This window comes from Lynx rufus, unplaced genomic scaffold (assembly GCF_022079265.1).
Source record: "Lynx rufus isolate CCGP_SWC_20201006 ecotype Redwood Valley unplaced genomic scaffold, mLynRuf1.p SCAF_13, whole genome shotgun sequence".
Lineage (NCBI taxonomy): Eukaryota > Metazoa > Chordata > Mammalia > Carnivora > Felidae > Lynx > Lynx rufus.
In genome coordinates, this window is record NW_025814827.1 from 3,380,327 (window position 1) to 3,520,131 (window position 139,805).

The window sequence follows — 139,805 nt, forward strand, 5'->3', positions numbered from 1 at the left end:
AGTAGTGGGTGGCCTGGGACTGCTGAAGTCGCCCCACTCCCCACTAGAAGTCCCCAGTAGTGAAGGTTGGGTCTGGTAAAGGGGCGGAGTAAGTGAAGGTTGCGGGTGGGGGGTGGGGAGGCTTACGTCCTGCCAGCCCTAGGCTTCAGCTCCCAGGTACCCAAGGTGGGGGATGGGAATGGGCGGGCCAGTCAGGCTGGGGGTTCAGCCTGCCGTCTGCCTGTAGTTGCCATTAATCTCCTGGGCGATGTTGACCGCCTCGGCGCCCAGGGGCAGCCGATCACTGTATTCAGAGCCCGCCTCGAACTCCTCTTGGTTGGCCTTGGACTGGGACTCCACCAGCGAGCAGGCCGCCAGGCTCTCCTCCCTCTGCAGGTCCCCACCTGGGTCCCCCTGCTCCGCATCTTCATCAAGGCCCTCCCCGGGAGTCTCCTCGGGCTCCACGACGTCTGCCTCACCGCCTGCCGGGTAGCTTTTCTCGGACTCAAGGTAGGACGCACGGGGGTCAAAGTCTGCGGCTATGCGTTTCTCCATGGGGTCAGGGGCCTGGGGCCGCAGTATAAGACGATAGGGCTTACCCGGGTGTTTGGCCAGCAGATGGCAGCAGGCGGCGCCCAGCAGGGGCACGGTGGCCAGCACCAGGAGGAACACGCTCACCGCCACGATAACCAGCAGCGAGGGCAACTCCTTCTTGGTGGCAAACACCACTTGCACGTGGCAGGCCTCGCCTGCCAGCGCCAGGCACACTGAGTAGTTGGTGCCAGGCCGAAGGCCGCGGAACCAATAGGCGTTGACGCCCTCCTCCACTCGCGACCACTGTACAGCTGCGCCGCCCCCCGCTGGGCACAAGTAGAGCAGGCGCAGCGGCCGCCGCCCCGGCTGCCCGGCTCCCCCAGCCCCGCTGGGCCCAGACCCCCAGCGCGCCGCCAGCGGCGTCAGCTGCACCCGAGCCTCACGCTCCGCCACGTCCAGCGCGATGACGCCCAGCTCAAAGACGTGCTGCTTGAGCTCTGCGCTCTGATTGAATGCGTGGTTGGACACGTACCGCGAGGGGTCCCCGTGGCCACAGCGTTGCTCCTCCACCGGATCTGCAGAGACCTGGTCTTCTGCCTCCTCTCCCTCACCTGCCTCCTCCTCCTCCTCCGGCCCCGCCTCCGTCTCGCCCAGGATGCTAACCCGGACCAGGCCTGGGCCTTTGATTTTGCCCTCGGGTTTGGAGGGTAGGACGCTGTTGCCCCGGCCTTTGGCTGAGGACTTGCGCTCAGAAGTAGGGGCCTGCCCATCAGAGTCTCCCCCAGAGCCTGGAGCGTGTTTTGGGGGCCCAGAAGCCGCCACTGTCACGCGTAGTGACGTGGAGTTGGCACCCAGCTCATTGTAGGCACGGCAGGTGTAGACACCTGCTTCCTTGGCACTCAGGAGCGGAACCAATAGGGAACCGTTTGTGAGGGCCAGGAAGCGTGGGTTAGCTGGGGGTGCGGGCCAAGCGGGTGCTGGAGTCGGGATTGGGGCCTCCGTCTGCGTTGGCCCGTCCCCATCTCCTTCCTCCTCCCCGTCTTCCGCCCCATCCGCATAGTCCTCCCCGCTCTGGACCGGAGGCTCTAAGACCACGGTGCCACCCGGGATCTGAAGTTGCCATTGCAGGCGGGGCGTGGGATGTCCTTCCGCGAAGCAGTGTAGCAGGAGCGCTAGGCCCGCGGGCCAGGGGCTGTCCGGTGCCTCAGGCGGTGGTTCAGCACTTAGACGCACGCTGGGTGGTGCACAGGACAGGGCGGGCAGGCGGTGCACCGGCACCCCCTGCAGCGCGGGAGGCGAGGCGCACGCGATGGAGTCGGGCTCGGGTAACGAAACCCTGGTGCTTGCGGCCCAGGCCTGCAGCCACACAAGGCTGCAACCGCAGTGGAAGGGGTTGTGATAGAGTTGCAGATGTGACAGCGCGCTTAGCGCGTCGAAGGTGCCAGGGGCCAGTGTACGAAGGCGGTTGTTGTTGATGCGCAGGGAGCGCAGGTCGGGCAGCGCACCCAGTGCGTCCCGGGGCAGCGAGCCCAAGCGGTTGTGGTTCATTTTGAGCAGCTGCAGCGCGCTCAGGTTACGGAGGTCGCTCCACGGGAAGCTGGATATGAGGTTGTGGCTTAGGTCGAGGTTCTTGAGCTGGCTCAGCACCGCCAGCGCGCCCGGCTCCACCGTGCGCACCTCATTGTGCGCCAGCCACAGCGACGTGACCTGCGTGACGTCGGCGAAGGCCCCACGCCGCAGCACGGTGATCTTGTTGGCCGACAGACTAAGCGTGGTCACGTTGGCCGGCAGTCCTTCTGGCACCTCGCGCAGCTCCTTGTAGGCGCAGTCGGCGAACTGGTGTGCATACTTGTCCACGCAGGCGCACGGCTCTGGGCAAGCTGCGGCCCCTCCTAGCAGAGCCCAGGCCAGCCACAGAGCCCGCAGGCGCACCATCGCGGATCCTGCAGATGGAAGCCGGGGGGAAGAGGGGAGAAGGTGACTTAAGAGCCCCAGCTTTCCTCCCCTTTTAAGCGCTGCCTCCGCAAACCCATCTAGGGCAGGCCCTGGGGTTCCGGTAATCTCCTCTGTGCTCAGGAGTCTCTCTCCCACACGAATGGGGCTCAATGGAAATCTCAGGATTCAATGCATGCTCTCTCAGGGCCCTGATTTCCGTTTCCAGCAGATTTATGCCTCGCTTTCCACCCCCCTACTTGCTCGTTCAGTCTAGCAGTGGTCCTTCCAGAGGCTCTGCAGCTCACCTGTCTGTCTGCTCTGGGCTCTACCCTGGTCCCGTGTGTTTCTGAGCCTTCGTTTAACCCCGTGAGGAGGATACACAGAGAAGGTATTTTTGTCCATGACCTGTCGTCCTTCCTCCAACTCTTTGTCCCACGCACAGAACTCTCGCGCACACACCCAGACAGCACACAGCAATACAAACACACGCTGGGGCACCGCCATCCAACTGCAAACTTTTACAGGGTTCACAACACATTTCCTAGCACAAAAACACAAAGACATGGACACACTATACTCTGGAGACCTCATTGTTCTTTCAGCTGAACTTTAACATCAGGACAGCGTTTTCCCTTGCGTGCTTTCCTGTTCATTGTGGGAGCTGACAGACACAAGGACACATGTCCTCACACGAACTGACCCACACTCAGGGACACAGGCGCGCACTTGCGCACAAAAGCCCTCCACTGAGACTGAAATCCTAGCGGATGGGCAATGCCCACAACTTGCGGTGGGTGGCAGGAGATGGGACCCCTGGCAGCAGACTCACAGGCCCCCCCCCCTCCGTCAGACACCAAAGCAGCCTGCCCTGGGCTGCAACTCCCTGGAGGGGCCAGCTGAGGTTGCTATGTCAACTTCCGACTGAGGAAGGAGATCCTCCCCCAGGCAGGGACCTTGAGCATTGAGGGGGATGTCACTAAAGATTCCCTTTCCCATCCCGGAAGAACGCAGGCGAGGCGGCTCCCAGAGGGCATTGGGGTCCCCAACCGACAGGTCATGGGAGCTGCCACTAGCTAAGGAAGTAGGAGAGGGTGTAGGATTTCGCCCCTTTTCTGCAGCTCCACGATGCCTGAGCAACCCCTCCCCGCCCAACAAAAACCTTCTTATCCCCAGCCACACAAACCCACTTAACGCAGACCACCCCGCCCCCCGCCGCCCCCCCCCCCCCAGCTCCCCTCTAGGGCTCCTGGCAGGTTGGGCAGAGCCCCTCCCACCCTCCCGTCCTTAGGAACCCAGGTTCCCCACGCCGCCTTTGGTCCGGGGAGAGGGCCCCTCCCCACCCCTCCGTGGACTCCCCCTGACAGCGCCAGCGGGGTATGGCACCCTAGGCGGGATCTGCCCACACCGGGGTCGAGCTTGTGGGGCGGTCCCCGCGGCTTACCCGCTGCTGACTCTCTGCGCGCTGCCCTCGGGCTGCAACCCCTTCTCCAGACTGATGTCTCGGCGCCCAGACGATTGCCCAAGGGCGCTTTCCACATCTGTTGCTGGCTGTGGAAGACAGGGGAGGGGCAGAGAAAGGGACAGGTAATTGTGGGGACTGCCCGGGCCCTGAGGTCCTGCTTCAGTTTCCCTTTCGCGTCTGTTTCCCCCACCCCCCACCCCCCACCAGGTCTGTCTGGCCGCAGACTGAACAGAGTCCTCGCGCGCTCCCGGGCGCAGCAGGGACGCGCACAGCCTCTCCCGCCTCCCGCATCGCCCACATTTGTTAAAACCTTAGAGGCTCTCCCCGAGGCTGAGACGCGTTGGTCTCAAGGGGCGCCCCCACACCCACCGCCCTCGTCTGGGCTCTTCCCAGTTCACCGCACACGCATAACCCGCGTCCCTCCGCACTTACACATCTTGCAGGCATTGTCCCTGTGCCTAATCACACCGCCCCCCCCCAGGTTCAAACACATTCGTACAGACACACGCAAACCTTCACACCCTCCGCCCAGTCGACCTTCACATGTTAGAATTGTCCCTCATCCTGTAATAATAACCGAGTCAATGTGTTGAGCCGTCCTTGCGTTCACACTCATTTTCAAAGGCACGCCTTCACGCGGGACACTCACCCTCTCCCCCTCCCGCGCGCACACACATTCACGTTCACTCACCCTCACTCGCGGGTCCCGCCAGGGCCGGTGAGCTTCGCTGCTAATTGAACGCGAGCCGCTTTTACGCCCCGCAACACGTGAGACAAACCATCTTTGAGGAATTTGGGGGAAGGCAAGAAGCACGACTGAGGGGGGGGGGCGTGTCTTTGCCTTTAAACTCTTTTTGCAAATGCGGGCTGTGGCACAGACAGACCAGGAGTGAGTAGGGACCCGCTGAGCTGCGCGCAGCCGGGCTCGCGCGGACCCTTCCTTCCCGCACTCCCCTCCCCACTAGCAGCCTCCTCCCCGAAGCCACGTTCAACACGATGCATAATTGATAGTGTTAGCAGAGCGCCTCACCCTCCCTGCTATTTTTGCCAGGATCTGGGTGGATGCAAGCCCTGGTCTCCCCCGCCCCCCACCAGTCCAACCCGAAGACTGGAACGCACGACCCCGCGGGGCGCACGGGGAAGCGAAGCCTCCTCCCCAGCCCACCGCCACCCTGCCCAGCCTCTTAAGCCCTACTCTTTAAGTCTCATCTTTTGTAGCAAAACCAGCGCTTGAAGCCCACAGCCCCACACGCCTGCCTGTGCGCCCCGCGGGGTGCGGCGGGTGTGCGGTATCAGCCTCTGCCTCCGCAGAAGGCTGGCCTGGGCGCACCCACGCGCCTCGCCCTCAGGTCTTGCCAGCCACAGGCGAATGGGGCACCGGGTGCGGCAGACCGAGGCACCACCGAAAGGGATGGTTACAAAACGTCCGCTCCTCCCGAGCAGTGTGGGCTGGGTACTTAAGGCCCGAGGCTCTCTCTCCCCGTCCCTCCCTCGCCAACATCTTCACAGCCTCACCACCAAACGCGCCGTCAACCCCACACACTATCCCCCGATGCCTCCGCGGCCCGCCACCGCCAGCATGTCTCACACCCTCACACAACAGCCGGCCTCGGCAGATTCGAATACTCGCTGTTCCCGACTCTCGCTCCCTGTCTCTGGCGAAACCCCGACATTTCTTTTAGCGACGAGGAGGCGGAGGCGCAGGAATGTCGAGGCATTTGGCTGAAACTCGATGTGTGTCTCCCGCACTGCCCATAGCAGCCCTGGAGACAGAGTTGCTGGCCAGAATCGAGTAAAGGGGAAGGGAAACAGGCTCCCGGAGACACGCAAACGCCCCCCACCCCACCCCCGCCTCTTTCCCCGGTCCTTTCTGTAGACATTGAGCTCTCAGGGCACAGCGGCCCCCAAGCCCGCACCTCGGGCCGTAGGGTTCTCTGGCGGTGGGTCGATGGCGCGGGTTTGGGGCCTCTGAGGAGATCAATCTTCTGATTTGAGTGTTGAGCATTTTAATGAGCTAGGGAAGTGGGGAAGAGAGACGCACGAGGAGCGCTGCAGCTAAAGAGACCACCCGACCGGGCGTTCCGAGGATCCTTTGTAAATTAAATATGAACGGACTGGCGCACGCCTACTCCGCATCCCTCCCTCTCTCTTACTCTTGCGGCCGCTGCTGGCGGCGTAGCGGGCTGGGACCAGCACAGCTCGTACAGATCAGAATTTAGAACCCAGAACTTCACTCCACTTGCTTGGGTCTGTGGTCCCCACGGACGACCTAGGGGGAGGACACAGGGGAGCTCTGAGAAGGGAGGTGTCTTCAAGGAGGGTGGGAGGGTGAGGGCACCTTGACCCTGCGGTGGACACTGCGACGGCCCCCTAGTCTGGGGATGAGTCCCTGCGGTTGGGCCAGGGAGTGGCGCGGCTGGCTGGCCAGGCACAACCTCTTTGTCTGCAGAGCAAGGGGTGGGTGGGGGGCGGATTGGGAACGCTGAGGGGGGCGGTTCTGGGAGCCTCGGTCCTAGAAGAGGGGTCTGGGAGGCGAGGGACCAGTAGCGAGGAGGGAGAGGCAGGCCCGGGATGGCGGGTCCTGGAGACTTCCTCGGGCGGGGGCGGGGGCGGGGGGGGGAGGGGCGCCTGCCCTAGAGGCGGGGACCGAGGCTGCGACTCGGAGGCGCAGAGCTTGTGGACCCCCGGCCCAGTTTTCACCTCTTTTTCTGGTTCTTTATGCCTTCGTCGAGGAGGCGGACAGGTAGGCAGGTGGGCAAGGGACAATTTGGAAGCGCTGATGGACTGGAAGACAAGAGACTGGAGAGTAGAGGGGAGAATGGGCTCGCTTATTCTCTGCGGAGAGCTTCCCAGGACCGCAGGGACCCGCCCCTCCAGCGTCCCAGGAACCTACGGGGCCCACGGGCCAAATAAGACCCCTTTTCCTTGGCTCACTTGCCAGGGATGCAGAAGCCCGGAGAATTTGGCAGAGAGACAGGGCTCCAGGGGCCAGGAGGGCGCCTAAGGATGTGGTGGCCACCCAGGCGAGGGCGCAGACTCCCGCGGGCCCCTGCGACTCCCGCCCACTCTCCAGCAAGCGCTTTTGTTCCCCGAGCCTACCCGGGGGGAAATACAACCCTTACCCCCGCCTTCGACCCCGGAGCGCCCAGAGCCTGCCCTGGCAAAGTCCGCCGAGGCCTGGGGTTGGAGCCACGACTCCAGGATCAGCCTCCGGGCTCAGCTAGGAGAGGACAGCGCGTTTCGCCCGGCGCCGCCCGGGCGCGCAGGAGCAGGTCTGATGTCTATACTGTTAATAATGGTACAGTTACTGAGGGGCTGGGGAACCGGGAGCGAACACACCACCCCCGCCGCCGCCGCCCACGTCTTTGATCGTTAAAGAAACAGGCACCTAATCAGGTGCGTGGAAGTAGGTGTGGGTGAAGGAGGGATTTCAAGGTTCTAAGCCGCCAGAGGGGAGGGCCCAGAACCGGAATCTGTAGAATCCAGGCTCAAGGTTTTTGACCAGGTTGGGGTCCAGACCCTAGACAGACGCAGGGGCCAAGAGCTGTGGCTCCGGGCAAATTTTTGCGAACCGACTTCTAACTTTGACTTTGCGGACCCGGACGGTCCGGAGGGTGGGGTGGGTTGAAACCCAGTGGATCCCCGCAGTCGCTCTCCAGGCTCTGTCCCCTCTTGGTTTCTGTCCCAGGCCTGGTTCGTGAGCGCCCCCTGCCGCACACCGCTGGCCGGTGCAGAGGCTGGGGCAAGGGCGGCCGGAGGCCTGCTCCGGGAGCGCGGAGGCTGGAGCCCTGCGCTAAGACGTGCTCTGTCCCGGGTTCGGTGGTCCCGAGGCGCAGTGTGCCGGAGTGGGGCAACGCTTACCGAAGGCACCGAAGCTTTCCTTCTCATGCCCACCCAGTCTACGTCCCCGGAATCTGCAACCTCCTCTCCCCTGCCCAACACGGACACAGCCCCCGCTTCGCACCCCATTGTGTTTCCGGCACCCAGGGCACAATAGGCACCCTTTGAATACTCGTGTAAGGAGTAGGTCCTGGCACGAACCGATGCTCTTAGTTCTGGGAGGAAACCGTCCTGTACGCCTCCCTCGCGGACAGCGCCCCCACCCCCACCCCCAGCACACACACCCTGGGCAGGGTGAGCGCTTTCTCTCTGAGAAAGCCCCTCGTAGGAGGGCTCTAGAGCACAGTCCTTAAGTCTTATGACTTTATCTGGGCCTAAAATGTCCGAGATCTGAAAAAGAAAATCTATTGGCTCTAAGAGGAGAAAGAAAACTACGAAGTAGGAAGTAATAGATGTTTAATGAAATGTTCAGGACAGGTAACATTGTGCAAACGCTTCCATTCCAACTGCATTGAGAGTTGTACGTGCCCCTGTATTTAGGGAGGCATGTGGGTGATTTAAGGGATGTGGGAAGGTCTCAGAAAGTCAGAAAACCAGGGCCCAGAAGGGCATCACCTACCCGCAGCATAGCGGCCTCAGGGGATCCCTCCCACAGCTGCACTCCAGCCAGAATCTCCAGAACACTCCCCACTCCCATCTTTCAGCTACTAGTCTGTCCCCTTGCCTGCCAATATGTTCTTACCTCTCTTCCCAAGAAGCTGCTTTCTCTTTCTAATTGCCAGCAGAGAGCTCACCTTTCTGGGAAGCCAGTCCCTGTTTATAATGCCCCCTCCCACCTTCTCTCTCTCCTTCCCTTCTTGCACACTCTGTGTGGTGGTTAGGAGGAAAGGTATTAGCATCAGACTCCACCACGTACTAGCTGTGTGACCTTGGCCAAGTTACTTAACCTCTCTGTGCCTCAGGAGGAAAAGGGGCTATAAATAAGAATATCTACATTATTGGGTTGCCCTGAGGATTAAAGGAGTCAAGGCATGCAGCTCACTGAGTACCTGGCACTTAGATAACACTCAGAAATGAGCTATTATTTTTTACAACATTAGCCATCATTATTGCCTTCCAGAGTTGGGTACAAGTATGAAGAGATGTCTGCTCCACACGCCCCTACATGCTTGTGTCCTTCCTGCCTCCCCCACAGGGAGAAGCAGCCCCCAAATGTCTCTCTACTCCCTGCCCCCCCTACATACCATGGCATAGGTAGCGATCAGAATTACTACTGCCATTTGTAAAGATGTCTAGTCTAATCTCAGATACTTAAAACTCGGATTCTGATGCCTGTAGCTGTCACCAGTGTGCCTGTTTGGAAAGAGAGACCAGCAGCTGCAGCCCTGGTGGAAGGTTTTTAATTAAAACCACAATCTGTTTAAGTATTTATTGGGCTCTGTGACTTTAATTATTTTCTAGGGAAAAACAACAAAAAAAAATCTACATTTGCATATGGGAAGACTGTTGATTTCAGAGGAAAGTAGCAACCTGTGGCAGTTTGCTGGAGGCAACTGGGAGGAATTCCCTGAATGGTTCAGATGCGGCTCGACATTATTAATAATCTGGGATCCGGTCCACGACCTTCCTCCTAGTGCTTTCATGAAATTAGCCTAACGTGCTGGCGAGGCCCTTCCAGTGGCATCTCCTGTAATTAGCTGGGCCTGTGCTTGTCTCTGTAAAGATGGGGATCTCCTGCCTGGAGGAGGCAGCATGCTTAGCTATTCTACCAGCCCAGGCAGGACTGGTTCTCCCCAGCGTGGGGGGTCTTGGGCCTCCGCAATAGGGTAAAGCAGGGAAAGGGAGGACTTCCATCTGCGGATAATAAACGTCTCATCTCAAAGTGTTTTAAAAACTGTATGTGTATCATCTCACAAGGAGGGAGGGCTGGCTTTAGGGCTGGTTGATTCGGTGGCCCAGACTCAGTCCCTCTCCTCTGCCAGCCTTAACAGGGCTTCTGCTTGAGACTTGTGTTCCTTGGTGCCCTTGGAGGGCTTCCGCAGCAGCTGGGGTAACATGCTTAGTGGTAACAGACTAGTGGAATAGAGAAACTGGGTTCTCCTTCTAGAAGCCACAGCCTCTCCTTAGGCCTTATGGACAGCTGTTGGCTCAGGCCTTCCCAACTGATAAAATGATCACTGGTAAAGGGAATTGAATGGATTGGCTCAGAGTAATCATCTAGCCCGGAAATAGATGTTGAGGAGTCAACCCCAAGATTATCCACAGGCGAGCAATCCCCTTTAAGTAAAAGTGCTGGGGAGTTGCATGATCAAAGTAATCTACTATTGTGTCAAAAGGAATTGAGCTGAAATGGACCATACTTGTAATAAACCATATTAGACATTAAACCATATTCGACACCTTATCTGGAGGTTAGACCAGTCTATGTCTACCATCCGTGACCACGATCAGGGCCCAGTGTGTGACCAGGATGAGGGAGCTCTCTTGGGTGGGTATACATACAAACTAGAGAATTCTGTGCTTTCACAGAATTCTTGAAAGGATAAAAATTTGTTCTTGGAAATGCCTGTGCTGGGATCCAAAGCTATTTTGGGAGCAGTAGAAGCTTGAGTCTTCAGTTGGATATTTATGAGCAGGAGATGTTTATGAACTCAAAGATGTTCCTACATGACTTCACATGACTGAACATGTCACCCGGTCCCATGGCGGAGAAGAGTGGCACTTTACTGTCGCGGTGGAAAACAGGAGGACGAATTGTACCCTGGCCTTAGGAAGAATGTGGAAGCGGTGCAAAGCTTCCAGCTTCACAAACTCGATTGTGTGACCTTCCTTAAGCAACTCCTGTCCTCTCTTCTTCAGGTCTCTGTGCTTGCGAAGGTAGGAGAGTGGGCTGGACGTACTCGGGGGGCCCTTCAACTGCTGCTGCCCTCTGAGGTGCTGGCTCTTGGATTCTGTGGCTTTAGAAGAAGCCAGTTTGCAGGTTGAGTTGGAGCATCTAGGGGGCCTCTGCCGGGGCTTCCTTTGGAAAGTCTGGGGACCAATGCTTGCCCTCTTCCTCATGACCCTGGGTGGCTTCTTTTCCCTCCCACCACACTGCAGCTGACTCATCAACATGGTCATCAGCACACTTGGGCCCAGGAGCAAACCCTTTCCCCCAAACTGTTGTGCATTGCTCTGAGGGCAGGGGGAGTCCTCTCATTACGAAACGTATCTTGAAGGCCCTGCACATAGTCAGATTCAGGGGATGTGTGTGCGCGCGCGTGTGTGTGCAACATCATTAGAGATGAAATCTGATCACTGAATATTTCGGGAGCCTGGTGCATAGGCCCAGGAAGAAATGGCCAAGGCTGCCAGGGGCTCCCTGACTGGTGGGGTCATGTGGAAGGAAGACACAACCCTTCTTGCGGTTCTGGCTACTTCTCTCTGCTCTGCAGCCCCGAGTTCTCCATTGCCTGGTGCCATCAGTGGAGAGAGGTCACGGTGAGCACGTATTCTGAGACCCACCTGAGCTGCGCGTTGGAGACCCCAAGGGGCAGGGCTGGGGTGGGGGTTGGGGCTCCTCCTCCTTTATCCTCCAGGCTGAAAACTCCTGGGGGGGTCGCCCAGAGCCTTCTCATCTACCGTCCCCATCAAAGCCGGAACAGCGCACGATAGTGCACGTGGCAGCATAGAATAAACGGAATTTCCTGCTATCTTCAGTCTCACTGTCAACAGGCTCTTCGTTTGTTTTTGGAGATGGCTTCCGAAAGCAGAGCTGAGACCAAGATTCACGCACAGGCCGTGGATTGTGGAAATTTCTTCACAGAAACTGGCAGGGGAGAAGGGAAGCAGGAGAGGAAGGGGAGGAAGCCAAGCCAGGGTGTGATTTCAGGAAGTCGCAGCCTCAGCCTGATCCCAAGGAGCTCTAGGCAGAAGTCACACATCAGAGTTTGTACGTGTACTGATTTAGGCAGGGAAGCTCGGTCTTCCGTCTCTGGTCTCCATAGATGCACAGCAGTCAGACATTGACTAGGGGCTGCCCCTAGGGGGGGCTGTCCCCAGGCACTTAGGGTTCTCTCTCTCTCTCTCTCTCTCTCTCTCTCTCTCTCTCTCTCTCTCGCCTGTGGGAAGTCAGCTCCAGTAGCCCAAGGGCAGGCCTAATGTGAGCTCTCAGAAGACACAGAAGCCAAGGGATGGGCACACAGAAATGGATCTGCTATAGCATTCATTCTACAAATAGGAATGAAGTCTCCTCGATGTTGCCAGGTGCTGTGCTTGGCATCGGTGCAGCTGTGAACCAGGCAGACGCCGTCTCCGCCCTCCACCACCCAGCATGTTCAGGACTCCTTAGGTGTGTGAACTTTAGGGCTTCTGGCATCCCAGGACAGGCTCCGTCTGCTCCAGCAGGTCACCTGGGGCCAAGGCTAGAAGGTCTGTGATCCCGCACCTGTCTTAGAGGAAGGATAGACAGGGAGCTGTCCAGAGTCACGGATCATCAGAGCTTGGGGCCTGTAGGTCCCCTACCCCAGCCCCTTCATTTTATTGGAGGGAACACAGGCCAAGAAGGAGGTCACAGGAAGTGGGACTGGGAAATGCTCCCAGCATGCGACTTCTCTGAGATGTCCTCCCAGGGCAGTCTGGTCAAGGGCAGGCTGAGCTTGGTGGCCAGTGCTGACCTTGCTGGTTCGCAGGAGGCCCTTGGGACTCTCAGGCAGATGTGGCCTATCTGATGGCTGTTTCTGGGTGGGAAACGTGCCCGCACTCAGGTCTCCTGTATTGGCCCCCTGTACCCCCCTCCAGTGCTCATGGGCCCCAGTAGCAGAACCCTACCCATGTCTGGAAGAGACGGAGGCTGTGCCCTGCCAGGCAGCTGGCTGGGGCAGAGATTTGGAAGAAGGAGAGCCCATCCTCCGGTGGGTCTTGGCGTGTCCATTTCTGCACCCAGGTAAGGCCAGTTCTAACGGCCATGTCTTGGGAACAGCCAGGCACAATTCAGTGTAAGGGGGTGCAGAGCGGGAGACCAGGGAGTAGGGGGCTGACCCTGCTTTTCCACTGACTTTCTGGGGGACTTTGGGAAAGTCTCCCTCCCTTCTCCATTTCAGTTTCTCTCTCCATCTGCCTGTCTCAGCTGAGACAGGAGCTTAGATCTGTCACATTCTTGCTCTCAGCCTGTCCCTGCCAAATCTAAAAGGGAGAAGCATGCTCAGTGGCCTCCCAGAAGAGACAGCCCCCTCCTGTAGTGCTCCACAGTGTCCTCTTTGAAGTGCCCCCAAATAGGTTTTCCCTGCGAAGCCAGGGACCGCCTCAGCCTCATCTCCCTGAGCCCTTATCTCCAACCCCAGCTGGAAACTTGATGTATTTATTTGCTTCTCCCAGGACCTCTTCTGTCCAACCCACATCTCTGCTGGTGCTGCAATGTGACCTTCTTGCAGATGGCTGTGTCTGGTAGCCAGGTGCAGGCCGAGGAAGGAAGGGACAGCAGTAAATCCCTCCATCTTTCCATCTGCAGGGTGACCCCACCGTTGGGGTAGAGGAGACAGTTGTGGAGGCTTGGAGAGGTGGAGACAGAATTCTCGGGAGAAGTAGTGGGGACAGGGTCTCTCAGATCTTAAATGGACTAGAAATCATCCGGAGAAGGAGAGGGAGAGGGAGAAAAGGGAGGGAAAGAAGGAGAGGAGGGGGAGGTGCCTGAAAGGGGAAGGGAGGAGGGGAGGGGGAAGGCCGAGAGGGGAGAAGAGGAGGAGGGGAGGAGGAGGGGAAGGCAGTGAAGGGAAGAAGCCCACAGGGCTTTGTGGGGTCAGCAACAGTGCCTTCTCTAGGGCGTTGGAGATACAGAGTTATTTTTTGTTGAGCATTGCCCATTCACAGTTTAGTCTTTATGTACATCATCTCATTTAATCCTTATCATTTTCGAAGTCTGTATTATCACCCCCAATTTGCATATGAGGCCACAGAGGCTAAGTAGCTTGCCCAAGGTCACACAGCAGAGCTAGGATTATGAATCAGGTTCCTCCAAAGACTGTGTCCTAACCAACACCCTGCACCCTTCCCCACTCCCAAGCAGACTCACTGACTGCCCCATCATGGGCCTAGCCTCACCCATCCTCTGCCTCCTCCTTGGTTGGTCTAATTGGCTGTGGAATCGGTCCATCCTGGTGTCAGCCAGGGCTTGGTGGCTCTAGAACTCCAAAAGAGGGTCTGCGAGGGTAAATTCTATCCCCAGGCCCTCTGCGCTCAGTCTGGTCAACAGTTTCAGGCGATCAGACAGGTGGACTGGGTTTCACAATATCTCCTCTCCCACTTGTTTGGCTGGCTAGCTTTGTGGAAAATTTCTGTGGTTAGCTAGCTAGCTTTTGTAATCTGCTTGGCTATCAAGTTTGGGATATTTATATTTATAAACTGACTTTAGCATCGTCCAGGCAGCTGGCCTTTAAAGAATTCCTCAGGGCTGAGTTTAAGGAAGTTCCTTGAGCCAAGAATGAAGGAATTTTCCCTTCACTTGTCAGCAAATGCATTTTGTAAGGGTGGGCAGAGAGCTTTTAAACTTTCTGTTTTGTTTTTTTGAGAAGGGGAGTCAGTTGAAATTCTAGACCCTTCTCTCAATAGATCACCATAGGCATCTGCTTAATTCAAATCCAAAGGGTCTAGAGCAGACACCTGGATTTGAACACAAAAATAAATGATGGTGCTGCCCCCATTTTCCCCCTAGCCCCAGACTCAGCCACTAGGCCCAGTCGGGACCGAGGTTAACCCAAGGAAGCGTGTCCAGACAGACCTTTGCTCAAGTTTGTTTCCATCTCCCTGCAGCCCTTTCCCACCTCATTCCCACCTGTGAACTGAGCCACAAGGAGGGGTTAATACCACCCTCCTCCCCAAGCCTTCTTACCTGCATTGTAACCGGGGCTGGCGCCTTACCCTGAATCATGCATTCTCAACAGGAGAAATATCAACCCGCAGAGGATGAAAATTGGCTCAAGAGGGGCACATTAACCACTTTAGATATTTCAGTGGTTTCTGACCTCCAAAGGACCACAGTACATAAACAGATATACCATACCTGTGCGTAAGGAAGAAGTAACATTGTTGCTATTTGCAGATGATGTGATTTCTTAATGTAGAGAATCCTGAGGAAACTACAGGGTATCTATGGTATTAAAATTTCATTGGGGGGGGAGTCATGACTGGGAAAAAATATGTTTAAAGAAGCTCTGTATGGGAGAAATAAAAAAAAAGAGAGAGAGAGAAAGGTTTGAGAAGCACTGGCCTTAAAGAAAAAATTAGGATAAATTCAAGCACTGGGAGCAGAAGGTTGGGATATTAGCCTTCTGAAGCTTGAATTTTTCATCTTGTGAGACCAACAGACCAGGAGGGTACAGGAAGGAGAGGGCGGAGAGCTGCTCACCACCCCCAGTGTTAGGGCAGTGCACCCGGCAGGCAGCCTCATGGGCACGGGTCACAGATGGTGCCAGTCTAGACACAGGTGCCCTGCTGGGCAAACCCCAACTCTGCCACATACAAATTTAATGACTTTGAGCCTGGTGCATGACCTTCCTGCCCCCCCCCCCCCCCGCCCTGTGTTCATCTGTAGAAAGACGGTGATGATGTCACGGCAGAGGGCTACTGGGAAGGCTCCATGAGGTTACCTGTGCTAAGTGAGAAGATAGTGTTTAGCACGTAGTTACCTTCCGGTTGTGTCAACTGGGGGCAGTATTCACCTGCTTGTGCTGGAGGCTCTCAGTCCTGGATGGGACCATCACTGTGCCTCCCCTATCCCTGGGGTTCGGTGAGCTCAGGTGGAACCCCTGTGGGGTGCTTCTAGAAGAGGATGCTGGGGAGGGAAGCAGACCACACTTAGGGTGCTGTATGAAGGGGTTCTCAGAAGCTCCTGCCCATCTGTCCACGGTCTCATGGACTCTTTAGCTGCTAAAGTGACAAATCCCTGTAGCCTCAAGAGTGACTCTAATTCCTTTGCTATTGATTCTTAACTCCACTGCTAACCTTCATCACCAAATGTGCCCCTAAATTTGATATTAGCCCCAAATCCTAACCTTAGGCTTCACCCAACTTCTAACTCCACCCCATCCCTACCCCAATTCAAACCTGGGCCCTAACCTTAGCTCTAACCCTCATCCATAACCTTCACCCTGGTTCCACCAGTATTTCCCGAAATTAAGTTCCTCCCTTCCACACAAGTTTTGCTAAATCTGTGTTCCTTCTGAGATTGTAGTTACCTAATATATGTTCTTAAATTAGACCTTTAAATAATCCCAGTTTAGCGTTATTCTGAGCATCTATATTCCAGAAATCACGGTTTTGATATGCTGGTCATATTTTTTTCTAATAGCTGTTAACAGAAGCACAACATGGTTAACGTTTTTGAAATGTTTTTCCACGCACCATCCACCTAAAGCTACCTCCCATACCACCGGAAGTGCAGGGGGCGGGGGCGCTCAAGGAAAGACTGAGCTGCTCGGAGCCCAAGCCCCACGCACCTTCACTCCCCACCCACGTGGAGCCCAGCCTGACTGCGAGGCCCGGCGGGGCTGCAGCGCCCCCTGCCGGCCGAATCTGGGAGCAGCTCTAGCTCGGCTCCCTTCCCTCTGGGCGGGGTTCACGACGTGCTACTTTCTCTGACTTGCCTTTTGGTGTCATTAACTGTCGAGTTCCCCTGCGAGGAGTGAAGAAAGGTGAGAGAAGACCCCTCTACTCTAGACTCAGGGGCTGGGGACACCTAGGGTGTGGGGTGCAGACAAGCCTGAAGTCAGAGGATGCAGGAACCTTGCAGGGGCTGGGCCTGCGGGGAGGTGTAGGGTGAAGGGTAAACTCTGAGATAGGGAGAATTGTCAGGGTTGGGACTAGGGGTCAGAGTGAGTGTGGGGGAGGAATAAGGATGAAGTGTGGCAGCCGGGACTGGAGGAGGAGGGAAGGGGGAGGGCGACAGCAGGGCCAGGCACCAGCCGGGTGTTGTGCAGGTAGAAGGAAGAGCAGGCTTGGAGTTAAAGCGGATTTCTGAGGGGCTCCTGGGTGGCTCAGTCGGTTGAGCAACTTACTCTTGGTTTCGGCTCAGGTCATGATCTCACGGTTTGTGAGTGCGAGCCCCTTGTGGGGCTTTGTGCTGATAGTGTGGAGCCTGCCTGGGATTCTCTGTCTCCCTTTCTTTCTGTCTCTTCCTCGTGTGTGTGTGCGATCTCTCTCTCAAAAATAAATAAACTTAAATATATATATAATATATAATATATTATATATTATTATTAAATATATATTATTGAATATATACATAATATATTATATTATATAATTAAATATATACATAATATATAATATATTATATATACATTATACATATATATTATATAATTACATATATAATACATATATATTATATAATATATAATATATAACACATGTATATTATATAATATATAATATATAATACATGTATATTATATAATATATAATATATAATACATGTATATTATATATATATATAATACATATATAATATATGTATATGTGTATATATACACATATATATGTATATATGTATATATACATATATATGTATATATGTGTATATATATACATATATATGTATATATATACATATATATGTATATGTGTGTGTGTGTGTGTGTATATATATATATATATATATATATATATATATACACAAGTAGATTTCTGAGTGATGATGTTCCTGGGAGTGTGAGCCCTTGGATCTCAGAAGGAGGCCCTGGAGCAGGCAGGACTGGCCATGGCTGAGCTAGTTTCTCTGCTTCAGGTGTGTGTGGTTGAAATCCCCCATTTGGCTGTGTTGGGGACACAGAGCCACCCACTTGTCAGCCACTGCAAGGTGGACTCCCCTGACTACCTTGGACCCTAGGACCCCCCACAATTGTCTGCTCTGTCCCAGATCTTGTTCTGTATTGCCTGAAGCCAAGCCCATGTATATTTTTTTTTGCTAAGATCTAATATCTGTTCATTTTTATAACTCACGAAGCAGTAAAGCTGTCATCTTGGTTGTCTGTAAAATAAGATCTTATATTTGTGTGGTTCTTCACATATTACATTGTTTTTGAGGTTTATTTCTTCTTGAGGTTGGGAGGGGCAGACAGGGAGATGCAGAATCCGAAGCAGGCTCCAGGCTCCGAGCTGTCAGCACAGAGCCCGACGCGGGGCGTGAGCCCATGAACTGTGAGATCATGACCTGAGCCGAAGTTGGACGCTCAACCGACTGAGCCACCCAGGTGTCCCTGTGTGGTTCTTCACATATTAAAAAGCTATTTGCACATTCTCTCATTGGTTCATGCAAACGCCTGTGAGGTAAAAATGATCTGTATTGTCCCATTGGATAGAGTTGGAGCCCAAGCCTCAGTGAGTTTGACATACCAGACCAGTCAGAGGTTATGGAGTGAGAATTAAAAACTCAGTGCCCTGACTTCCAGCCCAGCAAGTTCATGGTTAGTTGACATGGATGAATCTGAGATAGCATTCAAAGATGAAGCACAGGGGACACATGTGGACTTGCTCTTAGAAGCTAAAACTCCAGGGCTGGAATCTGGTCATCTGGGCCGGGTAGGTGGGGTTACGGGTGATGGCCTGTGCCGTGGGAACCCCTGCAGGTACTAACGTGCATTCCATTTGGGACACCCCAGACAAGACAGCCCGGACAGCGACACATTAATTACACATTGCTAACACCCTGGGCTCCCCTCCCTCTTGTTAAGGGTTTTACCACCTGTGACTCTGGGGACACAAACAGGGGTGTGAGATTACCCGGCAGGGGGCAGAGGTGACGTTCTTACAGATGCTGGTCTCTGGCTCCTGACTCCCTCTAGAGGGTAATTCTTGAAACTGGCGCCTCTTTTCCTCCATGTGCCTCTCCTTTTGGGAGAGGATCCCTGACGGGCCCACCCTGGGTCTTCTCTTTTGGAATGGGGGCGGGGAGGGGCTCACAGATGTGAGCAACAAGGAGCTCTGGGCTCGGCTAAGCCCTGACAGGACTTCACAAAGTGCAACTCCCCCATGTTCGGGAACCTCCCCCCCCCAACCCCCGCTCCCTGCCCTGCTTTAACACAGACAAGAAGCTGCTCAGTGGCTCCCGGGTGGGCTGAGCAGAGTTTGGTGCCTCAGACTTTGAGCATTCACATCTTTATTAAAGGCTGCATAAATGGAGAGAGGGCAGAAGAGCCCTTTGTTATAAAACCTGTGGTCAACTACATCTGCAGATGGCAAGCACGGGAGGGGTGTAAACCAGCGGGCACTGCCTCGTTCGGGGGGAGGCTGAGGGAAGAAAATACGAGTGGTGGCCCAAGGGCTGCCTTGCATTTGCCAGGATGGTCAGCACAGCCAGGCTGGGGCCCAGCCTCCTCGTCCCCTCACCCATCAGCCTGTTCCCACAGCTTTTGAGCCGGCACTCACTTTACACTCGAATGCTATTTTAAACACGTCAAAGCTCATGGTTAGAGTTGACACTCCCACTGTGGTAGCTGGTTCCCATGTAATCCCTTCGTGGATCTATCTCCAGGGCACCCAGCGGACGGGGGCTGAGGTGTGGGCACACAGACTTCACTCCTGTGAAAGCTCAGGCAATAGGGGCAGGAGGCCCTGGGCTGTGGCCCAGCGGCAGGAGCCAAGGGAGGGGGAAGGGAGAGGAGATGGGGAGGGACAGTGGTTCTGCTAGTCAGAGGGAAGGCCCTGACCTTGCTGTGTTCTGCTGCTGCCCTCTGGTGTGACCACAGATTGAGGACCTTAGCTTAGGTTAGGGCTGAGAGCTAGGGTTTAGGTTGAAAACCATCTTGTCCACTGGCTCGGTGGCTGCCGTCCATGCCTAAAGTCCCAGAATGGAGGAACTGGAATGGGAGCTCTGAGCCCATCTGGGCCAATTGGCCCATTTTACAGTGGAGACACCAGGGGTCATTTCCTAGGTCACAGTGAACGTGCCCAGTCGGGGCCAGGACTGCTCTTTCGGGAAGCAGTCTATCAGAGCACTGGTTCTTAGCGGGCATCAGAACCAGTTGGAGAACGTGCTAAAACAGCTTGCTGGGCCCGCCTAAGAGATGCTGATCCCAGAGGTCTGGCGTAGCGACTCTCAGGGGATGCCAACGCTGAGGGCTCCTGGTGTGTGTGGCGGGCAGCCCTGGGCTAGAGGACATTCCTAATGGGGCTGAGGGGGGCGGTACAGAGAGAGCAAAAGCCACACTGAGAGGGGCTGATGGCCTGAGGACCAAAGAGAAAAGCCCGACTAAAGGAGAGGCGTCTGGGTGGCCAGAAGGCAAGAAGCAAGCTTGGAAGGGTCAGACTCTGGAAGGTGGGACAGACATGGGGCAGCAGATTCTGTCTCTGCAGACACAAGGCCCCGTGGGGATGAAAATGCATTTTTATCCCCAAAGGAGAAGTGACCAGGGAGCCGGCCTTCAGACAGGCAGGTGGTGGGAAAACCCAAACTCATGATGGCGGTTTGGTTGAGAGGCACTTTGGGTGCCTGTGGGGTGGCAGGCAGTGTCCACGGGGGCTGTTGGCAGGTCGCCCAGGGCAGTGGCCGGGGTCAGGGAGGAACTGCAGGGACACTCGTGGAGGTGGCAAGTTGGGTGGCTGGGGGCCTTCTTTGCGTAAAACCTCCCTGGTTTTGGCTCCTGGAGGAGAGGGGCCAGGTGTCTGGTGAACCAACCCACTGGTGCTCCCAAAGCCGGAATGGGGATTTGGTGGCCCCTGGGGGATTAGGACTTGGACTTAGAACCTTCTCTGTGGGGCTTTTCGAGAAGGGGAATTTGGTCCGGGAGAACTGATTCTGGACCAAATGACAACTGCGTACTGGGGTCCAGGGCCTGGAAATGCGGTCATGGGTGGGGCCTGCTCAGGGGCCTCATCCCTCTCTGCCCCCCTGAGATTCCAAGCCGGTCATCGCCTCCTCTCAGCTCTGTTGGGGCGTCTTTTCTGCCAAGCTGTGGCCAGCGATGCCTTCTGCCCGTGCCACGGCGGCCTCCTCCGACAGGCCTTTGAAGTAGCTGCTCAGAGCCTGCAGGTTGACAGCGCGCTGCATGGGGGGTGACGAGGTGGTCTGCAGGCTCAGGTAGCGGCTGTACTTCTTCAAGCCCCGCTCTGGGTCACGGCGGTGTGCGGTCAGCAGCTCGGTGAAGCTCACGTTGTGGAGGGCCAAGAGGCGGGCCTCGGCCCGGAGCAGGGCGGCCGCCTGCACCAGGGGCTGCAGGGACGCAAAGCACTGCAGGCTGCTGAAGGAGTAGACGTGCTGGGCCAGCTGGGGGCCCGGGGAGACCTCGAGGAGGCGGCACAGGTCTCGCATGGCCAGCACGGCGGCCAGGGCGCTGCGTTCGCTCATGTTTCTCGCCAGGTAGGTCTTGGCCAGACTCTTGAGTTTGAAGCTGCTGGCCCTGGGCACGCGCTCCCGGATGAGGGGCAGAGCGGCCAGGAAGCCCGAGATGACCTCCTGAAACTCCCACAGCCTGTTCATGTCCTTCAGGGCCCGGAAGAAGTTGGGGAGGCCGGGCCCCCACAGCTTGTAGCAGGCCAAGATGGGGCGGCGCATGGAGCCCAGGAAGCCAAGGAAGTGCTGCAGCCCTACCTCCAGGGAGACGGCCTTGGAGTAGATGCTGAAGAAGGCCTCGGGCTGGATGAGCACGCGGAACTCACTCTCCCGGTTCACGGCTGCCAGCTGGCTAATCTTCTGGGCTGGGCAGGAGAGAAGGGCAAGGTGAGGCCCCAGGGGCGGGGTGGGGGGCCCAGGGCGGGAGCAGTGGAAGCTCTAGGACCCCACCTCGGGGCCTGCTGGCAGGACCCAAGCGTCAGCCTCCAAATGCAGCTCTATGCTGGCTCCAAAGGGGACAGGGGTCAGAAGGGGAGGGTGGGCTGCTTTCCAAACACCCCCTACTCACCTGGTGGGAGTCCAGCTCCCCCCTGCCCCCCTGCCCCCCTGCCCCTGTCCCCAGCCCCAGAGTTTGCCAAACAGTTTAGATCCAGGTCCCTCCTGTCCGGCTTCTGTTAGCCTTACCCGCCTACACTCGGGACCCTTTGTTGTTTCCACCGCATCCTCTCCCCCCTGCCCCAGCCTCCAATCCCATCGTCACTGAGCCGACATTCCCAGCCCAGGCAGACAGCACACCTGCCCAAACTACTCCACTCAGAACATGGCTCACAGCTGCCCTGTGAGGCCTGGGAAGGACTCCCCTGTCCTAGGAAAACCCACTACTTCTGTCTGGCTGGGCTGGCCCCATGCTGGGTCTGTGCCACAGGGCAGGCCGGAGCCTTCTGGTTCGGGGAAGGGCATTGCGAGGCCAGGGTCAGCACCGTGGAGAGTTGAGGGGCTTCTGGGAGAAGGGGTCATCTTTCTCCGTGACCTGGGCTTTGTCGGCCTCCCTGTGGAATGAGCTCTGTACTCAGAATTCTGCAGCCACAGCTTAAGGCCTTGCTTGGATCGCTGGCCTCCTAGCAGTGACTTCCCACATCGTGTTCTGTTTACAAGTGTGTTGCCAAAGGTCTCTAGAGAAGCGCTGGTCAGGGGTGAGCTCACGGATGCACCTGCCTCATGCTTTCAGGCCCTGGAAGTCCTTATTCAGACAACCAAGTGTACACCTGGAGTCCCAGGGGAGGCTGGGACTCAGGGACTGCCTGCTCTCTGGCTGCAGTCATTGGCCAGAGCTCTGGGCTCTCCCGGGCCCAGAACATAGCTCTGCCTGCACCTACTTCGGGGGCTCAGAGACTAAGCTAGAAAGGGGTGGGGGTGGCCACTGGAGAACCCACTTTCACTGTCAATCTTGAGGTCAAAGAAAACCAGGGGCCTGTCTTCTGCTTGGGGGTCGGCGAGGCTCTCATCCAGGACCCTCAGAGAGCTGGGACCCTCCAGTTGGAGGTCACTGGACTCGCTGCTGCTGTCGTCCAGCTCCCGGGAGGACTGCAACACAGAGAAACCAACAGGTCAGGGGCCCGGAGGGCGAGAGGGGGGCGTGTTGGCAAGGTGAGCATGTGCCCACGGGCCGGTGTGCGTGTGTGATGTGAACGTGGGAACAGGAGCAAGCTGGTATGGTGGGGGGGGGGGGGGCCATCCGCACGCACATGTGGGAGAGAGGGGAAGGGGAAGGTGTATATCCGTCTAAGCAAGTGCGTGTGCACGAGGATGTGTGCGTATGAATGGATGTCAGTGTGCATGTGCACGTGTGAGGGCCGTGTGGGAACCACACGTTTGTGAGTAGGGGTGAAAGGCTGAGATCACGCAGACGAGTGTGTGCAAAAGCACGAGCATGGGAATGAATGCAAATGCCAAATGTGTGTGTGCACATCGGGTGTGAATTTATGAACCTATGTTGACAGGTGTGTGGGAATGTGAGCATGTGTGAGTGTGCACATGGGCGCATAGCGCCGGGTCTGGAAGCTCAGGGAAGGGGCCAGTGCTCTGGTGGGCAGGGCCGGAGGGGTCTGCTGCTCCCTTCTCTCTGAACAGACTCAGAAGAAACACTTCTTGGGACGGGAGGAAGGAGCCTCATCTCAAACCTGAGGTTTCTCTGGAAGGGGCCAGGAGCTTGGCTCTTCTTGTCCCCATAGCCAGACAAGGCTCCAGTGTCTTAGGGGGACCGCTCGCCTCAGGAATGCCACATCTGGGTGGACACACGAAGCCTGGAGGCCCTCTGTCATTTAGCATCCAGGAGCCGGCTGCTTAGGGAAGCCTCAGGCCCGGGGCTCCTCTAGCCTGGGCACCCAAGGCCCTGTTCTCACCAGCACCAAGGCAAAAAATCTGAAAGGCCTCAGGGTGGGGGAAGGGCTCTGTCTCCGTGAGCCCCAAGGGGCTGCGGCTACAGAGGGCGGTAGAGGCTCATCATCTGCAAAGCTGCCAAAGCCAGCCGATGTCTCGGGAGGCCTGCTCAGAACTTCCTGTGAATGCCACCTGTGGACGTGAGCCAGCGACCAGGGGGAAAGGACGTGGCCAACATCGCACGGCCAGCTGGGGGTACTGCTGAGACAGAGTCCAGAGCAGCCCTCGGGTCTTTCCTACTTACAGACTGCCTCACCTGGGGTTATCTGAAGCCTCCAAGGATGAACGCTGGCCTCTGGCTAATGTCCTTGGCTCGGCAGGTAATAAGCATGGGCCTTGGCCCTTTTATTCACCAGGTGAAACATTTTAACAAAACTTCAGCCAAGAGCAAAGTCCTTACTAGCCACAGGTAAAATGTGCTGGTTTTCCCCAGGAGTGGCCGATTTTCACTTCATTGGCTTCTCATAGCCCTACCCCAGGCTCACCAGCTTCCTCCCGGTCACTGATAGAGAAAGACATTCGCTATGAATCCGTCTAGAGCTGGTCTTGCTTAGAGAAGCCTGGAGTTCGGGGATTCTATACATAAGGTCCCAATAAAAGTCTTCGTCAAACGCCTCGCATATCTAGATCCTCGATCGGCCACGGGTCAAAGGTTTATTTTGCAAGGGTTGCTCTGCATCTTCTGTCTCACTGTGGCGGCTCCCTTTCCTCCCTGTGAGGAGCCTTCTCCAGGAATCTTCCTTGAAGTTGCTAGACCAGATACTCCACCTTCTTTCCTTGAGGGAAAACCCAGCTGGTTTTTATCTTCAACCTTCCAGACATTGCCCTGGCACCTGGGGTGGTGGAAAGAGCTGGGCTCTCCTTGCTGTGTCCTCCCCCAGACTGAAGAGCTGTCCCTTTGGCTGAGGCCTCTCTGTCCCCACCGACACGGCACCTGGAGCTGTCTCATCTTCCTTCCTCTTTTGGCTCCCAGCATGACTGCAAGAGCCCGTGCAGTGGCCCTGAGTTCTTCCGCCTGCCTCCTTCCTTCTGGAATGTCTTCTCAGGCCTTAGAGCCTTGGTCACCTCTTTGGATATTTTCTTTCAAGACTTGAGCTCCCGGGACAGCAACACAGCTGCATCTTTGGGCTAGCTCCATTTCCATACCAGGTTGTTTATTTTTTTACAGTTTATTTACTTCTTTTGAGAGAGACAGAGAGTGTGAGCGGGGAAGGGGCAGAGAGAGGGAGAGAGAGAATCCCAAGAAGGCTCGACACTCAGTTCAACATGGAGCCCTATGTGGGGCTCGATCCTGCAACTGTGAGATCACGACCTGAGCCAAAATCAAGAGTCAGTTGTTCAACCAACTGAGCCACCCAGGAGCCCCAACCAGGGTCATTTATGATGGCCATCCGAATCTCATTTTTACGCCCTCCCATTGCCCTGGGGTCATTTTCTCTTATAGTGGCAGAATGTCTTTTGTCCTGAACTTATTGAAGAACTTGGTGGCTCCCTTAATAAAAGGACACGCCCTTTCTGCTGAGCTTGTCAATGGAGAGAAGGCTGGAACTTCCAGCTCTGACTCCTCTTCCTTTCTGATCCTTCCTCACCCTTGGGGCTACTGCACGGAGATGATTTTGCCAGCACGCCTTCCACTCAACTCCAGCCAGCTGTAAACCCCACTCCCTCTCCCTGCCTTACGTCCCAGCAACGTGGCCAGGAAGTGCCCGCATGCTTAAAAAGGACTTTTCTGAAGACCCAGGTTTAGCAAAAGGGCAATCAGCATGAGAGGCTCTGGGGCAGGAAGGCTTTCTGCCCCCTGCTCACTACCCGAAGCCCTATGTTCCAATGCCCATAGCACTGCCCGCTGGGCGAGTGTGTGGGCGGAGAGTGTAGACGGAGAGGCACAGAGACCCGGGCCCAAGCCAGGCAAGGGCCTTTTACTGGAAAAGGCTTGAGATATCCTGGGAAGGGAAAAGGAATGGTGGCAGAAGGCAATGGAGTGGGGAAGACTGGAGCCCGTGTGCTCGGCCTGGAAAGTGAAAAGTGGGGAAAGCTCCAAGGAAGTAGGGAGCGGACACAATGGGAGGTGAAAAAAAGAGGAAGAGGAATTGAAGATGTTCTGCTAAGAGCTGGAGGAGAACTCACTTTAATATTCTTTAAAAGATGCAAGTAAATAATAGGATTCATTTCTCTCTTTTTTTTAAATGTTTATTTTTGAGAGAGAGAGAGAGAGAGACAGAGCATGAGCGGGGTTGGGGCAGAGAGGGAGACACGGAATCTGAAGCAGGCTCCAGGCTCTGAGCTGTCAACACAGAGCCCGAGGAGGGGCTTGAACTCACAAACTGTGAGATTGTGACCTGAGCCAAAGTCGTCCGCTTAACCAACCGACTGAGCCCCAGGATTCATTTCTTTATTATACTTGGTTAATGGACTTCTTTGACTGCAAAAGTGTGCTCAGACCGAGCCACAGGGGACCTGGGAGTTTCTCAGGACCCACATGTAACTAGGATACACGTGCAATCTGGCTTGTGAGCTTTAGTTCACTTGGATTCAACACAGATCAACTTAGCAGGGCAAGGGCATTCCACCTCCACACTCCACGCGGCAGGCTGCATGGCCGTACCAAGCACACCCATACGGCTGGCTTGACATTTTAATCACCTTCCCCAAGTCTAGGTCTCTCTGGGAAGATCCAGCACCCCCTCGCCCCCGCCGGATCATATCCCAGTATGTACAGGGCACCCCCATTCAAGGCTGATACACACAGATGACAGATATACAACTGAGTCCCCCCATCCGGTGGTTCTCTCTTTTTTGGCTGGGCATTAGCAGCCTCAAAAAATCCAGATGCCCAGGTTGCACCCCAGACCAGTTCAATTACAATCTCTGGGGCAGGGGGAGTGACACCCAGGAATCTGTCGTTGGTAACCACCTCCCCCCCACCACCCCGCAAGATTCCAGTGCGCAGCCAGGGTAGAGAACTACCGTCCTACTGATTAACTCCATGTTTGGGCATCGGCCACTCAGGAGCTGAACTCTGATATTTGGCATCCAGTCGCCTGAAGCTGTCTCTGCAGTGCCCGACATCAATTCTTATCAAGAGTCCCCAAGTTCCCGAGGGACTTCCTAAGCACCCACTCTTAAACAACAGCTGGGGTCAGTTTGGCAACGCACACAGATTGCCCTTTTTTGCAGACACAAAATCCCAGCTCTTGCAACGTCCGGAAGCCCCGCGGTACCTCATGCGTGTCCGTGAGCCGGACCATCCTGTTAGCTAGCCTATGGCCCCTGCTGCCCCCTGCGCCAGGCCCTCGGGGGACAGGGCTCCCATCTTCTGTTACACACACTCACCAGCATCCCAGCCCCTCCCCTGGATCGGTCGTTTCCCACGGGCCCCTCCTCCTACTGCTGGTCACCACTGCCACTGCAGTCAGGGACTGTCCCCTCCTGCTTCCTCTTGGTCTTGCTACTGCCGGATAGTGGGGTGAGTCCTCTGTCACAAGAGTAGCTGAGAGCACCTATCTTTTCCTGCCTTGGACCCTAACCCAGGGCCCAGGGCAGAGGCACTGCTGACCCACCCTCATTTCCTAGGATAGTCCTCACCCCAGGCCTCCACCGTCAGGCCTGGGTCTTGCCCCGCCACCCAAGAGTGGCGCCCCCACCGCTTCCAGCAGCGGCAGGGGCTCTTACAGACCACTCTTCCCGCACCAGCCGTCTCTCCCGGAGCCTTGCCCACCTTGCCAGGTCTGCACCAGAGCCTCCAGGCGTGTCTAGCTGCAGTCTGGGACACTTGGAAAATGTGCTCTTTTCGTAGGCCAACTTCCACACACGGGAGGTGGGATGAAGGCCACGGACAGGAGAGGACATGGGTATGTGGGAGCCCGGAGCACCTTGCGGATGTCGCCCTGCTCCCCACCCAAGCCGCTGCGGGTACTCTGGGAGTGCCAGGGGTCTGGAAGGGAGCACAGAAGGTGGGTGAGAAACGCATGGAGGGGACCTAATTTGTTTTGTTTTTGCATAGATGTTTTTTAAAGCTTGGGACACATGATGGTTAATTTAAAAAATGTGTGTCTGGAGGCACTCGGGTGGCTCAGTTGGTTAAGCACCTGACTCTTGATCTCGGCTCAGGCCGTGATCTCATGGTTTGTGAGTTCCAGCCCCACGTCGGGCTGTGCACTGATGGCCTGGAACCTGCTTGGGATTCCGTCTGCCCTTCTCTGCCCCTCACCTGCTTGTGTTCTCTTTCTCTCTCCAAATAAGTACATAAACTTAAAAAAAAGAAAGTGTGTCTGAAGAACTGAAGAATACCAACACAAAAGCAGTGGTCCTCTGGCCCTCCCCACTCCGGACCTGGTCTCCACAGGTGAGCAGCTGTGCTTCTAATTGTTTTAACTCTTCGCCACCTGAAACACACTCCCTCCTTCCTGGAATAATTCAGACACAACCTGGCGACCCCCTACTGACAGCTGAGGATCAGACTGACACCCCACCCCCCAGCCCCAGCAGTGCTGGTTTCAGTTTCTGCGCCCAACTGTCGTGAAGTCTGGTGAGACTACTGGCATTCCGATCCTTTCTCGAGCTTTCCATCCCAGACTGCTACCTCTACCCAGGGTCAGTTTTGTTTGATGAGGTTTAGGGGATGGAAAGAAGTGCCCAGATTTCAGAGGAATTTAGAACATGGCTTAAAGGGAAGACTGAAATATTGACTGGTGGTGAAGAATAATCGAAAGAGGGGCATCCAGGGCGGCTCTGGGGGGCCTTGGTTTCTGTAGCCGGGCAGACGGTGTGACTTAATGGAGAGGAGAGGAAGAGAGACGAGTGATCTACGGGACACCCGAGTGCAGACGTCGGAGGGCCACTGGCTATCCTGGTCTGGCAGCAGGAGTGAGCGCCGGGCACCAGCAGCCTGTGGGCGCTAACTGAGGCCATGGGCAAGGCTGAGACCATAAAGATGGGCTGCAGCCGGAAGAACAAGGTGGAAAGGAACAGAGACCTGAGAGGAGGGTGAGGAGGGGTGGCTGGAGCTACTACAGGAGCTGGAACAGGGAGGGCAGGGGTCCTCGAAGTACCGGTGAGCTCAAGGGGCAGGAAGCTGTGGCCAGAGTCCCTGCGGGCCAGCTTTCAGTATGGTGAGGTCCAGGGGGTGGCCGTGGGGCTGGTGGCTGCAGTGGGGTGGGGCAAAGACCCCAGAGAGGCCAGGGTGCTGGATGTTGAAGTCCCCCAGAAAGAAGGCTGGACCTGGCTAAAGAGAGGCCACCTGGGAGGCGGGTGCTGGAGCCTCCCCTGTGTGGGGGGAGGCAAGAGGAGGTGTGAAATGATCTGGGGAAAGTGGGGTTCACCTCAAGAAAGGCGCAGAGAACCTGACTAGATGGTGGGACCGACACAGTCCAGGAGGCACAGAAGGCCTTGACCCGCCTCCCCACTCTGATGCTCACAGGGCGTTGGAAAGAGGGGACATGGTAACTCCACCAGAGAACCAAGTTTCAGTGCAGGGAGGACACAAAACCGCCTGCAGAGAAGAGCTAAGTCCAGCAGGGAATGTGATGGTCATGGAAGAAGGGGTTGCCAGGGCAATCTTTCAACAAATATTTATTGAGCAGCCGTATCTGCCAGGTCCTGGGATCGACACATTCCCTGCCCTCATGGGCTTAGGTCCTGGCAGAGGCCCAGCGGAAAGCCTCGGGGTGGTGGGATGGGGCAGTTGGAGGGGCAAAGGGAGACAAAAGCTTCCTATTTTGGGGCAAAGAGGCCTGGGGATGTGAGGAGCGGGCAGCCTGTATCTCAATCATGCCCTTTCAGGTGAAGAGGGCTTACGTCTCCCTGACGGGTCTGTGCAGCCGCTCCTTCCTTGGTCCGCTCCTTGACCACGATGCACAGAATGCCTACTGTGTGCAGGGCCTTCAGCGAATGGGCCAGGCTGGGTGGTGGGGTGCAGGAGGGCCGGGGAGCAGGAGCCAAGTGAGCGAGTGGCCACGCGGTTCCAGGAGGACGGTGGCCAGCAGCTACAGAAGAGGGGTTCTCAGAGGCCTGTCTGAGGGGGGCCAGGCTGGTGGGGGGTAGGGGGAAGAACTCGAGGGCAGGGGGCTGGGAATGCAATTGGAGGCACCTCCAGAGGTCCTGGACGGGGTTCTCCACGGGGGCGGTGTCAGAATTCCCAGGGGGAGATCCTGCCCTAAGAGTCTGGGGTGCTCTGCCTCCCCCCACCCTTCCTGAGAGAGGTGTCAAGCTGGGAAGCCACAGAGAGAGGAACGGCAAAGAAGCTGTTGAGCCACTGGGCTATGTGGGGGGAGCCCCGGAAGGAGCGGCCGAGGGAGCGCACTGCTCCCCGTGCCCGGCCGCGTTGACTGATGGCCCTCTGGAGGTGGCAGGGACTCTCCTGGGGATCGGCAGGATGGCTGGGAGGCCCTGTGGCAGCAGGGGTGGTGGCCTGGACTGCGGGGGGAGGACACGTCCACATGGGGTTATAATACACTTTGAGGGGCAAGTGGAAGGCGCGGTGAAGACGGGGGGTACTCTGTGCTCTACGCGACAGGAAGCTAGTCCCGCGGCGGCTGCGGACGGCAGTGTCCTCCTGGTGTCTGGCGGGCTGGCTGTGAGGATCGGCTTCAGGGACTGCAGGTTGTTCGGCGGGATGTTGGGGAGACCAAGCCGGGGGGCAGCATGCGCCATGGGGCAGGCAGGGGGGCCGGCAGGGGTGGTATGCTCCTGGTGCTCTTGGCAGGGGGTGGGCTGGCGAGGAGTGTTGTGCAGCGGTCTCCATGCGCTCCATGCACTTTCCAATACAGAACCTCAGACTGAGGGCCGGAAGGGACCTCAGAGGCACCCAGTCCAACCTTTCCCTCTGTTCAACCCCCCTTTCCCCACCTCCATTAACCAACCTCCAGGGACAGAAGGGTGCAATCCACAAAGGTACTCGTTCCATTGTGGGATGCCTTTAAAGTTCTTTCTTATCGAGTGAACGCTTGCCTGTTTGGGCCCTGTACGGTGCTGCCCGTGCCCTCACACCCCTGCACTGACCCTCACTGGCTGTGATTAACTGGGGAATGGGTTCTTGCCCCCGCTCCTCATTGAGGACTTAGAGGTCAGAGAAAACATAAGGAAGCTCCAGACAAAGGCATTGGCTAGTTCAGAAGAGAGACAGGGCTCTGGAAGGAAGCACTCTCTCAGCATTTCAGAAGAGTATATATGGTTACTGACGGCTCCTGCCCTGGTATAGAGGGAGGGCTGGGCTGGTTCAGGCCCGCAGCTGGCATTTGGAGACTGTCGTCAGGACAGCACAGAACTCACTGCCTCGCTGGAAAACTCCCCAGGCGCAGGGCAAGTCTAAGAGTCACCTGTTGCGGCTGGGTCTCCTGGGACCCGGAATGGGGGGAGGCAGGAGTCCAGGGCTGAACTTCTGGACCACTCACCGAGTTTTCGGCATCTGAGTCTTCCGAGCTGCTGATCACCACGACGCGTTCCTCTGAAACAGGGCAGAGGAGACAGAATTAGGCCCTGCCAAGATGCCCACTCAGTGGGGCCCAGGTGTTCTGTGAGAATCCCTGTGGGCCAGTGGATGGGGTGGGCGATGTGTGCCCTATAGAGGGGGATGTGAACATTCACCAAATGTGCTAGTATGGATCTGTTTATTCAAAGAGGCTTTCCGTCACTGCCCACTGTGCCCTGTACGTGAATACTTAATTCAGTTATTGGTCCTGAATTCAGAATCTGTTCCCTACACAGGCAGCTTGGCAAAAAAGCACCTGGTTTGTTTTGCAATCCTAAAGAAGCACATTGGTTTTTTCCAATTCTGTCTCATGAGCTGAGATGTTTGAATTAAAAGCTACTTTATATTTGGTTAATCAAAACCTTTTGATTACCAATAGCATTGTGAGCAAGGAATGTCGGTCAGGGCTCAGTGTGCAAGCAGGATCAGGGCTCAGTCTGAGACCTAGAATGAAAACAAAGGGGGCCTCTGGGTGAAGCAGATCTGGGAAGAACTGTCTTGACCATTCCAGAATTCTATCAGTTGGCCTCAACTCATGCCCAAGAACTCCCAGTTTGGTGGTGTCCATAAAAGGTATCTAGGACAAATGACGTACTTTAGCCAGGTGGCCTTTGCAGACAAATTTGGGAAGTGATGGGTGTGAACTTGACCCAAGGTCTCTCTGGGAGCATGCCAGGCACTCACCGACAGACACTGCCTGGGGAGACCCACCTTGTGCAGAGGCACAGTGCTGGGCGCTGTATGGGTGCGTTCGGGTAAGGGGCTACAGACTGTGGGTTTTAGCCTCTTACGGTCCCCACACTGGAATCCCAGCAAATCACACGGTAAACTGTATCCAATCTTATCCCCCAGGAAAACCATGGGCTTTCCCTGCCCCATCTGGTGGCAGCTGAGAGCAGGACACACAGGGGATGCTGTTGGCTTTGGGCTCCCTGGGTGGGGTGAGGATTTGGGGGAAGGGTCCCACCCTACCCAGCCCCTGGAAGACAGCACGTAGGCCTCAGCCTCCACTGCCCACCCACTTCCTTACCTGCCTCCCCAGACTCGTCGGTCACGTGGTTGCTGTTGGGCGGGAAGACCTCGTTTCCGATGATGGGGCTTTCAGGGCTGCAGGGCCCATCCAGGTGGGGTGGCGAGACTGCCTTGGAGGTGCTGGGCCTGGGTTGCTCGGGGGAGCTCCGGGCCAGCCGTGTCTCCTTCTCCTCCTCAGACTCCATCTTGATAGCCTTCCTGGGGCACTCGGTCTGGCAGGACTTCCTCTTCTGGGGAGTGACTGGGCTGCAGACCTCCTATGCGGTGGGGAGTCACAAGGCCGGGTTAGCAGCCTTCAGGGGTGCTGGGGTGGTGGGCAGAGATGTGAACCTGGGTGGCAGGGACCTGTGGCCCGCCCCCTTTGCTCCTGCTGTCGCCTCTGCTCTCTGCCATGCAGATCGTGTCTCTCTCCACATAGGAAGACCCCTGGGCTGCCACGCACACTGGCCATCTGCTGACCACTGACTCTGCTGGCCTCTGCCTGCCCTGGAGGGGCTCACGCTTACAGGGGAGCTTCCTGGCAGGGCAGCCAGGAGCAAGGGAGAGAACAGCGTAGGTGCTGACTAAGGCCTGGCTTCTCAGGTGGGAACCTGACTGCCTGGTGGGATCTGGGCCTCCAGGTGCAGAGGCAGGGGGCAGGGAGAACCTTACCTCTCTGCAGGAGGCGTCTTTGATGGAGTAGGCATGTATCGGCACCGGGTGTACCCCGGGCACCGACTGTACCAAAGCCATGACTGGGGTCTCAGCTGGCCCTGGGGCCTGTGCCCGGGCCCTCTGCATCTCCTCTGGCTGCGAAGTCCGGAAATAAGAGAGACAGAAATGAGCGGGTGGCAGGCCCAGGGCTGAGACCCCAGGCCTGGGGTCAGCCCAATCCCCAGGGCCTCAGCCAGCCACAGGTGCAGGCTGTCCAGAGCCCCCCGGGGACCAGGAGTCCTCCTCACACCCTCCTTCTGACCCTGAGGTGCTGGCATCCAGGGGCACTTCAATTCCTGTGCATCCTAACAGAGCCAGAAGGTGACTGCTGAGATTACACGGGACCAACAGCGCCTAAAGGTTTGCTCGACAGCTAGCTCCGGGTTAACAAAGCGCTTGCTCCTGGTGGCAGCAATTCCTCTACAGCTGCAGAGCTGTAACAGTGAGGACACCCTTCCACTGAGCTGAAACCCTTCCAGGGAACCTCCCTGTGACCTTCACTCTGCCCCTGGGCCTTAACTCCCCCTGGGTCAGAACAATTACACACCTTGGCCAAATCCCTTAAAACCCCTCAGCCCTCAGTCCCCCTCTGTGAAATGGGAATAATATTAACATCTTCTCACAGGATACCGTGGATGAAATGTGTTACCACAAGTAAAGTGCCTAGAAGAGCACCCAGCACTTAGTAAGTGCCACTGATGATAATGATGCTAAATACAGTTTTTATTGCCACTCTGAGCCAGGCATAGTGCTAACTATACATAAACCCACCCCAAAACGGACTTGGGCTGGTTCTTCAAAAAGTTAAACACAGAATTCCCATATGATCCAACAAGTCTTCTCCTAGGCATGTACCCAAAGGACTGAAAACAGATGTTCAAACAGAAACCTGCACACAAATGTTCACACCAGCCCTATTCACGACAGCCAAAAGGTACACACAACCCAAAGGTCTACCAGCCTCTGAGACATCAGCCAAATGTCTAAACAGCCCAAATGTCAGACAGTCATACAGTAGAATTTTATCCAGCCATAAAAAGGCATGAAGTCGGGGCACCTGGGTGGCTCTGTCGGCTAAGTGTCAGACTTTGTTCAGCTCAGGTCATGATCTCGCAGTTGTGAGTTCGAGCCCCGCGTCGGGCTCTGTGCTGACAGCTCGGAGCCTGGAGCCTGCTTTGGATTCTGTGTCTCCCCCTTTATCTGCCCCTCCCCGGCTCATGCTTTCTCACTCTCTCAAAAATAAATAAACGTTAAAAACAAATTTTTTTAAAGGCATGAAGTTCCGTACGTCAACATGGATGAACTTTGAACACATCACACTAAGTGAAAAGGAGCCAGCCACAAAAGAATGCATGTTGTGCAGCTCCATTTATGTGAAATAGCCACAAGAGCTGAGCGCACAGAGACAGAAAGCAGACTGGAAGCTGGAGTGGGGGTGGGGGCGGGGCAGATGTGGAGTGGCCGCGTCATGGGGACAAGGTTTCCTTTCGGGGTAATGGGAATATTTGGGAACTAGATGGGTGGGGTGGCTGTACAAGATTCGGAGGGTGCAATGTCACTGAACTGTATACTCGAAAATACTTAAAACAGAATTTTCCTAGATGAATTTTACCACAATAAAAACAATTATAGTTAAAATAACGAAATAGGGACCATCCTGTGATTATTGCCAATCTACAGAGAAGGGTAGGAGGCACAGAGGTGAAGTGACTGATTTCCCAAGGTCATATACCTAATGAGGGTCTGGACCAGGGTTTGAGTGTAGTGTCTTTGAACTGGTGGTTCTCTTTCCTGGTCACTGTCTCTCTTACATCCCCCCACACCGCTTTTCTCTATACTGTGTGAAACGGAAGCATCCGTAGGGCAGTTCACTGAAAATAAGTGACGAGTGACCTGGGAAGTGTCCCTCCAAAAGGGGAGGCCCAGACTCTGCCACTCCTGCCTGCAATCCTGACCCCTTGCTGCCTCCAAGTCTGTGTGTGCCCAGGAGATGACCGTGAGCAGGCGCCTGCAGTGGTCCGTGTGGTGAGGGAGAGGAAACAACACCCAGCTGGAGGGGGCGCTTCCTCGAGCACAGCCACGCTGGACAAGTCAGAAGCTGGACTTTAAGATCAGGAAGCCAGGGATAGGCTTTCCTCACAGGGGAACCCCAGGAATTAGCTGGCCAAACCTGGGCTGGGGCAGGTGGGGGAAAGCCCCACGTGGCCCCATCGTGCTGGGACCGGAGCTCGACGTGGGGCGCTTCTTGGTATCGAGCACTTTGATGTGGGCTCCCAAATCAATTGCTATAACGGACTGACTTCCTTTTCCCCTCCCTCTCTGGGTTTCTTTCTCTTAACATCTTTACATAAAGGGAGGAGAATTGTCTCTCTGGATCAGAGTGTATCTGGGGGAAGTGGAGAGAATGGAGAATCTCCTTAAACTTTTTTAAGTTTATTTATTTATTTGAGAGAGAGAGAGAGAGAGAGAGAGAAAAGCACAAGTGGAGGAGAGGCAGAGAGAGAGAGGGAGACTCCCAAGCAAGCTCCACAATGTCAACTCAGAGCCTGATGTGGGGCTTGAACCCAGGTACTGTGAGATCATGACCTGAGAGGAAGTCAGACACTTATCTGACTGAGCCACCCAGGCGCCCCTACACCAGTGTTTTTCAGACTATAGTCTGTGACCCATTGGTGAATCATGAAAGCAATCCAGTGGGTCACGACCAGCATTTTTTAAATTATGCAGAATAGTATAGAACAGAAAACCCATGTAACAAGGGTAATTTATTTTGCAAAACTTCCATTTTAGCTACAGTTATGCATGTGTACATATATATACCGTAGATATAAAATATATTTCTTTATAATGTGTAGTGGTCAGAAATTTAAACCACATCACACCCATTAGGATGGCTATTATTGAAAAAAGTATGGATGAGAAGGTAAAGAAATTGGAAACCCATGAGGTGCCTGGGTGGCTCAGTCCGTTAAGCGACTGACTTCGGCTTAGGTCATGATCTCATGGTTCGTGGGTTCGAGCCCTGCATTGGGCTCTACGCTGAACACTTGCTCAGAGCCTGGAGACTGCTTCGGATTCTGGGTCTCCTTCTCTCTCTGCCCCTCCCCAGCTTGTGCTCTCTCTCTTTCTCTCAAATAAATGTAAAAAAAAAATTTTTTTTAAAGACACTGGAAACGCTGTGCACTGTTGGTGGGAACAAAGAAGGGCATGGCCAACTATGGAAATTGCATAGTGACTCCTGAAAAAATTAAAAATAGAATTACCAGATGATCCAGCAATTCCACCTCTATGTAAATTTTATGTTATGTATATTTTATCACCATTAAAAAATTTGTTTAAAAAGTTAAAAAGGTCCTTTCATGTCTGGATGTACAAATCACTGGTATGTGAAAGACCCTCTTTCCAGAAGGGCAACAAACTCCCTGAAAGTGGGCCTGGGATTCTCTCTCTGCCTCTGTCCCACCCACGATGCCATCCCTCCCGTGTTAATGAAGCAGGGGACAGACAAGAAGGCTCCCTAAAAAAAAAAAAAAAAAAATCATGATGCCCAATTTGTTGTTTGGTAGCTTTAAAATGTTTTATTTTTTTCCATTCAAGTATTATAACGTCATGATGCAAAGAGTCTAGAGGAAATGGAAGAAAGATGGCCCCCAAGCTGGGGAGTTCTAGTTAAGGCTGTTGCTGTGTTTTCTTGTCACCTCTGTGCAGATACATGACTGAAATGAAAGTAAACCAACAGTTTCAAGAGGGATCCAGTGTTGGGGCGGAAAGCCCAGCTCCTGCCTCCTAAGGCAGGGACGTGGGCCCGAGAGTCGCCTTTCTCCTGGCATAGCTGAGCGACCGTACTTTCTCCAGGGACTGCCCGGCCACGCCTGCCTCCCTGGAGCTGCTACACCAGTCCTTTGCACTCACAGAGTGAGACGACATCCTTCCCCCGGCTCCCCTGGCCTGCCTGCCCCCTCCTCCAGCCTACTACCAAAGTGAAAGCAAGAGGCTTTGCAGACAGAGCATTCTTCTGATGTTCCAAGTTCAAACTACTTAGTAGCGAATGGTGAGAGGTCACATAAAGACAAAGACCCGGAAGAATGCCTAGACCTCATACAAGATAGTACAGGGTCTCTTGCTGTTCATGAACCAGCAACTGGCACGTGGAAGACAGCCGAGCTCTGTGGACCTGGGGCACCTTCCCCAACTATTCGTAGGATTTCTTTGGGGGACATTATTCATCCTAGCATTGTGATACCAAAACAACCTAAATATGCATTGACAGGGAGCTGGCTAAATAAAACATGCTACATCCATTCACTAGACTGCTATGCAGACACAAAAAGACGTCAGGAAGCTACCTACCTACTGAAAATGTAAGAATTCCAGAATACTTTGTGGGGTGAAAAAGCCTGGGGCGTAATACTATGAACATAGGGTAGTATGCTACCTTTGTGCAAAAACAGAATGGAAAATGGAATTACCTGTAATCATATTTGCTTGTAATTACATAAAGAAATTCGGGAAGGATATGTAAGAAATAGAGACAGGTATATGGGCATAAGAAGTGGAAAGATAGGGACCAGAAGGGAGGGAGACATGATATGTTACTTTCTTTCTTTTTTAAGATCCAGATACTGTATGTGCAGGATTTGGGCAGTAAGGTGCCATATGTAGGGTGTTACATGAAAATATTGGATATGCACAAACACAGTCTTAGTTTGCACAAGAAATCTCTGTGATGCTGAGTAATGGAGAGCTCAAATGAGAAACGGGGTGCAGAGAGATGTTGGGGTGTCCCCCCACCTCAAAGCATTGGTTCTCAACTTAGCTACAAATTACCATCACCTGGGGATCTGAAAAAAAAATTTAGGTACAATTTATATACAGTAAAATGTACAAATGGTAAGTGTACAAATCAATGGATTTTAAGAATCGAAGTGTAGTTGACATATTTATCATTCTACGTTTTTACTTCTGACCGTGTGATTGTATTACTTCAAAAATATAATAAAAATGTCCTTTTTTACTTTTCAAGCTACATATGTGGGGATGCAGGACCCAAAGCAATTAGGAGTCTGCTTCTAATCCTATCCCTAGCTTGCTGTGTCATGTGGCCTGGGGTTGTCACCCTCTCTCTGGGCCTCAACCTATGCAAAATAGAGGGTTAGACTCCATGCGCTCTCCTAGCTCTAAAACTCTCAGTTCCTAAATCCTGCATTCTCCAGGAAGTCTCTCCAGATTGCCTCTGCCTACAACAATCTCTCTCCCCCAATGGCCATGCATGACAAAGCTAGGCTCGCCACCTGACCGCTACCACCAGAAGACCTGATTTCTGTGGAAGTCTGATCAGTCCTGGGCCCACACCTTTGACAGGCAGACACAGGCAGACCCAGATGACCAGGACGTGGAGGAGACCAGACGCCTAGTCCAAGGAAGGATCTCAGGAAGCTTATCCCAGAGGAGCCATGCGTGCAAGCACTTAAGAGGGCAAGCCAAAGGGGTACCACTGCATTTTCTCCCAGGGAAGCAATCTAAGGGCAGTCCAGAGATGGGGGTGGCTGTCTCAAGCATGAGTGAGCTTCCTGTCCTTGGGAGGTGTGTGTGTGTATAGACAGCCATAGGTCAAGGGTGCTGTAGAGGGAATGCCGACGTTAGAGGGGTATGGACACCTCCCAACCCTGAGAAACTATGATTCTTGCATATATGCTGGTCCTGAAATCACACCAATGAAACCCAACCTGCTGGGACTGAGGTCTGCCTCCTGGCCCCATTCTCCTCTCCAAGAACCATGTTGGGGGCGGGGGAGAAGTGGGGAAGGCCTCCGTGTTGATTCCAGGAAAATGCTCACATATCTAGGATGGGGGACAGGGTAAGGGAGATGTCATCTACCACCATCTGTCAGGGCCACCCACCAGTGACCGCTTTCTTCACCTCCTGTCCATCCCTGGTTCTCACCCCTCTCAAATCTATCAAGTGCTACTTTGGCATTTAAGATCTCAGAGCCAGCCAGTTCACCTGCCCTTCCTTTACTCCTTCCCACCAAAAGCTCCAGTCCAGCCACTTGCTGTCCCTCTCGGGCACTCTCCCCTCTCTAATGCCTGCAGACACAGGGGACAACAAGACTCAGGTTCCTTCCTGACACAGGGGAACTCTGAACCCGTCTGACCTGTGGGACCATACCACCTCCCCTTGAGACCTCAACCCATCTTACTAGGTCAATGTCAGAAGAGTCCCTGGGAGTGCTGGAAGCCTCTGGGCTGGCCCTCCTGTGTAGAGCTGCATCTGGAGAACACAGAAAAGGTCACAGGCAAGTCAGGGACATCCCCGGTGGGAGGCATCTTCGCCTGGGACAGTGACAGAGGAAATGTCTCTGCTGCTTTTCCTAGAGACTCATTCTTCAGGGCCTCTCACAACACTGGGGCAGCTCCATGGAGGGGCTGTCATTTGGAAGGAGAGCTCCCTGATTGCAGTGAGCATGAACCCAGCCAGAAGGGAGAGGGTGGCATTAGAGAGTGCAAACCCCAGGTGCATCTCTGTCCATCTCTCGGCTGCCACCGAGGCACAGTGTGGTGGTATGAGCCCACAGCCATCAGCTCCAAGGGCAGGCGTGAGTGACGGAGCCCCCATCACTGGCACTTGCCCGGATGCCTTCAGATTGTTGCCACCCACCTCTTTCCCAGTAAGGGCATCCTCACACCAGCTATTCAGAGCTCAGATGTGAGCCTAGAGATTTCCTCAAAGAGCTGTTAAAAGTTCCTCACCTTGGAGGCCCTTTGGGGCACCCCCCTCCCCTTGGCGTCCCTTGAAAGCCCCAATGACGTCACCAGCTCATACAGAGCTGCTCCAACTCCTGGATCTGGACTGCAGAGCCAAGCACTGCCTCATTCTCCAGCTACGTGATGTGCTCCCATCTTGCCCCAGTTGGACTGGACAACTGCTGAGGTCACAAATTGGTCTGCTCTCCACTTCCCAAGGGCCCACAAAGGTAGGCAGCTGGTCCAGACAGCAGGCCATGCTGGAGGCGAAGCATCTCCTCCACTGAGGTGCAGTATGGTTTCTGGTAAACACCCAACCACTCCAGGGGGTTTTCTCAGTCCCCTTCTGCTCTAACCTCACGTTCCAGTTGACTTCTCTATTGCTAGACAGGAGGCTTAAGAGAATTTCCTGAAGTGGTTATCCCTTTGGGGCTAAAATGATACCGTGTCTGGTTCTCAGCTTAGTAGTTTCTTAATTCTCCAAGGGTCACAAGATCACAGCTAATCCACAGGGCCCTGTAAATTAGTGAAACGTGACCCCTCTGGAGGGCTGCAGACGCACGTCAGGGCCTCCTCTCCTCCTCATCCTGTGCTCTGGAATGTACGATGTGAGCAAATCTGACTTTAAACAAAAACAAAACTAAAAACAAACCCACGGCTTCCTTTTCTGCCCTGTCTCCCCCAGGGAGCGACAGCAAGGCACAGGCCCTTAAATGGTAAACAGGTCGGCCACAAGGGTGGCTCGGGTGCTTACCCGTCGCCTGAGTGATGCAGGAGACGAGTCCCTGCAAGCGCACTTTGAATTCGTCGAAGCCATCGGTGCGCACGGCGGCCTGCAGGTTCTGGGGCTCCTCCTGGCGCAGGCGGCTGAGCGCCTCTCGCAGGAAGCCGTGCATGTCCAGCACCTCCTGGTCAGAGGCGTAGCGCTTCATCCTCTGCACCAGCGCGCCTCCCACGCGGATGCGCTGCAGCACCGCTTCCAGGTGGCCCAGCTGGCCCGCGATCTCGTCATAGCTTCGCTGGTACCGCGCGCTCACTCCCTCCAGCAGCTCTTGCTCCTGGGCCAGCACGTGCGCTACCACCTGGCGCACGCGCGCGTGGATCAGCTCCTCGGTGTCTGCGCGCATGCGGCCCAACTGGCTGACAGCCGCGTGCATCTGCGCGTGCGCCGCGCCAAAGGCGCGGTCCTGCTCCTGCAGCGCCTGTGCCATGGCGTCCAGCTCGTCCTGCCGCTGCTGGATCTCCGCACTGATGTCGCACTTGAGCTCGCTGTGGCCGGTATCCAGGAGCGCGCACGAGCAGCACAGCGGCTTGGAGCAGCCTCGGCAGTAGATGCTGCAGACACACAAGGCCGGCCTCAGTTAGGGCTCTCCTGCTTCTAACCCCTTTATGTTTTTGTTATTAAACACCTTTTCAAAAATTACAAAACTTTGAATCATGGTAGGTCCCTAGGTTCGTGCTTTTCTCCATTCAGTTTGTGGTCTCCAAACTACCCAGAGAGCATTAGAACGTAAAAAAGTTACTTAAGTAACAACAGCTAGCCTCCAGTCGTGAAACAAGGCACAGGTACACAGATTGTCTCTCCACACCGTTTCTGAATTTCCTTTCCCCGCCTCCGAGGCAACCAGGTGAGCACTGGGGTGCATCCTTCCACAATTGTCTGCTCAAACCACTTTACACAAATATCCAGACTGCTTGCAGGATTTTAAGGACTTGATACGTTTCATCCCCTTTCTTTTTAAAGTTTACCGGGTATGTGGTGCATGGTGCGTGGATGGCTCAGTAGGTTACGCCTTGGACTTTTGACTTCGGCTCCGGTCATGATCTTGGGGTTGGTGAGTTCAAGCCAGCAATCCGGCTTTGCCCTGACAGCGCGGAGCCTGCTTGAGGATTCTCTGTCCCCTCTCTCTCTACCCCTCCCCCACTCGTGCACATACGCTTGCTCTCTCAAAAATATATAAACTTTAAAAAAAGGTATTAAAGTTTATTTATTTTGAGATAGACAGTTGGGGGTGGGGGCAGAGAGGGAGGAAGAGAGAATCCCAAGTAGGCTCCACACTATCAGTGCAGGGCCCAAGGAGGGGCCTGAACTCATGAACTGAGATCATGACTTGAGTCGAAATCCAGAGTCAGAGGCTTTAACCTACAGAGCCACCCAGGTGCTTTTACATTTCATCCCATATAATCCTCACTAGAGTTTCTGAGGGGAGAATTATTGCTGTTCTCATTTCACAGATGAAGAAAGGGAGACAATCAGTGGTTAAATAATTGGCTCAAGTATCTACAACAATTTTGGTGGGTTGATGTTCTTAAAAAGAAAAAAAAGATCATGCTATAAAAGATCATGAGTAATGTCTTTGTAGCTTCCTCCTCTAATTTAACTTTTGTTCAGGACATTCCTCTAGGTCTAATAAGTATAGATCTAATGTATTCTCTTTATAGCCCCCTTAAATTCCACATTGTACCACAACTGATCCAGTCATTCTCCTGTTAATGGACATTCTAGTGATTTCCTATTTGTACTTTGTCAATATGGATAAAGCTTTATGTGGCCTAACACATGGATGCTTTTGTTTCTATGAAATAGGTTACAAAAAATAGGAATGCTAAATCAAAGGGTGTGCATTATTTTCATTTACTTAATATATTTTAGCTAGCACTTGCACAGCATTTATTATGTATCAGACAATATTATGAGTATTTGAGAAATATCACTCTTTTAATCCTCCTAACAATCCTACAGAGTAGGAATTATTATATCCCCATTTTAAGGATGAGGAAACTGAACAAGAGGTACAATAACTCGTCCAGGATCACAGTTGGTAAGTGATAGAGTCCAGAGGGCAAACTGTAGGAGGCAGAATAATGTACTAATTCCCAGAACTGGAGTATGTTAACTTCTATGGCAAAAAGGACTTTGTATATGTGATTAAGTTAAGGATCTTGGGATGGGAAGATTATCCAGGTGGACCTAGTGTAATTACGAGGGTCCTTATAAGGAAAAGGGGGAGGCAGGCAGGTGTGAGAAGGAAGACGTGATAATGGAAGCAGAGGTCTCGTGCTATCCTGCTGGCTTTAAAGATGGAAGGGGGTCATGAACCGAGGAATACAGGCAGCTTCTAGGAACTGGAAAAGGCAAGAAAATAGATTCTCGCCAAGAGCCTCCAGAAGGAACATGGCCCCGCCGACATCTTAATTTTCTCTCAGGGAGACCCATTTCAGACTTCTGACCCCCAGAGGTACATAGTAACAAATGTGTAATGTTTTAAGCTCCTAAATTTGTGGTAATTTGTTACAGCAGCAATAGGAAACTAATATAAAAACCCAGCCAGCCAGGCGCAAGTCCATGCTCTGAAACGCTATAATGCTGCCTCTTCAAATACTACCAGGAAAATATTGTTAGTTACTTCCCCAGAAATATTGCTATCATCTGTTATCAACAGCAATGATAATAAGTCAGCCCATCTGAGGCCAGGAGAGAGGCTCTTAGCTGGAGCCACTTTGGCCTCAGTTAAAGATTAACTTGTCCTGGAACTGCCAGCAGAGACTGTGCTGGCCAACCTGACTCCAAAATTGTGGCACGAGGCACTGGTCCTCGGCTTTGTCGGCTCTCAACCTCCCCAGACCACCGAAGAGGGCAAGGCTTCAGAGCTCGAACCTCTTGATCAAATACAGGAGATTTATGCTAGGCTAGCTGAGGTTTCCTGGAGAGCCCAGAGCGTGAGGGAAGCATGGGAGTTGCCACTGGGTCAAGAGCACTCAGCAACTCCAACATGGGGAAATCTGATCTAAGTAACAGAGACCCATCACCAAGAGGCAGGGCCAGTGACTGAGGTAAGGGTCAACTGAAGCAGAGGGCAACTGTGGATCTGACCTCAGCTCTGTGCCCTTAGCAAGTCACTTAACCTCTTTTTGCCTCTATCTTCTATCTGTAAAACAGGGATAACCCCCACCTCATATGGGAATTCTATAGAGGATCAAATGAGAGAAGTCCTACATATATGTTCTCAACAAAGACTGCGATCATTATAACTGACTGAGATATTAGTGCTCACCAATGATACCATTAACAAGAAATGCTGAGCAATTATGAAAAGAACTAATAACTCTGCAGAGGGCAGTTTGGCAATATCCATCAAAATCACAAATGTATTTATCCTCTGACCCAACAATCCCCCTTCTGCGTATCTATTCTGTAGCTCTACCTCAACATGTACAAAATAACATCTGCACAATGCAACACAGTCCATAATGGCAAAGAATTGAAACACACTAGGCAAACAGTTGCATAAATTAGGATACAACCATACAGTGGAATGCTATCCCAGCAATTCAAATGAAAAGAATTATGGAAAAAATTCCCAAGCTCTCATTCACAAACAACAATTTTCAAATGCTCAAAAAAAAAAAAAAAAAGTAGACATACTTCTAACAAAAAATATATACATGGGAAAAAAAGAATTCCACTGAGAAAGAATCTAAAAACCAGAAGAGTGTCTCAAGGCCCCAACTGGAAACACTAAATAAATATCACGATATCAATTCTCTTCAAGTTCAGATAAAGGTTTAAAGCACTTTTAATCAAATTACAGATGAGAGTTTGAAACTTCACCAATGGATTGTCAATTTCACAGGACAGAATAAACAGATCAAATAGTTAAGAAATTTTGGGGAAAGGGCACCTGGGTGGCTCAGTTAAAAGCTACCAACTCTTGGTTTCTGCTCAGGTCATGATCTCAAGGTTCATGAGTTCGAGCCCCATGTTGGGTTCTGTGCTGGCAGTGTGGAGCCTGCTTGGAATTCTCTCTCTCCCTCTCTCTCTGTCCCTTCCCTCCCCCTGACCCCGCTCGCGCGCGCTCTCTCTCTCTACTAAATAAACTTAAAGGGAAAAAAAGGAATTTTGGGGAAATCAGTGTCAGAAAGGGGGATCTTCTCTGCCAGATAACATAGGATAGAACTACCATTATTTTAAGAAGTGTGTGTGGCACTAGTCCAAGAGTAAAAAGGAAGGAAAATCAGCAGAACAGACCAGATATTACTTATCTAGGTCCTGGCATCCGTATAAGAATGTGATATTTTATAGAATAAAGAAAGCATCCCACACTAATGGACATTAAACAATTCCACTCAACAATCAGAATCGAGAAAACCGGCTACTGCGGTGGGGAGAAGCAAATTAGGGCTTGTTTCACACGTGATGCCGCAATCCATTTCCGGTGGGTCACAGACTTAACTACGAACCATAACACCATAGAGGTGTGACAGTTGACTACTGATGATGGTAGTCATCTTATAACCTTATAACCACTGAAGAAATGGAAGAAATCATACACTCAACAGATGCGACTACCTAAAAATTCAAAACTGTATTTTTCGGAGAGACATTCACAACTTCCTATCGTGAGAAAAGCAAGTTACAGAACTATCTGCTTCTGTTCAGTTTGGTTTATGTGATTATAGGGACGGCAGGAAGGAGAGTAAACAGTCTATATTGATGGGAGTTACTTCTTTCTCCCTCCCTCCCCCTTTTCATCTATTTAGATTTTCCCAAAATTTCCATAATCACTTCTAAGTGAAGGAGTCTGGACTTTAAAGAGGAGGCAATGGAGAATCCTCAGAAAACATTCCATCTAGGAATAATAAAGCTTTTCTCTTCTTCCCTGACATGTATTGTTTTGCTTGTCCCTTTATGACTGTTCAGTGAATTGACTATGTTGTTAATATTTTAGTTAGAAGCCTCAACATGTTTCCTGGGTTCTCAGTCTCCCTATCTGAAAGCTGCCTATGTCTTAAATTGCCATGCCAGAGGCCATGTGACAGCAGGAAGGATACGGGTCCTGGAGGTGGACAGCCTGGGGCCTGAATCTGAGCCCTTCTGATTCCTAGCTACAAGGCCTGGAGTAAAATACTTTCTCTCGAGTCTTAACTTCCCTGTCTATAAAATGGGGATAAATAAGAATGCCTCTCATAGACTGTTGCAAGGACAAAGATGGGCTGGTGTATGGGAAGTCACCTGCACAGTGCCAGTGACACATTGGACATTCTGGAGCCATGCAAGAAGGGGAGGCATTAACTACACGTTTGCACGGCAGGGATATTAGCCCTACTGTTGGTAAGTCAACCTCTCAACCTCAGACAGTACGGAAACATCATATTGAGTGTGGTCTCTGGGCTGTCCCCTTCCCACTAGGGTCAGGCCAGCCCAGTGTAGCCACACCTCCTGCTGAGACCAGAGCAGTATGCCACTTCTGCTGTTCTAAGAAACAGGGCTGGGAAATCCAGGAAGCAAAAATCCTATGAAAATGGGACCCGTGGAGGAGAGCTGGCCCCAGAGTAGGACTCCAGGGCAGGACCCGGCTGGTCTGAATGGGAACTGAAAAACTCTCTACTCTACCATGCTCACTTCCAAGAGAGTGACAGGGAGCTTTCACTTTGAGGGAATAGCAAAAGGAACAGCCTCCTTTGGAAACTCAAATTATTGGCTAGAGGGCAATTAAAGGGATACATGTGTCATTTACATACAAATATGAATGCTTTCAATCAGACTGGTTTCCTGCTCTGCTGGGAAACAGAGCTGAGGAAAGATTTCTGAAGCCAGGAGAAGAGATGGGCAATTGCAGAGCCTGGGATACTTAGAGCGAAAGCATTATTCCTATTGACTTCCCCTCCTCCAACTCTTCATTGGTTGAGAAGGTGGTGACAGAGATTGGAGAACCTAAGGGCTCAGAGAGGAAGACACCAGAAAGGCAGCAGCGAGAAAAGGTAAGAGGAGGAAGCTTTGTCTGTTTCTCACACCCATCTTATGCCAACCCCACAGCCAAGAATGAGGAAGAGAAAGTTTGTGCTTTTCCTTCCCCACTCTTTTCTTTTTTCTTCAGACTGTCATGTAAGTTCTAGTTAGTTAACATACCATGCAATATTGGTTTCAGGAGTAGAATTCAGTCGTTCAACACTCACATACAACACCCAGTGCCCATCAAGACAACTGCCCTCGTTTAATGCCCATCACGCATCTACCTTCCCCACTCTTTTCTAGGCAGGTCCCTGCTCCCAAGACAGAGGGCTGGCATGTCCATTATGGCCCACTGAAAGGCCACTCAAGCCAGAGACCAAGGGGGAACGCCAGATACGCGCCCCCCTCCAACCACTTCAACAAATCACTAACTCTTGCTGATTCTACCTTCATTTACCCTCCCCCCACAAATAGTAAATACCAACTATGCACGAGCTTGGCACTAGGATGTAAAGACGACTGAGGTAGAATCCTGGTTCCTAAATCTGTCACATGAGTTCCCATTGCTACACACCTTTGTTCTTGCCTCGATCACAACTTATCTCCTTTGGCATATCCCCTAACAGGCTTCCCTGCCTCTGGTCTTTCCAATCAACCCTTCCCAGTGCCACCAACACGGTATTTCTAAAATGTGATGATCGTCATACGCTGGGACCATTGCAATGAGCCCCCTCAGAAGTATAGTCAAAACAGTATCAAGTGCAAGACATTTTTAAAGCATCACATAAGCTATATGTTAATAAAGGAGATTTGATTTTTGGAACAGAGTTTTAGAGAACTTGGAATTCACTGCATTTTATCATAATGGACTACAATTATACAATATTGAATGTTAGTGAACAGTGATGAAGTAGGGATTTACACGCCAGGAAATGTTGCAAGGCAGCAAGACAAGGTTTATCACATAGATGAGTACAGTGACTACAAACTATTTAAATCTGATCTAATTTCAGTAAATCAGATGGCAAAAGAGATGGAAGTAGCTAAAACAATCGGTTAATTAAAGCCATGAATAAGAAAAACATGATTTGATTAAGTTAACAATAAACACTGTTTATCAGTCAAGTGACACATGGCATAAAAAGGCAGCTCTTCTACTTGGCTATACCAATCTTGAAATGCTTTTCTAAGTCTAACAGCTTTGGCAGAATAAATCCAAATTGTAAGAGACGCCAAAGCAGAATTTGTTACAAAATTCAAAGACTAAAGTTAATCATTAAATGTTAATGACTCTGGTAAAATAGAAAACAGGCAGTAAATCCTTACGTGCAACAATTTTGATAGTCTCAAGTACTTTTACTACAATGTGTATAAAATGATTTATCATCATCTTCATTACTCATTCAAGAGTCATTAAACAAATCAGCTCCCCCCCCAAATCATAGTAATACTATTAAGATTATGAATCAGAAAAACCCAAGAAATAATACTAATACATTATAATACTAATGGCAATAGAGCAAAAAAGAGTACAATGAGGAGGAAAAAAGAGAAGGAGTAAGAAAATTTCCCTGTAATAAGGAGAATTTCTAGATTGAAGAAGTCTGCCAGGTTTCAGAATTGGATACAAAATGCTCAACACCAAGACAGTTTGGTTAAATTAATAAACTTCAAGAATGAAAATATCTTTGGGTATCAAGACAGAAAAAGCAAATAAATTTGGCCTCAGACCTCTCCTCATGAACATTTGATGCTGGAAGACTATGCAGCAAAGTCTACAAAATTCTAAAGGCAACAGTGTAACCCATGTATATTATACCCAGCCAAGATATCATTCAAACAGAAGAGCAACTGATAGACATTTTCAATACTAAGAGATCCTAGGAATTTAGACTGCTTACTGACAACATCCATCCAATTAAGAGCTGAATTGAAACAAAGAATTTATAGGAACGAATGCTAAAGTACAAAGGCCAGGGCCATGCATGAGAGCCATTTTAACATAGAAGCAAGAGAGATAGATGGGAGTGGGCCATTCTGATCTTTTTCAGCAGAGACTCTAGCTACTATTGTCTAAAATGGAAATGTTTCATTAAAACCAAACTATAATAACTACAACCTCTTAATGTCTTAGTATTTTTTTTTTTTTTGCTTAGTCTTAGATATTTTAGGAAACATTTTACAATGAAGAAACATTTCTTTGAAGTTTAGTAAAGTCTAATTTTACTTCAGTAAAATTTTTCTTCAGTATCTTTTTCTTCTGCTAAAGTTAAGGAAAATTAAATCTATCATTTCTTAAATAGCACGCTTTCTTTTAATAATCCACTTCTGAGGGGAAAAAAACACTCTTGAGTTCTAAACAAGCAACTTGCAGAATCTTTTTTTGCAACTCAGCCCAGTTGTTAGTTGAGGACTGCCTGCCTGTAGTGGCCAGCAGTGCCAGGAAACACACACGGTGTGCAGTCAGGAAACCCTCTACCCCATTTGGGTCTTGGCTCAGACAAGTTCTCCCAGTTGGGTTAGCTCCCATTAATGCATTGGCCTCTTGCCTCATGTATACAATGGGAACAGTTCTCTCTTCCTCAATAATCTTTCAAGAAGGCATGAGAATTAAGATAACAGCCCAGGAAAAACATCTCAAAAGACAGATAAGTATTAATAAAGGGGATACTCCAACCAGAAGAGCCCATTCTCTGCCCAGGTTGGAAAAGGGAAAACGCCTCCTGCTGGAAAGGGACTGCCCAGGTTCCAAGGAGTTGGGAAGCTTCATCTGAGGCTGGCTTCAAACCTGTCGCCTGCACGGATGGGTGTCTGATCCAATCAGAAACATACTCAGACTAGGCTTAGAATCCGGGAAGGGATTCTTGCTCTCTCCCACTGGATTTGAGAATGAGGGTGTGTACAAGGGCCTCTGGAGCTGCAATCATCTGGCAAGCGACAGGAAGAAACCCTTCTGTGAATGGGGCTGACTTGGAGCAAAGAAGGGTCACAAGAAATACAGAGAAAGCAGGTCCTGTTGACATAATATGAATATCTAATCAAGTAGGGTCAGAGGCTGGCCACAACCCTGTTCACTTCTTACATAAGCCATTCATTCATTTTTGCTTAAGAGACTGACTAAAAATTGTTACTAATTTACACCTTTGTTTTTGTTGTATCTCATACAGACAAACCTCTTCAAGGTACACTTCACATGGCCCTCTTATCTACGCATTCAACCAAATCTACCTTGGGGCTCCATGCCCCCCACCCCCAAGAAAGGAAAAGCAGTTGCTCTTGGCTTGGCTCAGAAAACAAGTCCCCTGGGTGAGTTCATAGAAAAACTTGGAAATGGATTCTTTGTGCCCTAACTCCTGGCAGCATCCTTCTGCTTGCTCATGTGGTGCTTCTGGGTCAGCTTTCAACCCCGGTAAGATCATCAATCCCCAAGAAGACGCAATTTACTGATAACTTCACAGAGGGTACCAGGAAGGCCCCAGACAGGGCTGGGCCAAGGAGGCCAGCCGGACACCGAGCGTGCAAACGAATTTCAGGAGGCACTTGCTTGGTTCATGAGGGCAAGGGGGCTCCTCATAGTTTGCACCTGTGGCATCTGGCCTTCTTCCCCCACCCAGCCCTGAGGGGGAGTCCATGAGGTCCATGAGGATGTCTTTTCCATTTCCTTCTCAGCTAGCAGCCCTTCCCTTCCTTGTCCCCAGCTTTGCCACTGCGACCTGTCTGTCTCTGCCCTGAACCTTCCCCTGGGCTGTCCCGCCTGCTTCTCCCTGTCCTCTTGTGAGATCATTCCAACTTCTGGCCTTGGGAACTCTTTTCCCAGGTTATGGTCTCATCACACCTTTCAAACTGGATTAACAGATCTTTTGTTTTTTCCACTCAACTAATCCAAATGCTTTCTGGCTATAAGCTTTGATGCCTCTGGATTAATTCCCCCACCCCATCCGGCCAAGCTTTGGGATCTGACACCCAGCTATGGGAGTCAGTTCCAACTGCTGTCCTCGACTCAATATTACTATTGGGCAAAAGGCACTCCCCAGCAATCCCAAAAATGGAAAGGTTGGCGGTCACCTTTAACTCCAGGTGAGGCAGGCCCTGGTAGTGTGAGATTTGGGCCCCTTCCCCATTCTTCCATCTCCGCATTCTTGCAGACCTCACCCCCATCTGTACCACAGCCTCAGTCTCCTAATGGGGCTCCCTTTCCCCTGGTCCAGCTCCTTTGCTTCAGTTTCTGCTAGGTACGTATGCCCAACAGCACAGTGGTCAATCTCCTCAAATGCTTTATGGAATGGGGTGAAATAGAAATAAGTATGCAGCCAAAGAAACAAATACTGGGTCTCCTGGCTCCCAAACTTACCCACTTCACAGAACCACAGTGCAGGGAGAGAATCTGACCCTCCCACCCTCTGCCTTAACACCCATCAGTGGGCTTCCAGCAGAGCCCCCCCATAGGGTCCCTCTCAAAGTGTGTTCTATAGACTGTTCACTGGTAAAACAAGAGTGAAATGCACGAAAAAGGAACAAGCTGAGAATAATCTATGTCCTAAAATTTTAGGATAAAGTTCTAAATCCTCTAAGCCTCCCATGTCTGACCCCAGTTCCCTCTTCCAGCCCCTGCCTTCAGGCATACCCTTTACTTGCAATTCCTGAAATGCAGCCGACTGACTAGTGCCTCTGCCTTTGTACAGGCTTCCTGGTCCACCCTGTCCTGCCCCCAATGCCGTTTCTCCTTTCTCAAGTGTCAGGCTAAATGTGACACCTTCTTGGAAGCTGCATACGCCAGTCAATGCCTTTTCGAAGATGACTCACTTTTGGGCCCGCGCTCCTCCTGCTTTCTGTCCTTAACAAATGACTGAGCACACATCCCGATGTCAGCCCAGTGCGCATGGGGATACTGGCAAGGGAACATGTAAGATAGCAAGGTAGAAGACAGTGTGAAAAGGGCAATTATCCAAGCTCAGGGTGAGCAGATTTCCTCCTGGCACTTTCTAGCCTTGATGGTTAGTTGCAGATCTGGTTCTTCCACCAGACAGCGACCTCGCAGAGGGCCAGGGCTGTATCTGTTCACATTTATACCCTAGCACCTAGCAGACTGCGTGCCACTTAGAAGGAAGTAGGAAATGTACTCCACGCAGGGCGCCTGGGTGGCTCAGTCGGTTGGGCGTCCCGACTTCAGCTCGAGTCATGATCTCACACTTTGTGGGTTTGAGCCCTGCGTCGGGCTCTGTGCCGACAGCTGGGAGCCTGGAGCCTGCTTCCGATTCTGTGTCTCCCTCTCTCTGCCCCTCCCCTGCTTGGGCTCTATCTCTCTCTGTCTCTCAAAAATAAATAAACGTTAAAAAAAAAAAAAAAAAGGACTCCACGCCAGTGGTGGAAGTGGTGATCAGGATCAATGCCAGTGGCCCAGGACAGACATTCCCAGGCTGAGTTCTGAGTTTAAAGCCACCTGTGGTGCTGCTCCCCAACCAGAGTCCTAAATCAGCTCGGTGTCAAAGGACGGAGTGGTTTGTGACCGCACTGTGACCTGAAGAAAGCTGTGGGTTATTTATGGCACTGAAGTTTTGTGCAGAAAAAACAAGTTGAGTGTTCCCAGTAACTGCTAGCAAATCGTGAAACCAGTGTGAATCGTGAGTGTCTGTGTATGATTTTTAAGCAATATGATCAGGTTTTTGAAACCATCCACCTTGCTCAAGGGATGGGAATCCTATGCTCTTGGCTGGACCAGCCCTGCCCATTGTACCTGGACAGAAACCCACCCCAACCCCTACATCAGAGGTGGGACCACTTGTAAGCCACTAACATCTTATTTAGAAATAAGAAAGGGGGGCATAGTTACAGGTATAAAAGAAATTTTTTAATTATGAAAGAACTTAGGATGAACTGGCAGATTTTCAGAAAATCTGACTCAAGATCCAAAACAGACCAATACCAAGGAAAAAACCTGACTCTTCAAAAAAAGCACCAGTCTCAGTTTCTCAAGAAACTTCTACAAACCCCAAATTGCATATGTTCTTGAATTGTTCTAAAGCAGAACAGAGAAATTATAGGAACTGGATTTTAACGTTGACTGTGTGCTTAATATGTGCCAGGCACTGTGCTAAGCAATTTACGTGTGTGTGTATGTGTGTGTATACCATGTTCAAACAAGCTTACAAATTCACTGAAGGAGATTAGTAGAAAATGGATCAAAAAACGTAAAAGAAATCACACATATTCATAAAAATTGATCACACTTATAAATATAGATAATAGCCTAAATAAGACAGTATTAAATGGAATCTAGCTATGAATTAAAATAATAGTATCAGGACCCAATAGGGTTTTTTCTCCTGGGAATTGAAAAAACGGCTCAACATAAAGAAACATACTTCTGTATAATTCATCACACTGAAAGGTAAAAGGACACCTTCACAGAATCAAAGAACACCCATTCCCGAGTTAAAAATAAAACAAAAATAGCAGCCACAAAAAACTTCGTAGTAAGAGAGAAGCGGGAGGCAACTTTCTGAATGTGATTTTGTCAAGTTACCCAAGGAAGCCAATAATAAACAGTGTACTAGAATGCATAAACTTTCTCATGAAAGCTAGGAATAAGATAAAGTTGCCTTTCCTGACCACTTCTTCACAGTATTCAATATTGTTCTGGCAGTTCTAGCTAATGAAACAAAGCTACAATGAGGAAATATGCATAAATACTGGAGAGAAAAAGGTTTTTATTATTTGCAGATGATATGATTGTTTACCTAGAAAATCCAAAAGAATCAATTAGAAAACCTTACAAAAAGGAAAGAGCTCAATCAGATGGCTAGTCTAATACCAATATACATGAATCAGGAGGCCTAGAGCATGTTAATGATGACCAGCTAGAAATTATAATGGAAAATATTTCATTCACAGGGTTATTAAATATTATAAATTAAACTATAATTTAAAAGTTCAAGAAGTATGTCAATAGCACTATAAAACTCAAAAGATATAAACAGAGATGAAGCCAACTCCCCCCAGATTTAATAAAATCCCAACGAATATGTAGGTTCTGAAATTACATAAACTGTAAGAACAAAAGAAAAGCAAAAATGAGGAAGAATGGGGATTTAATTTGCCTTATCAAACATGAAGCTAGCTACAGCATTCCCTACAGCAGTAAGGATTAGCGAAGGAATAGTCAGATCATTGGCCCAGAACAGATATTTACAAACATACTCATGATTACTTGGTTATTTAGTAGAGCATTAGAGGGCATTTCAGATCAAGGCAAGAGTGGATTATTCAATAAAAGTTGTTGAGAGAACCAGCTTTCCATTTGGAGAGAAAAGCAAAGTGAGAATCCTACTTTATACCATGCAGAAAAATAAATTCCATACAAATTAGAGATTTAATTATAAACACAAAACCATGAGATTATTAAAATAGAATATAAGAAAGTATTTTTAACATTGGAAGGGGGAAAAAGTCTTTCCTCGTATGATTAAAGCCAGACACGGTAAAGGAAGAGACTGATGAACTGGATTCTATAAAACTAAAAACTTAAACACAATACCTCCTAGGAAAAGAAATGACAAAAGTCAACCTGAGAAAAACGCTTGCACAGCTACTGGTTCTTGCAATTTAAGAGACTTATTTCTGGAAGGAAAAACACCAAATAGGTAAAGGACCTAAATAGGCAATTCACAATTGAAGAAAAAACAATGGCCAATAAACATATAAAAAAGTCACTAAACCTGAATCTTAATAACAAAGAAATCCAAATTCAAGTTGATATTATCTGTCTGCTGAGGAACCTGCAGGAAATGCATTCTGGTAGTGCAGGTGGTAAAAGTCCAAGCAGGAAGCAAGCCACCGTGAGGAGGGATGCAGTTCTGAGTGTGTCCCCTATGGGCAAAGAATACCTTCACTTTGCGGATCCCAAGGGATCTACAGAATCTTACAGAAGCAATCTATTGGGAGTGGGGAGAGTTCACGTTCATATGCCACCTTGTTGGCTAAAAGAGGGAAAATAAGAATGTATAAGACTATATACCCCTATCTATCTGTGCATATACTCCCAAAGAAACCCTGGAAACATTCAAAACTGGTAACAATGGTTAACTGTGGATGGGGGAGGGAGGGAGAGAGAAATGGTAGGAATTAAGCAGACAGGGACAGAGTGGAAAGGAGACTTGCCCCCTCTCTTTATAAATTTTGTGACTTTTTGACATACAAATGTATTATCAAAAATACTGAATTAAAATCCTGTGCTGTTTAATAAAAATAATTTTAACTGGATTCGATAGGGTTTTTTCGAAATAGACATCCTGAGATAGTACGGTGTTATAGTTTTGCCTTTTTGGACAGAAACGAACTACCTGCATCTCATCTAGAATCCAACTGTATACCCTGACTCCATGGCTGTGATATGGAAAATTCCACTGTAAGACTTTCTAAAGGCAGTTTGGTAACAGGTATCAAAGTATAAAATTTTCACACCCCTTCACCCAGCAATGGCATTTCCAAAATTTATCCTGAAGAAATTATTGGATGAATTTGTAAAGCCGACTCTGCAGCTTTATTGATTACGGGGGGAACTGGAAACGATGACTACCCATTTGTAGGAGATAACAGAAATTGCGGCCATGGCCACAGCACAAATGCTGCCGGTCTGAGGACCACACTTTGAGTTGCAGGACCCTAGAAGCTCCTCATCTCACGTTCCCAGCTATGTGCCTCTCTGGATCTCTGCTCCCTGCACCTTCTACCGGTATCTTGGATGTGCCACCCCACCCTGGGCCGGCCGGCTCACCTAGTCAGCATAGGGGTGCGGTGGTTGGGGTTGGAGCAGAAGATGTTGTTGGACTTCCGCGTGCCATCTAGGAACTCACGCACCGACTGGCTGCGGAGCTCTGCCAGGGGCCGGGCCTCGTGCTTGAGGAACCACTGGTGCGCCTCGAAGCACTTGGCACAGAGGAGCTGCTCACACTCGAAACACCAGAAGTCGGCAGTTTCTTTGCAACGGGTGCAGAGTGCCTGCTCGTCCACGATCTGCCGGTACACCGACAGGCGCCGCTGCAGACTCTCGAAGAAGACGTTATCCAGGGCCAGCGAGTCAGAGCCTGCGGGCCCGGGCGCCTGGCAGATGGGGCACTGCGTGCCCGGCGCCCCCAGGCATCCCGAGCACAGCGTGTGCAGACAAGGCAGCAGTTTGGGGCACTTGGCTTCTACCTGGCAGCCCTGGCAGCGCAGGAACTCGAACTCCTCCTCCACGGCTTTCTGGGGGACCAGAGAGGTGGGGGTGAGGCCTGGAATCCAGGAGTCCCCACCCACCGCACCCACTCCTGTGGCTGCACAGAGTCCCATTCCAGGCAGGATGATACAAAACCGAGGCTTACCAGTACCCCCCTCCCCCACTCACTCACACCTTCCAGCTCTCCCTCCACAGTTTACTGAGCATCCCCTAGGCCCTGAGATACCCGGATGGATGGGATAAATCCCTGCCTTCAAGGAACTCAGTTTAGAAAGGAGATACATTAAAGCGTATCTCATATGACATCGTATAAAGTGCTTAATATGGTTTGGCGGCTCCTCAAAAAGGTAAACGTAGAACTACCATACAAACTCAGAAATATCATTCCTAGATGTATTTCCCCAAAGAACTGAAAACAAGTACCTGAACAGATACTTACGTGCACACCCATGTTCCCAGCATCATTAGGCACATTATGCACAATAGCCAAAAGGCAGAAATACCCCAAGTGTCCATTGATAGATGAATGGATAAACAAAAGTGTCTACATGTGCAATGGAATATTATTCAGCTTTAAAAAGGAAGGAAGGGGGTGCCTGGCTGGCTCAGTTGGTAGAGCATGTGACTCTTGATCCTAGGGTTGTGAGTTTGAGCCCCATGCTCGGTGTAGAAGTTGCTTAAATATAAAATCTTAAAAATTAAATAAAATAAAAAGGAAGAAAATTCTCATACATGCGATGAGAACCTTGAAGACATTACGCTAAGCAAAGTAAGCCAAACACAAAGGGACAAATATTGCATGGTTCCACTTTCTAAATTAGGCAAAGTCATAGCAACAGAAAGTAGATTGGTGGTTACCAGGAACTGGGAAAAGGGGGCAATAAGAAGCTATTGCTTAAAGAGTACAGTTTCTGTTGGGGGTGATGAAAGAATTCTGGAAATAGAGGGTGGTGATAGTAACACAACATTGTGAATATACTTAATACCACTGAAAGGTACACTTAAAAATGGTTAAATTTTTGGAGCAGCTGGCTGGCTCGGTTGCTGGAGCATGTAACTCTTGATCTCAGGGTTGTAAATTCAACCCCCACGTCAGGTGTAGAGATTTCTCACAAAAATAAAATCCTTAAGGGGCGCCTGGGTGGCTCAGTCGTTAAGCATCCGACTTCGGCTCAGGTCATGATCTCGCAGTTTGTGAGTTTAAGCCCTGCATCGGGCTCTGTGCTGACAGCTCAGAGCCTGGAGCCTGCTTTGGATTCCGTGTCTCCCTCTCTCTCTCTGCCCTTCCCCTGCTCTCTCTCTCTCAAAAATAAACATTTAAAAAATTAAAAAAAAATAAATCCTTAAAAACATGGTAAGTTTTATGTTATGGATATTTTACAGCAAAAAAAAAAAAAAAAAGTGCTTAAAACAGTACCTGGCACGTGAGGAGTGTTCATAATTAAGTAGTATTACTCCTAGTTTTAATAATGCAAATAATAAAAGTTACCGCAAGAAGGTGCTTTCATGAAAGGGAGCCAAAGGGCCTGGAAGAACATAGAGCAAGTGATGTAAGTAGCTCCTTTGGGGGAGGAGGGGAGCTGGGGCATTTGTCCGGGAGAAGACTGAGGCAAGCTTCCAGGAGGAGGACCTTGTGGACGGGGGCTGTGCTCGAGGGGTGTTCCAAGAAAAGGATCCTGGAGGTATCCTAGCGGAGAAACCACCACAGGAGCTGTGAGGCCTTAGCCAAGACACTTCTCTCATCCGGGCCAGTTTCCCACTTTCTGATCTGGGAACTTGGGTTTTGGTTTTCCCACACCTGGGACATGTTCCTGGCTCCAGAGGCCTGCGCAGTAGGGCTGCTCCTGCCATTCTCCCTAACCTGTGGACCTTCATCTGAGGCAGGAGCTTAGGAGGCAAAGCGCCAGCGTGGTCATTTTGCCCCCTGCTCCTGGAGAATCACAGCCTGGAGAGGTTCCCCTAACTCATCCTGGTCTCACTTACCCCTACCCCAGCCAAGAGGGTCAGGACCCAGTGCCTGCTTTTCTCTCTGTGTCACTCTTTGAGGTGCTTGGCCAAGTTGCCCTCTCCCTTCCCACCTCTCCCCGCAACTGACCAAATCAACAAAGCCTAAACCCCATCTCCCCAAACCCAGTAGTACCTCCGTGGGGCTGTGGCTGGGGCTGGGCTGGTGGTCTTCGGAGACGGACTCCGGGGGAGGCATGGTGGGTGTGGGGGGCAGTGCGGGGTCTTGCTGGGGACCCGGAGATTGGGCGAGTTCAGGCTCCCGCTGCATGGATCACAGCACAGTTTCGATTCTGGGTTTTGAGCTTGAGGGGCGGGAAGAGAAGCGGAACGAGAAGCACGCGCCAGAGGGCCAAGTCTCCCGAACCCGTCCGAGTCTATCCGTAAGGGGCGGCGCCCGCTGAGAACCCGCCTCCCGAGAGGAAGTGAGACACAGCGGAGGGGCGGTTCTAGGGGCGGAGGGGCGGCTCTAGGGGCGGAGAGGCCGACTTGGGGGATTTGAAGACACGCCCAGAGCCGGAGGACGGATGGAGGAGGAGAGGAGAAGACGGTTGGCTGACCTGGGGGTAAGGGAATGTAGCAGATCTGAGCTGGAAAGGAGGCAGCGCCCTCCCTCGGCTTTGAGGGAGGGCCAAGGGGTGGAGACAGAGATGAGCCACAGGTGGCCCTGCTTCGGGAGAACCCCAGGTCTAGTGGAAGAGCAGTTACCCAAACAGAGGTTTTCATACACTAGTGGGACTGGCTGGAAAGGAGATACTCGGCGGGCACTTGAAGGAACGGGGAAGGAGGGTGGGTGGTCGCCAGGACTTAGGGGCTGGGGGAACACTTGAACAGCACGTGCAAAGGCATGGAGGTTTGACACAGGAGAGCCTGTTTGAGTCATGTTAAGATTTAAGAGGGGACCCCTCTTAAATGGGCAGCATGGGCAGCATCAGAGCCAAGGAGATGGACCAGTTCTGTGAGCAACAAGAGAGTGAGTTTAGAACCCAGGAACATGACCCAACATGGATGCTGGGACGGGCACTCTGACAACCGGGACAGGTGGCCTGATCTAGGACAATGGCTGTGGGATGCAAAGGAGGGATCTGAGTTAGAGACACTGGGAGGACACTGAGTGGAGATGAGGGGGGACAGGATGATGCCTTGGGTGGCAGTTGGAAAGGCTGGTGAGTCTGAGGCAGTGGTGGCAGGCTGGCAAGGGGGAGAGCTGGTGAGCAGATATGAAGACAGCGAGGAGAGAGCAAATCAGCTCTTGGCCAAAGGAGAAGCGTGCCAGCTCCCAGCTGGTGAGGGGAGAAAGCACAACTCCTCACTGGGTCAAGGGCCCTGGCTTTCAAACATCAAACCATCCCAACCACTGTGCCACCTGCTGTGTACAATTCTGTGCTCAGTTCCAGCTTGGAGCAGACTAGGGATGGTGATAGGATCTTGCTCTTGTAAAGCTTATCATCTGGGGTGCGTGGGGGAAAGGGAATGGCGGGGAGACCCAACTTCCTAGGGACTATGTGAGAGGCCTCAGGGGCCTACCCTAACCTTCAGCCTGATCAGTACCCACCAGGGCTTTAGAACCAGGCCATCAAACTAGGACAAGCCAAAGATGGTGAAGCAGCATCTGCAGAAGGGACATGGCTATGGCTGGGGTGTGAAGGGCCTGAGGAGGCAGGACTGGCATGTGGCTGAGACAAAGAAAGTTGTATTAATTTTTTTGCTTACTCTTTTTTTTAATGTTTATTTATTTTTGAGAGAGAGAGAGAGAGAGAGACAGAGTGTGAGTGGGGGAGGGGCCCAGGGAGACACATGCACAGAATCTGAAGCAGTCTCTGGGCTCTGAGCTGTCAGCGCAGAGCCCAGTGTGGGGCCGGAACCCATGAACCTCAAGATCATGACCTGAGCTGAAGCCGGATGCTTACTCAACTGAGCCCCCTCTTTGCTCACTTTGAAAGACACCCCGCCCCAACACCAAGTTGAAAATCAGTGCTTCTCAGAGTAAATTCACCATTTGCATTTGGATTTTCTTGAGCCATGGAGTGGCAAGTTACCTCTGGATCAAGGGGTGTGCCATTTCTGGACCTCTGTGATGCTCTCTCTGGAGGGCCTGCCCCAGGATGGTTTATGCTCTCCCCTTCTTCCTCACTCTGCTGTACTCCCTGAGGTCTGCACATGAAATTTCTCTTTTTGTGCCAAAGTTCAGGCCCTCCTGCCACACCTGGACCACAACAAGCTGGTTACGGCTTCATTCAACAAGTCTGAGATCCATTCTGTGCCGAGCACTGCTTGCTGGGCTGTGGGGACACAAGGAGGAATAATTTGCTCACCAGACCCTTAAGAAACCCTAATTCTAGATAAGACACCCCCACACCCACACGCACCGCCACCTCAGTATGTGAGTTTGCAGCGGGAGTGCTGAGAAGGCTGGTAGCATTTCCTTGATTCTGGAGTTTTAAACTTCGGCTTCTGAAAACCCACTCACAGAGTTCACCTTGTCTTCCTGCTCCTTTTCCAAGGCCGGGCGAGAGCGGAGAGGCAGGGCTCCAGCGGGTTCGGTCCTCCCGGCGCAGGGGGCGCTGTGCGACGGCGGGAACGCGGCCGAGCTAGCCACCTCCTCCTGCGTCGCGGCCCGTGAAACCGGAAGCGGCGGCCTGCCGGGGGCGGGCTTGGGGAGCGGCCGGCTGCGCTTGCCGGGCACCGCGCGGGGGCGCGGGGCGTGCCCCAGTCAGGAGCCATGCTCGGCAGGTCCGGGTATCGGGCGCTGCCTTTGGGGGACTTTGACCGTTTCCAGCAGTCGAGCTTCGGCTTCCTGGGCTCGCAGAAGGGCTGCTTGTCCCCGGAGCGGGGCGGCGTGGGGCCGGGGGCCGGTGAGTGGCCGCCCAGCACAGCGGACCCGGGGCGGGGACCGGCCGGCACCCTCTGGAGTCAGCCGGTCTGGTGCCCTCGCACCCTAAGAGGAGGCACAGAGTGGCCACGATGTGGAGAAGGGCCTGGACCGGGCGTTGGGATGCTAGCGCTCCTCCGCCCCCCACGTAGGGCTGCTGGGCTGTTGCCCCGGAGCCGTCTTATTTTCTAACAGGCCTCACCCCCTGATTTCTCCTCTCGGCTCTTATCAGCCCTTTAAGCCTGGGAAGGGATTTCAAATCCCCATTTTGACCAGAAAGAACCCGGGGTCTAGGCATAGGAGGTCACTAGCTCACTAAGGGCACTTGGTGGCAGAGAAATGGCAGAATCTTCATCCCAGTGACTACTTCTGGATGCCCTGAGCTTAAGCATCTACCTGTTTCCTGATGGATAGCGACAGGAGAAAAAGGCAGGCCTTCAGCTGCCTGTTGTGTCAGCTTTGGTCCTCTTTTGCTCCAGAGCCTTGAGTGTTTCCCTTAGCCCGCCCAGGGTCAGATCCCACATGCCTCAGTCTGAAAACCGAACCCTCCTGTAATGATAGCTTGACCCTATCCCAGGGTTTCTTTCCTGCAGTAGCCACAGGGGTCGGAGCCAGGCAGTATCCTGGGGCCTGGAGAGCCCAGAGGACATGGTGTTCCTGGGAGGTCTGAGCAGAGGCTCCTGTCTGCCTCTTGTCCAGCCTTGGCATGGGAAGGAGAGCAGAGGATAATCATCCTAGATTCTGGGGCTTTCTCAGCTCCACTTTTCATTCTGGGCTCTTGGTTCTCCAGGGGCCAGGGCCTCTGTCTCAGATGAGCCTATCTTCCTAGTTCCCACACCCCATCCGAAGCTGCTTCAAGTGAAGCATTCAGTAGTCCTCAGGGCATTAAAGGGGGTGCATGGTGAGCCTGAGAAGAGAGAAGAATATCTTCCCTGTCATCCGTGGCTCCTGTTGAGCCATTAATGCTTTATCCCTTTAGGCTAAGGTATTATCTGCAAAAGGAGGCCCTGAAAGCATGCTTCTGGGGCTGATGGTAGAGGAGCAATGTTTTATACCACCAGCATTCAGTTCAACCCAGCACAGTGTGTACAGATGCCCAGGTGCCCCTGGCTCTGTGCTACACATGGATGGCAGGCTATATCAGACAAGGGAATTGGTCCAGATACCCAGAGAGGAGAGCGTCACATGGATGGCTTCTCACATCTAATGGCTGTTGCCTAGCAGAGACTAGGCCTTGTGGGAGCGGGACTCAGACAGATTAGTTTTGATGTGTGGGAGGAGGGAACATCCTTAACTAGCATCTGGTTAAAGATACGGGAGTATTAGGCAACGGAGAGCCCTGAAAAGGAAAGAGCTGGTGAAGGGGGGGTGGTTGGAGGTGGGCAAAAGGTGCCCTTGACCAAGTTCATTCAGCCTGCCGCTATCCTGCCAGAACCAGTTGGCGTTCCTTGACGGCCTCTGCTCTCTTGTCCCCAGATGCGCCCCAGAGCTGGCCTTCCTACCTCTGCCATGGCCTCATCAGTTTCCTGGGGTTCTTGCTGCTGCTGATTACCTTCCCTGTTTCCGGCTGGTTTGCCTTGAAGGTAAGGCTGGCCGGGTTACCCTCAGGGTGGTTGGGCTGCACTGAAACCTTTGGCGTTGTTAGATGAATTCCCCATCCTCTGTCCACTTCCTCTAAATAGTACATTATCACACCTCGATGAAATGGGCTAGTCAAGGATGGTTCATTTGCATCTTTCAGATGAGGAAAGTGAGGCTCAGACTTGCCCAAAGTCATACTGGGCGCCAGTAAATGGTCAACAAGCCTTCCCAGTTTCCCAAGTCCTGGGGTCTGGACACTGGCTTTATGGTACACACAGATATCTTTGCCATACGTTCCTTTCTTTGGGTCAGGCTAAAATCTGAAATGAAAAACACTCAACTTGGCCCAGCAGGTAATGAGTAGTAGGAATTCAGGCCTGGTTCTCAACAGGGCTGGTGTAGAGGGAAAAAAGATGAACTATAGTTAAGGATCACATCTGAGAGCTGCAGTGAAGGTGGAAGCCCAGGAAGGCCTTGCTCTTTGTGTGACCCTAGGCAATAATAGTCAACTTTTCTGGAAAGCCTTTGGGTTTGGTGTGGTCTGGAAGGAAGCCTTAGAAGGTCCTAAATCCTGGTCCTAAAACTGCCACTGAAACAACTACTGTGTGACCTTGGGCATGTCACTTTGCCTCTCTGGGCCTTCATTTCTCAGTTTGGACATATTTACTTCTGAAATTGGGAAAGCCCTTTACTTGGGGTTGGAGTCATTCAGAACTACATCCAAATCCTGCCTGTTTCACTCGGGGGCTCTGAGATTTTTGAGTAAGGCATTTAACCTCTCAGAGCCTTGGTTTTCTCTTCTAAAAAGATCTAAGGATAACTGACACCAGCCAAAGCAAGGGAAGAGAGAGGCGAGGGAGGGACCCTGCCGGACGTTGTTGCCTGCCTACACTCAGCATTTTCACCCCTTTCCCTCGTTCTCGTGAACAGATTGTGCCCACCTATGAGCGGATGATAGTGTTTCGACTGGGCAGGATCCGCACCCCTCAAGGGCCTGGCATGGTTCTGCTCCTGCCCTTCATTGACTCCTTTCAGCGGGTGGACTTGAGGACACGAGCTTTCAATGTCCCTCCCTGCAAGGTGAGGGGCTTCTCAGCTCCCCTGGACAGAGGGAGTGGGGGCTTGTGCAGAATGTATTGTGGGAGCGGCACCTTGGTGTATGAGTAGCCATCAGGGGTGGGGTCGGGGGAGTGACCAGAAAGTCGAGGATGGAGGTTGGAAGGATATCCTTGCTTCGTGTACCTAACACCATGCACTTGGGGACATGATTTTCCCCTTCAGGAGCTAGGTCCCACGCGGGTGGGTCAAGCTGGGTGGTCTCAGTGGGCCTGACCTGCCTGCAGCCCCAGCCCTTTGAGTGTCCCCTGTCTCACGTCCTCCCCCAATAGTTGGCCTCTAAGGATGGGGCTGTGCTGTCTGTGGGGGCCGACGTCCAGTTCCGCATCTGGGACCCGGTACTATCTGTGATGACTGTGAAGGACCTGAACGCAGCCACGCGCATGACAGCCCAGAATGCCATGACCAAGGCCCTGCTCAAGAGGCCTCTGCGGGAGATCCAGATGGAGAAGCTCAAGATCAGCGACCAGCTCCTGGTAGGCAGCTCTCACAGGGTAGAGGTCAGTGGTGGGCACATGGGCCTGGCTCTGCCTGCCAGGGCACTTTGAGCAAAGCACCGGATCGCTCTGGGCCTCAGTTTACCATATGTCCTAACTTTTGAAGAGCCGGTGGTCTGGGTGGGACTGTGAGTTGAGGAACAGAAGATGGGTGCAGACCAGAGTGGTCTTGGGCGAGCCCATCTTAAAGAGGCAAAGGGGCCCTGGAGGGGAGTGGCCTGCCAGAGATTCCTGGGTCCTGCCTCACTGCTGGGGTTTTACCGTGCCGTGCCCTGCAGGCACTGCCATGACCTGCAGGCACTGCCATGACCACACTGCGCCTCACAGGCAGGCGGGAAGGTGAAAGGAGCAGGCCTCCTGCCAGTCACCTTCTGGGGACTTCTGTGCTCGTGTGCAGCATGTGCATTTTGGGGGCCTTGTGTTCCTTGTTCAGGACAGAACAAAGGGACGTCGGGACCTGGGGACCTTTTTCCTGCCTCTTCTCCATGTGTGAGTAATTATCTATACCAGAATTCCCCTCATGTCCCTTCTATGGCAAGATGGGGTGGAAGTGAATACACATGTGGCAGCACGTCCCCTGCTCCCCATGCTTACCTTGTGCTTTGTCCCGTGTCCCGGTGGACCGTGGATGAGGTTTCCCCTTGTTCCCCTTGGCTCTGTTTTACCCCGGGGACTTGGGGTGAGAGGACAGGAGGGGTGGGGTAATGCCAGTCCCTTCAGGAAGTGAATCAACCACGTGAGTGAAACTCCTCAGGAAATCCTACTGTGATGGTGACCGCAGCTGTCACATGCAGGGCATTTTCTAGTTTACAAGCCCCTTTGCCTGCCCAAGCATAGCTCTGCTTTACATTTTGCTGCGAGAGGGCCTATTATTACTGTTTCATTTTGGAGGGAGGAAACTAAAGGCTCAGAAACTTTTTTTTTTTTTTTTTGATGTTAATTTTTGAGAGAGAGAGCATGAGCATGGGAGGGACAGAGAGAGGGAAGACACAGAAACCGAAGCAGGCTGCAGGCTCTGAGCTGTCAGCACAGAGCCCAATGTGCGGCTTGAACTCACAGACCCCGAGATCATGACCTGAGCCAAAGTCAGACGCTTAAGTGACTGGGCCACCCAGGCGCCCAGGGCTCAGAAACTATTTGAGATGCCTTCTAAGAGTCACAGTCAAGGGCAGAGCTGGCCTAGAGCCAGATCACCTGCCCTCTCACCCCCCACACCTCCATCTTCTACAATTGATAACAATTTTTATTTATGAAACCACATGCCATTTTAACGTGCTTTTCAGAGGAGAAAACTGATCTCAGTCATTGCTGTCAGGAGCAGGGTAGGGGAAGAAGCCAGAAAGCCAGGCATGTTGTGCAACAAAGCCAAAGAGAGGCAGTTTGGGGGAGTCAGTCCCACACCAGGATGTTAGTCATTTAGGGCCTGTTGCCCGGACTGAGTTGGCGCCTGGTAGAGTAGGGTCAGGGCCTGTGGTTAAAACGAAATCCCGAGAAACCCAGCATGCCTCCCCAAAGCCCTGGGTCAGGCATAAATGTCTCATTCCCACTCGCCTTTTTGCCTACTTCTCCCCTGGAGGGGTGCACGCTCCCCACTGTCCCTTGCCAGGCCCTCCCTTAGCTGCTTGCTCACTCTTCCTGCAGGCCGATTGCTTCCCCTTCACCGCCCACCCACCCCTTGTCCCTCTGCCACAGCCTCGCCTCTTGCTCCTGGGGCCGGGGGCGGGGAGGGGCAGATGCTCCAGGACAAGAGCCCTTTCAGCACCTCCAGCGTCACCCCTTCTACCTCCTCTTCATAGGTGCTATTTTCCCTGCTTCACTGCCAGCTTCCTCAGAGACTCCGCCCTGCCAGGGCAGTGCTCTGGGCCCAGGGCTCAGCTCCTGCCTCCGCTAGTCCTCCCTCCTCCCCTTTCTGTGTGGGCAAAGGCTCATCCACCACCCCAGCCCTTACTGGCTCCCACCTGCCTCTCCCCTGCCCTTCAGCAGCCGGTCCTCAGTTTAGGCTTCCTCCAGGCCCCTAAAAGAGACAGCCCCTTCTGCTAGCTCTGGGGAGTTACTCAGTCCTATGCTCGCTTCACCTGGCAGTAGCCTTTCACTCTGTGGACCCTCCTCCTCTCACTCTCAGACCCTCTGCTTCCCTTGGCTTCCGCTATTCCACAGTCTGCTTGTCCTCCTTGCTTCCAGCTCACTGCGTTACTCCTTGTTCTCCTGCCCTTCAGTTTCCAAGTTTCTGGCGTTGGCCTCCTCTTGTCTGGGACGGCCTGGGAGAGCTCGTCCACCCGGGCTTTGTGCCACCTCTGGACACTATTTACAATCCTCTGCTCTAGCCCTACTCCTGTGCCCGGGACCCTATTTATCCCCAGTTTATCCCCTGTTGGACACTTGGCTCTTCCATAGTTATCATCCCTCCCCTAGCCACCTCCAAATCTGTGTCTCCCTCTGTGCTTGCTGTCTAGGTGAACACCTACACTCACGATCCACACGGGAGCCCACACCAGAAATCTGACTCCTCACTGCCTTCCCTCATTGCACATCCAGGCAGCCACCAAGCTTACTGGTTGTTTCTCTAGTGTCTTGCTGTAGCTTTATATAGTTTCCAGAGTTGTGCTCTGTCCTCTGTGTACCTTGGCTGCACAGCCACATCTCTGCCTGACAGCAGATCCGAATCGCTTCTGCCTGCAATTTGAAACAATGTCTTACCTGGACTCCCTGCCTCCACCTTCAGCCCCCTTCAATCCAGTGTCCACACAGCAGCCAGGAGGATCTTCCCAACAAGCAAGTCTATGGCCTCCCTGCTAAACTCCTCTCTGGGGCTCCTTGCGTGTCAGAATAAATCCAAGTGAACCGGAGCAATCCACCCTGAGCCCTCAGCTATCTCCAGTCTCCCAGCCCACACCTGATGGTCCAGCCTAATGCACCTACGGTTACTCACACTTCCTCACACATTCCAGGTTCTCCAGTCTGGGCTTTTGTACATCCTGTTCCCATTGCCTGGAAGAGTCCTTTTGGGGTTCCCGGACCCATTTCCAATGTGGGGGAACCCACACAACACCAAGCAATTTTTTTTTTTTAATTTTTTTTTCAACGTTTATTTATTTTTGGGACAGAGAGAGACAGAGCATGAACGGGGGAGGGGCAGAGAGAGAGGGAGACACAGAATCGGAAACAGGCTCCAGGCTCTGAGCCGTCAGCCCAGAGCTCGACGCGGGGCTCGAACTCACAGACCGCGAGATCGTGACCTGGCTGAAGTCGGACGCTTAACCGACTGCGCCACCCAGGCGCCCCGTCACCAAGCAATTTTTAGGCACCAGTAGAATGTCCAAGAATTCAGCTCAATTCTGACACTATCTACTGGGAGACAGCATCATCAGACCCCATGGGTTGAGGGCTCAGTCCCACAAGACTGCCCCCCCACTCCCCACTAAAGATGCCAGTCATAAGCCCCAGGCCATTACAGTGCTTATGACCAACCAGATACAGACTGGAGGTTCCAGTGACCTTCCTGGGTTCTTCTGCTAGAGCGGCTCCCAGAACTCTGGGAAACACTTAATGTTTGCCAGTTTATTAAAAGATACGATAAGATATATGAATCAACAGCCAAAGAGATACACGGAGTGAGGTCTGGGGAAGGGGCATGGAGCTTCCACGGCCTCCCCAGACACACCATTCTTACCACCCTCCTGGTGTTCACCAGCCTGGGAGCTCTGGAACCCAGTCCTCTTGGGGATTTTATGGAGGCTTCTGAGGACTGAAAGTTCCAATTTCTCCAGTCACATAGTTGGTCCTCCTGGCAGCCAGCCCCCACCTTTGGGTGGGGTCCAAAATCACCTTTGCTATCAGAACCAAAGACACCTTTATCACTTTTCTCACAGGCGATTCCCAGGGTTGTAGGAGCTGTGAGCCAGGAACAGGCCAAATGTATAGAAATATTTTGATGATTTAAATGATCAAATGTATATTTCTTACAAATCATAACATTGCAGCCCTCCTTTCCCTTAGGCCCTTTCACCGGTTTGACTCCCCTCCAACCAGCACCCATGCTCCCTCCCTGGACCTCCAGGGCTTCAGGCCCTCTCCAGGTTGCTTACCACCAGCTGCACACTGCTGGGTTGTAACGGCTCTCAGCCTGTGTCCCCTGGAGGAGCTTGGCCCATAGGGAGTTGTCCCCGGAGGCTGTGGGGCCTCCGGGCCAAAAAAAAAGGTGCTCCCAGAAAGGCTTGTTGATTTAATTCCATTTCTCCCCACACTTTTTTCCAGCTGGAAATCAACGATGTGACCAGGGCCTGGGGGCTGGAGGTGGACCGAGTGGAACTGGCAGTGGAGGCTGTGCTCCAGCCACCCCAGGACAGCCCAGCGGGGTCCAGCCTAGACAGCACCCTCCAGCAGCTGGCCCTCCACTTCCTGGGAGGAGGCCTGTCCTCGGGGGCAGGAGGTGCCCCACCCCCAGGGCCAGGTGAGGAGCCCCGGGGGAGGAACTGGGCGGCGCTCAGCCAGGCTCTCAGCTTGGTGTCCTGCCCAGGCGCGGCTTGGCTGCTTGTTCCCTTACGGAGTTCGGCACCTGTGTGCAGTGCACCCCTGCCCAGCTGCTCAGCCAGCCCCGCTGCTGAAGCGGACCGAGCTAAGCAGCAAGAAGAGCCCAGGGACCTGAGTGTGTAGAGGCCTTCGGGAGCCTCTGTGGCAGGAAGTGACCGCACCTGGGAAAGAATTTGACTTTCAGGGCTGGAGTAGCTGAGAAACAGGCTCTGGGGATTAAGGCTGAAAACGTAAGGGCTACTTCTTAGAGGAGGAAGCTGAACTCAGGCCTGAAGGGCATATAAGAGGAAACTGCCACGAGAGGTACAGAGGTGACACTGGTCCCGACCTTGGCAGCACACTGACTTTCTTCTCTCTGCCTCCTTCCCCAACCCTGTTGGCCACGCCCAGCGGACACCTTGGAGATGGTGAGCGAAGTCGAGCTGCCTGCCCCTCACGGCGGCGCCGGGCCCAGCCCGAAGCAGCCTGTGGCCGAGGGGCTGCTGACGGCCCTGCAGCCCTTCCTGTCGGAGGCCCTGGTCAGCCAGGTCGGGGCCTGCTACCAGTTCAACGTCCTCCTGCCCAGCGGGACCCAGAGCATCTACTTCCTCGACCTCACTACAGGTGCCACCGCCTTCCCCGCCCTCTCCTTCACACCCACCTCCCACCCCGGTGGTCCTTTTTTAAATTGCCCCCTGCTCCTGCCAACAGTTTAGTCGGGGGCTCAGACACCATGCGCAGACAGCGATCGTCCGGGCCTTTGTCTCCCTGCCCTGGCCAGCGGGACAACCTAGACAGCCGAGCTTCCTACACCAAGAGCCCCACACACAGTGCAGGCCCACTGCACACGAGGCTCTCTGCTGAGCATTGCGGTGTGTGAGCTCAGCTACTTCTCACCACAAGCCTCTGACTTCGGGATGATCAGCATCCCTGTTTCACCAGTTTAGAAGCTAAAGCCCTGAGTGGTCACACACACTTAGAACCCGCACACTTCACTACTTTCCACTCCCCCCAGTGGGACGTGCTAACCCCGTCTTCCCCCTGCTGCATAGTTGTCCCTCTACTAATACTCAGTTTTCTTTCCCTGCACAGGGCACGGGAGGGTAGGACACGGGGTGCCTGACGGCATCCCTGATGTGGTGGTGGAGATGGCTGAAGCAGACCTGCGGGCCCTTCTGTGCAGGGAGCTGCGGCCCCTGGGGGCCTACATGAGTGGGCGGCTAAAGGTGAAGGGCGACCTGGCCGTGGCCATGAAGCTGGAGGCTGTCCTCAGAGCCCTGAAGTAGCAGCCTTGGCTGACTGTCCATAGCCCAGCCCCAAGTCTGGCATCAAGCCAGGGGGGGCATCTGGGAGGAGGAGGCACCGGTGCTGTACCTTGGATTGTTGAAGCCTTGAGAAGTTTCAGCCCCAGCCAGGAGCCAATGAATGGAGGCTGGCAGACACCAGACTCTGGGAGAGACTAAGTCAGGCTGCCCTGCCTTGCTCACCTACAGTGGTTTTCTGAACAAGCCTTTGCCCGTCCTGGTCCCCTGCTGAGTGCCCAGCCCCGAGCTGAGTACACAGTGTGATGACAAGAGAGCCAGGCCTGCTTCGCTCTGCTGGCTACCTGAGTGGAGAGGCAGGGCCCATAGAAACAGTTTGACCATAACTGGTTTGGTCCCAGTGTGAAGGAGCAAAGCATGTGGCTCAGGTCCAGCTCCAGAGGGGATCAGAGACGTGGAGTCGGGGAGAAGGAAGGCAGCCATCAAGAGGTCACTGCATGGCGGGGATTTGGGGGTTGGGCTGGGCCTGCCTTCCTGGTTGCAGCCTAGGCCCAGGCTGCTGGGTGGTGGGGATGGAAAAGCTTGGGGCCTGTTCCGCCGCCGGCCCTGCTCCTGAAGACGTCTTGACTAATCCACCAGCTCTGTCTTGCATGCTTGACGGGCTGGGGCCCAGGGCAGCATGTTGGAGAGCCCTGCTGTTCTGTGCTTTTTACCAGAGGTTTGCAAACCACCAATAAATGTGCTGTTTACAATGTATTGGAGAGAAGTGGGGGCACGGGGGTGGGCTAGGGGGCTCCCAGAGGCCATTTCCCTGCTGCCCCCCCCCCCCGGGCAAGGACGAGGGTTTGGAGGCTGACACACCCTCAAGGTACACTTGAACCACCCACAGTTCCTCTTCCTGCCAAGGGTTTCAAAGACCCTGGGGCAGGTGCTGGGCACTCTGTTCCTCTTTAGGGTAGAAGTTTGCCAGGAAAGAGAGTGAATGGGTGTGTCAGAGCTGGTGCCGCAAACAACCTCCTGAGGGGCAGGGTGGGGGTTCTGATCACATTCAGGAGCCCCTGTCAGCTCCCCTTCTTGTTACACCGCGTCACTGTTCTCCACCAGCACAAAGGAAGGAAACAGAAGGAACTGGGCCTGGAGGCCTGGCCTGGGCTTTCGCCCCGGGAGCCCAGCCCGGCTTTCTGCTCCAGTGGTCCAGCCCAAACCCCAGGGACCCCAGAGAAGGGGCCTTTTACTTCTTCAGCCCTAAGAAATGAATCTCACTTCCTGGAAAGGCTTATGAAAAAAAAAAAAAAAAAAACCCACAGAAATCCGGACCTCCCCTTTTGAGAGCAGCCTCAGGCTTGTCCTCTGGCACCAGGCCTTTCCCCTCGGGGCCCTACCCAGCTCCCCTGGCACCAGGCTCCTTCCAGTTTTCCCCTCGGTTCCTGCCAGTGCCTGCCTTTCCCTCCTGTAAGTCCTCCCAGCATAGACTGCGTGGCCTTCGGGTTCAGGTTTTAGCTACAGGGCCCCAACCTGGAGAGCCAGAGCCCCCGCTGGTTGCCCCCGCTCTGCCGCTGCCCCTCACCTGGAGGCCACCCCGCTAGCCAGGCTCTCTGTTAGAAGCCTTCCCTCGAATCCTTCCTCTCCCGGTCAGCCACCCTTCTGGCACCCCTGAGGCCTGGTGGGGCACGGGCCTCTGCTCTCGACTGGGCCCCCTCTCCACTTCGGGGCCGTCATTGTGGCCCTTCCCCACTGTGTCACTGTCCCTTGCATAAGTGCCTGCTCTCCTTGCCGGACCTTGAGCTTCATGAGTGAGCTATTTACCTATTCCTTCCACCACTGCTGCACACAGTGCACCAAGAGTTTATGGGAAAGCCCAGGCATCTTCCTCAGGAAAGCTTAGAGGAGAAACTGAAACTCAGGTGTTCTTTGTGGGTGTGTGAGGATCAACAAAACATTTACAGGAAATAGAAACTTTTGGACGTCTATATAGGTGGGGGGTAAGGCCTGCCATTAATCCCCCCTATTGAGGGGAACTCATTCCTGGGCCAGGGTAGCACTCCAGGAAAGCGAGCCCATGGATTCAAAGACCCTGGGCTTCAGAGGGCTGACATGACCTTGCAGTCCCCAGTCCCCAGGGGAAAACAAGGGGCACTTATGGGAGGGAGGAGGATGTGAGGAGGGAGGGAGAAGGTGTCGTCAGAGGAAGCTTCCCTGAGGAGGTGATGCCCTTGCAGCCACAGGGCAGGGGTGAGAGAAGAAAAGAGACGGGGGCAAAGCGTTCCACAGAGGAGAAAGCCCCCTCGAGGACGCAGATGGTGGAGGCAGCTGAGCGCCTCTGATTCGGGGAACTGGAACCTAAAGTATGGGGGTGGGTGGGTGCAGAGATTTGGGGGCAGGGGGAATAAAAATAGTAACACTGTACCAAATATGTCCCCGCACTGAACTAGACACTTGCCATATATCATTTTTCCCCTCAAGATAACCTTGTGAATAATAATTAAAATAACTTATGTTGACGTATTATTTTGATGTCATTTAAAAAATAAGTTAATTTTTTTTTTAATTTTTTTTTTCCAACGTTTATTTATTTTTGGGACAGAGAGACACAGAGCATGAACGGGGGAGGGGCAGAGAGAGAGGGAGACACAGAATCGGAAACAGGCTCCAGGCTCTGAGCCATCAGCCCAGAGCCTGACGCGGGGCTCGAACTCCCGGACCGCGAGATCGTGACCTGGCTGAAGTCGGACGCTTAACCGACTGCGCCACCCAGGCGCCCCCCCAAAAAAATAAGTTAATTTTGAATAGCTAGTACCGTCACGTTCAAAAAACGTTTTAACTTTTAAATTTTTTTTTTTTTTTTTTTTTTTTAAGCGAGAGATCGTGAGCAGGGCAGAGGGGCAGAGGGAGAGAGAAAATCTTAAGATCCCAAGCAGGCTCCACGCTCAGCGCAGAGCCTGACGCGGGGCTCGAACCAACGACTCAGGGATTATGACCTGAGCTGAAATTGAGAGACGCTCAACCGACTGAGCCACCCAGGCACCCCCCAAATTTTTTTAAGGATTAAAAAGGTACACTATTAAAATTGTCCCTCATACTCCTGACTCCATCCATGTATGTCCCACACCTTCCTCCAAACAGGTATCCCCTGATGCTAGTTTCTTGGTTATTTTTCCAGAAGTTTTTAGCCTCTAGATTTATTTATTTATTTATTTATTTATTTCAGAGAGAGAATTCAAGTGGGGGAGAAGAGAGAGAGAGAGAAAGAGACTCTCAAGCAGGCTCCATGCTGAGCGTGGAACCCAGTGCAGGGCTCTATCCCACAACCCTGTGATCATGACCTGAGCTGAAATCAAGAGTCAGACACTCAACCGGCTGAGCCACTCAGGCACCCCTCTGGCTTTTTAAAATACAAATGGCAACATCAAATATAATGTTGCTTTATTCACTTAACATTACACCTTAAGGATCTTTTCATAATAGCACACACAGACTTTTCCCACTGGGTTTTGTAGTTACATATGATTCCGTAATACGGGATGTATCATAATTTATTTAATCTGTCTACATTGATGGACATTTAGATTATTTTGTGTGTTTTTCTATTCCAAACAACGTTGGGATAATAATCTTTAACATACACTATTTTGCGTGTGGTTGAGTTTATCTGTAGGATAAAATTCCAGAAGGGAAAGTCCTAGGTCAAAGCATTTGTAGTTTAATAAAAATTACCCAAATGCCCTTGCTAGGGGTTGTTCCAATTTACTTTCATCATTAGTGAGTAAGAGTGTGCTTTTCCTCATAGTCATGCCAACACAGTGTGTTATTAAATTTTTGGATTTTTTAACAATCTGGTTAGGTGAAATATTGCATCTCAGTGTGGAGTTTTTATTATTGTTCAATTGTTTACTGCTCTTTAACTTGGATTTTCAGTCCCAGAAAAAACACAGGATTTTTGTTGTCTTCCTCCAGCAATTACTTAAAAAAAAGTATAATATAATGGAGTGCGCCCATTTTAAATGTAGTGCTTGATGTGTTTCGACAAATGTGAACACCGTGTAACCATCAGCCAACACAATCAAGATCTAGAACATTTCCATCAGCTCACAAATTCCCCCATGCCCCTTTCCCCCATCCCTTTCCCAGGCCACCACTGATCTGCTTTTCTATTGCAATGGATTAAATTCCACTTTTCTAGGGGACCCTGGGTGGCTCAGTCCATTGAGCGTCTGACTTTGGCTCAGGTCATGATCTCGTGGTTCCTGAGTTCAAGCCCCGCATCGGGCTCTGTGCTGACAGCTCAGAGCCTAGAGCCTGGAGCCTGCTTCGGATTCTCTCTCCCTCTCTCTCTGCCCCTCCCCTGCTTGCACTCTGCCTCTCTCTCTCTCTCTCTCTCAAAAATAATAAACATTAAAAGAAAATAATAGTAAATTCCACTTTTCTAGAACTTCATACAAAATGGAATCACACAGCACGTTCCCCTCTTGTGTCTAGCTTCTTTCTCTCCCCGTAGTGTTGCTGAGAGTCATTTGTATTATGTCTATCTGTGGGTGGCACCTTTTTCCTGTATGCTCCTTCCACTGTGTGGATAACTGCACAATTTACTTATTTGTAGTTTTCCATTTTTGATGATCAAACAAAGCTCCTTTGAACATCTATATACAAGCCTCTGTACGAACATATGTTTCACTTGGGTAAACACTGAGGAGTAGAATTTCTGGGTCAAGAAACTGCCAAACCAACTCCAGAGTGATCATGCCAACACTTGGTATTGTCCATCTTTTTAATGTTAGCCATTCTAGTGGGTGTGACTGATGATGTCGAGCCTCTTTTTATATGCTTATTGGGCACATGTCTTCTTTTGTTGATATCTTTTTTTTTTTTTAATTTTTTTTTCAACGTTTATTTATTTTTGGGACAGAGAGAGACAGAGCATGAACGGGGGAGGGGCAGAGAGAGAGGGAGACACAGAATGGGAAACAGGCTCCAGGCTCTGAGCCATCAGCCCAGAGCCTGACGCGGGGCTCAAACTCACGGACCGCGAGATCGTGACCTGGCTGAAGTCGGACGCTTAACCAACTGCGCCACCCAGGCGCCCCTGTTGATATCTTTATTGGAATTGCATTAAATGTGTGAAGAAACGCATCAAAAATCACAATCTTTGTGATATTGAGCCTACTGCCCCATGACCGCAGCATGTTTTTAGGTCTTCTTCTGTGTTCTTCAGGAATTTTACAGTGTTCTTCATATTGGTCTTGAGCATTTCTTAAGTCTATCCCAAAGTACTTTATCTTTTATGATACTACTATAAACAAGGTCTTTCCTTCCATTTTAATATCTGATCAGGATGCAATTTACTCTGTAGGAATCTGGTGCCTCATTGACTTAACTGTATTTCTATTTAAATCACTTCATCTTCAGCACCCAGTCACCTAACAAGTGTTAACTTTATCTCCTCCTTTCAAGGCTTTGAGATGCTTTCTGTTGTCTAATTGCATTGGCTGGCATGGAGGTGAGTACTTTGAAGATGGGAGTGAGAGATTATTACACTGAGAGGAAAGATCCAGAAAGAATAGAGAAAGAGGGAGGGGCGGGGAGGTCCTAGAGGAAGAGAGGGAATGGGACCTGAGCCTGATGAGGGGATTAGCAGTGGACAGAGTGACCACTTACCCTGAAGAAAGAAGGAGAAAGTAAGGATGGGGTAATTATCTGGGTGAAGGTGAAAAAGAATCTCTAGTTGGCCCCACGTGCAGCCTGGGTCTAACACGTGGGTAGGCGTGGCTGGTGGTAAGATCTCAGTCGCTGAAACATCAGGCCCTGGTGGGTCCCCCCAAAACCTTGCAATGAGAATGATGAAGAGGTGGGCCTTGGGGAGACTTGTGTATGGGAGGGATGAAAGCTGGGAGGAGAACACTTCTGGCTCATTCCGGTAAGTAGTTCTTGGAAGGGAGGGGAGGGGGGAGGGAGAAAGCAGAGGATAAAAGGGGGTCATCTACCACAGTCCTCCTTCACCGGGAGCTATTCCCCTAGACTGAGACTCTGACTTGTCTTCACTGACTTTCCAGAGCCTGGGACAATGTCTGCTGCACTGGTTTTTAAAACTCACTTGTTGGGGCACCTGGGAAGCTCAGTCGGTTAAGTGTCCGACTCTTGATTTCGGCTCAGGTCATGATCTCACAACGACATGAGTTTGAGCCCTGCATCAGGCTCTGCGCTGATAGCACAGAGCCTGCTTGGGATTCTGTAACCCTCTCTTTCTGTCCCTATCCTACTTGCTCTCTATCGCTCTCAAAATAAATAAAAATAAACTTTTTTTTAAACGTTTATTTATTTTTGAGACAGAGAGAAACAGAGCATGAATGGGGGAGGGGCAGAGAGAGAGGGCAGACACAGAATCAGAAGCAGGCTCCAGGCTCTGAGCCATCAGCCCAGAGCCCGATGTGGGGCTCAAACTCACGGAGCGCGAGATCGTGACCTGAGCTGAAGTCGGACGCTTAACCGACTGAGCCACCCAGGCGCCCCAAAGATAAACTTTTAATAAACTAACTTGTTGAATGAGGTGGAGTAGTATTAGATATGTTGAGGCAGATATTAGGTATGGATGGCAGAAAGAGAGAGAGAGAGAGAGGGAGAGAGAGAAAGGGACTGAGAGGTACAGACAGGCACAGACAGGGAGAGGGAGACAAGAACAAGGAGAGACAACAAAGTTGGGAGACCAGGACAGAGAGGGAGGAGTCAAACTGCTGTGCCCTGCCACAGTGGTGAAAACAAAGCCATGCAGATCACCCTGGAGGGGCCAGAGTCACCCCAGAGAAGAAGCCTGGGGACTGGGGACGACACCCAGGGGCCTCTCTTGTCTCTTCTCTCAGAAGGGAGCCCACAGAAGCCCAAGCGTGAGCTTGTGGCACCACCTGGTGGCGATTTGGGAGATTGCTGGTTTCTTTAATCCAGAAGCTGCTTTCAAGGGGAAAGGGATTTTAGGGGGCAGTGATGCAACCTGAGTGGAAAGCAAATGAAGAGGGGACCAGAGCCTGGGAAATGTACACCTCGCCTGACCACACACACACACACACACATCATGTGTACCAAAGGCCAGGGTCGGTTTGTTGGAGAGAGTGGGTAGGGAGTGGGGGGAGTGGTGTTGGAGTAGGAAGCGGGGAGGACTTGGCCAGGAGAAATTGGGGAGGTTGACTAGTGTGACCAGGAAACTGCAGATCATAGAGTTAAATCTGTAAAATGGGGCTAATTGTATCAAAGAACAATTTTAAGAACTTAAACATTTTAAGAATTTCCTAGGATGAAGTACTATCACTTTTCAAAGTTCCTCCCCAAATCAATTATTAAAACGCACAGAATTGCCACATTAAATATAACACACTCTAAAATAAAACGAAGTGAGGGGCGCCTGGGTGGCTCAGTCAGTTAAGCGTCTGACTTCGGCTCAGGTCATGATCTCGAGGTTTGTGGGTTTGAGCCCCGCATCGGGCTCTGTGCTAACAGCTCAGAGCCTGGAGCCTGTTCCGGATTTCTGTGTCTCCTCCTCTCTCTGCCCGCCCCCCACCATGCTCATGCTCTGTCTCTCTTCCTCTCTCAGTAATAAATGTTAAAAAAAAAAATTAAAATAATACGAAGTGATTTTTGTAACTCTGCCTTGGAAATTATTTGGCTAAGAGTAATTCATTTACACTATAATTATCTGTGAATTCTCTGCACTCTTTGGGCATTCACTTGCATTCTTGAAGTGCTTGAAGAGTTTTAAAAAATCTAATCTACAAATTATTTCGAAACGTAATGAAATACTTATGAATACTACATTTAATAATTAAAGAAGTTGACAGAATTAATGACATAAATTAACAACTGATGACATTTTGTAGACGTTTCATTAAACATTTATTAATTTGGGCTATTGTATGTTTTGCATTTGGGAGCTGGGGCTTTTCTAGGGCTTTCAACTTTTATGCAGGTCTCCAAGCACGTGAAAAGGGCCATACATGCCTTGGGAGAGGGCCTGGGATATTCTAGAACAGCAAGGCAGTCAGGTGTGGCTGGCGTGGAGACTGGGGGAAAGTAGGAGGGGATGAGGCTAGAGGGGAAAATGGGGCCAGGTCACGTAGGGCCTTGTAGGCCATCGTGAGGACTCTGTGCAATGGGGACTCACCGGAGAATTCTAGCAGAGGAGTGTGAGAGACCGAATCTACAAACTGACAATGGCCAGGCTACATATAAAAACAGAAGTCTGACCTGCAACCTGCAGAAACCACCCCCCCTTTTCTATGATAACCAGGCCAGGAAGCCAGCCTGCTGTGAGTCGGGTTTTTGAGACGCCAGACCACTATCTCTGGTGACAATCCAGGAAGCCAAACAATAGCTTCTGTAACAACTGGCCCCAAATGGTCAGAACTTGATGCATAACTGACAGGTTCCCTACTTTTTGTCCTTCCTTCCAACTTAGAGTCAACCAGAAAAAGCCAAGCATGCACTCTTAACCAATCACACAGGATGTCTGACTTCTGGTCAGCCCACCTGTAGCTTGCCTATGCCAACGGCCTTCAATGGGGGCACACCTGAGGCTTCCCCATTTTCCACCATCAAGCCTTTCCACTCCCCTGCCTGCCTTTGAATCTCTGCCAGAACATAAGTGACAGTGGCTGACTCCCTTCCAAAGCTGGCTTCCCATAAATAGCCTTTGCTTTTCTCCTTTGGTTGGTCTTCATTTATTTCCATAAACGACAGAAATCGCCTTCCATTTTAAAAGCTGCTCTTTTTGAGAGCAGGCTGTATGTAAAAGCGGGAAGACCCATGAAGAGGCAGTTGCAATAATCCAGCCAAGAGATGATAGTGGTTTGGACCGACCTGGTAACAGGGCAAGTGACTGGAAGGGGGTGGATTCTGGCTATATGTTTTTTTAATTAATAATTAATTAATTAATTAATTAATTATTTTTGAGAGAGAGACAGCATGTGAGTAGGGAAGGAGCAGAGAGAGAGAGAGAGAGACAGACAGACAGACAGAATGCAAAGCAGGTTCCAGGCTCCAAGCTGTCAGCACAGAGCCTGATGCGGGGCTCAAACTCACGAACTGTGAGATCATGACCTGAGCCGAACTGGGACGCTCAACCCACTGAGCCACCCAGGTGCCCCTATATGTATTTTTTTTTATTTTGAAGTAATTATAGATTCACAGGAGGTTGCAAAGGAATGCACAAAGAAGTCCTATGTACCTGTCCCCCCACCCCCCTCTCCATCTCCCATAACCCCAGCACAGTAGCAAAAACAACAAATTGACATTGGCATAGTGTAATTTACTCAGATTTCACTGGTTCTATGTGGACTCGCTTGTGTGCGTTTGCATGTAGCTCTATTTAATTTTTGTCACAGTGTGAGCCTGGAGTAACCACCACAACAATCAAGATGTCCAACTGTACCATTGCCATGAGGTCCCTTGTGTCACCCATTTTTAGCCACATCCCTCCCTTCCCATTCCTGACCTCCAGCAGCCACCAATATGCAGCCCTGTAATTATGTTACCCACAATTGTTACATACGTGGGATCATGCAGGATGTATTCTTTTGAGACCAGCTTTTTCATGCCATGTAATTCCCTGGAGATTCATCCATATTGCTGCATGTAACACTAGCTCATTCCCCTTTGTTGCCAACTAGTGTTCCACGGCAGGGATGTACCAGGGTATGTTTAACAACTCACCTGGGTAGTTTCCAGGCTTGGACATCTGGGTAGTTTCCAGGTTTGCACTATTGCAAATGAAGCTGCTTGGGAACATTTGTGGACAAGTTCCTCCGTGAAAATAAGTCTTCGTGCCTCTAGGATAAATGCAATTGCCAGGCCGTCGGTAAGTTCATTTTTAGTTTTGAAAGGAACTGGTTATATTTTGAAGACAGAGCCACAGGATCAACCTGATGGGTTGGATGTAGGTGGGAGAGAAAAGACAGGAGTCAGGGAAGGTTTGAAAGAAACTTAGCGCAGTGCTGGGACGCGGTAAGGGCTCATGTCAACTAAATGGCAGTTACGCCAGAGACAGCAAACACAACGCACACTGTGGGGAAATGAGAAGTGAGATACTGGAGGCCATGGGCACCGGGGAGTCACTCAGAGGACACTCAGGGCATGGAAACCCCTTTGACTATCTGCACGTATTAAAAGCGAAAGAGAGGAGTTCGGCTTTCTCTCGGGATGCAGAAAGCCACAAGAGAACGTCACTTCTAACAAGACAGAGCCAGATAATCTGCAAACTGAAAGTTTAAAAACCCACCAGAGAGCTGAGGTCGTTGTGAGCGACCAAGAGAACTGAACTCCAAAGAGTGAAAATTGCCTCTTAGGAACGACAGGACAGTTGGCCTCGGGAGCTCAGGTTGGGGGCGGGGGAGCGCCCCGCCTTTCCCAGGAAGCTGATGGAAGGCCGAGTGGGAGGAGCAGGAGAGGGGAGAGACACCGCCCCCCACCCCCACCCCCCGCACGTGCAGGAGGTGATTGGCTGGAGGGCAGTCCCTGCGACGTCTCCTGTTTCTCAAGGAGGTTGTCTCTAATAAACCACTTCCGGTGGGGCTGGTTGGGGGCGCAGACGACTCTGATCCAGGGCTGCTGGAGGAGAGGCAGAAACTAAGATCCTCTGTTTCTGGGGAGGATAAAAGTCCACGCCGCCTCTTGCCTTTTGGGAGGTGCAGAAACCTCTCTTCTAGGTCCCACCGAGAGACACGAGGTGAGGGTCAGGAACACTGCCAGGACCAACCCTGAGTCCCAGGTGCACAGGTTCTGTGAGGCTGGCCGGGAGAGCGGAGAAACAGTAACAGCAATCTACCACTGGTGGGGGAGGGGGGGGAACCCTCGCGAACCCTAGGCTGTGCCTCCAAGAAACCTGCTCTAAATATACAGACCTAGATATTAGGTTAAAAGCAAAAGAATGAAAAACAGACATGCCATGCAAACACCAATCCAAAGAAAGATCAAGTGCCTATACTAAGACAAAGCAGACCCCAGAACAGAGAATAATTCCAGGAATAAAACACATAATGATAAATGGGTCAAGTTCATCAAGAGGAAAACCAACCTCAGGGTGGAGAACAGACCCCCAGGATACATACAATTACAACTGAAAGAACTGAAAGCAGAAATGGACAGATCCACTTCTCTCTGAATACTTCAAAGAACGAGTGAGTAGACAGAAAATCAGTCTGGATGTGAATAACTCAAATAACACTGTTAACCAACTAAACCCGACTGACATTTATAGGACACTCCACCCAACAACAGTGGAATACACATTCTTTTCGAAGCACGTGGAACTGGACCAACATTGATCATATTCTGAGCCATAAAACAAATCTCAACAAATTAAAAATAATGAAAATCATACAAGTATGTTCTCTCATCATAATAAAACTATAAATCAATAACTGAAAGATACCAGGAAAATACCCAGATATCTGGAAGTTAAACGATATATTTTTAAATAATTCATAATTCAAAGAAGAAACCATGAAAGTAATTGGAAATATTTTCATTAAATTAAAAAAAAAAACACACAACCTGGCAAAATTTGTGGGACAGAGTTTAAAGCACTGCTTAGAAGGAAATGATAGCATTACGTGTTTATATTAGAAAATGTAGAAGAATATGTTGGGGTGACCTAGTTTAGATAGAGATTTCTTAGATAGAACAAACAGTACAATCCATTTATAAAAAAAAGATTGTATTGGCTTTCACTAAAATTAAAAACTTCTGCTTTTCAAAAGGTACTAGGAAGAAAATGAAAATACAAACTCCAGATTGGGAGAAAATATTCGCAAAACACATAACTGATAAAGAACTTGTATCCAGAATAGATAAAGAAGTCTTCCAACTCAATAATAAGACAGGCCATTTAAAAATGGGCAAAGGATTTGAAGAGAGACTTCATCAAAGATGAGATATGATGGAAAATATGTACATGAACAGATGCTTACCATTATTAGCCATTAGGGTATGGAAAATTAAAAACAACGAAATACCAAATACAACTACATACCTATTAGAATGGCTTAAAAAAAAAAAAAGACAATACAAAGTTCTGGCAATAGCCACTTTGTAGAGCAACAGTGACTTCGGAAAGCAGTTTGGCAGTTTCTTGTACGGTCAAACACGCATGTATCATATGACTCAGTAACCTCATTCCTGGATGTTTACCCAAGAAAACTGAAGATGTGTGTCCACTCAAAGATCCGTATGTGAATGATAACAGCAGTTTTCTTCATAACGGCCCCAAACTAGAAATGACCCAAATATTCATCTTCTGGTAAGTGAAAAAACAAACTGTGGTCCAGGGGATGGAATACCACTCAGCAGTAAAAAGGACCAAGCTGTTGATACATGCGACAGCATGGGTGAATTTCAAAAGCATTATGTTGGGGCACCTGGGTGGCTCAGTCGGTTGAGCATCAGACTTCAGCTCAGGTCATGATCTCACGGTTGGTGAGTTCGAGCCCCGCGTGGGGCTCTGTGCTGACAGCTCGGAGCCTGGAGACTGTTTTGGATTCTGTGTGTGTGTCTCTCTCTCTCTGTCCCTCCCTCGCTCGCACTCTGTCTCTGTCTCTCAAAAATAAATAAACATTAAAATAAAAAAAGCATTATGTTATGTGAAAGAAGACATACAAAAGGCCATACACTATATAATTTCATTTATATAAGATTCTAGAAAAGGCAAAACCATAGGGGCAGAAAACGGATTAGTGGTTGCCAGGGGCTGGAGGTGGGGGTAGAAAATTGGCCACACGGAAGCATGAGAGAACTTTCAAGGTGATAGAAATATTTTATATCTTGATTGTGTGTGTGTGTGTGTGTGTGTGTTTTACAACTGCACATACTTGTCAAAACTTATCAAACAGTACACCTAAAGTGGGTGAATTTCACTGTATGTAAATTATTCCTTACTATATCTGCATTAATTTAAAAGTGAAAGAGACAATTGCTGTGAATCAGAAACAAGGTGGCCTTTGATGTCACATAGCCTGTAAACAGAGTCCTGCACCTTCTGGTGGCCTCTAGGTACAGTGACAGTTTGTTTTCTGGCTAAGAAGCTCCCAGACGGCTGGGACCCCAGACAGAGGCCAAGGCCCGCACCTCTTGTCCAGCGTGGGTGCACTGCCAGCTGGATCAAATCCCTTGGGCCCAGGATTTGGTTGCCCAAGTCACCACAGGCACTGTCCCCAAGTTTTTTGGGGGTATGTATATTGATACCTCAAAGAGGGGATTCCATCAAGACTTGATTATTTAATCAGATGTTACCAAGCCCAGCAGGGAGAAGGCAGAGGACGTAACCTATTTAAAAGCAAACAAGCAAAGACCTAAGAGCTTCTCGCAAAGAAAAAGAAATGACAAATTATCAACCTCACAGGGTATTCCAGCTGACCACAAGTTTCTAGCAAGTAGCAGTAATTCAAGTGTAGCCTTTTTGTATTTCTGCGGGCTTTGCATCCTGTCTCTGCATCCTGCGAGGGGCAGTTAAGAGTGTAAGGGAATGTTGGGTCCCTTTTGTTTGGACCCAGATATTAGGGTCCAGTTTAGTCCCAGCACAGAGCAGGGGTGCAGGAAAGCATGCCCAACACCCGGTGTTGGATAACTGTGGGCATCACTGACTGCATTAGAGAACACGGTAATACGGGGTTCTGCTCTAGGACTTTTGTATCCAGTGCCAAGAATAAAACTGGTCTGTGGTTATTCATCATGAGGGCGGGCAGGGTGACACGGTGATCTTTGTCAGATTTCTGTGTCAGGATTATGTTAGCTTCATAAAATCAATTCAGAGGCATAAAATCTCTCTGTCGTTTCCCCCATATGCTCTGGAAAAGTCTAGCCTAGAAATGACCTCCTCCTCTCGTTTGAAATAACTCATTCTAAAACGCTCTACCGGTGGTGTCTTTTTTAGGGACGACAGCTTGTAAAATTTCTTCTGCGGTGACTGGCCTTTCACTCACGGAGCCAATTTTGGCAACTTGCAAATATATTCCTAGAATATTATTATTCAATGTTGAAACACTAATTAATAAGCGTGGAGTTGTATGTACTGTTCTCTTAAATTTCAAAAATAATCGCCATGGCTGTGTTAACATTCCCTTTCTAATCTCGTATTTTGTGTTGTTATTTTTCTTGACTGGACTAGTTGATGGCTTGCCTATTTTATTTTCTTAAATGTATTTTGTTTTTATTTTGAGAGAGAGAGAGAGAGAGAGAAAATGCACATAAGCCAGGGAGAGGGACAGAGGGAGAGAGAGAGAATCTCAAGCAGGCTCTACGCCCAGCACAGTGCCCAACATGGGACTCGATCTCACAACACTGAGATCATGACCTGAGTGAAAATCAAGAGTCAGACGCTCAACCGACTGAGCCACCCAGGCGCCCCAATGACTTGTCTATTTTAATTAGCCCCTACCTTATAAGCATTCTATTTATTTATTTATTTATTTATTTATTTATTTATTTATTTTAATGTTTATTTTTGAGAGAGAGAGAGAGAGAGAGAGAGAGACAGAGCGTGAGCAGGGGAGGGGCAGAGAGAGAGGGAGACACAGAATCTGAAGCAGGTTCCAGGCTCTGAGCCGTCAGCACAGAGCTCAACGCCGGGCTGGTTTGGCTTCGAGCCGAAGTCGGATGCTTATAACCAACGGAGCCACCCAGGCACCCTCCTTTAAAAAAAATTTGTTTTTAATGCTTTTTATTTATTTTTGAGAGAGAGAGAGACAGAGAGCGTGAATGGGGGGAGGGGCAGAGAGAGGGGGACAGAGGATCCGAAGCGGGCTCCGCACTGAGTGGTGAGCCTGATGCAGGGCTTGAACTCACAGACCATGAGATCATGACCTGAGCCCAAGTGGGACGCTCAACCGACTGAGCCACCCAGGTGCCACTTCCCATAAAGAGCGATCTAAGTGTGATTTATACGACTTCTAAGAGGAATTTTGCTTTCCTTCTCCCAGCCACTTTTTGAACTGTTGTTTCCAGGAGTCATGATTCCAGAGAGTTGCAGAGGAAGGAGATGAAGGTTTGAACAGTGGTCTGGCTGGTCCCAGATGTCTTTGAGGATCTGGTGGAAGCCACGCCCCCATCTCCAGAACTGTGCCTGCATTGGAATCCTGGCTCTCTTATTTACTAGCTGGGGGACAGTGGGACAAGTCACATGGCCTCTCCATGCCTCAGCTTCCCCATCTGCAGAATGGGAATAATAACAGTGCTGCCTTTATAGGGTCATTGTGAGGAGTAAAGACTAACATTTGTATAGCATTTAGAGCAGAGCCTGGCACATGGCTGTGTTCCAGACGTTAGCCATCATTATCATTTCAATTTTTTTATTAATTTATTTGATTAATGTTTATCCTAGAGAGACAGAGTGCAAAAGGGGGAAGGGCAGAGAGATTGGGGGACACAGAATCCAAAGCAGGCTCCAGGCTCGGAGCTGTCAGCACAGAGCCCGATGCGGGGCTCGAACTCACAGACGGAGAGACCATGACCTGAGTCAAGGTGGGACACTTAACCAACTGAGCCACTCAGGCGCCCCCCCATTATTATCATGACTGATGTCCTCCTGCCCTTTTTCTCCTCCCCTGCCCCACCCCCAGAAGTTGCTTGTGCTTCCCCAAGCCCTTGGCTTCGTGATCGAAGTGGCTTCGTGAACCCAGGCACACACCATGGGGGTGAGGGAAGGTTGCCCCAAAGAGGAAGAGGAAAAGAGGGAGGGATTAGGGAGGACATGGTGGAAGCCGGCAGAGGAAGGGGGATGGGAGAGCTCCCCTCCCCCACCCCCTCCCCCACGACCGAGAGATGGGCTATCCCTCTGCTAGTAGCAAGGACAGTGTCCTGCCTGGGCAGTGCCCTGGGGGGTGTGGTGGACCTCAAGGGACATGGCTGCGTGGGGTCCCTGTGCCCAGCCTTGCAGGAAGCAGGGATGCCCTCCCTGGGGAGTTGTCAGTGGGCCAGCGGGTGCTGCCTGCCGCCGACTGAAGACCTCAGGGCCCCTCCCTGTTGTTCTGGGCCTTTTGAAACCCCTAAAGTAAACCGACTCAGGACATCGGATTTCCCACCCAGTAGCCAGCGGCTCAAAACTAAATTTCATTTTGAAGAATTAAAAAAAGAGAAGTGATTCCACACAGCCAGGGAGTATGGAAACCCAAATCCGTACCTACTTCCCTTGCCTTGAGTATTTTGAGTGTCACTGCTAAAGCCTTTTCGGGACCTTTTCATTCTCGGAAAGTTCCGCGACAGTTTCCAGGGTGGCGTGTGTCATGTGCACCCTTGGGTCTCAGGTTCTGGCTGCTCTCCTCACCCATACCCCCAGGCCCCAGTGAGCTTCCTGGGGTGCGGGCGCCACCACTCATTCTCCCTGGCCAGCTGGTGCCAACCTTGCCCACGGGGACCATCTGCATGATTCAGTCTGGGGGATGCTGGGCGGCACTTTCCAGAAGTGCCTTGGTTGTTGTAGGTACCCGGATGCAGCCATAGGGAGGAGCAGCTGGGGAGGGCCCGGCCCTATCAGTGGCCACAGGGCTCAGAAGCTGCGGTTGGGCAGCCGGGGGGCTTTGGCCTCTTGTGGGCACGAAGGGGAAGAGATACCTGGTGGGAGCTGGGAAGTAGGGCCCCCCACCCCAGGCTGGAGGGGTAGGTGCTATCAACCTCACTCAGTCTGGAATCCGCAGGGCCCCACAGGAACCTCTCTCAGGAGGCTGGCCTGAGGGGTGGCACCAGGCGTAAGATGTGGCCTGGGGCCACCGTGGGTGCTGCGGATCGGGCTGAGAGACCTCCGATGCAGAGGGGTAGGGGCTGGGCCCCGGGCCCCATCTCTTCAGGGTCAAAGTTCAGAGGCTTTTTTTTTTCCGTGAAATCTGTAAATAGCCTCACGGCACCCCTCCCCCGCCCCTTGCTGAGCAGTCTATGAAAGTGCTCTCTCTTGAGTCAGTTCTACAGAGGAAAAGCTCCTCGCCTAAACGTCAGAACCAGCTCTGCCGTTCACACTGTGGTTACCAGATGCTTCCATGAGACAGGCCTAAGTAGCTTCTCAAAAAAGGTGGGAATTCTGTGGAGCCGGGGGAGCCAGGACCGGTAACGTTTTCTCCCAGGCCCTGCCCTAACGAAAAAGGTGCTGCTGTCCTGGGTAAGGAACAGGTGTGGAACTATGTTCCTCTGGGGAGGGAGTGGAGAGAGGATGGAGGCTGTGACTAGTGAGCAGAGGGATCTGGGCCTGAGCAGCTCCATTAGCGGGATTTCATCGTTGCGGGGGGCGGGGGTGGTGAGGGATCTGGGTCCAAGCTGCCCCATTAGCGGGATTTCATCGGAGGTCCCGTCCCTGGCCAGGGTCCACCCAGCCACACCTCCCCCTGCCCAGGGCCTACGGACTGCCAGCCTTTCTGAAGGTTCCAGATGCAACCTGGTTTGGCATCTGATGCCCCCGCTTCAGGCCTCTGTCTGTGGCGTCCCCCGTGGCCAGTGATGCCCCAGGCCCTCCCCAGGCTGCAATCTCTCCCTTGGCTGCCCTGCTCTGAGCCCAGCAGCAGTCTCCAGGCCTGTCCCCGCACAGCCTGGGCTTTGCATGGGTCACCTCTCCTCTCCTCCTCTCCCTCCCCTTCCCCACCCTCCCCTCTCTTCTCTTCTCCTGCCCAGTTCGCTGGCAGATGAGGATCAGCACTGGAGCCCTAGGAGCCCAGCCCCTTAGGGCACAGATGGGGAGAGGGGGCCTACCGGAAGGGAAAGTTAGGGCCGCAGGCAGGTCCCCTGCCACTTGCATGGCGTCTGCTCTCTGTCCTTCCTGCTTTCCGGCCATGCCCATCCCAGATTGTTAGTACCTAACATTCTGTGGCCGCGACCTAAGAGGAGGCTGAAGGGAAGCCCATTGTGCCTCGAGATGTTTCTAACAGCGTCATCTGAGAGTCGTAAGCTTCTCTGCATGGGCGCTGAGCAAGCCCAGGGTGGGGGGTACTGGGCAGGTGTCCGGGACGCCCTTTGCAACCTAGGTGGCTTCCTGCATGTGAGTGCCTAGATGTGCTGGTGGAGACCCTCCGGCTTTGTGAACCCCCGGAGGGAAGTGCTGAGAGTCATGGCTCACCCACCAGGTCTCCCTTCTTCCCCCCTGGGAGGGGGTTGAGTGCCGAGCTCAGGTGGGGCACGCAAGCATCGCCAGGGACCAAGAGGGACCCTGTGTGGCACTGAGGACCTCACTGACCGGTCAAACCCCATAGCGTTTTCTTGGAATGTGAAGGATTCCAGGCAATCACCCCTTTCGGGCTCAGGTGGGGAAGGCAATCCTGCTCCTCTTGCTGTGATGCCCCTCAACCCTCTGGTCCCTGGAGAGCAGCAACCCCCCGGCCCCTGAGCACTGTGCATCCCAGGGGCCTTTCTTGAGCTGAAAGCACAGATATACCCCCCCGGAACACACCTGGCATGCGGCCCTGGCCTGGGTTAGAGCATGGGTTCCGGCACTGGGTCTGGTTTGAACTCACCCGCGGCCTCAGACAGGCTCGCATTCTGGACTTCAGCCGTCTGACCTGGAAATTGGGGACTTTTGACTCTACCTTATAGGGTCCTTCTGTCTGGAATTGGGGACCTTGTCTGAGACCTCCCTTGCTCCCTCCTGGGGACACCTAGAAAGGAGAGGGGTGGGGCTGGAATCAGACAGCATCCCTGAGGCATACGTGGGCAAGAAATACAGCAGAATGGGGGGACCCCTGGATGACAGGCTTCTCCAGCCCCTCACCGAGAGTGGCAGGGTCTCAGCACCCACCCTGTGCCAGGGGAGAGTTGAAGCCTCTCACGGCTCAGTCGGGGAAGGTGGGAGGGTGCAGCCATGCTTCACCCCGTCCTGCTGACTGGGCTGGGGAGTGGTCCAAGGGCTCCAGTGGGCTGGGGCCGAGAAGCCCTCCCTCTCCACAATGTCCTTCACAATGTCACCCAGCCAGTGAGCAGGAGAATTGGCCCTGGACCCTAGAGCCCTGGTTCTTGGACCAAGTGCCCTGCCCTTTCTCACTAGTGTTAATCCCCTAGGAAAGAAGGAGGCCGGCAGCAGCAGCAGGTGGCAGGGGCCAGCCTAGACAGCCTAAGGGCTCGTGGGAGGGACAGAGGGGAGGTGCCTTCCTTCTGCTTCTTCCTGCCCCCCGGACTCCCCTCGGCCAAGTAGATTCTTGTCCCTTCCCTTCCGGGGAGATGCCACCTGCCTTCAGAAGTTTCTACCATCTCCCCGGGGCTGTCTCACTAGGTGTGGTGAACACTCTCCTCCCTGCCCTGTGAACTGCCCCAGAGCAAGACTGATGCTCAGCCCCGGCACAGGCCCGGCATTCAGTCGGAACTCAATATGTAAGACAGTAGGTGGCTGGAAGAGTGAGTGACTGTGGGAGAAAGTGGGGGGGGGGGGATGGCGAGGCTGCAGGAGGAGGCGAGGCAGAGGAAGGAGACCCCAAGGAGGGGTGAGTGGGCTAGAGCTGCCCACCCCATCTTGCCAGGACCCCTCTCTCAGGGATGTGGGCCCCTTCCCACACTGTGGGCTTGGCCTTGGGATAAACCCACGGGGTTTCCACACTGGGCTGGATGCCCTCTTGGTCAAGCTGTGGTCCTGGAAGGTGGCGGCTGCCATTTCCACATTCTGCTAGGGGAAGGAAGAAGCCCGAGGATGTCCCCTGAGCCCAACTTTGCTTTGGCCAGTCCAGCCGGCAGGCCACATGCAGAACCACAGAGTAGAAAAACCTTGTTTTATTCAGCCCGGGGCCTGGGCAATCTTGCTCTGTGGTAAGGCCAAAATACAAAAAATAAAAACCAACCATCGACAAAATAACGTTGTAGAGAAGAGTTAAGTACAAAATTGGGCCTGGCATCCGGAATCCCTGTGGTTTCGGTCTGCGTTTGCTCCCTGAGGCCGGCAGGGAGGGATGCCTGTGGCTTCCAGCTGCCCCTGCCCGTGGGTGGGGGCTGGGCCCCTCGGGGCCAGGTCTGTCCTGGCAGGAGGCTTCCTGGGGAGCCGGGCCGGCTTTGGGAAGTGGGGACATTGGCCGTGTGTCCATCCTCTCCGAGATCAGGATCTAAGGAAAGAAAGAGAACGGGGCAGTGGTAGGCTGCAGGGCAGGACCCCTCACTCGACTGTCAGCAAGCCCACCTCTGCCTCCCAAGCTAAGGGCTCCCCTTCCACAGCCCAGAACCCTGGGACGGGAGGCCCCAGCTTCAAGAAGAGGGGCTTCATGGACTCACCGACCCACCCAGGGTGCGGTCTCTGCACCACCCCCTCCCCATGCCCCGAGTTCCACAGTGTTTTCTAGGCCATTAGTAGAGCTGCTACTGTCTGGAAACACTTTTTTTTTTTTTCTAACTCAGTACTTTTCAAAAAAGCCTCCTTCTTCCTTTTCAGAAACATGAGCGAAACCCACAGGCGTCAGTCCCATGGCCTTTCTGGGAACACTGCGTCCGGCTTCCTGTGCGCTGGCCCGGCCGCCCGCCTGCGGTCAGGGTAGCAGAGACGCTCTAATAAGACCTGAGCCTTTCCAAGCACTTATGTAAAGGGCTTGGAAAGAAGGGCCTCAGCCTTCCCTGGCCCGCAGGCCCCAGGGGAGCTGGAGGGGTGCATGGGGCTGCTTCTCTGTCTGCCCTGCTGAGGGGCCTAGCTCATGGCATCACCGGAAAATGGGATGCTTTTCAATCCACCTTTCCCAGCAGCAGGCAGGACAAGAGAGGGATGCAGGCTCCCTGCTTCCCTGCGTATCCCTCGACCCTCTTTTTTCTTATGTGCCCCTTCCTTTCTTCCTTCCTTCCTTCCTTCCTCTTTCTCCTTCCCCAGAATTGCTTCCCAGAGGCCCTCTACCACTGAGATGGCCCCTGAACTGGGAATGGCTGAATAAGAGAGGCCCTGAGGAGGAAGGAGGTCAGAAACCCAGGCCTATGAGAGAGCCAAGTTGCCAGGGATGGGGCAGGAGTCAGTTGTTTTAGACAGACTCTGTGACCTTGACAATTTTGATCAAATTCAATTTATGAGGAATCTGATCTCTGTATTCAACTAGAGGCTGCTGTTCTCATTTTTAGCATACGTGGTGTAGTGGGGGTGGGGGTGGGGGTGGTGTGTGTGAACAGTTAGCTTAATGGTAGCAGCCAAGGGCAAAAGGGCTGTATCTAAATGGGCCCTGACTCTGATCACACACTGAGCCCTAATCCTGGTCACACACTGAGCCCTGACCCTGGTCACACACTGAGCCCTAATCCTGGTCACACACTGAGCCCTAATCCTGGTCACACACTGAGCCCTAATCCTGGTCACACACTGAGCCCTGCCCCTGGTCACACACTGAGCCTTGAGCCTGGCCACAGGCTAAACTTCATACCTGTGAATCATTGATAAGCATATGCTGACTCTCTGGGCCTTGGAATCTCTGCCATTTGTCACCCAGCTGATGGACTAAAGCAACTCCTGGGCTTTTTGTTGGTTTGTTTTTAAGTGGAAAAGAGTTGCTGTGGTCTGATCATTTTAAATTCACATGGGTGGGGTGGGGTTTCTTTGTGAGTTTGTAAGCAGAGGGTCCCTCGGCAAAGTGGCAACTGAGGACCCCGCCAAAGGCTTGGGCCAGAGTGCATCAGCTTCCCCTACGACTGGGCCCAGGCGTGGATGAAAGCTCATTCCAGCCAGTATCAGTTCTAACTCGGGGCTGTTTAACTCAATCCACTTGATAAGGCCACCAACGATTCACTGAGCACCGTTATGAAGGATTCTCCAACCCGCAGACATCAGGCCTTTCAATCTTTCAGTCTCACAAGCCTACAGGGGAAGGGCGTATTTTGTAGTTGCGAAAAGTAGTTCGGAGAGGTGAGGCGACCTGCCCAATGGTCACAGAGCGAGGAAGCCTCAGAGGCAGGACTGCAGACTTCCACCCAATTATGCTGCCTCCTGCTGGTTCCCACCTGGAGTCACACAATCTGGCCCCAGATCAGCACGCCAGGGCCCGGCTTCCACCGCGAGCACTCAGCCTGGGGCTGGCATGGACGAGGCTCCTCCTGCTTAGCCTGTGGGCTGGGCCCAGCCGCAGATGGGTTTGGCTAGGAAGGTGACTCAAAGCACAAGGTATCTTGTGTATTTCATGCAGCCCTGCCTGCCGCTCCCTGGCCACCCCCCCCGCCCCGCCCCCGACCTCAAGGGTAGAAAAGGGGCTGGGGAGGGGAGGGTGGTGGGTGTGCACTTACTGGACAATCTTGCAGTTTGTTGTAGAAACATAGCGACCTGTATAGTGAATGTTGCATCTCACCACATTGTTGGTGAAGTCAGACTCCAAAACAATATACTTTGGGTTCACGTGAACCTGAAGAAGAAGGGGAGCAGAGGGCAAAGGGACCTGGTCAGGGGGCTGCATTTCACCTGGTCATTAGGGAAGGCCCCGGAGACGCAGACAGACAGACGTGGAGGAGACAGACGGCAGAAGGATATAGGACGATGGAGGAAGACCCCTCAAGACCAAGAGATACGGAGACAGAGCCACACTGGTGGAGAGACATGGAAAGAGAGAGAGGAAAGAAGAGACAGCTCGTGGTCAAAGAAAACATCGCCAGATCACCCTTATAGGAATGTGGGAAGCTTCCCCGGAGCCAGAGCCTGGGCCAGGTGGGCCCTCCACTGGGCACTCAGGGTCAGAGAGGTTGAGTCACTGCCCCAGGGAACACAGCAGTGAATGGGGGGCAGGGGCTGGGCAGGGATACCAAGGCTGGTCTCCTGAGTCTGAGGCTGGCACCCTGTTACCACCCATGCCTGTCTACATGACCGATGGAAGGGTTGTCTGCTGCCAGGTGGCATCTCCCGCCCTGGAGCTGGAGAACCTGACGCTCAGTGAGATGATGGCCCACCCGTGCCTTTTGTCTGAAGAACCACTGGGACATAGGAAGCTTTCTAAATGTCGGATTAACTGGGGAGGGGGCGCTTCACTGGGGTAGGCTACACCCAGACTAATATTTGCAGAACATGGAAGAACATGTTACTTTTAAATCCTTTACACTCCCCAAGGGCAGGAATTGTGCATTACTTATGCGGTTCCAGTCCCTAGTGCCTGGAACTCAGAGGGTCCTTCGTACATGTCTGGTGAGTGGATGAACCAAGGGAAGGAGAAGAACCCTGGCCCCTGGGTGAGTTGAGCAGAGGGGCCTCTGAGCCTGCTGGGAGGTGCTTGGGACCGGACTGTAACCAGTGGCTTCCGGGTTGCTGTGTTCTGAATGCAGCTTTCCCGGCAGGCTGTGTTCATGCAGGTTAGAGCACCTCCCAAGCCCATCGTCACTGCTCACAGCTCTGTCTTTGCTGCTCTGGGGTGTGGAGCTGCGGGTCCAGGGGCCCTGGTGGAATGGTTCCCCACCTTTGCTTTGCACCTTCACAGAGGAGGCTGACCTTTGACTTCCCCAGGTGAGACCGCGATGCCCCGGCCCCAGCACAGCCTGCATGGATGTACCACATGGGGCTGTGTGTCCTTAACATGCTTTTCTACCCCCTCTCACCCCACCCCCAGGGAAGTGGCTCTGGAGTAGCATTCATTGCAGGAGGGGTTCAGGCCAGAAGGGACTCTTGGTCACAGGAGCCCTGGGCTTTGCAGGGGTCACTGTGAGGAGTGGAGGGTCTCTTCAGAGAATGGCAGGGTCCCCTTCCAGATGGCACAAAGCCTGCCCTGTCTGCAGACAGGGGGGTGCACCGCACTTCAAATCCTCTGTCGCTTAGGGAAGACAGTGTCACTGCCTCCTGTAGCATCACCGCACCTGGGCCGAAGGTGCCTTGGTGTCTCTATGGAAAGAGAGGCTCTGTCGGCCTGAGGCTAAGAGCCTCCAGGGGGAAGAGGAGACCCCCACTCCAGGTTGATGTCCAGGATGCCACCTCAGCAGCTGGGGGAGGAGGGGGTGCCGCAGTGGCTAAAGCATATCCCAGAGGCAGGGGCACTGAGCACAAGCAATAGTAGGGGGAGTGGCCCAGACCAGGAGGCCCACCTTGAGGACATAGTTCCCGGGCTGCACATCAGTTATGTCAATCCACTGGCAATCGATGTCCGCGTTGTAAGTGTCATAGCAGCCGGGGCTCAGGCCCTGGGAAGAGGGGACAGGATCAAGGCTGGGGTGCCACCCTGTGCCTTTCCAGCAGTCTGGCCCCACCTTCCTCTGGCCCGGGGTAGCTGTTCAGAGTGGGTGTGTCCCTTCTTTTTTTAAATTTTTTTAAAGTTTATTTCTTTATTTTTGAGAGAGAGGGAGAGAGGGAAAGAGAGAGTCCCAGAGCCGGGTGCGGGGCTCAAACCCAAGAACCGTGAGATCATGACATGTGTTGAAATCAAGAGTCAGACGCTCAACCGACCTAACCACCCAGGTGCCCCAGGGTGTGTCCCTTCTGAAGCCAGTGGGTGGATGGACCAGAGAGACAACAGGGAGGTATAATAGCCAGGTGGGAGGGACTGAAGGAGGGGGATGGCTGGAGAGATGGATGGAGGACTGGATGAAGAGACAGAGGGGCAGGACAGATAGACACTCGGTGGATGTTTGGACAGACTGATAGAAAGGTGGATTTGGGTGGACGACCAGGCAATGGAACACCACGCCATCTACGCTTCGCTGCAATGTTCCTTTCTCTCCTTGGGCAGCACACCTGGGAGGCAACGCAGGGAGGAGCCCAGGCAGGGGAGGGGGGTGGGCGGCCCCCACAGGGCCCTGTGGTGGCCTGATGACCCGTGAGAAGACCCTTGCGCTGACGGAGCTGAGTGGAGCCTTGGCGCTGACCCATCTTCAACCTGGCCCAGCTGGACATTGCTCTCTGCTCCCTGGTCCCCCCTGGCCCCACTCCCCTGGGCAGGCTTCACCCCCTTGCTCCCGTGTCCCCACCGCGGTGCCCTCGCCTGGCCGGACCTGCGTGTGAGAGGTGCATGCGTAGCGCTTGAGGTTGCCGAAGTCACAGGTGCTGTCCTCCAGGCAGAAGCTGGCCTTGTGGCCCTCGGCTACCTTCTTGCCTGTGGCCGCATCCAGCAGGTCGTAGTGGCTGAACTCATCCATGCTGTGGTAATGTCTGGGGGCAGAGGACAAGAGGAGGGAAAGAAGGGGGCCTAGTCACCCCTGGGCTTCCTGTGACACCGCCTCCTGACCAGTCTGGGCTCCTGGGGCTCCTTGGTTCCCCGTGTCTCTCAGGGCAGTGTCTCTGGGCCTCCCCACCTGGCCAGGTCCCCTGGGAGGGCACCCCCTCAGGATTCCTCGCGTCCTTCTTGGGCTCCCACCTGTACCAGCCTCCCTCGGGCAATTCCCCGTACTCTAGACATTTCTGTCCCCTAAGACGGATCCTCCTAGGTCCCCCTCCTGCAGTCTAGCTTTTGCTAAGGAACTCTTGCCCCAGTGGTGCATCCATGGCAGCAAATGTCTCCCGGGAGCGCCTGCCCCTCCCTGAGCACATATGCGGTGGGGGGGGGGGAGAGGAGGGGCCCCACCCGGGCCCTCCCACCAGCCCCTGCCCCTCCCCGGGCACCCATGGGGGAGAAGAGGGCCCCACTCACTGGTGACAGCTGTGCCACTCCCAGGCGTGCCGTGGCCGGTGCGGGAGGAAGTCCGCGGCGCCCTGGTTCTTCACTCGCTGGGGGAAGCGGAGTAGCACCCGCACGTCGTAGTCAGTGGCCTCGGGAGTGTAGGCCGTGCTGCAGGGACAGGGTGGGGGACCGGGGTGGGGCTGGGTGCCGTGTCACCAACGCCCAGAGCCAGCTGACCCGTCCCTGACCGTCCTCACAACTGACTCCCTGTACTGAGGCTGGGGCTCAGGTCTCTCCCCGTCTCTCCTGACCACACGGGCTTGGCTGTACCCTCCTTTGCGGCTTCCACCCTGTGGCCGGCAGCTGCCAGCGGAGTCTTTCTAAAGCAGCGTCTGGTCTGGCGATGACAATCTCATCTGCAGGTGACTCTCGGTGGGGGACAGCCTCTGGGGGCGGGGGGACCTATCGATATCTCTGGAGGGCTTTTTAAGAATGGCCCCATCCAGGAGATTCTGATAAGTGGTCCCTCCTCTGGATGGGGCCCCGGTTGCTGACCAAAGTACGCCATGTCTCAGGTGCAGGACTAAGACACAGGCTCGGGCTCTTCCATGTCAGAGTCTCTTCACTTTCCCGTTCCTGTCTGCCCTGCTGCTCCCCCACACATCCTGGGTTCCAGCTTCAGACACTGTTTCTCAAAAACGCACTTCACTCATGCTAATCTATACTTTTGCCCGTGCTGTTCGTCAGACCCAGAACTCACCCAGCCTCCTAAGCATGACACAGGCTCCCTCCTCCAGGAAGTCTGCCTTGATTGCCCCACCAAGAAGACCCTTGATGGCCTGTGATCACAGCTCTAACAGCACTGCCTATGGCACAGCCTGATGCCACATGCTCCTCTGAGCTAGGTCGGTGTGACTAGGTCCTTTCCCTGACGGTGTGGCTTCTGGAACAACGATCTGCCCTTTTCTGTTTGGGGAGCACAGGTCTGAGGCAGTCTGCCTGCTCACAATTTGCTTGCTGACCCCCAATTCCCAGCTGACATGGGCTTTGTGAAAAGAGAAAGGGAGGGGGAGGAGAGGCGTGAGGGACAGCAGCGAGGGGAGGGAGGCAGACAGAGACACACGTGCAGAAGGGCTGACTGGAGCTCCCCCCCTTCGTCAGAGTACTGCTGATAATCGTCCAGGCCGGCCTCAGGGGCACTCCCCTGGCACTCATTAAGGTCTGGGTCCTAAAGCCAGAGGCAGGAGGTGGCCAGTTGTGGGGATCAGCTCTCTCTGAGAGGATGTCTGCACAACAGGCGGTGCAGGCTCCTGTCTGCCAGGACGTAAGGCCCTTGGCCTTGTCTGGGGGAGGCTTGGAATCTGTCTGTGTCTGGGTTGGAACAAAACATCCTCCTTCCCTCTGTTCAGTTAAATCCTGCCCTTCTGTTCAGCCCGGCACACCGTGGGAACCCATCAGGGTCTAGGTTCTAGGCCCGGCTTGGCCACAAACTCGCGGTGAGACTTGGAGCACGTCCCCTCCCTGGTCTGGGCCCTGCCTGCAGCCCACACTGCCCGCCCGTGATCCCGGAGAGCCCCACCATCCCAGGCCTCAGTTCCGCTGGCTCTTCTAGCTTTGTGCCCCGCGCCCAGCTTCCTCTGCCGCCTCGGCCCTTGCTGTCCTTTCCTCCTCTGACCATTTTCTCCTCCTCTGACCGTGAGCCACTCATGCCAGCTCTCCTCCCACTCTCTGTGACTGGGTCCTGTCATCGGGGCGGCTGAGGGGCCGCTCTCCAGTGGCCCAGGACAGGGGGCCGGGCTGCCTCTTCCCCAGCCCATCTGGGAGCTCGGGTCTGGGCCCACACGGTGCTTCATGAAGATGGGATGATAATTTAGCTTTGACTCAAACTCCTCAAAACTCAGCTTCAGTGGACTGCCTTGCAGGCTGTCAGGTGCTCGCTGCTGGAGGGACTGGTGACAGCAGGAACACGATCATTATGCTCCCTTCCCAGGGACAACTGAGGGGAGACCAGACCTGACTGGGCAGGCCAGCTGAGTGGTACAGTGGACCTCCTTATCCGCAGTCTCGTTTTCCGTGCTTTTGGTCACCCACGATCAAGGGCAAGACATTCTGGACCTAGGAAGCGGTGGGTGAAGTTACAATCTGGTGTAAGCGTCTTATCCCGTGACAGACAGATAAGGCCTTGTGGTCAGCTACTGAGTGGCAGTGCACTAGCAAGTCCGTAAGTGGGAAAATGTGGAAATTCCAAAGGGCTTCCCAGATACTGAAAAGTGAAAGTAAATAAAGACTCCAAAGGGGGGGGGGAGGCAGCAAGTAATTAAGAAAAATAGATGTTCTCAACATAGAGAGATGTCAACAAACGAGTCAGGACAATGTAATCTCTAACAGATTCTTTTAGCACAGGGAGATGTCCCCAAAGCGTATGTATTTGAACAGAATATTCGCCGTTAATAAACTCAGAAGCAAGGGCTGCAGGAGGCAGAGACGCCCAGGAATAATGGAGAGTTGGCTGTGCTCACCTTCCGGTTCTTGCAAACTGGTCTCCTTTCCCGGTCTCTCTACTGCCACGCATAACTGGGGCCCCTTTGTCACCCGCGCCCACTGCCCCTGCTGGAGAGCCACACCTGTCCTCCTTGGAGAGGGCTCTGTACTCCTGCCCTCTATCCTGAAGGCTCGTTCCCCCATTGGACTTCCCTGGGTCCTTGTGGGAGCACCTTCTCGTGAGGCAGCTCAGATCGGAAAAGTTTTAGTTCCTCTTTGCTCCCCAGTCGCCTGGGGCGACTTCATACTTTCAGGGCTGGAGTGAAGATTAAATGCCCCAGTAAAGTTCCTTGTATAGTGACCTATACAGAAATGCTCACTTGTTCCCTTCTCTTCCTGACTCCCTGCGGGCAGGCAAGGCTCACAGATGAAGAGGTCAGGGTCCTGAGAGGCTCAGAGGCTTGGCCAGGGTCATTCAGACTGTAGGCAGCCTGGCTGGCATGAGCACAGGCTCAGGGTGAGTCCCAGAGCCTGTCCGGACATTCCATGCTTCATCGTCACCTCCTTACCTGGCCAGACACTTCTCCTCCGCAGCACAGCGCAGAGAGTACAGGTGGGCTCTCTGGACATAAGTGGATGCTTGCACGTAGTTGGGGTCCGGGACCAAGTCAGGGAGACCTGGGGATGGAGTGGGGTAGATGGAGGTGGGGGAAAGAGTTGGCATCGAGGGGTGTCAGGCTGGCCACGGCTAAAGCCCAGAGACCTCCCCAGCCCCAAGCACCCTTTGCTGTTCTCCTTCCTCTGCACAGGCTGTCACCTCCTCCAGGAAGCCTCCCAACCTGAGCCAGGGGTGTGACTGGAACTGTTTCCCCTGGGCTCAGGTGTGGGCCAGAGAGGTGGGGGACCTCCATGCTGTGGGAGCCTCTGAGCGCCCCCTGGAAGAGCTGGGACGTGAGCGAGGTCTGGGAGGCAGGATAAGGTTTGGTGAGCTAGAGAAGAGGAAAGGGTATTCTTGGCAGGGCGACCAGCACGAACAAGGGCCTGGAGGCAGGACTAAGTTGAAGCAAGCAATTTCCGGACACTGCCTCCCTGTCCTTGTTCCCCAGGCCTCCAGACCCCAGCCCCCGTCTGCAGACAGCTTTCTTCTTGAACCACCAGGAGAGCCCTGGTGGGTCCCAGAGAGCTCATGGGCAGGGCCAGGTAAGTGCTGGTTGGCACAAGTGGGGTGGACAGGAAGGGAAGGGCTAGTGGGAAAACACATCCCCAGAGCAGGCTGCTGACAGGGCAGGATTCTCGGACTGGGCGCCCAGCCCGACCTTCTTCAGGATTCCTTTCTTCCTGCCATCGGCCCCCAGACCTGACCGCACCCTCCCCTGTCTGCAGCTTCTGGCCTGCAACCTGAGGGGCCCGGCTTCCTCCCCTGCAGGACCCAGGGAAGTCGGGAGTCTGCTCAGCTCCTGTGATCACTTGTACCCTGGGACATGCTACAGCCAGGGATCTGTCCACCCTGCACCTCCCCCACCTCTGTGCACAACTTGGTCCCAGGGAGCGTAATTAGGAATTAGCAGAAACCAAACTCAGGTGTCTAGACCATCTCCGCACTGGAATAAAGAAGGAAAGATCTGATCTGGTGCCGGGCCTGCGGGAGTGGTGGGGGCAGGGCGGGGTAGGAGGTGGGCAGGGGGCACTCCAGAGCCTTCAGCTCCATCCCAGCTTGGCCACTGACTTCAGGGTTTGCGAGCCGGGGGCTCTTTGTCCCCTCACCCTCAGGCTTCGGGGATTCTGGCAGATAAGCAATGACATGAGCCTACAGGTTGCTTAGTTTCTTTCAAGCTCTCTGCTCTTGGGGGACAAGTAAGGTACGGGGACTTGAGTCACACAGACCGGATTCCGGCCCCTCTTCTTGCTGCCAAAACCCTCTTGTCAGGTTCCAGGTCCCGAAGGTGAGGCAGACCCTCACACACACACTTCCCTTGGGCTCCAGACCCCAGCCCCGCTCACCCTGGGCCTGGGCCTCATGCGGGAGCCTGGTCCAGGCAGCCAGCGTGATCTCACCTACTCGGAATGGAGAGGAAGCTTGGAGCACAAGGGTGGGTGAGGATGAGGTGGCTCCTGGCTGAGGGGGGCCGTCTTGGCCAGCCTAGGTCCCATTACTCAAGCTCCAGGAATGCCTGCAGTCATTTCCCAAGGGATCCTAGGGCCCTCAAAGCGAGGGCCCACCTCGGTGCCAAGCTGGTTCTCGCGCTCTGGTCCCCGGAAGCCTCTGGTGGGGTGGGGGGGGGGGGCGGGGGAGGTGAGGAAGACGGGACATCCCTCTCCCCATCATCAAAGTGCCTTTCCCATAGCAACATGTGGGGGTGGGTTAGCTGGGCCTGAAGCCTCACGAGATCCAGTATTTGGCGCCAGACGGCCTGCCTCCCCCACCCCAGGCCCGGTTTCAATAAACAATGCACAGATGGCTCCTCAAAGCTTTTCTGGCCCGACCCTTCCTCTCTAGGCCACTCCATGGAGTGGCTGTGCAGTCCAGGGAAGTTAGAAAAGCCAGCTACGGAAGAGGCCAGAAGTACTCAGGGCCAGCGAGGGCTGGTGCCACTCCTGGCCTGTGACTGAGCCCCGACCCTGCTCCTATACTGAGCCCTAATTTTGGCCACACACTGAGGTCTGACACCTATCAACAACTCGGAACCTCAAGATTATGGACTAAAAACTCTGTACTCACAACCATTTTTAGGGAATTGCTTTGACATCATTAATCCTTGCTGGTTATAACTGAGTGGGTGGAGGTGCTTTTTTTTTTTTTTTTTTTTTTTGTAAACTTCAAAGCCATGGGGGGAGGGGCACCTGTAGCATCTACATGTGGGGATTCCGGAGGAAGACTAAGGACAGACAGCTCAGAGCTGCTGGTCACAATCTGAGCCCTGGCCCTGGCCACAGGTGACCATCTTCCTCTTACTGTTGGGGAATCTCAGATTCACACGGGTGCCTTCTGCACCAAGAAGTCTCCCTTGACTGGCAGTGACATTCCAGGCTCACATACTTCTCCTGTCTCCCTGCTGGATCTGTATTGATCTATAATTAGATGTCATCGTATTTACCTGTGTCTACTTCCCTCCAGATTCTGCACTGGGTACCACTCACCCCCTAAGCAGGCAACCCACCATGCTTTGGGGCTGACTAACTGCCCCGTCCCATTGGCCTCTGTCAGGCAAGTTTCTTTAGTGATTAGTGGCTTAACACTTCATATTTTACCCTGTTCCTTGCAAGGCACCAGGGCACATGGAGGTGCTGGAGGGAACCAAGGCTCAGAGAGGGCAATGAATTTGCCCATGGTGGCACAGTGAGTTGCAGCAGCCCTAGGAGGAGGTCCCCACCCCCTCCTAGGACTCTACTTATCACTGTTTTTATACAAACGAACTTTTTTGAAGTATAATCTATACACAGTCAAATGCAGATTTAAGATACACAGTTTGGTAAGTTTTGACAAATGGTATACACAGCGTGACTACCACGACCATCAAGCTAATTATTGTTTCCATCATCCCTGAAAGTTCTGTCCTGCCTTTCCCAGTAAGTTCTTTCCTCCCCCAACCACCCCAAGTAACCATTGATCTGCTTTTCAATCACCTTAGACAGTTATGCCTTTTCTAGAACTTAAATGGAATCACTCCTATTATTTTATCTTCTTTGTTCTGTATCTCTGATCATCACAGGGGTCCTGTGACTCCCCTAACTGGCTTCCCCTCGCCATACTCCACCTCTGTCACACTGGGGGAAGCTGCTGGAAAATAAAGTAGCCTTGGGAGCTCAGGCTTGGTCCCCCTATGCCTTTCAGAGGAGGGGATCCCCTGGGAACCCCAGGCCCTTCCCTCAGCTGGCATGTTTCTCTAGGAAGGAACAATGCCTCCTTCTCCTCCTGCTCTCCCAGGAGGCATTCCATCAGCAGTGGGACCTGTAGGCTTGAGATCTCAGCCCCCAAGGGCCGGGACTTGGGGGGCAGCCCATGTGTTGTCACAAGGGGGCGAGGGAAGGCTTAAGCGGGGGCTCGCGGGTGCAGGAATAGGGGACTGGTCTGCCCTTTCTGGCTTATGGGGTACAACCAGGCCCTCCAGGCAGGGTGGCCAATGTGGAGTGAAAGACAGTTATAACTGGACCATGTGCTTATCCCCCATCCCCAAAAGTGTGCGTTTTAAAAGGAAGTCTCTAGAGAGAGGGTAAGGCTTACTCGGAAGGCAGGAGAACCCTCAGTCGTGGAGATACAATTTTGAGGAGGGCCTGGAACCTTTTATCCAGAATATATGGAATCATGCAACCCTTGGACCCAGCACTGGAGATTCTATAGAGTGGGTTCCAGTGGGAACTTCTCCCAGACACCCCCATTTCTTTAAATGCAGAGACTGAATTAAGCATAATTCTCATTTCGGAGCAAACAAACCATTATCACTGGTCTACACAAGGCTCCCCCTTTTGGAATAACATTTTTTTAGTGTTTATTTATTTTTGAGAGAGAGAGAGACAGAGCACAAGTGGGGGAGGAGTAGAGAGGGAGACACAATCCGAAGCAGGCTCCAGGCTCAGAGCTGTCAGCACAGGGCCCCAGGTGGGGCTCAAACTCATAAGCTGTGAGATCATGACCTCATGATCAGTCAGTTAAGTTGGATGCTTAACTGACTGAGCCACTCAGGTGCCCCAGAATAACATTTCTTTTTAACCTTCATCATCACCCCTGACCTTCAGATATGTCCCTGAACATCTGTGTCTCTGTATAAAATCTGCACCGTGTTGGGGGTGGGTATGTATCCTTAAAGTACATAAATGATATTGTTTCACAGTCTCATCCTGTTTCTTGATTTTTCAGTCAATGTATAAACTTTTAAGATCTACCTAGCTCATTATTTGTCATTGCTAAATAGGACTCCACAGTGTGCACCCTCCGTGGCCAATATGGCCAGTCTTCTGGGTTGGACACCCAAGATGGGGCCAACCATGGAAAGTGTGGCTGTACAGTCTGCCCAGGCTACCCAAGGAGTCCCTGGTCACCAACAGCATCCTGCCTTCTGCTCCCAGGAGGCAGACAGGAGCTTGGCCTCTTACCCTATTCTGTCACAGGCTTTCTGCGTGACCCGAGGCAGGACTGGGTCCTCTCCAGGCCTCATTGCCTCCATTTATCCAGCTCTGATCATTCTCCATCCTACTCAAGGCCTGTTGGAGCTCTGGGCCAGTCCTGGGCACCCTTCCCCAGAAGCAATGTGCTGACTGTGGGGGTTGGGCACATAGGGATTCAGGCTGCACCAGGGTCTGGGCCAGGGTTAGAGGGACACTGAGTCAGAGGGCAGTAAAGGCCCTTGGGGTAGCTGAAGCCGGGCTGCTGCTCGGCCGGGGAGGGGCTGGGCATAGGTGAATCAGGTCCCAAGGCCATGCTGCAGGCAGCCTTGGAGGGGACCCCGTCAGACCCTCCACGGCAGGGAAGACACAGAACCGAGGATAAGGATCTTCTGCATTCCTGCTCCGTCCCTGGAGCTTCTTCTGAGTGGGCATCCAGGGCCCCTTCACAAGGTGCTCTGGACAGTCGGCCACGCTCCCCACCCCAAGCTGACCTACATGCCAGCCTGGGGGAAGCTGAGGCCTGTCTCCCTCTTCCCTGGCAGGACTTGGCTGGGACCTTCTCTGGAAAGACATCGGAAGGCAAGTTTGCCGTCCCATCCAATCCCCCATTGTACAGTCCCTTCCCTTTCCTTAGGCTCAGTTTCCCCATCTGGACCATGGACACACTAGCCTAACCTGCCCATGAGCAGTTTGATGGCTCCCAAAACACTTGGAGATTAAAAGACTTTTCAGGAGCTCTTTGGTCTATTCCCCAGCCTCGGGCAAGAGCCCAAGACCTCTCACAACCTCTACAGACGATACTTCAGCAGCCAGGAAATTCTCCCACTGTCTGACCTAAATCCTTCCTGCTTCATGAGAAATCTGTTCCCTCCTGCTCAGCGGTTCCTGGAGGCTGCCCAGTGCAGAGGGCCTGTGGTTACATTCCTGTCCCTTGCCCACACCTCACCTGTTTCCCTCTTGGCTTGCCCCTTTCTGTGGGTTCCATAAACCTCAGCTCCTTTGAACTCTTTCCTCCCCAGGCCTCCTGCTCACAAGAAGCAGATGAAGGAAAGTGGAATGCAAAATAGCCCTAATCTCTTGAGCCTGGGGCTGGAGGATAAACAATGTCCAGCAGGAACCGGTCAGTGGGTTGTGAAATATGTGTGCAGCAGGATGTTTTGGCTCAGCAGCCAGACTCCAGAGGAGCCCTTAGGTAGGGAAAGCAGCAAGCTCACACAGAGATGAGCTGACAGGCCCTCCGGGGTGGAGGCGGGCAGCTCCCAGCCCTGTGAAATCATCATCCGACAATCAGGACATTAAATTGTCAGGGTTGGTCCGGTGGTGCCACCCCCGTGTGGCGAGCAGGTCGGCGAGGTGGCTGTGGGGTTCGCCACAGCCTACCATGAAGGGGCGATCCCGGCCGGGGAGAAGGAGCCATGAGAGCCATAAAGCCAGGCCCAGAGCCTGCAGTGGGTCCCCACTGCCTACAGAATCAAGCCCAGACTTCTCAGGGTGGCAGCTGAGGCCTTTTGTGGTCTGGCCTTCACCCGGCCTTTCAGATCTCATAGCCCGCAGGGTCAGGAGGCAACTCGCTAGCAAACCTGACCTCCTCTGCCCCTGGCCTCTGACACCACGGTGTCTCGTCTTGGAATTCCGGGCTTATACACGCACCCAGAGCCTTGCAGGGGCACACAGTCCTCAGGCCCCAAAGCCTACCTTGTCAGTCCTGACCACCGCTCTGCCAGCTCACGTCTGCTGCCCCCCACTCGACTGGGAGAGACAGTCCTCACTCCTCCCTGCCGCAGGGCCCAACTCCGAGGAGGGGATCTGGGGCTGTGCGTTCAGATGCGTGACAATGGGAACGGGCTGGGGCTGAGCTGGCGGGAGGCGGACATTCACCTTTGGGGAGGTCAGCCGCCTTTCCCTCTGCTGCCTCCCTGCACGCCTCACGCCTCACCCCCTCACACTCTACTCCGTGTGAACACAGCCTCCGCCCCTGCTGCGCTCCCTTCCCCTGCAGGTCGGCGGGGTGCCCCCTGTCCCTACCTCCAGAAGTCTTTGTGGGTGCTTCTGTCCCCTGGGCCCCTCCCTGCCCCTCAGACCCTTCACAGGGACTTGAACTTTCGTCGTTCTTACAAAACCTGCTCAGCCACCGCCTTCGCATCTCAGCGTATGGCAGCTGCGACCTTGCTGTGCAGGCTACATGCCTTTGTCTTACGCCTGGCCCCTGTCTTTCTCTTACACCCCACATCCGGCCCATCAGGAAACCCCATCAGCTCCCTCTCCAAAATAGATCCCGAATCTGACTACCCGCCCCCCCCCATCGTTCCCGCCCTGCCTGCCGCTGTCACCTCCGCCTCGGATCTCTATACCAGCCTCCTGTCAGCCTCTTGCCGGCCTCCCCACTGCCCATCCCCGCCTAGTGGTCAGAGACCTTGTTTAAATGTCACTGATCAGCTCAAAGCCTGCAGTAGCTCTCCAGCGGATAGAGAGTAAAAGCCCAAGTCCTCACAGTGTCTTCCAGGGTCCTGCTACCTCTCGGACCTGCCTCCTATCACGCCCCTAACTCCTGGGCTACTCTGCTGTGAGCAAACCGGGAACACACTTGAACCCCCCTACCCCCACCCCAGGAATTCCTGCCTCAGGGCCTTTGTACTGGCTGTTTCTTCTACTGGAACGCTCTTCCTGATTGCTGCGTGTTTCATTCATTCGCCTCTTTCAAGTCTCTGCTCCAAAGTCACCTTCCTGAGGCCGACCTTAACCAGCAACCTGCTCATCCCCCCTCCCCCTCCAGATCTTATCAGTGCTCACCACATTCTATTGTTTACCTATTTATTATGTTTATGCATGAAAATATAATGTCCACAAAGGCAATGGTTTTGTCTCTTTCATTTCACTAATGAAGACCCGGCTCTAGACCGTGCCCAGCATGCAGTAAGACAACCCATAAATATTTCTCGAATGGATGAGTTTCCTCATGAGAAACCTGCCACCCAGCTGTGGGTCCGGGGGTGGGTGCACGGCAGGTGGGGGCTGCAGACACGGGTGAGCTAGCGGTGGGCTTGGGCCCCTGCACCCCGTAGCCTGGTTTCTGGCTGCTGGGCCGAGATCTCGGAGGGGACAGGGCTGGGTCTGACGCACCCCTGACTTCTCTGTACCCAGCTCGGGGCCTGGCACCTGTGTGCCCTGGAGAGCACATGCCTCAGTACCTGCAGGGTCTGGCAGCATCTGCCTGCACCAGCAGACTTCATTACCAAGCAAAGGCTGGGACTGACTCCAAAAGTCCTTTCTTTTGACAAAGGATCAGATTTGGGGTTGGAAAACTCATGGTTCCAGTTGGTCTACAAGCAGGAGGAAGGGTGGGTTGTCTCCTGAGGCTCTGATGGCAAAGCCTTCCCCACCCGAGTCCCTTCCTGCTCTGGCGTTCCGACACCTCATTTCTAGGTGGCACTAAAATGCCCAGTTCCGGAGTGCCCGTCAGCAAGGGGGAGAGGACCCGGACCCAACCCTAGCCCTGTGATCCCGAATCCGTACAAAAAGGCCCTCTGGGTCCGGCTGCCTGCGGCGAGGAGGCTGTTAGGTCAGAGCAGGGGAGGCGACAAGACCCAGCCTTTCCTTCCGGCCTCTGAGCCGACTGCCGCTCCGCAGGAATGCCCGGCACGGGAATTGGAAGCAGGTGTGGGCTGCCTGGGCGGCCCACCCGCCTCCTCCCTCCCTTCCTCTCCTGCCATTCCAACACTGCCCTGGGGAGTTTCCCATGTGTTCCCGGCTTGGACACGAGTGGGGTGGACTCAGGCCGGGGCTGCTGGCGGGGGTGGGGGGGCCCCTTCAGAGATGAGAGGACACTGAGATGGGGGCTCCCCGGGGTTAGGGGAGAAGGAGGAGGGGGGACAAGAGGCCAGAACTCCCAGGTCGAGTGTGGCCGCAGCCTGGTGCCCGTAAGGCTCTGATGACGCCCCACCCTGCTCGAAGGCTGTGTGGGGCCTGCGAACTTGAGGCAGACGTCCAAATTTTGGCTTTCCAGGAGGTGTAGACCTGAGAGAAACAATGGACAAGGAGCCGTACCCTTCCCAGAGAGTCGGCTGGGGTCCTTGGATGAGGGACTGTGAACTTCTCTAGCCTAGTCCTGGTCTGCACCATGGCGGTGATAATACTCTCTACCTCACAGGGTTGCTGGGGGCATTAAATGAAAAAGAAAGAAAAAAAAAAAAAGGAAACAAAATGCTTAGCATAGTATCTGGGGCATAGTCAGCGCTCAAGAAATATCAGCGGCTATTATTATTATTTAGAATAGGAACTGTCGAGGGGCGCCTGGGTGGCGCAGTCGGTTAAGCGTCCGACTTCAGCCAGGTCACGATCTCGCGGTCCGTGAGTTCGAGCCCCGCGTCAGGCTCTGGGCTGATGGCTCGGAGCCTGGAGCCTGTTTCCGATTCTGTGTCTTCCTCTCTCTCTGCCCCTCCCCCGTTCATGCTCTGTCTCTCTCTGTCCCAAAATAAATAAAAAACGTTGAAAAAAAAATAAAGCTCTAGAATAGGAACTGTCTCTTTTTGCAGGGATGGAGGGTTTGAGAGCAGGGGAGAAAGGATGTGGCCTTACGACTGGATGATAACAGAGGAGACAGGAAGTCTGCCTGAGCCGAGGCTGCCTGGGACACAACTTGTTTGTTCCGACACTAGTGACCTTCAACTGCCAAACAGGGAGCAGGAAGAGGACCCAGGCCCCTCTGTTGCCACAGCTCGCCTGAGCCTTTACAACAGCTTCCTCGGCCTGAAGGCTCCATTTCTTCCTGAAGGAGCACCCAAAGCAACCTCAGGGAAGGAAGAAGGGAGGCTGAGCCGTGATTCCGGCTCTACCGGTCACCAGTGATGTGACCTTGGACAAGTCACTTAACCTTTGAGGGCCTCAGTTTACTCATCTACAAAATGGGGATGAATGATACCCAGGGTTGTCCTGAGGATTCAGTGCCTCTAATCCTGAAGCTCCAGGAAGAGTATAAGACACTTAATGAGCATGACAGAAGTGCTTGTGAAATAAATGCCCTGGAATCTGCACTGAGAATTGCAAGGCTTTGTGGACACCACGCCGAGAAGGGACTCTTTGCGTCCAGGGCCTTGCAGATCTACTGTCCCATCTCACCCTGTCACCACAGTGCCTGGAACACAGCAGACAGTCAAATCTCTGTTGAAGTACCAAATGAATGAGTGGATAAATGAGGAGTGCGGGATAAGCAAGAATACATAACATTTTAAAAAATTACGTATGGCCATTAAGAACCCAGGATGGGACCGCCATCCTGGTTTCACTACTAAGAGGTCGTGTGATAATTAGCAAATGAGCCTGTCACCTTATCTATGAGACGGGGCAAAGAGCAGTAGCTGGCTGGTGGGGCTGCTGCGGGAATGACGAAGGGTGATGTTTAAGTGCCCACAAACGCTAGTGCCATTCTCTGTCCCCGGGTTGCAGTTGGAGGAACTGAGGCCCAGAGAGCTGGTGGAGGAGGCCCAGGCTCTCTCCCTGCCCCCCACCCCACCCCCACCCCCCGCTCGTAGGTGGAGTGTGGGTCCTCCTGGGGTCATCTCCGTGCAAGGCAGAGATGACGGGCTCGGTTTGAATTCTGGCTCAGCGGCACAGCTGTGAGACCTCCCTAGGTCTCAGTTTTCTCATCTGTGCCAGAGGAGCATAACCTCTACCTTTCCAGGAGGCTGTGAGAATGAATGAAATTGCACATTTAAGCCACCCAACTCAGCGGGTACCCTTGAGCAAATGGCTGGGTTGTTACTATCTTCCCTGCCTTGGGGCCTGAACTCTGGACACTTTCTGGGTAGAGGTCTGCTTCTGTCCTTCCCTGCATTTACTCCAAGCCCTGTGGAAGTAGGGAGGTGACCTGGAGATCGGGAGGTGGCCTGGGGGGCGTGGGAGGGGGTAGGGGCTGGGCCAGGCATTGGGGCTGCTCTCAGGGACTAAGGGGCCCCGTCTGGCTTCCTGAGTGCAGGACGCTAGATGGAGAGGGGAGTACCCTAGGAACATCCCTGGGTGTGCAGAGAGGTGAAACATCCAGGTTGAGGAGCAGCCCAGTTCCCATGGGACTGTGGGGGCGTGAGACAGGGAGGAGAAAAGGAAAGAGATGCCTCTGGTTCCAGAGCAATAGGCTGAGGCATTTAAGTTTTATCCTGAAGGCCTTCGGGAGTTATAAAACTCTCTCGAGCGGGAGAATAATATGGTCAACACTGCAAGGATTTATCCGCCCCACATGTAGAGGGACTGGCCAGGAACAGGCTGAGAGCAGCCCCAGCTTCCTCCTGGGCTCTGATTGGCCATGCAAGGACAGGGACGGAGGACGGCGCCAGGCAAGGCTGGCACAGCCATCAGCGATGCCCCGGGAGAATGGCCAGGGAGGCGGCTCCATGTTGCTTTCACAGGGTTGCCAGGGCCGGGGAATGAGGCCGGGACTGGAAAGGGGAGCCCTGCGAGAAGAGTTGTGGTTTTCTGGGACCAGGAGTCAGCTTAGCCCAAAGACCACCAGCTCAGAAAAGCTGAGGCTATGGGGAGGCAGGAGCAGAGAAAAGGGGCTGGGAGAGGAGGGCCTGGCCATGGTGGAGGGAAAGGCAGGGGCCACAGCTGGGCCTGGGAATCCACCAGTCACCCTCCAGGCCTCTGCGTGGATTTGCCGAGAGCCAGGCGAAGTATGTGACCCTCTCTGGGCCTCTGTTTCCTGGTTTTCTCTCCAGTTACAAGTTTCAGAGTCAGAGACAATGGGATTGCAGGAGGCCTGGGCAGCCCCAGCCCTGGGTGGGAGGGAAGAGGGTGAAGGCGCCAGAGGAATAAACCGGGCTCTGGACAGGCGCTTGGAAACTGCCCAAACATGGAGGGACGTGGGCGGTGCGCACATGTGTTTGGTGTTGTGAGGACACATCCACGCCCACACACACACAGGCTGCCAGCACCCAGCCTCAGACCCCTGGGTGTGTGGCCAGGAGGAATGAGGTCAGTCCCGGAGAATCTGCCCTGGACTCCCACACCGGGCCTGGGGGTCTGATCTCAAGCACAAGGCTTGGCCTTCTCTTAACTGGGATTTTCCATGGTCTGGGCCTAGCAGGGTGGGGAGGGGGAACCAATGATCGGGGAGAAGGTACTGTTCTCTCTTTGGCCTCTCAGTGATCCCCAAACTAGCCTGTACCCTCCTCCCCCCCAACTCCCTCCCACCATCCCCTCCATGACTAGGGGAAGGAGCACCTGGAGGATGTTGATGGCCATCGCTTGCAGCAATGCATGGGTACCTCCTCCTCCGGGAAGTCCTCTCTGAGCCCCTAGCCCCTGACTGGGGAGGCCCCTTGTGTGGGCCCCCCTAGCTCATCCCTCTAATGCCTGCCCAACCATAGCACTGATGTGTCCCCTATGCTATGCCTCCCCCAGAGCACGGCCTGGATTGGATGCATACCAGCACACTGGGAGCCTGGTAGTCTACCTTCAGGGGGAAATGTCTTTAACCCCAAATGAACTGTGGGGCTCAAGAGCAAGACCAGAGGCCCTGATAAGCGTCAAGCACCCCCAGTCCAGACTTGGCCTTGCCCTGGCCGGTGGCCTCTGAACTTTAAGAACTGTCAGGCCAAAGAGGGGGCCCTAGAAAACACACTGGCTTGGAGCACAGATGGGAGTCCCAGGCCTGACTCTGCCAGCAGTTGTATGGCATCTGAGGTCTCAGTTTTCTCCCCTGCCCAGAAAGTGGGGCACTTCTGGCTGAGCCCCACTCTGAGGTTGTGTATGCTAAGAAGAGCCACCGTGAAAGCTTAGCTTCCTCTAGATGGGATGACCTCTCCTCCAAGGAGCTCTAGGAGCAAATGAGGCACAACAATGAAGCACCCTGCTGCAGGACGGTCCTGGTGAGGACCAGCTGTGTGTGAGGCCACGCTGGGCAGGAGGATGTTCGTCATCACAGAAGTCCCCCGCCGCCCCCAGCTCCTGTCCTGAGCTCCTGCAGGTTCTCGAAGTGGGATTCAGCACCCAACTTGAGTGCTATGCCAGGGATGTGAAGGAGTGGGCACTACCAGTGTGGACCTTCCTCACCCCTAGCCTTGGGCTCCAGCTGCCCCTAGGGAGACAGAAACCTTACCCCCACCCCCAAGAGGCAGCCTCTCACCCAGGTCAGTGTGGCTGGAGACAAGACAGCAGTCCCAGTGCTGACAGAGCCAGAGTAGCAAAGGCTGGCGGAGGGGGGTGGGCGGTGTACCTGTGCCCCTGGGCCCTGCAGGGCTCAGCCCTCCCCTGGTGAGTCCCGCGCAGCGACCTCAGCGCCGAGCAGAGAATCGGGGCACTGACTGCCGCCTCAAGGAGGCAGGCCAGGGTTGCGATGTGGACACACAGGGGACTGCATGGAAAACCTTGACCAAAGCTGACTTTGGACTGGCAGCTACAGAGGCGGAAAGGGGGAATTCTAGGACAGCAGAAGATGGGCCAACAGTCAGCTAACCTTGGCCAGACCACAAGTGGGCCCTCACCACAGCAGCCTGCCTGCTAAGAGCATGTGTGGAGTTGTCCATCTGAAGAAGGAAATCTGCCCCTTCGCTGTGTTCTCACGTACAGATGGCTTGGGCCTTCCCTAGACTAAGTCCTGTCTTCACGTCCCCTCTCCCCCCAAAAGATGCCAAAAGGGAGGCCTGTCGGCAGCTCCCTCCCAGGACTCTCCCCCACGCCCAGGACTAGAGTGAGCTGAGCGAAACGAGTGAGACACTGGCCTGGGCGCCAAAACACTCAGGAACCAAGATGAGTAGTATTTGAGGCAATACTTTTAAAAACCAAAGCTGGTGCCAAAACATCTGTGATGAACAAAATATCAAAAGTTTAAATAAAGACAGGATCAGTATTTCTGAGCTTTCAGTTTGCCTCAGGCTCCAATAGGGCTTGGCATGGCACCACTAACTCTACTTAAAGGCTGGATATTTTGTTCATCACAGGTTTTTTTTAATGTTTGCATTATTGTTGATCTAAAAATGCCATTAAAATGTTACTTTTCTTGATTACTGAGTTTTTTGACATCCCCTTAAATTTTGCACCCAGGCCAATGCCTCACTACCTCTCTAGTCTGGCCCTGGCTGTGTCCCTCTGAAGGAACTCCTGTCATCTAGTCTGGACTCTTGCCTAGGGGAAGGGCTTCCTCCCTAACCTCCTGCTCAACCAGGCCAAGCTCACAGATGCTAGTGCCTGGGACCTTGCCACACCTCCAGGGGCATCCCCTAGGACCCTGCTGACCCCGAAGTTTTCTGATGTTGATGCTCCCTGCTTCACCCTGTGTGGCTGGCCCAGGGGCATCTCCAAGGGTGCCCTGACTGAAATGAGGAAGGGCCAGGGAGAAGGGCTCCTTCCCTTTGTCCCCAGATGACCCAAACCAGGTCCGGAAGGTGCCTCCTCCCAAAGCCTGGCCTCCAGCCCCTACCCATCAAGCCAGGGTCAGAGCCCAGGCCTCCCTGGTCAAATGCTGCCACTAACGATGAGAGGACCCGGGGAAGGTTGGGAGGTGAGACGCACGGTGGCTGTGGAATTCCTTTCTTAGCTCAGGGGAGGCCCATGGAACAGTTCCGCCGGCCATGACCGTGACCGATCGTGCCCCCGGAGGGTGGGCGGCGGGGCGCGGAACGGTACTCACCGCGGCCGTTCTGGTTGGGCCGGTACACGCTGCCCACGCTGAGGCGGCCCTGCTGCGCGCCGCCGCGCTCCCCACCGGGCGGGGGCGCGTCGGAGCTGCGCACCGGCAGGTAGGGCGGCTCCAGCACGCGGAACGGGGGCTGCGGCTCCACGGCCCGCGGCGGGACGTAGGCCTCGGGCGGCACGTTGGCGTAGGGCGGGTACCAGCCGAGGCGGGGGTCGGCGGCGTAGGCGCCGCCGCCGGCGGGCGGCGCGTCGGGGCCCGGGTCGGGGTAGGGCTGCTCGAAGCCGGCGGTGCCCTCGTGGTACAGGCTGTGCGAGTAGCGGCGATCCAGGCCGTCGGCGGGCGGCGGCGGCGGCGGCGGCGGCGGGGGCGGCGCGTAGGGCCTCTCGGGGGCCGGGTAGAAGGCCTGCGGCGGGTACTCGGGCTGCTCCTCGCCTCCGCCGTACTCCTCGTAGCGCGCCCGCGGCTGGAAGGGGTAGATGACCCCCGCCGAGGCCACGGCCGCCGCCCCCGCGCCACCGCCGCCGCCGCCGCGGTAGTACACGTAGCCCTGGTCGTAGGTCCGCGACGCGGGGTCGTAGGTCTCGTACTGGCTGACGAAGGGCGCCTGCGGGTAGGGGAACTGCTGAGGGAAGGAGGGCGGCTGGCGGTAGGTGGTGGCGAAGGCCGAGGCTGAGACCGAGGAGGCGGAGCCCCCGTGTCGTTGCTGGGAGACGGAGGTGCGGACCCGGGCCATGCCAGTGCTGTCCCCGACGGCCACCTCGCGCCAGTTGTCGGGCACCTGGCCGAAGCCGAACGGGTGCCGCGCCTGGCCGCGCACGGTGTCCGAGCCGACGCGCCCTGGCAGGGGCAGCGACGGGGCTTGCCGACGCCGGGGGCCTCCTTGGCTGCGCCGCTGCGGGGCCTGGGGTGCGCCGGCTAGCAGCACCCGGGAGCTACTGTCGGTGCGCTGGGGCCCGGCCGGCACGTACTCTGAGCCGGAGTTGAGCAGGCTGTACACCTGCCCGTTGTTCTCCCACTGAATCAGCTGCCGCCAGCGCCCCGGGTCCGAGCCCTGCCCCTGCCGCGCCTCCTGCCCGTGCACCAGGACGCAGAGGCAGGCGCCCCACACCAGGGCCCCCAGCTGCCAGCATGCTCGGGCTACAGCCATGGTGGCCCCTCTGCAGAGGCCTGGTGGACCGAGAGGCTCTCAGGAGTGTACTCCTGTACGTGCTTCTCTTCCCACGGCCTCGAGGACAGGACGGCTCCTTGCCTGCCCCAGCTCTAGCTTTGTCCATCCTGGCCTTGTCCCGAGCGGGACGGCTCCTCCGATGACAGCATTTCGAGGCCAAGGGGTCAGGGCAGGGCAGGGGCGGTGCCCAGGGCTGCACGAGGCTCTCTGCAGGGCACCGGACAGGCAGGACTGCCTGGGGGCCTTACATGGCCAGCCCGGTACTGGCTGGCCGCTGGGCTGGCGCTTTCCCACTCTGAATGAATAAGCAACAGGCTGGGAGCGTTGGGAGGTTTCGGGCAGCCTGGTCCGCCTGCTGGGGCCTCCTCCGCGGGGCCCTATGGCCCGCCGGCTTTTAGCTATGTTGCCTGTCCCACAGCTGCTGTGCTCCCTCAGTCCCTGGAGCTCCTAGCCAAGCCACAGACCTGCCTCTGAGGAAGGGAATGGAGCAGGGAGTAGAAAGGAGCCTCTGGGGGTGTGTGTCTGTAAGTGGGGCCCTGGCAGGCGGAGCAAGGCTGGGGTGTCTCTACCGCTATGGCCATTTCTCCCTGCTTTGGACCCAGCATCGCTGGTCTCTTTGGGCTTGAGCCCCTGACTCCTGTCCACTCCAGCCTCTCCCCAGGACCTCCAGAGCTCCCCTCCTCCGAAGTCAGTGCTAAGAGACCCCCTCCTTGTTGGTGGGCTATTTGGGGAGATGCTGAATTTTGGACCCCAGGTGCACCTCAGTTCCTTGGGCTGAGTACAAAGGGGCTGGAGCTTTAGCTTTTTCCTTCTTGGGCCTTACTCGCCCAGTCTATAGAATGGGGGCATGCCCTTGTGGTGAGCAGAACTTGTGAAATCCTGGGAGAGGTCAGCTTCCCACGCATCACCTCACTCGAAGTTTCGGTTCTGTGTCTTTTGAGTCAACATAGCCTGGCAATAACCTGAGTGTGCACGTTGCTAAAAACGAGACCCAGGGGCTATCTTTGACATGAGATAGGAGGCCTTAAGTGCTGTCAGCATAGAAAAGCAGAAAGAGGGATTCAGGGGAACTAGGCCCGGTCCCGTTGCTGTGATTAAGTTGCTGGGTCATCTTGGGCAAACCTCTCTCTTCTCCATTCTGATCCAGTTGTCACATCTGATCTCTGGAGAATGAGACGAGATGGTCCTCAAGAGTGCTTTGGGAGTTTCTCTGTCCTCTCTGAGGACAGCAGAGCTGGGAGGTTCCAGAAGTTTGAATGTCTTAGCATCCAAGAAGTCACCCTCTGCAAGCCTCCTCTGGGCTGCCTTCTCCAACTTTGCTCATGAACTGAAGGGCAGAAATTTCCCTCCTGTGCCTATACACCACCTAGGAAGAACTTGCCCTTAACTTGGCCCCTGCAGATCCTCCTCTACTTTGGAAACTCCTGGAGCCCCCCCTGGGGGAAGATGGCCAGTGTAGACATTCCTGGGGGGGCCCTGGAGCCCTGGCCCCCAGCATTCATTCACCCATTGTGCTGTGCCTCAGAGTGGGGCTTGATTCAGGTGACTTCTGGCATCTGTTTACCCTCCTAATCCAGCCAGCAACCGATGGACATGGGCCCCTCAGCAACCCCGCGTGGGGTTAGGTTTCATACTCCAGACAGGACCTTGCCTGATGCCGATGCCGAGCCAGGCTCACTGGGGGCCGGGACCTGGAGGGTTAAGCCTTTCCTGCCTCCTGCCTGCCCCCTGCAGTGCTGGCCCCAACTGCTTGGAATCCCTGGGGTCCTGTAGGGCCCTCCCGCCAGCCAGAAGGGCAGCAGAGCCAGGAGAGGAGGAGGAGAAGGAGAAGTGGAAACAGGCCTCAGGGTACCCCCAGTCAGGGAGGGGAAGGGAAGGGAAAGGATGGAGGGTGGACAGAGGATGGCTGTGAGGTAGGGGAGCCCCACTAGCCAAGAGTGGAGAAGGCAGGACCCCTCTTCTAGAGCCAGGCAGCGTGCAGGGGCTGCCTCAGGCGTTTGGGGGCTGTGGGGAGATCAGGGCACAGGCTATCGTGCTCGGCTGGCCCCTGCCTCGGAGCCAGCTCTTGGCGTGAAACCCTACCCAGTGCTGGCTCCTGATCCTTTTTTTCTTAATAAGGTCGGATCAGAGTGAGTCAGAGGAGCCAAGTTTCCTGTTAGGCTCTGGTGGAATAAACCCCGCTCGGAACATAGCTTGGGCCTCTGCGTAGGTCCTCCGGGCCAGGGCTGTGGCCCTGCTGGCCATCTCTGCAGAGACCAGAGAGCTGGGGTCCCTAGGGTGACCCTGCTGGGGACCTGGCCCGGCCCTCGGCCATTCCCTGGAGAAGCCTGTTAAACTCAGAGCTTCAGCCTTCATCTGTCTCTTGGGGGTGACGATACCTTTCTTGTGGTCAATTTGGTAGGATGAAATGACATTATGAAAAGTCCGCCAGGCACAGTGCCAGGCACGCGGCCACCATTTTCTTCCTTCGGCACCTCCCGAGGGTGTTCCCCCTCCCCCCATTTTCTCTGTCCCTTTCCTGTTTTTATCTGTCTTCAGCATCCTTCCTAGTTTGGGGCTGAGTGCCACCCCTCTTCTTCCCTCCTCTCCACTCCCTCCCTCAGCCTCCTTCTCCCTTCCTGTCTGGATCTCCTGCAGCTCTGGGAGCCCAGGGGAGCCTGCCTGGCTCCCCCTCTCCAGCCCCAGGGCCAGGCCTTGCCTCAGTAGCTGGAGGTGTCCTGGCATCCTTCGACTGCAACTTTCAGAGTGGCCGTCTGAGAGAGACCTGGGCGGGCTGTAGAGGGTGCAGAGCTTGGCTCCAGGGAAGGCCTTGAGTCACCAGGCTGGGCTGGGCTGAGCTGTCTGGACCTGAGGGGGTGGGGTGGGGGCTCCTGTCTAGGTCCTGTCCTTACAGGCTGGGATTCACACCCACATTTTTAAGATCTAGCCATACGGTTGAGACGTGTTACCAGTCCCTGGCACCAGGAACCAGTCTCAAGGGACCTCGGAGGGCTGGCGATGCAGGGCCGAAAGCTTGTTGAGAGCGCATGATTTCGCTAAGCACTTACTATGCTCTTGGATCTGGGTTGGGCTGCTCTGTGGCTGGGGCTCTCTCATGGAGCAGTTAGTGTCCCGTGATCCTGTGATGGAAGTCCAGGTTCTGGAAAATCCATGCAGGAGTGAGAGAGTGTCAGTCCTGACCAGCAGAGGGGAACAGAGAAGGGACGGAGTGTGGGACGCCTCACTGCTTTGTAGAGGCGAGGAGGCCCATTGTGGGTCCGAATGTTTCTGTGATTGGGGGGTAGGGATGTGTCCCACACAGGGCAGGGCCAGGTCTCCCCCTCCTCCCTGCGATCCCTGACTGCTGAGCCCAGGCCCTGGCACCTGGGCGGGCAGCTCAGGAAAGGGCATTGATGGGATTTGTGTTGAATCGGGAACAGAAGGCCCAGCCCAGCCAGCCTTGGACCACGAACTACATGGCGCTGCCTCTGGAAAGGGGGCTGAAGGAAGTGCTGAACGAGGAGGCCTGGCGAGCTGGCACGGAACTTGCTGACTCTGCAGGGAGAGGACCACCGAGTGACCATTGCCAGCTGAGGCCTGTGCTCTCCGCTCCCCAGCAGCCACATCTGGCGCAATGGTTGGGGAAGCAGGGGGGCTTTGGTCCCCAGAGCCAGGCCAAGGGAGGGGCCCATGGTGGGGACTGGGGCCCTTTGGTTTGGAGTGTCTCTCCTCAGGGCTGGAACGCTGGAGAAGTCCGGAAGCAGGGGGCGGGGGGGGGGGGGGAGGTGAGGTCAGGACCTTTGGGGGGGGACAGATGGGGTGGGGGTGGGGGGAGGGAAGGAACCCATCCTTCTCTAGGACCCAAGGGAATTCAGTAGCCCTGGCCGCCTCCCACTCGGTTTTCCCTCCCAGCTCTCTGGGCCCCTTCCCCTGTGGTTCCCTGGGGAATTGGAAATACCAGAGCTGAAATAACAGTCTGGGCACAGAGGCAAGTCTCCATGGAGGCAGGAAGCCCCCTAGATCCCCCTCAGCCACCCGCCTGGCCATCTTCTGGTTTTCCTGACTTTCTCCCCCTCTCAAGAGGCAGGCGGGGCTGCGGCCTGCTGAATGGGTAACCTTGCCTGTTCCCACCCAGACCCCTCTGGCCCAGGGCTCCGGAGCTGGTAGAGGCCCAGCTGATCCTCAGTCCAGGAAGGAAGAGAGGGGATCTCATCCCGGGGCCTTCCTCAGTGAAGGGATTGTGCAGAAACTGCCGTCTGGGGCCTGCTGAGCGGGAGAGCCCCTTCTGTCAAGGTGGGGGGTGGACCTCAGCCAGGAAGCAGTGGGGGGGGGGAAGGAGGTTAACAGTCCCCTGCCCAAAGGAGAGAGCCAGCCAGACCAAGCAGGGTGCCAGTCCCCTGGGTTACGGCCCTGTAAACCCTGAGGAGAGAAACTGAGGAAGGAACCCAATGATGCTGACTAATAACATCCTGGCAAGGCTGAGGGAAGTCGCTCTCCTCTCCTCTCCCTGCTTTTATTTTCCTGCCCCTGTTCATTTGGGTCTCACTGGGTTTCTCTAGCTTTTTTCTTTTTTCTCCACACCTTCCCCCATCTTGTCATTCATTTGTTCACTCGTTCATTCACTCATTTACCTTCTCCATCTCCATTTCTGTGGCCTGCGGTCTCTTCCATCTGTATGTCCTTTTGTCTGTCTTCCCCACTCACTCTGTCTCTGTCTGCCCAGTTTGTCTCCCAACTACTCATCTTCACATTTTTCTTTTAATTATTTTTTTTTTTTTATTTTTGAGAGAGAGACAGAGTGTGAGCAGGGGAGGAGCAGAGAGAGAGGGAGACACAGAATCCGAAGCAGGCACCAGGCTCTGAGCCATCAGCACAGAGGCCGACGCGGGGCTCGAACCCACGAACTGTGAGATCATGACCTGAGCTGAAGTCGGACGCTTAACCGACTGAGCCACCCAGGCGCCCCTCTTCATCTTCACATTCTGTCAGCATGTCCCCTGCATACCTGCTGAAGGCCAGGCCCCGGGCTGGTGGCAGGGGTGACAGAAGCCTCACCTGGCTGGTCCCCAAAGAGCCCCAAAGAGCAATCTAGTGAGGGCAACACAATAGACAAGACCAGAGTGACAAGCCCCCAGTGGAGGCGAGGGCGTTGTGCCAACTCTCTGTGACCTTCGAGAGAATTTCTATCTGTCTGTCCATCCAACCATGGTCCCTGTCCATGTGTGACTCTGTGTGTGACTTCACCCTTGGGAGGTGGCTCGCTTTCTGCTTTCCCTAGGGCTCATGCAGTTTGCTTATTTCCCTCTGGTGGGGGGAGGCCAGTGTTCTGGGGCGGGTGTCCAGGGCCCGGCGCTCCAGTCCGCTTCTGAGGCGTGAGTCTAATGCCTGGGATTCTACTCAAAGGGTGTAGCTTTGCAGGTGGTTAGTGGTGGTCATGGGTATGGATTAAGCTCCTACTGTATGCCATGGGACTGGACAAAACAAGGTTCTTCACTGATGGTGTTTCCTGTAGTTTAGTGTGTGGGACCACCTTTCCCCCCAATGCACCCACCCCAGGAGCCCTCCAGGAGTTTAGTTTTGCCCACCCGGGGCCTGGAAGTAGGGGTCACAGCTTATGAAAGAGGAGTGGAGGCAAGGGGCTAGCAATCTCTCCTTCACGTATTCTATAGCTTTTTATTTCCGTTTACAAAAGAAATGAGTTACAGGAAATTTAGAATATAGACAAATCAAAACAAAAAAAAACAAAAAAACCTTACACTGTAACCACTCTTTAGAGTGACCACTCTTTCAGGCTTTTTCCTTCATTAAAAAAATTGAGATCATGCTGCACACATTGCTTTATAACCTGCTTTGCTTACGCAACCATATTGGATGACCATTTTCTCATGTCAGGGTAATCGTCACGACCTGCTTGCCCTTTCAGCATTCACACTGACCCCCGGAGCTCCTCCTTGTCCAGAAGAAGAGGTGGCCAAGACTTTGTTCCCTCTAGATGCCTCTGTTTGGGGCTAGCTCCAGCCTCCCCTGTTAAGCCCTCCTCCCCTTCAGGACTGAACCTGGATCTTGAGGCTGCAGTCAGATCCCCAGTTTCACTCTGGCGGGGGGAACTCGCGTCTAAGTTGGGGCATCCTGACCCACTGGTCAAGATGGAAGGTAAAGTGCCGATGGAAGGATTGCCATAACTTCTGTCCATCCGCTTCCTTCCTTTGGTAGCAAACTCCCCAGGGAGTAGGCTGGTGGCTGCCAGCCTTATGCCTGCAGAACCAAGAGGGACTCTGGGGACCCCAGAAGACTAGCTCCATAGACGTGACTGGGTTCCCCAGGAGGAGAAGCATCTGACAACATTTTTAAAATAACTTAAAAATGTTTTACTATAGGGGAACCCAGGTGGCTCAGTTGGTTAGGCATCCAACTCTTGATCTTGGCTCAGGTCATGATCCTGAACATGAGAGCCCCACATGGGGCTCTGTGCTGACAGCATGGAGCCTGCTTGGGGTTCTCTCTCTCCCTTTTTCTCTGCCCCTCCCCTGTTCTCTCTCTGTCTCTCTCAAAATCAATAAATTATTTTCAAAAAAAATTTTTTTACTATAATGTACACACAGAAAAGCATGCAAAGTGTTAAGTTTGGTGAACGATCCCAGAGTGAAGACACCCATGGAACTACCACCTAGATCGAGAAATGGAACATCACAGCAGCTGGCAACTTCCGGCAGGAAGCTCCTTGAAGTTCTACTTATGTCAGCACTTGGCTACATCTAAAATGATTTTTCTTCAACAAGATTTTTGATGACTGAATTCTATGTTTAGATCATAATTTAACTAGTAACCTCCCTTTGTTGGTTTCATTTTACTTTCTTAGCTCTTATAAACGAGGCTGTAATAAGCAACCTTGCACGTAAACCTTTGTCTGCCTCTGCTATGTAGTAGCCTCAAGTGCCTGGGTTTGGGTCCAGCCCTCCTTTGTGAGCTGCAGGACTCACTATGCCTTTTTCTTTCTGTCAAATGGGAATAACGGTAAGGACTTAAATGAGGTGACATATAGGGTGTGTTTAGTACAGAGTCTGGTGCTTACAAACAATAAGCATCAGGCATTATTAGTTCCTCAGATTCATTTATTAGAAGCTGGATTTCTGGAGAAAGGGTTTGAATATTTCTAAGGTTTTGAAACAAGTTACTCAGCTGTCTCTAGAGTGGCCTGGCTCTTATCGCCACTGGGTACTATCTTCTTAAAGAGCATTAAACATTGGGTAGGTTAAAAACACATCAATGTATTTTTTTAGTTGCATTTCTTTGATTACCTGTGAGAGGGAGCCTTTTTCTAAATGTTTATTTATTTAATGGTGTGTGTGTGTGTGTGTGTGTGTGTATGTGTGTGTGTGTGTGTGTGTGTGAGAGAGAGAGAGAGAGAGAGAGAGAGAGAGAGAGAATGAGTGGGGGAGGGGCAGAGAGAGAGGGAGACACAGAATCTGAAGCAGGCTCCAGGCTCTGAGCTGTCAGCACAGAGCCCTACGTGGAGTTCAAACCCACGAACCGTGAGATCATGACCTGAGCTGAAATCTAGAGTCGGATGCTTAACTGGCTGAGCCACCCAGGCACCCTGCATCAGCATTTTTTATACTTTGCTGATGTGCCAAAGCACTTCATTTTTAAGCTGTCAAATTATTAATTTTACCTTATGATCCCAGACTTTATTGTTGTGTGGCCTTTGCTTTCAAGAATATATACATTAAAAAATTTTTTTTTGTAATGTTTATTTTTGAGAGAGAGTGAGGCAGAATGTGAGCAAGGGAGGGGCAGAGAGAGAGGGAGACGCAGAATCCGAAGCAGGCTCCAGGCTCTGAGCTGTCAGCACAGAGCCTGACACGGGGCTTGAACTCACAGACTATGAGATCATGACCTGAGCCAAAGTCAGACGCTTAACCGACTGAGCCACCCAGGCGTCTCATATATACTTTTTTTTTTTTTTTTTTTAAGTAGGCTCTATGCCCAGTGTGGAGCCCAGTGCTGGGGTTGAATTCACAATTGTGAGATCAAAATCTGAGCTGAGATCAAGAGTTGGACGCTTAAGCGACTGAGCCACCCAGGCACCCTCTAAACATTTTCAATTAAAATTTCTTTCATGATGTTATGATTTCATTTGTTAAGCCTTTAGTGTATTTTGTCTTCATGTATGGTGAGAAGTAAGAACATAGCTTTAAAACAACTTAAGCAACTATCCCAATATGGATCATAAATGAATTAATCATTTTTGAGTCATCTAAAGGCCATTTTTAATCATATGCTGAATATATTTTATGTGTTTGGGCTTTCCATTCTGTTCCATTGGCCTATCAGATCATTCTTGCACTGATATTGTCCATTGCAATAATTATGACAAGTCCCCTTTATTATTTTTTTAAATTATGTTTTGCAGTTGTCATTTATATGAACTCTAGATTTTTTTTTCTTTGCCAAAGTAAACAGAAACGAAACAATCCCTCTGGGAATTGGAATTGGCTAAAATGTGTAGATTAATTCAATGATGATCAACTTCTTTGTACCATTTGAGTGTTTTCATCCAGAAACATGGCGTTTCTTTTTATTGTGAAGGTCTCTTTTATTGTTATTCTTCAGTGAAGTTTTATTTTATAGGTGAGTGTGTTTGGTGCTTCTTTTCATGAAATATAGAATGTGTGTCTGTGGTTGGTGGCTCCAGAAATGGCTCCCAAGGATCCTTGAAAGTCCTCACGTGTATGATCTTCTCCCCTTGTATGTGGGTTCCACCTAGTGACTGCCTTCTAATGAATAGAACATGGCAAAATGTGATGAGATGTACTTCTGTGATTATGTTATAAAACACTGTGACTTTGTCTTGCTACAACTCTCTCTGGCCCTCTCACCCGCCTGCTGTGATGAAACCACCTGCCACATCGTGAGCCACCTTAGGGGAAGCCCATGTGGCAAGGAACTGAGGGTGGCTTCTGACCACCAAGTAACAAGGAACTGAGGCCCTCAGTCCAACAACCCATGAGGAATGGAATCCTGCCAGCAATCACCTGAGTGCACTTCCCCAGGTGAACCTTCAGATGAGACCACAGCACTGGCTAAAAACTTGATTGTAGCCTCGTGAGAGACCCTGAGACCGAGAACTCAGCTAAGCCACACCCAGATGTGGTGTGGCTGTGAGATAGTAAATGTTTTTTTTTTAATTTTATTTTCTTTAACATTTATTCATCTTTGAGACAGAGAGAGACAGAGCATGAGCAGGGGAGGGTCAGAGAGAGAGGGAGACACAGAATCCGAAACAGGCTCCAGGCTCTGAGCTGTCAGCCCAGAGCCTGATGCAGGGCTTGAACTCACAGACCGTGAGATCATGACCTGAGCCGAAGTCGGACGCCCAACCGACTGAGCCACCCAGGCGCCCCGAGATAGTAAATGTTTTAAACCACTAAGCTTCGGGGTAATCTGTTATGCAGCAATGGATAATTAATATAGTATCTTTTGTGCATATTTTCTTTTTAAAAAAATATTTATTGGTTTATTTTGAGAGAGAGGGGGAGAGAGAGAGAATGTTCACGAGTGGGGGAGGGGCAGAGAGAGCCTGACGCAGCACTCGGCCCCATGAACTGTGTGATCATGACCTGAGCCAAAATCAAGAGTCAGATGCTTAACTGACCGAGCCACCCAGGCGCCCCTGTGCATATTTTCTAACAGGTTAGTAGTAGAAAAGACATTAACTTTTCTGTAGTTATTTTATGTCTGGCCACCCTTCTATTCTGGTATTTTGTATTTCTTTTCCTAGTTTTTCCAAGAAGATCATTGTATCTACAGATATGTAATAATATTATAATTTTTTCCCCTGTCTAATTGCATTAACTAAGATCTTTAGAACAATGTTGAATAACAAGACAGTAAAAATCTTTGCCTTGTCTCCATATTTAATGAGAATGCTTCTTGAATTCTACTCTTTTGCCACGGGCTATGGGTTTGAGAGTTAGTATTTTTTATCATGTGAAATAAGTACACTTCAATTTCCAGTTCACTAGAGCTTTTTAAAAAGAAAATGAGGAATGGATCTTGACATTTACCAAACATTTATTTGGCATATAAAATGATTTTTCTCTTCTCTGACCTATTGCTGTGGTTAATCAGCTTACTGCATATTTTTAATTAAACTTTTTTCTAAGTTTATTTATTTTGAGAGAGAGAGAGAAAAAGCACATGCCCAAGCAGGGGAGGGGCAGAGAAAGAGGGAGGGAGGGAGGGAGGGAGAGAGAGAGAGAGAGAGAGAGAGAGAAAATCCCAAGGAGGCCCTGCACTGTCAGCACGGAGCCTGATGTGGGGCTTGATCTCACAAATAGTGAAATCACGACCTGAGCCGAAATCAAGAGTAAGACACTCAACCAACTGAGCCACCAAGGCGCCCCTACTGCATTTCTAACATAGCATCATCCATGCATTCCAGGAGTGTTTGCTCATGGACTTAAACTTTCCACTTAATCTGATTAAAATTTTATTAGGACTTTACGTTGATATAAATAAGACTAGTATATGATGCATTCATTCATTCTGTCTTTCTTTGGTGCCATTTGTCAGGTTTTTAATTTTTTTTAATGTTTATTTATTTTTGAGAGAGAGGCAGAGGGAGGACAGGAGCAGGGGAGACACGGAATCCTTAGCAGGCTCCAGGCTCTGAGCTGTCAACCCAGAGCCCAACAAGGGGCTTGAACTCACAGAACCACGAGATTCTAACTTGAGCTGAAGTCAGATGCTTAACCAACTGAGCCACCCAGGCGCCCTGTTGGGTTTTAATAACAGGGTTATTCTGGCTCTACAAAAAGAATTGAGAAGTGTGTGAGTCAGCGTCCTGGCATGAAACATTCTCCCCAAATGGTTTTAAATAAAGAGACTTTAATGAAGGGACTACCTACAGAAGTGCGAATCAGGTGAAGGGAACAGACAAGGGATGGCAAGACACCCAGAGACTAGCAATGACCAGGAGCCATTGCCATCCCCGGGGCCGTGGGGACAGGGTGGGAGATAGATCCACACCAGGCACTGAACCTGGTGACAGTGCATAGAGAGAGTGCACTAAAGTAGGGAGGGAGCAGGAAGGATCTACTAAGGCTTGTCTCCTCTCACCCTCCAGGCTCCTGCCCACGCCTTCTGCTGTGAGAACCCAGCCCAAAGCTGGAGGACCTCAGCCTGGCCTGATAAATGCAGCTTGTGTGGTCAGCAACCCCCCCCCCCAACCCCCGCCGCATGCAATTGACTAGGCAGGGAAGGATGTAGTTTCCGTGACTGGAGCCTCACATATCCCTGCAGAATCATGTGCCTAACACCTTTTAAATATCCATTTCCAGGTCTTTTACACAACAGCTTCCCCATACAGATTTTTTTGTTGTTCACTATGATTTTGCTTATTTGGATCCTCTCATGCTTGCTAAGAGTGTATGGCTGAATATGTTTCCCCCACAGAAGGTAGAGCCACGAGTGACGATGTGTCCTAAGTTCTGGTATGTACGAAAGTCTTTCTCTCTTGTCTTCATGTACAAATGCCCCTGGCAGGTTGTTGCAATTTTAGGTCACAGCTGTGATCTCTCAAAATTCTGTAGAAAAGGGGTTCCTAAAGTGTAGTCCAGCTTGCCACACGGTCAGTGGAAAAGGGCTTCATCATCAAATAAATGTGAAAAAATTGTGCTTGCTAATCTTGCTAATAATATGCACAAACAATTTAAAAGCCCTGAGACAGCCTCAGTCTGGGATTTTCTCTCTCTCTTTTTTTTTTTTTTTTTTTGTCTCATTCAGCATTTCCCATGTTTGTTTTATGGCAGAAGGCTCTTTTCTCCAGCAGAGAAGTCCTTCCCGACATTCCACGGAATCTCTCTTCTGATTATACAATTTCAGAAATGTTGTAGGTGTTCCCCACATCTTTCCCTTCCACATGGGTGCTTATAGGATTATTTTTTTACCCTTAAAATGGACAAAATCCTGCGTGGTATTTCCAAGGACGCCTTTCGTTTTATTAATTAGACTTAGATAAAAAGGAACCTTTTAACTTTAGAGGCGCAGGCTTTTCATCAGCTCAGGAGCATTGCTGTCTCCTTTCTACTTTGATTCCTGCTTTGGTTTGGTTTCTTCTTTGAGCCGCACTGTCTGTTACATTCTCTCCCATGTGTCTCTCCCTTCGGGTTTCCCTGTGCGATCTCAGAGCGCTCCTATCTGCCACATTTACGGATTCTCTTTGCGGCCGTGTCAGTGCGTTCTTCACCATCCAAATGCAATTTTAAATTCCGCTGCTGCTTTTTGGTTTCTTCATAGCCTTTCTTTTCCTTGTATGGTTTGCTTTGGATTTCCACCTGCTTCTGAGCCTGCAAACCTTCTCCCGTCGTTCTTTCCATCATGTTTTCAACTCTCCTTTCTTGGAGTTCACATTTTAATTAAATGAACTGAGTACAAAGCGAATGTGGCCTGAAAGTTATTCATGTTTCTGTGATAAACCTTTTTCAAAGGAATTATTTTTCTCTGCCTTTTGAGGGACGTGATCTTGTCCCTTCACGATACAGAATCTTTCCAAAGGCTTTGCAAGCATGTGTTTGCATGTGGGTGTGTGTGTGGGGGGGTGTGTGTTTGCTTTCATTCCTCCTTAAAAAAAAGAGTGTTTTGTAAAATCTTATTATTTTCCCCAAAACAGGAGGGAAAGAAATTTGTCTTTAGCTCACCATCCACCTGGACATTTTTCTAATTGTCTTGTCATAGCTTAGGCTGAAGGGCTGGTCAACGCAAACTCATGTCACCAGGTGGCTGGGAACACAAATTGCCTGTGACATATGTCCCTCCCCCCTCCCCCCCCCCAATTGCCTGAGTTGACATGTGGGTCTCCGGGGCTGCAGAGTTTGTATGTGTGTTTGTGTGTGAATGTGCATGCACACACAGTTTTCCCTACTCAGGTCAAGGCTTCCCAGGGCCATGATGAGCTCAGGGATCTAGCTGAGGGAAAGGGGTGGACATGGCAGGGAGCAGGCGCAGTGGGGAACTTTGCCTGTGCACCAGGGCGAGCTGTATGCTAGGCTCCTCTTCTAGGTAACTGATGAAGCCAACGCAAGGCTTGAGCCCACCCTGGCACGGCAGGAGAGGTATGGTAACACGGGGGAAACTGATCCAGGGAGGAGCTTGCCCCGCTTAACTACTTGGCCTGGCAACTCTGTGCACACCGACCTCTCAGTGAGCTTCTCCCAGATGTTGTAGATCCCCGTGCTTCCCACCTGCCCTCCAAAGCCAGGGGCAGTCAGCCAATGCTGTCAGGATCTCATCCACTTGCTTCTCATGAGGGAAATTTTGCTTTTGCAGAAACTGGAATTGTGAACCGGCCCTCGGGGTCTCCCTTCAGTCTGGACCTTGCCCATTTCCCACAGATCCCCGGCGTCTCTGGCTTAGGGATGCGCCTTCCCTGGCTTCCCGGCCAACACAGGCTTTCCCTTCTTTATATTCTTTTGATCAATTCAGCTGGGATTTGGGCAGGAGGAGAGCCCTGCACCAGCACAACAGGATGTTGCGTGGGACTTTTCCTTCTGTTCTGGAATGCAGCTAAGACCCAAAACTGTGTATGAAAGACACTAGGGAGCCTGTGTCCTTACACTCAGGGAGTTGCCAGGGAGCGGACACCTCCCTTCAGCAGGGCTGGCCCCGGGGCAGGGGCGGGGGGGGGGGGGGCGCTGTGCTGGCTCTTTTCTCATCAACCACCACCTCCTCCCACAGCCAGTGCAAGGGGCGGGGCAGGGGGGTGGGGAGTCATCTGCCTTGTGGGGGGTGCAAGGTTTGTAGCAGAGGCTGCTCTCTCCCCTCTTCAGAGGGGAGGGCTGCCTTTTCTCCCTGAAGCCACAGGGAATTTCGAGTAAGGCAGACCAGCACGTCCTTCCCCCCCGGAGGGCAGGGCGTCTGCGGACCCTGTGACGCTCCTCTGAGCTGCCTGAATAGGGAAAAGGGAAAGAGGAGACAGATGGCAGGTGGAGAGAGCGGTGTGAGGTGGCTGGGTTCAAGCCCACACGCTGGTGCCCAGCCCAGAAAGACCTCGTGCAGGGCTTTAAGGTGTGCCCAGCCCCTCCAGAGGGAGCCAGCTTTTGAGCAGAGGATGAGTTGGAGGAGCCAGAGACGCAGGGGACAATCCACCCAGGACAGGACAGTCTTGTGAGATTTGCTTCCACATCCCTCTGTCCCAGAGATCCCCGGAAGAGAGGGCAGGAGGATGGGTGTAGCCGGATCCCCCTTGCTCTGGGTCCTGCGGCTAGGGGGGCAGCACTCTGTCTGAGCAAAGGCGGGGGTGCCTAGAGGGGATGAACAGGCTCTGCTCTCGGGTCCAGTTACAGAAACCAGACTGCTCTGATAGGGGAAAATGGCAGGGAGCTGTGCCACTCAGCCCTTGTCATTGAGAGCCCTGCCACCCAGCAGGAGAGGGGATTTGAGCAGGACCCAGTGCGAGTGCGGTGAGGAGGGTGGCTGTTAGAAAGCAATTTTATACCTCAACAAACTGCGACTCAAATAAATGTATTACACGGGAACAGAATCATTCTTAACAATAAAAAGGAAAAAAAAAACCAAAAAACCCCGAGCTTTGGAACCTTGTAGGGTGGGGCAGGCACAGAGGTGTGGGATGGGAGCATCTGTGAGTGAGGACGGAGAGAGGCCATCAGCAGGGGACCGAGCTTGCAAGTGACAGAAGCCCGGTTCACACTAGCTTCAGCAGAAGTGGGATTTATTGGAAGGGTCCTGGAGCATCTCACAGAATCTAAGTAAGAGTCTGACAGTTGAGACTGCTGTCTCTCTCTGCAGGAGGGGCAGAGAGAGAGGGAGAGCTAGAGAATTCCAAGCAGACTCCCCAATGTCAGCCCGGAGCCCAGTGTGGGGCCCGATGCGGGGCTGGAACTCACGAACTGAACCGGGAGGTCATGACCCGAGCTGAAACCAAGAGTCCGACCAAGAGTCCCACTAAACCGTCCAGGCGCCCCCTTCTTTTTTACTTCCTGCTGCAGGCCAGCCTCGCTGTTTCCTCTCACTGTAGACTGGTCTCCTCGCAGGGCAGAAAATACCACCACTGACAGCTTCCAAGCGTTGGAGTTTGGAGGTTCCGCCACAAGACAGGACTGACTCCCAGTGGCCCCAGAGGAGGCCTGGACAGTTAACCTGGCCCCAGGAGGGCAGCTCCACAGAGAAGCAGCGAAGGACCATCCCGGGAGAAAGAGGCTTGCTGTCCGCCAGACAGTCTGACGCTGGCCTCCTGCAAAGACGTGGCTCCCATTAGAGGTTCTGATGACACTGTGCCCTTCAGCCTCATGAGACCCATGGCAAGGGAAACAACAATAATGTAACTAGTAATCATAGCTGGTGTTTACTGTGTGCTTACTGTGTGCCAGGCCCTGGGCTGTGCTCTGGATGAAAAATGTCTTTTATTCCTCACAGAAACCCTATTACTTACACCCATTCGGAGGATGAGGGTCCCGCAGCTTGGAGAGGTCAGGAGCCCAAGGTCATGTGGCTAGTGAGGGGCTGTCCTGGCACTCTGCCCGTGTCTGTCTGGCTCCCCACCCCACCCTTTTTCACCGTCAAGCTCTCCTGCCTCCCAGACTGAACGGCTGGGCCCTGGTGTTTCCAGAGAAGGAAGGAGAATCTTTCTGATCCGGGGTGTAGTTCCACTGTGTGGACTTACAGGCATCACAGCCAGAGCCTGGGAAACTCCCTGGGACCTGGCTGCGTCACCGTGAGGTCTCAGAGGGTGGTTAGGAGCATCCGAGATGATTCTGTGGGAAGCCCCTGCTGTGGTTGGTGGAGTGGCTGCGTGGCCGGCCCCTCCATCCTGGTGGCTTTGAGGGTAGAAGGAACCCAGGTTCTGGTTTTCCCTCGTCCTGCACTAGAGGGAGCGGTTTCCTTGTCCCTGTCCAAACCCCCCCCCCCCCCCCACTCCAAACCTGGGTTTGCTACAAGGGCTCTAGCTGGGTCCCTTGTAGACTGCAGGCAGCGCTATCCTCAGCAGAGGGCGCCAAAGCCTCTTCACACACCCAAGGCCCAGGCCTGGTGCAGGAGGGGAGAGCAGAGAGGCAGGCTGGCCCAGGGCAGGGGGTGGGGGGGTGGGGGGGGCGTGCAGCTGGAGGCTCCCTGCCCATTCCTCCTGCTTCAGTCAGCCTGAGGTCTGCACCCCTACACCCTGAGCCGCACCCTGAGCTAACAGATACGCGAATGCCCTCGTGGGTGCCCCTGCAGCGTCCAAGGTCAGAATCAGGGTATAGGGACAGATACTCTGTCCATAACAATCCACTGATTTTACAGATCCCAGTAAAGCCATTTTCTGGGCAGGCAGTATAATTCTAGTTTCTGTCCTACTGTGGGGCAGGCAAAGAATGACTTTGCAGGAAGGGAGGTTACCAACCCTGGAGGTCTTGGCCAGGTAGGTCTTGGCTATAAGCTCACCCTTGTCATCCTGGTTGACCATCCCAACAGTCCTGTGAGCCAGGGCAATAGTAGCCTCACTTTACAGCCGAGGATGATGAGGCTCCGAGAGGTTAAGTTACTTGTCTGAGGTCACACAGCTAGGAAGTGGTGAAGCTGAGATCTGAACCCTGGTCTCTCTGATCCCAAAGTACATGCCGGTTTCACATCCTCAAAACCGGATTTCTCCAACTCGTGTTTTCCTTACGTGCAGACCCCTGCCAGTGAAGTTTCCGGAGCCGCAGCTGGCTCGTGGCTGGAATGACTGAGCTGAGAAATGAAAGTTGATGGACTATTAGTGGCCAGTTTGTAGGAGTCAAGGGGTAAGAGACTATATTTAACAGTTTGCTGTGGGCTCGTCAGCTGATAGGGTGTAAGGGCCCAAGTTGGGAGAGAGGAGAGGGAGGCAGAGACAGTGAGATAGAAATGAGAGAGACAGAGAGAGAGAAAGAAAGAGAGGGAGAATGAATATAAGGTGCCCGGCCGCCTGGCCTGGCTTCTCACCCTCACAGTGGGTCTCTGTCGCCAGCTTTGCACGGAAGCACGATGGCTGGTTGAGGTCTCTTTGTGAAGGGAAGGCCCGGCAGTACCTCCAGGCTCATGGGACAGAAAACAGGGCTTGCGGAAGAGAATCTTCCAGGCCTGAGGGTGTCTTCTCCGCATCCGTGACTTTGGTGTACGAGCCATTCCAGCTTGGGGGTGCTGGGGCTCTCTCCACCAGCACCTGGCACAGCTCAGGTCCAAACAAGAGTCTCTCAGCACTACAAACATGTCCTAGATGTGGTCAGGCTTTGATTCACCTGACCTCAGTTGCCCCTCTTTGTGGGCGGGGACGTCTCTCTTCTTCCCACAAGAGGAGATCCAGACACTTGCTCTAGATTTGCTTGGACTTGGTTTTCTGGAGCAGTCAGCTTCCAGGGGAACTGAGAGATGAGTTCTGGCCTTCTCACACAGAGGTCTGTGGTTCTGCCCCCGCCTGCCCTTGACATGCTTTCTGGGCATTTCTCTCCACCCCGTCTCCCCCCTTCTCCCCACTCAGTTCTCCAGCCTCCCTGCCTGTCCTCAAATCCCTCAAGATGGGTAGCACATAGGCCACCGGTCCCCAGGCCTCGGCTTCCCGAGAAGGCAGTGAAGCTATAAATAACAACAGAACTATGTGTAGAAGTTGCACCAACTTTCCAGGACTCTCTTAGGCAAGCAGAGAGGCACTGGGCTGGAGACCAGGAGACCAGCCTGGCCCATCCCATTCGTGTCACTTGTGACTGAGAGCCAGCCACTTCCCTTGCCCGGCCTGCGTTTCCCTGACTGACACTCAGGATTCTCTGCGGTTGCCTGCCGTTCGGGCCAGGGCTCTTCCCTCCAGACCACACTGCCTTGAGGGGAAGCACGAGGGCCCAGCACTCCCACCCAGGCTCTGCCACTTGACCTTCCCCAAAGGGCATTCTGCTCTGCCCCTTGAGGGAGGCTCACACCTGAGCAACCTGGGCACCCTAAATGGGTGGGGGTGAGGGAGGTGGGTGAAGGAACTCACCTGAATGAAGAAAAAGAACCCGTTTGTCGCAGCTACCAATTCCCATGGTGTAAATACTGCCCCCCATGATTGATTTCAAGCTATCAACATGATGCCCCTACATGCAGAATTGGGAAAAGCTGTGCAAATAATTTTTTTCGGAGCCAGTACAAGCTGACTGCGGCATGCCACCGACTAAGGGGAAGGGGGTGAATCTGGGGGTCCTAACCTCAAAGATTCGCAGAATCCCATGGTGGAGGGTGGGGGAGCCCCCAGGCAGATCTGTGGGTCTACACGTCCCTCCCCCGGGTTGTTTAAGAAGGAGGAATGAAAAACCCAAGAGAGCATTGGGAAGGAATTTCTTTCAGAAACAATCAAATCACTTCGCAATTTAATTGCCTAAATATTTTTTTACCTAATTTAAAATCACTCGTCATGTGAGTAATTGGGCAACACATTATTGAATTACGGAGGAATTTAGTACCTAAATTGAAGAAGCAATCAAACATTTGCTTTTTGGGTCAAGTAGTTGATTGATACCTGGGGAGGCATCCACACCGTGGCTGTGGGGCCTTGTTCTCCGCTCTCTGGGCCTCTCTTGCAAGTCGCTGCGCACACCCCGGGACCCTGAATGTGGCAGAGCCTCCGTGGGGCTCCCCTGGCCCGGGACCCTCTCCGGCCTCCCCTGTTGCTCCTGTTTTTATTCCATTTTTGCACCACTCCTGAGTTGTCCTTTTTTGTCACTGGATTCTTCCCTCGCTGCCCTTGGCTTTCACGTTTCTGTCCTCTCCCTTTCTCCGGCTGTCTTTCTGCCTCTCCGTCTGCCTCCCTGTTTGCCTTGTCTCACTCCCTTCTCTTCTTCTCTGCGTATGTTGTTCGTCTGTGAGCTTCATCTCTCCACGTCTCTCTTTCTCTTCTCTCCTGGGCTCTTCCTTGCCGTCCCCGTATCTCTTAGTCTCTGTTTTTCCTGGAGTCTCTCTTTACTACACAGACACACGCAGAGACACGGACACGCATGTAGACCCACACACACACAGACACACACACAGACCCGTGCGGACACGCATGCACAGACACGAATACACAGACACACGGAGACACTTAGACCCCCCTGCCAGACACACAGACCCACACAGACACCCGGCTGCACTCTGGTCCTTGGCTCCTGTCTGCATCCATCCGGGCACCACGCTGCCCAGTAGGCGCTCCCCCTCCCCGCCCCCACTAATTCAGCCCTGCCTCTTGAAGGAAGCCCTGAGCGGAGTCCTGTGCCATGAGCCCACTGACATACCACATACCGACATCCCTGACATACCGAGATGCCATCACACCTGGGAGCCACAGGCTGTCGGGAGGCGGGGAAGGGCCAAAGGCCATGATGGCTCGCTGAAGAAAACTAAATCCTTGATTTGCAGCATTTGCCAATTTCCACGGTGTAAATACTCTCACCACAGCTGACGCAGGCTAACCGACACAATGTCAGTTGAACGCAGAAGTGGGAAAAGATGTGCTTTGGTTCTTTCGAGCCGGTGCAAGCTGACTTTAGCACACCACCGGGCAAGGGGAAGGGGATTCCTGCCTGCCTGCAGGAGCTGGGGGTCTGCTAACGGGGCTGGCCAACGAGCGGCCACTGTAGTCTCCCTCTGAGCATAAAACAGAAGTGTAGAGGGGGCAAGGCGTTGCAGGCGGAGGGCAAGTGCCAGAGTGGAGGGAAAATCGCTGTCTTGGGCGGCGCAGGTGACCGTGAGCAGTTCAGTGTGGCCAGAGTGTAAGGGCTGAGGACGGGAAAGGCGAGAGGTGCTACAGAAGAAGCAGACGCGGGCCAGGATCCCTGAGGGCCTTGAAGACTGAATGAAGGAGTCTGATCTTTCCCGGTGGGCAACGAGGAGAGGAAGCCTTAGTTTGGCTTCCCAGGAAACAGGTTTGTTGATAAGGATTTGAGTTCAGTCCTTTGCTTGGAGAGGATTTCGGGAAGCAGGTGAGGGAGTGGGCAGTGAGACCAGATGGCGAGGAAAGCGGAACAAATGTGTACTATTCCTTCTGCTGTTGGCGATGGGGGTCCAGTCCCAGTGGGGACGTGCCTTAGAACTGTCCAACTGAGGGGCAAGCATCCACCAATTCTCGTTCCTTGTTGGTTGGGGGTTGTTCCTGGGGGGTTAATGCCCTTGGCATTCCAGTCTGACCTATGTGCGGGCCAAGTTCAGTCCAGGGCCAGAGAATGCCCTTGTGAAGAGAGACCAAGAAGCCTATGGCGTGGGCACCAGGGTGGGAAGCAGCAGAGAAGCTTGTTCCGGTCAGTGCCTTTTGAGTGATGCCTTTGGACCAGGTGGCACAGAGGTTGCTGGTGACTCTGGGAGGATGGTCTCAGTGGGATAAAGGGGCCGAAGCCAAAGAGGACTGACTCATGGGGAGAAGGAGAGACAATACAGAGAATAGAAGCTATTCTGAAAAGTATGGAAAATGGGAGCCCTATCGGAAGGTACTCGGGGCTGGGGAGCGGGGGGAGCTGGGAGCAGGTTGGGGAGTTGCCCATAGCCAGGGAGAGCAAGTGGGTGAACCGCAGGGGCAGGAATGCGCTACTCAACCAGCTGGCAGCCCCAGATGGATGGAAGGGTGGGTGGGCCCTCCCCAGGGAGCCCCAGCCTGCACTGACTCACATAGAACAGCCAGAGGATGTTGCTGACACCTTGGACCCCCATCTTTCATCTTGGGAGCCACGGACAGGCACGGCATGACCCAGTTCTGCAAGCATTTATTTGATCGAGTGGAAGCAGACGGGGCCTCTTCTCTCCAGGGAAGCAGATCCCATGCCAGGCATCGAAGGGGGAGAGGAAATGAGGAAGACTCATCCTCACAGTCTAGGGAAGTTGCAGGTGAGCAACGAGATGCACACAGCAGGCTGGGGGCATATGTACCAGTGGGGGCGCCAGCGAGCACGGTGGAGGCCCAAGAGGAGGCAGCTGTTTTGTCTGGGCTGGGGCAGCTGAGCCTTGAAAGATGAACGTGTAGAAGCAGAGGAAAAGAAGGAGTGGGCATTCCTGGACTTCAAAGCCTCCCCAGCCTGCTTAAGCCTTCCTGGTAGCTGGTTATCACACACCCTCAAGACCAGGGATCTACTTCCACAGCCAGACCCTTCCCCCGCTCCTTGGGTGGAATCAGCCTGTCCTTGTTTGGGAGATGTCCAAAAGAGGGTGCTTGGGAGGAGGTGAGCAGCGTCACATTGGGCCTCCAGCTTGAGGGGAGAAGGCTGCTTGCTTGGGTTCGGTTTCTTGGTGTCAAAGGCTATATAATAACACCCTCCCTTCCCTGCAAAATATCCAAATCCTGATCCCCAGAACCTGTTACCTTATATGGCAAAAGGGACTTGGCAGATGTGATTAAGTTAGGGATCTTGAGATGGGGCGATTCTCCTGGACCATTACTTGTCCGATGTAATGCCAAGGGCCCTTATAAGAGGGGGGCAAGAAGGTCCAAGGAGGAAGTAGGACATATGACAACAGAAACAGAGGTAGGCCAAGGATGCTGGCTGCCTCCAGAAGCTAGAAAAAGCCAGGAGGGGCACCTGGGTGGCTCAGTAGGTTGGGCATCTGACTTCAGCTCAGGTCATGATCTCACAGTCTGTGAGTTTGAGCCCCGCGTCAGGCTCTGTGCTGACAGCTCAGAGCCTGGAGCCCGCTTCAGATTCTGCGTCTCCCTCTCTCTCTGCCCCTCCCCTGCTCATGCTCTGTCTCAAAAATAAATAAAAACATTAAAATAATTTTTTTAAAAAAGGCAAGGAAACAAATTCTCCCTTAGAGCCTCCAAAAGGAACCAGCCCTACTAACTGATGGGAGCTCAGTTGAGACTGCTTTTGGACTTCTGGTCCCCAGAACTGTAGGAGAATAACCATGTGTTTTTTATGTGTGTTTTAAGTCACCAAGTTTACAGTGATTTGCTCCAGCACCAGAGGAAGCAGACCCAGTGACGAAGATTTGCATGCTCTCAGAGAGTGCCCCTCTCCTGCGGGGAGTGAAGGGAGCAGAGGTGGGTAGAGGGAGCAGCTGAACTGCTGGGGAGTCACAGACAGTTCCAGATGGACGCAAGAGCACTTGGCACATGACCCACACTCGCTGAACGGGGCTGCCGCGGGCAGGGGGTGTGGCCTTGGATGAGAGCAGTTCTTGGGAAGGGACCGTGAGCCCTCTGCAGGCCACACTCACCTGGTCCTGAAGGGGGTCTGGGGGCACAGCTCAGTATCCCCGCAGCTCTGGAAGGTGCCCCCTCCTGAGCCTTCCTCCTCTGGTCTGCAGGCCTGGCACTGGACCACTTTCTAACATTCTAGGCTTCTTCACCTACCAAGGAGCTCCACAGTGTGTCCACATCTTTCCCTGAGCAGGGAACTGGGGTTCTATTCCCAGTTTCTACAGCTGCCAGGCACCGTCCAGGCACCGCTGTCGTTAATCCTGGGAAGAACCCTAGCTAGCATTCCCATCTTACAAATGAGCAAATGGATAATCGGAAGGGTGATACGAATGCCCAAGTTCAGGGCCAAGATCCTCCCTAGGTCTGCCTGGCGCTTCTTCACTGCTCTGTGACTTTGCCTCCCGTCACTCACCATTTTCTTGCCAGCTGTGCTATGTTGAGCAGGCCATTCAACCTTTTGCTTGGCACAAAGGCACCATCTGCCAAGGGGCTGCATCTACCCAGGGGGGATGGCCTTTTCACATTGTCACAAAAGTCCAGCAGTGGTTCTCAGTGGGCAGGGATGGGTTGGTTTTGCGGGAGGCCATCGTTACAGCTCAGACCTCAGAGCCTGGAATCCAGAGTCTAGAAGGGAAGTAAGAAGCAAATGCCTACCAACTCACTGTCGCAGTAACAGAAGCCACTGGAATCCCTCTGTGGGTGTTACCCAGGCCCTCCCAGAGATACGTGGGGGGAGCCTGGGGACTCCAGGGTGGCCCATTTCTGAGCCTTTGACTGCTTCTCTCTGCCAACCACAGAAGGGCACAAGTCCACATTAACTACCCCAAAGCAGTCACTTCCCTACTCACCTCTCCCTTCTCCCTTCCCAGTCCTCTCTGCATGAGCTCCAGATTGCTGTGCCTCAAAGCCAGACTTTCAGAAACTTCCATGGTTCTACCTTGTCTAGACTGGCGGTTAGTGCACATCTCTCTCTCTCTCTCTCTCTCTCTCACACACACACACACACACACACACACCCTCCAAGGCCAACAGCTGCTCCTTTCTCTCCCCTCATTTCCCTTTGGCTCCCTGCCATCTCCTGTCCCCCAGATCCCACCTCCAGACCTTTGCACAGACTGTTGCCTTCCCGGAACTCTTTCCTTATCCTTTCCACCATCTAAATATTAACATCCCTTATGTGTTACGCAAAGGCCCTCTGCTCCTGCGGGGCAGAACGACATCTGGCATCAGCTGGGCAATGGGCCAGGACAAGGATTCGGGGAGTGTGGCTTGGTGCCTTGAGTGCCCTGGGGACTGGGTTTGAAGAGCGCCCCTGGTGTGCCCTCTGTGGGGCCCACACCAGATGGCAGCCTCCTCCAGCAGGGTTGATGGCCCTTCTGGCTCTGAGAGGCTTCCAGGGCCCCAGGAGGCTCCCAGGGCCCCCTAACTGGGAGAACCAAAAGTAGAAAAACTAAAGCTCATCAGGCCTTTCAGTCACCGCTGCTGCAGGATTCCCAGGAGACCACCAGCTTGTAAGCCAGTCAACACACATTTATTGAGATTGGGGTCCAGAAGATAGCGAGTGTGAGCGACTAACGTGCACTGGCCCATCCAGGAGCCACTAGCCACAGGCGGCTACCGCACACTTTTAATGTGGCTCATCCCAATTAAGACGTATGTGCCGAAAATGTACAATACACACTGGATCTCGAAGACCTAGTAGAAAAAAGAGAGAATGTAAAAATCTCGTGAATAACCTTTATATTGATGGGGCGCCTGGGTGGCTCAGTCGGTTAAGCGTCCGACTTTGGCTCAGGTCATGATCTCGCGGTTCGTGAGTTCAAGCCCATATTGGGCTGTACTGTCAGCACAGAGCCCGCTTCCAGATCCTCTGTCCCCCTTGCTCTGTCCCTACCCCCCCAAATGTAAATTAAAATAACATTAAAAAAATTTTTTTAAATACTCTTTATATTGATTACACAGTTGTAACAGTAATATTATGGCTATATTGGGTTAAATAAATCTTCTCACCCGTTTCTTTTTACTTTTTAATGTGGCTACCAAAATATTAAAAGATGCTTCTGTGGCTCACGTTATGTTTCTGTTGGACATTGCTGGTCTTGGGTGGAGAAAACATAGGGGGTGTCCCTGGATGGTTGTTCACACGGTGAAACAGGTAATGTTTAGAAACTGGGTAGAGAAAACAGAGGAGGCCTCCCACTCCAGGCCCACATGGGGACCCGCGGGCAGCTGGAACTGGCCGCAAGCACTGGCCCTGAGGCTCACCCTGCAGCGGGAGGGCAGGGCTGGCGCGGCTGCTGGCTGTGGGGGCGTGTCCTGGAGCACCGCCTTTGCTAGTGGGGACAGCGGAGGGGTGGGAGTGGCGGGGGTCGTGGATGGAGGCCTGCGGGCCCAGGGAGGAGTCTGACAGATCCTCTCCAGGTGGTCCTCATTACTACCCCGAGATGATGACTCCTCTAGGTCCCGCTGTCCTCAGGCCACCCTGGGTGGTGATGGTCCACAGGCCATCAGGACGATTCTCATCACCCACAGCGAATGATGCTGGACCACGCACTCTGTGCGTGTTTTGGGAAGGGAGGGGAGTTCCCAGTCAAGAAGGGGGGCCTGGGAGAGGGCACGGTGCTCCCTGCACCTGCTCACGGGGCTCTGGGGCTGTCCAGAGATGCTTCCAAGGGGATCCCAGGGACTCCTCCCTCTCAAGCTAACGGCCCGCTCCCGGCAAATCTGCAGCCAGACTAGAAGGCTTAGGACTTCTGAGGGCCAAGAACAACAGATTCCTTCCCTCTGCTCCCCTTCCAGTCCCCCAAAACAGCTCTGGCCCAGGGGACTAGGCTTCCTCCCCTGCAACCCCTACACCCAGCCAGAGCAGGGGAACTTCTGGGCAGGTTGCCTTCTCCTTGGAGCAGCCTTGCCTTCCGGGTGGGATCCTGGTTCGTGGAGGAGGCGCGCCCTCTACAGGACGAACGTGCAAATGCAGGTTCCACAAGAAGGAGGTGGCTTATTGTAGAGGCTATACCTTGGGGTTGTGGGAAGTCATGGGTCCTGGAGATGCCCTCTCCTGTGGCTACTTCTTCTGAGGTTACAGAATAAGTGATACTGGTGCACCTTACTCCTGCAGTATCTTCCCGACAGCTATGGGGTCTCTAAGTTGACGTTTGCTGGACCAAACACATTTATAGACATCCATGCTATAATCTATAAGGTAGGTATTTTTATTTCTAATTTATAAGTGAGAAAACAGAGGCACAAAGAGGCTTATTGTCCAGGCTCACCCAGCTATTACCTGGAATCTGATTCCGGAGCCTATGGACTATAGGGTGTGGCCTTTTAGGAGGGAAATAGAGCTGTGAGCATAGTGTCAGACCCACAGCTCTGGAACCCTTCACTGAAGGGACCGAGATGAGGCGAGGGTGATGGAGAAGTGCAGAGGATCCGGGCCATGGGGTAGGAGAGACACTGGGAGTTTCCAAGTTCTCCCGAGGAGACATTTGTCAATGTCTCCCAAGCCCCAGTTACCGTGTGCTATTTTTCGACACTCACCCCTCTTCCCCGCTCCACAAGGCAGCTTCATTCCAGAGTCAGTGACCCTGCATCAGCTACCTCTGCTGGGAATGGAAGGAGAGAACAAACTCACCTGTTCACTTGGTGGTCACACTTCCTCCCACTTCACAGAGCTCAGTGGGGCTGTGATTTCTCCAACCATGGGGTCACTTGCACACCTCAGGCCTGCCACCTTCCCTGAGCGGAACTGGGGTGTAACAGCCGAGTCTTTGCCAAGGAGACAGAAGTCAGGAGTTGTCTCTGAGCTTTCTCTGGGTCTGTCGTTGGGGGCCTCCCCCGACTCTCCCGTCCCCATCATGGCAGACCTTGTCTGTCCTCTTCACATTCCCCCCTGGTCCCCCTGCCTTCATCTGACAGGTTCTCAAACACCCTCCCCTGCTGAGGTGAAGGGTTTTGAGAGCCCATTTTCACCAACTCCCCCGTCTCCACCCGTCGGTCAGCTCATATTGGTCACACAATGACCGTCACCACCCATCACTCCACCCGGGCCACCTATGCTACCGGCATCGTGGCCACGGTCACCCACCACCGTCACCACCACTGCCCTTCACTCTCTCCCAGCACCCCTGCGTCACTGTCCTCCTCCTCCCCACTGCATTCCTTTCCCTCACGACTACTGTTAACATTACCTCTGTCATCGCCACCTTGCCCCCAGTGTCGCCTGCGATATTGCCAATGTCGTTATCGTCACCACCACTGCCGCTACCATCCCCTCCCAGCCCATGTTCACCACCCCGTCATCACCACCATCGCCAGAAACACCACCCCCCTCACCTCTGCCTTATCCTCAATTATTTCCACCCCATCCCTTCCCACTATCACCTCTCCTTTTGCCTCAGCCACCTCCGCCATTCGTGTCACCACCTCTCTCCTCCACAGCTCTGCTGGCCTTGAACCTGGGACTTGGGCAAGGAGCCCAGTCAAAGAACATCCCCCTGCCTGGCGGACCGCCCCCCTCCCCGCCCCCCAGATTTCTCAGAGAAAATCATCAACAGGCCAGTGTCAGAACAGTGGCTTCTCTTGACCCTTCCTCGGGATGCTTCTGACAGGCCTCCCTGTCGGCCATGCCTGTAC

At 53.0% G+C, this 139,805-nt stretch overlaps 4 protein-coding genes across 16 annotated transcripts; 1 reads left to right on the forward strand and 3 right to left on the reverse strand.

The window, feature by feature from the left end:
• Positions 1-204: 204 nt before the first annotated feature.
• On the reverse strand, positions 205-3,039 carry ISLR2 (immunoglobulin superfamily containing leucine rich repeat 2). The gene is made up of 2 exons (XM_047074415.1): positions 2,754-3,039; positions 205-2,456 (listed from the first exon to the last, which is right to left on the reverse strand). The coding sequence occupies exons 1-2, from the start codon at positions 3,037-3,039 to the stop codon at positions 205-207; spliced, it is 2,538 nt and encodes an 845-aa protein (XP_046930371.1).
• Positions 3,040-18,864: 15,825 nt separating this feature from the next.
• Positions 18,865-57,746, reverse strand: PML (PML nuclear body scaffold). Of its 12 annotated transcripts, none has more exons than XM_047074819.1 (9): positions 57,516-57,746; positions 54,935-55,401; positions 40,183-40,763; positions 38,885-38,955; positions 32,644-32,790; positions 31,991-32,249; positions 30,884-30,936; positions 22,487-22,637; positions 18,865-21,418 (listed from the first exon to the last, which is right to left on the reverse strand). In XM_047074819.1, exons 1-9 carry the CDS (start codon positions 57,648-57,650, stop codon positions 20,643-20,645), a joined length of 2,640 nt encoding a protein of 879 aa, XP_046930775.1. In that variant the 5' UTR covers positions 57,651-57,746; the 3' UTR covers positions 18,865-20,642. The 12 variants fall into 12 exon arrangements, with proteins under 12 accessions (XP_046930775.1, XP_046930776.1, XP_046930783.1 ...); XM_047074820.1 differs by having other exon boundaries at positions 32,644-32,781; positions 57,516-57,745; XM_047074822.1 differs by having other exon boundaries at positions 21,320-21,413; positions 57,516-57,744.
• A 142-nt stretch (positions 57,747-57,888) lies between these two features.
• On the forward strand, positions 57,889-69,972 carry STOML1 (stomatin like 1). Of its 2 annotated transcripts, none has more exons than XM_047074833.1 (7): positions 57,889-57,945; positions 61,728-61,834; positions 62,763-62,912; positions 63,221-63,424; positions 67,700-67,895; positions 68,366-68,578; positions 69,047-69,972. In XM_047074833.1, exons 3-7 carry the CDS (start codon positions 62,784-62,786, stop codon positions 69,238-69,240), a joined length of 936 nt encoding a protein of 311 aa, XP_046930789.1. In that variant the 5' UTR covers positions 57,889-57,945; positions 61,728-61,834; positions 62,763-62,783; the 3' UTR covers positions 69,241-69,972. The 2 variants fall into 2 exon arrangements, with proteins under 2 accessions (XP_046930789.1, XP_046930788.1); XM_047074832.1 differs by lacking the exon at positions 57,889-57,945 and adding an exon at positions 60,059-60,234.
• A 21,407-nt stretch (positions 69,973-91,379) lies between these two features.
• On the reverse strand, positions 91,380-113,020 carry LOXL1 (lysyl oxidase like 1). Its single transcript, XM_047074416.1, has 6 exons — positions 111,868-113,020; positions 97,715-97,823; positions 94,695-94,832; positions 94,060-94,216; positions 93,157-93,252; positions 91,380-91,499 (listed from the first exon to the last, which is right to left on the reverse strand). Exons 1-6 carry the CDS (start codon positions 113,018-113,020, stop codon positions 91,380-91,382), a joined length of 1,773 nt encoding a protein of 590 aa, XP_046930372.1.
• Between the last annotated feature and the right edge of the window lie 26,785 nt (positions 113,021-139,805).

Coding starts and splice junctions, on each gene's coding strand:
- ISLR2 (XM_047074415.1), bottom strand. CDS start 3,039: ATGAGGTCTCCAGAGTATAGTGTGTCCATGTCTTTGTGTTTTTGTGCT. Junction 2,457..2,753: donor AGCCCAGAGCAGACAGACAG/GTGAGCTGCAGA, acceptor TTCCATCTGCAG/GATCCGCGATGGTGCGCCTG.
- PML (XM_047074819.1), bottom strand. CDS start 57,650: ATGCAGCGGGAGCCTGAACTCGCCCAATCTCCGGGTCCCCAGCAAGAC. Junction 22,638..30,883: donor ACTCAGATGCCGAAAACTCG/GTGAGTGGTCCA, acceptor TCTGTGTTGCAG/TCCTCCCGGGAGCTGGACGA. Junction 21,419..22,486: donor CCTCAAGATTGACAGTGAAA/GTGGGTTCTCCA, acceptor TCTCCTGCCCAG/CCCAGAAGATTAGCCAGCTG.
- STOML1 (XM_047074832.1), top strand. CDS start 60,102: ATGCTCGGCAGGTCCGGGTATCGGGCGCTGCCTTTGGGGGACTTTGAC. Junction 60,235..61,727: donor CGGCGTGGGGCCGGGGGCCG/GTGAGTGGCCGC, acceptor TCTTGTCCCCAG/ATGCGCCCCAGAGCTGGCCT. Junction 63,425..67,699: donor AGATCAGCGACCAGCTCCTG/GTAGGCAGCTCT, acceptor ACTTTTTTCCAG/CTGGAAATCAACGATGTGAC.
- LOXL1 (XM_047074416.1), bottom strand. CDS start 113,020: ATGGCTGTAGCCCGAGCATGCTGGCAGCTGGGGGCCCTGGTGTGGGGC. Junction 94,217..94,694: donor GAGTGGCACAGCTGTCACCA/GTGAGTGGGGCC, acceptor CTCTGCCCCCAG/ACATTACCACAGCATGGATG. Junction 93,253..94,059: donor CATGCACCTCTCACACGCAG/GTCCGGCCAGGC, acceptor CCCTCTTCCCAG/GGCCTGAGCCCCGGCTGCTA.